Source organism: Salvia miltiorrhiza, chromosome 1, assembly GCF_028751815.1.
Source record: "Salvia miltiorrhiza cultivar Shanhuang (shh) chromosome 1, IMPLAD_Smil_shh, whole genome shotgun sequence".
Classification (NCBI taxonomy): Eukaryota; Viridiplantae; Streptophyta; class Magnoliopsida; order Lamiales; family Lamiaceae; genus Salvia; species Salvia miltiorrhiza.
Window position 1 is genome coordinate 836,069 of NC_080387.1, and position 139,786 is coordinate 975,854.

General features: G+C 37.9%; 5 protein-coding genes, 3 long non-coding RNA genes and 2 pseudogenes across 16 annotated transcripts; 7 read left to right on the forward strand and 3 right to left on the reverse strand.

The window, feature by feature from the left end:
• The first annotated feature begins 12,556 nt into the window (after positions 1-12,556).
• On the forward strand, positions 12,557-14,445 carry LOC131007200 (uncharacterized). Of its 3 annotated transcripts, none has more exons than XR_009095959.1 (4): positions 12,557-12,948; positions 13,729-14,108; positions 14,205-14,306; positions 14,386-14,445. XR_009095959.1 is itself a non-coding variant. In XM_057934355.1 (4 exons), exons 1-3 carry the CDS (start codon positions 12,693-12,695, stop codon positions 14,217-14,219), a joined length of 618 nt encoding a protein of 205 aa, XP_057790338.1. In that variant the 5' UTR covers positions 12,558-12,692; the 3' UTR covers positions 14,220-14,306; positions 14,386-14,445. The 3 variants fall into 3 exon arrangements, 1 of the variants encoding a protein (XP_057790338.1); XR_009095958.1 differs by having other exon boundaries at positions 12,557-12,915; positions 13,567-14,108; XM_057934355.1 differs by having other exon boundaries at positions 12,558-12,915.
• A 757-nt stretch (positions 14,446-15,202) lies between these two features.
• On the forward strand, positions 15,203-17,305 carry LOC131007201 (uncharacterized). Of its 6 annotated transcripts, XR_009095962.1 has the most exons (4): positions 15,203-15,756; positions 15,849-16,362; positions 16,497-16,631; positions 16,796-17,305. It is a non-coding gene; the product is annotated as an uncharacterized LOC131007201 (long non-coding RNA). The 6 variants fall into 6 exon arrangements; XR_009095965.1 differs by having other exon boundaries at positions 15,203-15,943; positions 16,065-16,631; XR_009095961.1 differs by having other exon boundaries at positions 15,849-16,631.
• An 8,068-nt stretch (positions 17,306-25,373) lies between these two features.
• On the forward strand, positions 25,374-27,945 carry LOC131007202 (uncharacterized). Of its 2 annotated transcripts, none has more exons than XR_009095967.1 (2): positions 25,374-26,454; positions 26,954-27,945. It is a non-coding gene; the product is annotated as an uncharacterized LOC131007202 (long non-coding RNA). The 2 variants fall into 2 exon arrangements; XR_009095966.1 differs by having other exon boundaries at positions 25,374-26,449.
• Positions 27,946-39,897: 11,952 nt separating this feature from the next.
• LOC131006440 (uncharacterized) lies at positions 39,898-41,252 on the forward strand. The gene is made up of 2 exons (XM_057933608.1): positions 39,898-40,817; positions 40,916-41,252. Exons 1-2 carry the CDS (start codon positions 39,898-39,900, stop codon positions 41,250-41,252), a joined length of 1,257 nt encoding a protein of 418 aa, XP_057789591.1.
• A 6,869-nt stretch (positions 41,253-48,121) lies between these two features.
• Positions 48,122-48,580, forward strand: LOC131006442 (60S ribosomal protein L27a-3-like; annotated as a pseudogene).
• A 16,787-nt stretch (positions 48,581-65,367) lies between these two features.
• Positions 65,368-65,958, reverse strand: LOC131007203 (uncharacterized). The gene is made up of 2 exons (XM_057934356.1): positions 65,826-65,958; positions 65,368-65,750 (listed from the first exon to the last, which is right to left on the reverse strand). The coding sequence occupies exons 1-2, from the start codon at positions 65,925-65,927 to the stop codon at positions 65,448-65,450; spliced, it is 405 nt and encodes a 134-aa protein (XP_057790339.1). The 5' UTR covers positions 65,928-65,958; the 3' UTR covers positions 65,368-65,447.
• Positions 65,959-69,005: 3,047 nt separating this feature from the next.
• On the forward strand, positions 69,006-73,794 carry LOC131007204 (ABC transporter B family member 21-like). Its single transcript, XM_057934357.1, has 9 exons — positions 69,006-69,497; positions 69,575-69,972; positions 70,056-70,294; positions 70,376-70,901; positions 70,975-71,248; positions 71,317-72,191; positions 72,262-72,528; positions 72,606-72,869; positions 72,932-73,794. Exons 1-9 carry the CDS (start codon positions 69,200-69,202, stop codon positions 73,574-73,576), a joined length of 3,786 nt encoding a protein of 1,261 aa, XP_057790340.1. The 5' UTR covers positions 69,006-69,199; the 3' UTR covers positions 73,577-73,794.
• A 14,089-nt stretch (positions 73,795-87,883) lies between these two features.
• Positions 87,884-95,874, forward strand: LOC131006444 (pollen-specific leucine-rich repeat extensin-like protein 3; annotated as a pseudogene).
• Positions 95,875-109,230: 13,356 nt separating this feature from the next.
• LOC131007205 (uncharacterized) lies at positions 109,231-110,741 on the reverse strand. Its single transcript, XR_009095968.1, has 3 exons — positions 110,661-110,741; positions 109,770-109,835; positions 109,231-109,589 (listed from the first exon to the last, which is right to left on the reverse strand). It is a non-coding gene; the product is annotated as an uncharacterized LOC131007205 (long non-coding RNA).
• Positions 110,742-121,104: 10,363 nt separating this feature from the next.
• Positions 121,105-123,239, reverse strand: LOC131007206 (B3 domain-containing protein REM10-like). The gene is made up of 5 exons (XM_057934358.1): positions 122,959-123,239; positions 122,600-122,882; positions 122,477-122,500; positions 121,656-121,747; positions 121,105-121,573 (listed from the first exon to the last, which is right to left on the reverse strand). Exons 1-5 carry the CDS (start codon positions 123,028-123,030, stop codon positions 121,328-121,330), a joined length of 717 nt encoding a protein of 238 aa, XP_057790341.1. The 5' UTR covers positions 123,031-123,239; the 3' UTR covers positions 121,105-121,327.
• Between the last annotated feature and the right edge of the window lie 16,547 nt (positions 123,240-139,786).

Sequence of the window (139,786 nt, forward strand, 5' to 3'; positions counted from 1 at the left end):
TTCTCATTTCATTCCACTCTTCTCGTAACATTTTACCTTTTTTAATCGTTCCATTTTTATTGTTCTATTTTCTCAAATGATACTCTCTTCGTTCTATTAAAATAATTTATTTTTTATTTTGAATTGTTTCATTAAAATGATTCATTTCCATAAAAGGTAATACTCCCTCCGTCCGCGATATCATTTCCACATTGTGGACGACGCGGATTTTAAGAAAAGTGGTGGATAGTAGTGGATATATAGCGAGTGAAGTTTGGGTCCCACTATTGTTGTGAGTGGAAGTTTGTGGACACTACTTCTATAAATGGAAGTGGAAAAGATATCGCGGACGGACCGAAATGAAAAATATGGAAACAATATCGCAGACGGAGAGAGTATTTAACTATTGAAAAGTGGTGAATCCTATCATTTTTATCCAATTTACAGCTTCTCCTTAATCTCTCTGGAAGTAAATCATATTTAGTGTAACGGAGGGAGTACAAATTAACATCTAATCATAAATCTTAATAAAAAAGTAATTAACGAGTTCAAAATATAATATAAAAATAATTTAAGCTATTTGGGTCACACAAACAATGATTAATTATTTTGTCTTACTTTTTGTACCGTACCTTTTCAATTTTTTCAATTTCGTCCCCCTGAAGGTCCGGAGTGATGAATTGGAGCTTACATGAATTAGTAAAGACAACGTCGTTTTTGTGAGGCCTAAACAATGTTATTTCGTACAATTTCAATTTTTTTTTAATTATAAAGGAATTGTATCATGTATTGCACCATAGTTTTTAATATTCAACAATTTTATTGCAAACGACGTAACGTGAATATTACATGGTGAACTGATTCACATAAATTACAACTCAACAATCTGACAATCAGGAAAAAAAAAAAAAAAAAAAAAAGGGGGGGGGGGGGGCAAAATTGCAGAGTTAAAAAGATGGTAGTTTAATTCGCCATATTTTAAAAGTCACGTTAAAATTATAATTTTAAAATAATTTATAATTTTATTTATCAACACTCCTTCAAATAATTCGGATAAAAAAATTATTAAAATTATTTTGAAAGATAAGTTGTTTATTCCAGATACGTTTCCATCATCAGTTATTTTAGAATATTATAATCATGAAGTTGTCTCTACCACTCACACAATTGGGCAAATGGTCAACACTATAAGCTCAATTTCATTTTCTTCTAATGGATAAAATGAAAATTACACGTTAAGCATCTACGTCTAGTTTTATTATTTTATGTACCAACTGCCCCTTCAACCTTTGATTCGAACACCTCTAGTTGGTAGTTACTAATAAGTTTCCGTTTAATTATTATTCTTCACAAGACTTTCATCAGAGATTCATGCCATTTGAGAGAGAGAAATAATATAGGGTGTGAATTTAAAGTACTCACTTTCATAACATGTCTATGAAAAATATCCACGAATATAATATATCTTATAAAACTACTCAAAGCATAATTGATGTTGATAGGTTTGCATGATTTTTTGTAAAAGTTCTTACATTTTTCTTACACAAGTACAATTGTGTAAGAAAATGTATAAGATCGGTAGTTAAAAATGCACAAAATCTGATAAATGTGCAATTATTGTAAAGCCACGTCACTTTGTAAGCTTAAAATGCCCTAAGTTTGAAAATAATAAGGATACGTTTGTGTATAATAAAACCGTAATACGAGGGTTGAAAAATTCCAATTTAAGTATATTATGAATCAAAAAAAATTCTGAACCTAATGGGTCAACTAGCCACCAGTAAACCCTAACCGCTCACACTAGCCGCCGGTGTTTTTTAACCACTAATTTGTGTAGTAAAAAATGTGATTTGGCAAATCACTCACTAATTAAATCAAGAATACACATTATGAACTTTAGTGACCAAAAATAATTATAACACAATTAGTGCACACATAATCCACTTCACATCTATCTCAGAAAAATAAATTCCGAGAAATTTCATTAGGGAAAAAATATAATATCGATAGTGACATTACTATTCTCCAATTAAAATTAATCTCATTTGCTACCAACTTAAAAAAATATAAATCACTCCATCATAATCACAATATATCATATAGGTCACATAAAATTCATTCAAATGATCTCACTCGAACGTCACATCGCAATTAGTCAAAATCTAACGTCAACTTAATCATCTCTCAAATACGACTCATCTCTCTATAGAAATTCTCACTCACTCATCTTAGCTCTATTTCTAGTCAGGTATCATCATAAACTCTACACTCTAGACCATCTCAAAAATAATAATGCTTCCTCAGTCGGAAACATAAACTATAAACTCATCTCAATTCAATCAGCATCTCCATCGAACTCATTTTCTCAAAGTAATTCACTCACTAGCTCCATTATCGAAATTCTAGAATACTCATATCTCAATCTATTGAGAAACTTCATCTCGGTCGTAAGCTACTGAGATAGATGTGTTCATATATAATAGCTCAATCTTTTGCTGTTAATATCTCAGTGCTCATAATAGCATTTCGATACTATCAATAATAGGGTAAAAAAATACGGGGTGTTACATTCCACCCCCCTTAAAAAAATTCCGTCTCGAAATTTGTGTTACTCACCTCCGGGAAAAAGCTCGGGGTACTTTTCTTTTATCCTCACTTCGAGTTCCCAAGTTGTTTCCACTTGGTCGTGATGTCTCCATTGGATCTTCACCAAAACAATTGACTTGTTTCGCAATTGTTGGATCTTCCTGTCCAGTATAGCCTTAGGTTTCTCTTCATAAATTTTAATTGCCTACACAAGAGAATTGTGGAAAAGAGAAAATATGAGCCTAGAAAGTTAATGTTAAAATTCTGCTCTTATATACTCCCTTCATCCACAAAGAGTGTGTGGTGGAGTGGACGATACAAGTTTTAATATAATAGTTGGAAGATGTGATTTTAGTGTATTGGGTCCATCAAATTATAAAAGTAAAGGATGATATTTTATACTCCATCCGTCCCATAAATAATGGTCTATTTTTAGAATTCTTAATTAACCTATAACACCCTAATCTTTTCTTCTCCCACCTAATTTTTCGCTTTTCCATTTCCAACTGTCATGACAATGGGGCTCGTTGGAGTTGGCAAAGAGGGAAGCACCGAGTTTAAAAGTGGCTGAGTATAAGAAGAAGCGTTTTTCTTTAGTTGTAGCGTTTTTTCAATTATTTAGTTTCCTTTATTTTACTTACAGTTTTCGTACTTGGAGGGGACCAGCATATATGTATTTGCATGAGAAGGAGTTTAACCTAGTTTTATAAAATATCAACTTTCTACCTATCCTCTCTTCCTCGCCTCTTTTTTCTCTATCTATCTCTAATTCTCTTAATTCATCAAGACTACAACTTTCTTACGTAAAAGTTATGTATTATGCAAATAAATTCATATCCAACCATAGATCTATAACATTTGGTATATCAGAGCAAGGTTCCTGTGCTTTAGTTGGCAAAACGTGTCGATCATGGCCGATGGTACGCGTTTGAAGGAGCTGCAGGAAGCACAAAAGAAAATGGATCAGTTATTGCAAGCGGAATCGTTACAGAGAACAGTTACTGAAGAGAGAATGAAGGAGTTGATAGCTGGAATTGATCAAAAAGTAGATGCAAAATATGATCAGCTATCTACTATCTTAGGCGACATTAAGAGACAACTTCAGTTTATGGTGCAAAACAATGAAGGAACGGGTTCTATTTTAGGCCCGACTCCAGGATCTGTGAGGAAAGAAGGTAATCCTACTAGAAACACTGCTTTTACTTCTAAGGTTAGGAGTGATTACTCTTCTCAGCACAGTTTCAACTCTGGTAACTCTGTGCATAGGATTGATTTCCCTAAATTCAATGGTACCAATCCTAGGGAATGGATCCTTAAATGTAACACGTATTTTAAGTTAACAGCTGCCATGTCTGATGAGAATATGATCCAATTGTCGGTCCATAATTTCGAGGGAAAGGCATTACAATGGCTGCAAAACTTTGGTTGTGAGAACCTATATTCTATCACTTGGGAGCAGTTTATGGATGTGGTGGCAGCTAGATTTGAAGACTTGAACGAAGGGAAAATAGTCATGGAGTTTAAAAATCTTAAACAAACTGGTACTTATGAAGAGTATGTTGAAAAATTTGAGGAGTTAAGGGCGTGCTTGTTGCTCAGTAATAGCATGAGTTACTCTGAAGAGTATTTCGTTGCAAGTTTCATCAGTGGCATGTCTGAGAAGTTACAGGGGTTTATGCTATTGTTCAAACCTAAGACTCTAGTTGAGGCTGTTGAGATGGGATACAAACAGATTTCAACTCTTGATGCCATTGCAAAAAGGGTTAAACCCATTCCCAGGAATTTCCAGAACCAGGGAACAAGTTACAAGAGGCTAGAGGGTGGTGGAACAATTATCAAGCCTAATAACCAAGGAGCCAGCAAAACTCCTATCAAAATACTAACCACTGCAGAGATGGCAGCTAGGAGGGAGAAGGGACTCTGCTTTAATTGTGATGAGAAATTTTTTGCTGGGCATAAATGCAAACACAAGTTATTCTTCATGGAGATGACTGAGGCATAAGAGCAGGCATACTCACAGCATGAAGAATAAACTGAGGAATTGATTTTAGATGAGCTTGAACATACTGAAGAAGTTCATGTTAACATGCTTGGAGGTGCTAACTCCAGAACCATGAGGATCATCGGCAAGGTTGGAGACTCCCCAATTAGAATCCTCTTGGACACTGGAAGCACACTGAGTTTCCTACAAGAAAAATTTGCTAAGACTATTGGGGTTGAGTTAGAGCCTGACTCTCCTATTGTAGTCAGGGTAGCCAATGGACAGAAACTGATGAGTAACAGGAGAGCAGTTGACTTATCTTGGGAGGTACAAGGACATACTTTCACTTACTCTCCTAGGATATTGGCCAGTGAGGGTTATGACTTAATACTAGGCAGTGATTGGTTGGAATTCTGTTCTCCCATTATCTTGGATTATAAGAACATGACTTTTGCAGTTCATCAAGGTTCAAGGAGAATCAAATTAAAAGCTGAAACTGACCAGACCATGTTTAAAGAAATATCAACACAAGGGCTATTCCATATGTTGCACCATCACTTGGTTGAAGTGGTGGAGGTTTATCTGGTGGACTGTCAACAAGCACTGACAGATAATTCCATCACAAGTCTAGAGTTGGAAAAGTTACTAGAAGAATTCTCAGATATCTTTGCTGAGCCCCAAGGCCTACCTCCTACAAGATGCATAGAACATCAGATTATTCTCAAGCCGGAGAGTGTTCCCAAACATCAATATCCCTATAGGACCTCCCACAACCACAAGAATGAGATTGAAAAGATTGTGCAAGATATGCTTGCAGCTGGGATTATACAACACAGTAAGAGTCCTTTTGCTTCACCAGTTATCTTGGTAAAAAAGAAGGATGGAACATGGAGGATGTGTGTTGATTATAGATACCTAAACTCTCTCACTGTCAAACATGATTTTCCCATTCCTCTGATTGATGAGTTATTGGATGAGCTACATGGAGCTAAATTCTTCTCCAAACTGGACTTAAGGTCTGGATACTTTCAAATTCATGTCAAGGCGACTGATAGATATCTCACAGCTTTCAGTACGCATCATGGCCATTTTGAATTCCTGGTTATGCCGTTTGGCTTATGCAACGCACCTGCTACCTGTCAATCCCTCATGAACCTGGTTTTCCAGCCCCATTTAAGGAAGTTTGTGTTAGTCTTTTTTGACAATATTTTGGTTTACAACAAGACAGAGGAGGAGCACCTACTTCATTTAAGGTGTGTACTATCTACTTTGAGGGAGCAGACTCTGTTTGCCAAGATGAGTAAGTGTCAGTTCCAGAAAAAGGAGATTGAATATCTAGGGCACATTATCTCTGGTGATGGGGTTGCCACTGATCCAAGCAAAATAGAGAGTATGGTAAACTGGCCTACTCCTATGAATGTCAAGCAATTGAGAGGCTTTTTGGGACTAATCGGGTACTACAGAAAATTCATCAAAAATTATGGTTTGATTAGCAAACCATTAACTGATCTATTGAAAAAAGATTGTTTCAGATGGACCATGGAGGCAGGGCAAGCTTTCTTAGCTCTTAAGGCTGCTATGACCACTGCTCCTGTTTTAGCTCTGCCAAATTTCACAAAAAAATTTGTTGTGGAAACTGATGCTAGTGGTACCGGGGTAGGTGTTGTGCTTCTTCAAGAGAAGAAACCTATTGCCTACATGAGCAAATCATTGTGTCCAAAATATCAGGCTATGTCAGTATATGAGAGAGAGTTCTTGGCTGTGATATTTGCTGTGCAGAAATGGAGATCTTATTTGCAGGGACATAAATTTATAATCAAGACCGACCAACAAGCCCTCAGACACTTGCTAGACCAGAAAACAATGAACCCGGTCCAGCAAAAGTGGTTAACAAAATTACTCGGTTTGGATTACGAAATCCAGTATAACAAGGGAGTAGAAAATACAGTGGCTGATGCTCTATCTCGATATCCTGTGGCAGAGGCTCAAACACTTGAGACTTCAACAGTATCTCCTACTTGGATGTTGCAAATCCAAAAGAGCTATGAAGGGGAATTACGTTTCGCTCCAATTCTAGCTGCTAAGCTAGTAGACCCCACTGCCCATCCTGAGTTTCAAGTGGCAGCTGGGCTGCTTCAGTTTAAGGGAAGGATTGTGGTTGGTTCTTCTTCAGATACAAGAAAGGTTATCTTAACTGAGGTGCACAATTCAGCTTTTGGTGGTCATTCGGGCATCCAAGGTACTTATTCTCGGCTCAAAACTTTCTTCTTTTGGCCTCACATGAAGAAGGATGTAGAGGATTGGGTGCGCGAATGTGATGTTTGTCAGATGAGTAAGCCAGACCTTTCCAACTATCCTGGTCTGCCCCAGCCTTTACCCATTCCAGACAAATTCTGGACTCACATCTCTATGGATTTCATTGAGGGGCTGCCTAAGTCATGGGGCAAAAATGTTATTTTGGTGGTGGTAGACCGACTCAACAAATATTCGCATTTCATTGCCTTAGCTCACCCATTTACTGCCCAAAGTGTAGCGCGGTTGTTCCTGGACCATATCTATAAATTACATGGTCCCCCTATCAGCATTGTTTCAGACAGAGATAAGATTTTTACTAGTAATTTTTGGAAAGAGCTGTTTAAGCTTATGGGTACAAAGTTAGAGTTGTCTACGGCTTACCACCCACAAACTGATGGCCAGACCGAAAGGGTGAATCAGTGTTTGGAGCTGTATTTGAGGTGCATGTCTGGTTCTAATCCTAAGCAGTGGGCTAAATGGTTGTCGTTAGCTGAGTATTGGTATAACACTAATTACCACAGTAGTTTAAAATGCTCTCCCTATCAGGCTTCGTATGGTACTCTGCCCCCCCCCCCACACTGGGTTGAGTGCTTACTTACATTCCTCCAATCAGGAGGTTAAGGATTGGCTAGTCCAGCGACAGGCAGTAGTACACATTTTAAAGGAAAATCTACAACTAGCGCAGGCAAGAATGAAGTTTTTTGCTGATAAAAAAAGAAGTGAGCGTACCTATGAAGTTGGGGACTTTGTGTACCTCAAGCTGCAGCCATTTCGGCAAAATTCTGTCTCCTTGCGCCGCAATTTGAAGTTAGCTGCTAAATACTATGGTCCCTACGAAATTACAGAGAAGATTGGCTCAGTTGCATATAAATTGGATTTGCCAGAGTCTTCCAAAATCCATCCGGTCTTTCATGTTTCACTTCTTAAGAAATGTTTGGGCCGCAATGTCACACCATCGACGGAGTTACCTGATATAGATGCTGCCGGTCATTTCCAGCTCGCGCCGATTGCAATCTTGGGGGAGCGACTGGTTACCCGCCAAGGCAAGGACATTCAGCAATTACTAGTTCAATGGTCTAAGGAGGGAGCTGATTTATCCAGCTGGGAGGATTCCAAACCTCTGCTCCGAAAATTTCCGGATTTGGATCCTCGAGGGCAAGGATCTCAAAATGGGGGAGGTATTGTCATGACAATGGGGCTCGTTGGAGTTGGCAAAGAGGGAAGCACCGAGTTTAAAAGTGGCTGAGTATAAGAAGAAGCGTTTTTCTTTAGTTGTAGCGTTTTTTCAATTATTTAGTTTCCTTTATTTTACTTACAGTTTTCGTACTTGGAGGGGACCATCATATATGTATTTGCATGAGAAGGAGTTTAACCTAGTTTTATAAAATATCAACTTTCTACCTATCCTCTCTTTCTCGCCTCCTTTTTCTCTATCTATCTCTAATTCTCTTAATTCATCAAGACTACAACTTTCTTACGTAAAAGTTCTGTATTATGCAAACAAATTCATATCCAACCATAGATCTATAACACCAACATTCCTCCCATCCTCTTTCATCTCTCTAGTTCTCCTCTCCCATCCCTCGTCCCTCCACCACCACCACCGCCCTCCGCCCTCCAGCCTCGCCCCTTCCACTGCCTCCGCCCTCCACCTTCATCCACTGACTCGCCCACCTCCAAAAATTAGGGCTCGAGACTTCCCATATTCCTATGTAGCCATGGAATTGCAGCAGAACGGAAAGGGGTTTCAGGCGGCGGCGATATGGGCGGCGGTATCTCCTCCACCTCTGCCTCTCTCTAGTCCTCAATCTCTCTCTCTTCTCACACACACTCCATCTTCCTCTGTCGTCTCTCGTTGTCGTCTGGCGACATCGCCGGTTCTCGCCCTCTATGACGATCTCTCTTTCTCTCTGCCCTCTCCCTAGTCTCCCTCTAGATCTCCCTTTCTCTCCTGTTCGTGGTGGCCGCTGCGAGCCGCGGCGGCGCATGCATCTTCCTCTATCATGTATTCATGTCTCTTCACCTTGAAGGAATATTAAACTGAATTAACGTTCCGCTTTGCCCGATGATCGTTTCTTGGTTATTATTAATTTATCATACAACGATTAATCCTAACATGCTCCTATGAATTTAACAGCTGCACGTTGGAGTTAAAAAATACCTGAAGAATTCCTAAGAATTCGTCAATCCGTCGCTGAACAGGTCAGCCAACTTCAACGCTCTGTTTGACCCCTCAAACGACCTCCAATCGTATTTTGTGCAGAAATACGACTTCTTCGTCTTCGAAAGAGCTTTCCGTGGCCGCCTGTTTCACCTCAATCGGACTTCTGTAGAGGAAGTTATGGCTGTTCTTCGGATACTGCCAGAACTTGATTTCCTGCGAAAATCTTACTCCAGCTCAGATCTTCTGAACTGTATCCCGCTCAGCTTTCACCGTTGGATGGACAACGAACTGTGAAAGTCCCAAGAGAGAATGCTCCACATGATTTCCTGCGCCCCACACAGCTCTCCAAAATCCTAATATTTTATTAGTGTGTTTTTCTGAGAGCTGACAGCTGTATTTATAATAAAAATAAATACGTAGGAGGAGCAGAAAAGGTGTAGTAGGCGTGTTCTCTCCTTTCCTGGGCTAGGAGACTTTGGGCCAGTCCAGGGACCAGATACAAGGAATAAAGATGGGCCTCAAATAAATTAATTTATCTATGGTCAGCCCAGACCATAATTAATTTATAAATATCAGTTCATTCCACTAGAGAACCAATATTGACTTACCCCTTTATTGCCGGTGATGAGTCGGAGCTTGTATTTAGACTTATTAAATCCTCGTATTTAAAATCTCCGACATCCATTAATTAATTATAGCTCTGACAGCCTTAATTAATTAATCTCTTTTGTAATCCTTAAGCAGTACCACTCAAACCTTATTATTGCGCCTGAACTTAATCAACCTGCAGGGTTTAGCGCAATAAACATTATTGAGCTCCTTAAGGGGGTGTCATTATCCTATACGGATACGAGTACCAATACAGATAATCAGATATCATATATTAACCGCTATCACCCAAGATACAGAGTACTCAAGTTACTATATAACTCTCGCTCATAGTAAGTCAAAGTGATAGACGAATCAATATATATATCTGACATCTTATTAGTATTAAGATTTTATAAGTCACCGAGATCTCTAATTCTTCACTTAAGTCAGATAGAAGAATATATCTCACTGTGGTCCTATCAATACGTATTACGTACCAGTATAGATAAGTAGTCAAGACAAACTACTTCCATCTATACCGCAGCCTAAACCAATAACTTGTCCTAGAGTTATTTCGGCTGTGATTATATTATATCTCTTAAGGTTATTCCAATTATATGGTCTTCTGTTATCTACAACACACCATATAATCTACTTATATAGAGATAAAGAACATACATATGCAATCATGAACACAATCAGATAGGAGATTAGATAGTGAACTTAGGAAACATTGTATACAAGCATAAAACGTTCTTGCTTTCAGTATACAAATCCAACACACCTCTCTCTCTCGTCCTCGCTCACTCCGGCTGGTGTCCGTCTTGTGCAGTGATGTCGAGCCCTACTTGGAGATGAGGAGAAATTGGAGATGGAGTTTGGTGGTGTTCGGCTGGTGGTGGGTTTGGCGATGGGTTTCGTACCGAGGCGGCGAAGGAGGTTGGAGATGGCGATTTTCAGAATTTTAATTTTGGGGATTTTCAAGATTTAGATTTGGGGATTTTTAGGATTTTAGTTTTGGGGATTTTCATGATTTAGATGATGGCAAGAACATCAACGAGGGTGAAGGTTAGTGTTGCCGGATTTCTGTATTGCTGGTGTTGGCAGTGGAGGAATGGCGGGAGGTTGGTGTTGCCGGAGGATTGAAGAAGAAGGTCGATCGGTTGATGTAGATTAGCTAATAATTAATCTTACTAATAACATCTTTAAATACATGCTCATCACTTTATCTCCTTAATTCAACACTTCTTAATCTCCGTGCCCAAAATAAACGGGCCACTATTTCTGGAACGGAGGGAGTAAATATTAAGTGTGAGTGAAATTTAAAGTATAAAAGACGTTTCTAAAAAAACACATAATGTTTATGGAGGGACGAAAATAGTACTCCCTTCATCCCAACTTTTAGTATCAATTTCAGAGTGACACGAATTTTAATAAAGTTATTGCATGTATTGTGAATGGAATAAGAATCTCACTTTTTATATGAGTGTGAAAAATAATTAAAGTGAAGCAAGTGTCCTATTTATTTTTACTAAAAATAGAAATAAATATTAAAATATGAGAAGATCAAAAAAGAAAATATAAATATTAAAAATTGGGATGAAGGGAGTAATAAATACGTGAGTATAATATAGGGTTAATTACGTGGAAAATCATGAACTTTGGGCTCATTTCCAAATTTTCCATGAACTTTTTTTTTTCTCAAATTTTCTATGAACTTAAGGGCGTGAACAATTTTGCCATGATTTTCAAAAATCCCCAAATTGAGTGCTGACATGGCATTTTTAAGTGACCTGAAAAGTGACATGGCGTCACCGACGGTGAATCAAAACGACGTCGTTTTGAGGCCAAAACTTTCTCTCTCTCTCTCTCTTTCTTCTTCCCCAGAGCTCGCCGAAAAGAAGGTTTTCCGTCTCCATGGGCAGAGCTCTTCTAACCACCTGGTATTGCGGAGGGGGGCGGCGGATCTACGAGGTGGTGGGGGAGGGCGGTGGAGAGAGAGGTGTGATGTTGGGGAAGGCAGCGAAGGGGGTGAAAACCACCTTAGTGAGGTGTGAGGTCGGCGGCGCGAGATCTGGGAAAGAAGAAGATTTTTTTAGGGAGAATAAGTCGACGGCGGCGATGGATGTTTGGGGAAGAAGAAGAACGGCGCGAGGTTTGTGGTAGACGGCGACGGTGGAGGTCTGGGGAGAAGAAGAATTTTTGGAATGATGCGAGGTCTGCGGTGGACGGCGGCGATGGAGGTCTGCGGTGGACGGATCTGGTGTGGTGGTGGTAAAGGCCGCGAATCGGAGCAGCGGAGAGGGCGGCGACTGGCGCGGCGGCGGATCTGCTCAAGGCCAAAGCAGAGCCGCTCAAGGCCAAAGCTGACTAAGCTCTACCCCGACTCTACGACTCATCTCTGCCGATTCTGCTCTGCTCTGCCGAGCTCTGCTTTGCTCTGCCGACCCCCCACTACGTGCCACATCAGCTCGGTATTACCACGTAGGCGACAAGTCAACTTGGTATTACCACGTAAGCGACACGTCACCTCGGAGCTTCACCGGAGCAAAAAAAACATGGAAAAATTGTTCAACCCCTTAAGTTCATGGAAAATTTGATAAAAAAAAAAAGTTCATGAAAAATTTGGAAATGGGCCCAAAGTTCATGGTTTTTGACGTAATTAACCCTATAATATATAGATAGTGTGAACGATATAGAAAAGAGTCAATATATGAAAGTAGCCATTTTCTTTTAGTAAATTTGAAATTTACCCATTCAAATAAAAACTTTAAAACTTACCTACTTTTATATTAAAAGATAAAAAAAAAATTAAAATTTACTCATTCAAATAAAAACTTTAAAACTTACCTACTTTTATATTAAAAGATAAAAAAATTTAATTTACTCCTTTAAATAAAAACTTTAAAACTTACCTACTTTTATGTTAAAAGACTAAACTGCTCTTAGAATAAAAATTAAAAAATTAGCCACGCCTAATCTATCTCTCTCTCCTTTCAGTCTCTCTCTTCTCTCACTCTCTCTCTCTATACTCCTACGGACTTGTGCGCCACGCTGAGGCTGAATAGCGGCAGATCGGCGAGGGCGTCGGCGTCTATGGCGCCGCCGAGGCCCATGCCCTGGAGCCGCAGCCATGCGAACGGCGTAGATCGTCGCCGCCTCATCTCTTCTCACTCCTTCGACTCCTCGGCCGAACAGCCATTGGCGGAAGATTGGTACCGCCGCGCCTCCTCCCTTTCGGTCGGACAACAACCCCAACGACGACTGCCGCCACTCTACCCCCCTCCGTTCACCGTGAATGGCCAGCGACCTCCGCGACGTATGTAGCGGTGTCGCCGTCTCTCACCCCTCTGTATTTTCTTTTTCTCACAACATCTAAATCCCAAAGCCTCAAATCAAATTCCATTCTATACATCTCATTTTCTCATTTACTCGTCTATTTCTATTGTTCCTAATTCCCTTTTCAATTGCAATGAATTAAAAAATTTATTGTGGAAGCGATTTGATTTTGGTACATTGGCCAAAGTATTTCTTTAGTAGAAACTGCTCGTTATTTGGATTTCATATGATAATCTTTTGTGAGACTGTTGGTGGTGTTAAAAATAAGAGAAAATAGTTGCTGTATTGAAATGAAACTACATGAATAATGATTAATGAAAATTACCCGTTGAAGTTCTGCTGGGGAAAAGGCTGATCTAAGCTGAGGATTTTTACAAAATTTTCAGAAAATGAGACTGGTAAAGCTGATGGGTGATTGGATGAATTTTTGGGATGATACGTGGCTGAAGCATAAATGTGTATATGATGAAGAAACTGAAATATGGCTGAAGGAAAATATTCCATGTAAATCTCATTAGTAATCAATTAATTAATCTTTTTTTTTTGAGACAAATCAATTAATTAATCTTGACCGTTCAATTCACGTTCACAGTTTTCTTCACCGTTTCCTTTAATCATGCCTTAATCACAGATCTATTATGCTCTAATCAACATTCCATGGACTATCAACGGCCTCTGAATCATCTCCTTCCTCCATGGTTTATGTTCACGACGAAATCTTCTCTCCCTCGAAATCTTCTTTATTTGCCTCTCAATTTTCCTTCGTTATCTCCATTGATTATGCCCTAATCAGGAAACTATCATTGGCTGATGCTCTCAATTCTCCGACCCGACCATAGAACGTGGCACAGCCGCCAATGGCTGCCCCGCCGCAGCCGAAAAATCGCCATCGCCGCTGATGCCCAACTTCTCCAATCGCCCACCCTCTCCGACCCGACCATGGCACCTGGCACAGCCGCCAATGGCTGCCCCGCCGTAGGCGAAAAATCGCCATCGCCACCGATGCCCAACTTCTCCGATCGCCCACCCCTTGCCCTATCTCACTCGGTTGTCGGGCTAAAAATCGCCATCACCGCCGATGCCCAACTTCTTCGATCTCCTCCCATTTTCACACTCGAGTGGCGCCGAGAAGAAGAAACTCTTCGCCTCCATCGTCAGCTCCTATCTCCGTTGGTAAATGAAATTATGAAATTCCTTAGCTGATTTGCAACCCATTTTTTCATACTTCAGTTATAGATTTGTATTGATTCTTACATTCTTGATTCGCAGGAAATTGTGAAGTGATAGTGCAAGCGAAGAATTTCACTTCCGAATCAAATGATGATAGTTTTCAAATCTCTATTTCCAAAACTGCCAAAATCAGTATTTCAGGTATCCATGTCCCTCTGACGAGGTTCGGAATAATATTGTTATTTGTTTTTATTTCTTAATTAATTATTTTTGGTGGTAGTGATCGGAAAAGCGAATGAACACGACAATGGTGGGGGCGGAGGACATGAGAAATCTGCTATTTGTTTTAGTTCCATATGGGCTTTTCTTTTCGAATATTTGATTTAGATTAGTTTAACATTGCCATACACGTGAAGCATATTATTTTCTTGATTGGTTATATAGGTTTAAGCTTTATTGAATTGTTAGTGGTGTAAATCAAAGATAATCCGGAGAGGGAGCCTGAATGAGCTTTCATCTTTTGCTGACAAATAAGAAAGTTGCATACCTGAGGATTTAGACCTTGCATCTGATTTATGATTCCATCCTGTACATAAAAGACAGAATATTAGTATCTCAAATTACTTTCAAAAGTACAAGGAAAAAAATGGTCAAGACTACGGAAGTTTAGGAAAATGGGAACTGGCAGTTTGCATGCTACTTGGTAAAACCGGGGTACATCAGAGGTGGTACATATCATGGCGTAAAGAAAAAATTAAAAAATTAGGATAAATATGAGCTTGAATGAAAAAGATAGCAGACCTCTAATATCCTTGGCTTTATCTTTTGATTATATATAGTTATGTTATAGATGACTTTTTCATTATTTCTTTTTCTTTCTCTGTACCTATTTAACTACACTCTCTAATTATTCTACGCAATTGCTCTCTTTTTCTATGTGTCTGCTAAATCAGCGTTTCTTAGTGCTACTATAGATTTAGTTCAGCTAAGATTTTCATTAGATACTACAGTTTTTGAATGTTGAGTAGCATATTTTATAAGAAAATAACAAGACTTTATCAAAATTGAAATATATTTTTGCATGCTGTCATCTTCAGGTTCTGGAGTTGGTCCAGAAGTTGGGGAAAATACTTACTCTGCAGTGGCTATAGGAATAAATATATGGGTGGCCAACGATTATGTACCTATGGTTGAACCAATACTTCACTTATTTATTAGAATGTTCTTTATATTGAGATGCATTACTTATTATTTGTTATTTTGCTGATTTAACCAATGCTTTCAATAAATTTAGATACGCTATGCAATAGCCCAAAGACCCATTTTTAGCTTCAGTTTGAAGGGCTAAATGAAAAGGACATTCTATGAAAGGGATCCAGACTCGCCTTATCTAATCAATGCCTTTCAGCTGATTGGAATGTCCTCGTGCCTCGACCTTTCTGGCTTCTTTGAGAAAGAGGTAATTAAGGAAGCTCGAGTCATGCATGCTGGCATAAGTAACGATTCTTATACCTAAAATATGTACATACTGCCAGTTTGTTTCTGAGAGGATATCAGGTTTACATCAAATCACTGTCCAAAAGAATTACTGGAGATAATTGAACATACAGTTGTAGAAATGGGATTTCATGCCCATAAGAAAAACGGAAAGGTCAGTTTCATGCCTTATACACTTAATCCTCAGAGAGTGTTTATCCTATTCCTATGGAATCCTCTCTAACAGTGTGTCTTAAATATGTATAGTTGAAAGTCACGCTATAGCTCAAAGATCAGAAAGCACCAAAAATTCTCTCAGTAGCTGCAGAAGTGAGTGAGAGTGAATGTGGAAGGAGATGCTGGTATAGCTAGCTTCCCATGGTCTCTTTATTTTGTTACTTAGGCTCTTCTTATTTTAGTTGGTGATTAGAGACGATGTCATTGTGTGTATGTGGCATAATTCTATTGTTACTAATATGATAGGCGCGAACATGCGAGGGCTGTGGAGATTCTTACAATTGTCTTTGAATAACCCAGAATGACAACACATGGATTCTCTTAGATGCATGAGTATTGCTCATTTGTATTCCTAAAAATGTATGTTTTGAGAAAACAGTATAGTATGCATCGAATATCTATTATCTATTTTACAACTATCAATATGAATTTTTTGTATCAAGAACTGTTTCAGCTATGGTGCTGGCTTGCTCGGTTCTTTGGCATCCATGTGAATGCTTGGCAGTATTGATTCCATGGCCGATGGAGCAAGAGGGGTGATCAAGTATGTTTTCCATCAATTTTTCTTTTTCTTTGATCGTTAAAATTTCTTAGATGGTGGCCTACATAATGTGTGTGTTAAGTTGTCATTGTCGTTGCTTGTGCATTTTTTGCTCCTTTGGTTTTTGTTCGATTCAGAACTTCTCATTGCACGGGAGTAATGGAGCAGCCAAGGCTGTTGGTCACGTATTACAAGCTTTAGCATGTCTGCCGATTTTATTGTCCTCACTCTTCAGATGAAAAGTTATATTCAGAACAACTTATGAATAGTTTGTAAGTTGCCATACTCTACATTATACTAAAATTGATATTTTTTCAGATATTGATTGTGCTTAATAATATGTTAAATTGGCTGTTGTTTATCTGGGTTATGGGCTTCTTACTAAGAATTTGTATGTGTTGAATCAATTATGTGCATAATAATTTAAGCCTTGCAGGGATTCGAGTTCAAAGCCTTAAAGAAGGTCAAATCACAATGGATATTGACTTATGCTGGGGTGGTCATCCTACCAAAACAGATCTGTATTTTGCATCAAGTTTAGCACATCTGATTCCTGCAACATCCTACTCTTCTCATCTCTCTCAACTACTCTTGTACCTTTCATGCCAGTTGGAGATCCCAAAGCAGTTATTTCATCCAAATGTATTCAATGGCTGGATAATTCTTTTCTTGAATATATTGGAGAGGCTTGTCCCTGTAGAAGGACAACCTGAAGATCCCGAGCTATGAAAAACATGGGGATGGTGGAAAGTAAAGAAGTGGACAGTTCACATATTAAACCGCCTTTACACTAGGTAGGTTCTTATCTATAGTCATTCTATGACCATGTAGTTGGACTTGATTTCATTAATACTTTTGTGTTCCCTTGCTTTTCTCGGGTTTGGGGATGTGAAACTTCAAAACCCAGAAAACAAAGCTTTTCCCATAAGTTCCATAAGAATTATGCCATCTAAATTTGTTGAATGTGATCCGTGTTGGAGGCTATTTGCCTGAGAGAGTTATCAATCTTATCTTGCAATATCTTAGCAATATGTTCATAATCAATCTTGTATTACATGATAACTCTCTCAATTCCAGTCCCAACCTGTTTTCATGAGCTTATATTCATCTTTGAGCAAGAGATAGGGGACTTTAGTACCTACCCACTCTTTTCTAGAGTGGGTATGTTGCTATGGTACAAAGCTCATAAATATTAATTACGATTTTTCGATTACCAATACTATGGCATGAGTAGTATGATTGAGGAATATATGGTTAACAGTGACTTTCAAATAAATCCAAGTGTAATTTTTGAAAATGAACACCTACGCTAATTGTTGAGTTAATTTTAAATACAACTAAAATAATTACTCATTGAAAAAATTGATTTTTGTAGTATAATACGCTTATCATTGATAGAATATGCTTACAAAAATTGATTTGCTTTACGTAAACTAATATACTATGTTATACTTTATCTTAATATAATGACAAAAATTGATGCGAGATTTAAATTGTATCATTTTATTTAGATTTTATAAGCATTTTTTTCGCAAAGTGTATGCTTCTTTATAACTACAGAAGAGATGATTTTTAAATTTAGTTTTGGTCTTTCAAACTCCAGACGAGATAATGTTAAAAAGTCAAAGGTGGTCTATCAAGCTTTATAGAGATATACTCAAAACTCAATTTTGGCTCCAAACAATATGATACTCACAAGTTAGAAGTAATTTGTCAAGATTCAAATGAGATGATGCTTGTAACTTAATTCCGACCTTTTAACCTCCAAATGAGATAATGCTTAACACCCAACTCTAGTCTTTCAAACTTCAAATGAGTGCTGCCTAGAACTAAGCTCCGATCTATCAAACTATGCACTAGAAGATGCTCACAAGTCAGTTATGGTCTTTCAATCTCCACACGAGATGATGCTCACAAGTCAGTTATGGTCTTACAAGCTCCTGATGAGATGTTGCTCACAAGTTAGTTTTTATCTTTTAAGCTGCAGATGAGATGATACTCATAAATCAAATCTCATATAACAAGCTTCGTATATTATTATGATTAGAAGTTTGACATACAAAATGATTGTCAAAAATCTTGTAAGGTTCAAATGTAAATATGTTCACATATAAGATGTGGCCTTCAATTTTACCCATCAATTTTTAAAAAAATTATACTCTTATAACATTAGTAAATCTTTTCTATATATGATTAATAAAAAATAAAATGTAACAATCATTTATCATATCCAATATCAAATATACCTAAATCTTTTTTTTCTTTTTTCTTTTTTTAATCTCAAACCTCACATCAACTTTTTATGAAATTTCATCAAATAGAAAATTATAAAAGGCAATCTAATTTAGCTCTCAACAAAAAATTAACATGTAATTGACGAAAATTGTTAAGATTATTATAGTTTGAACTGTACCACCAATTTATTTTGATAAAATAAAATTAATAAAAAAATAATTTACATAAAGACCGTTTCATATGCTATGATTATAAATAATGTAAAATGATAATTATGATATAAAATGATTTCTCGTCGAATTTCGACAGGTTACACACTTGTATCTAACTCTATAGCCTTTATAATCAATTTAGACTGTTAGTCCAATTATTCTTGAATTCAATTCACAACTAAATTAAAATTCATAATTAAAATCAGAATTCACAATTAACAATATTTATAATTGTGAATTCATATAAAACTTAAATTCACGACTGACAATATTTCTATTTGTGAATTCACGCGAATTCACGACTAACACTATTTATAGTTGTGAATTTATTTAAAACTTGAATTCACAACTTAATGTTCTTGAAATCACGACCACATCTACGAATTCACAACTTAATATTATTGAATTCACGACCAGATCTATGAATTCACAACTAAAACTATAATTCACAACCAGCTCAATGAATTCACAACTGAATCGCTAGTGTTGGTTGTGAATTTGAGTTTTAAAGCTCGAATTCACAACTAGTTGTTTTAGTTGTGAATTCAAACTTTAAAATTCAAATTCACTACTACTTGACTTCACAACCAAAATAAATCTTGGTTGTGAATTCGAGTTTTAAAATTTGAATTCACAATTAGTCGTTTTGGTTCTGAATTCAAACTTTAAAATTCAAAAATCATGCCTACTTGAATTCACAACCAAAATAAATCATGGTTGTGAATTAGAGTTTTAAAGCTCGAACTCACAACTAGTTGTTTTTGTTGTGAATTCAAACTTTAAAATTCAAATTCAATTCATGACTACTTGAATTCACAACCAAAATAAATCCTGATTGTGAATTCAAGTTGAATTCTCGAATTCACAACCAGTTTGATGAATTCACGGCTGAATTGCTAGTGTTAGTTGTGAATTCGAGTTTTAAATCTCGAATTCACAACCAACTCTATTGCTAGTTGTGAATTCACAACTATTGTTTTTAGTTGTGAATTCAAACTTTATAACTCAAATTCAAAACTACTTAAATTCATAACCAAAATAAATTCTGGTTGTGAATTCGACTGGTTTTGAATTCACAATCAAAAAATTTTAGCTGTGAATTCCACTGGATTGTGAAATGCGGAATTTTTTTAAATGATGGTGTTTGAAAGGATAAAATGGTAAGTGTGAGTATTTTTCTAAATTTTTTATCTTAATAAGTACTCCCTCCGTCCCATAAATAATGGTCTGTTTTTCTTTTTGGGTTGTCCCATATATAATGACATGTTTCCTTTTTGAGCTATAATTAACATTCAATTAAAATTCTTAATTAACCTATCAATCTCTAATCTTTTCTTCCCCACCTAATTTTTGGCTTTTCCGTTTCCAACACTTGTCCCATCCCTCTTTCCACTCTCTACTTCTCCTCTCCTATCCCTCGTCCCTCCACCACCGCCAACCTCACGGCTCCACCACCACCGCCCTCTGCTCTCCAGCCTCGCCACTTCCACCCACCGCCTCCGCCCTCTCCTTTCCTCAACCGGTTCGCTCACCTCCACCCTCCATTTTCATCCACTGATTTGCCCACCTCCAAAAATTAGGGCTCGAGATGGAAAGGGGTTTCAAGCGGCGACGATATGGGTGGCGGCATCTCCTCCACCACTGCCTCTCTCTACTCCTCAATCTCTCCTAGTGAAAAATGGGAGCGGAGCTGCGGCGGCGGTTGCTGCCGGCGGCTCAGTGAAAAATGGTGCAAAATTGAAAATGGAAAGATAAAGTTTAGGGGGTTTTTTGTATTTTTGTGAATTGTGAAGATTGAATTTTGCTCGAATTTACTGCTCCATGTTTGAACCGTTATTTCAATCTCCTTCTTGTTGTTTGTGTTGAGTTTGGAGAAGTGGTGGGAGATGGTTTGGATGGTGCAGATCTAGTGAGTTTTGGGATAGTGACTTTTGCAGAGGTTGGAGAGGTGCAAATTGTTGGCCGTGGAAGTTGCAGGGGAGGGAGTTGGAGAGTGCAGATTGTTGGCTGTGGAAGTTGCAGGGAAATGGAGTTGGAGTTTTTGAAGAGGGCTGCCACGAGGCTGTTGTCCTCGGCGGTCGAGGCGCCGACCACCGGCATCCGGTGTCAGAATTTTCGACGGTGGAGGCGACGGCCACTGGGCGGCAGAATTGTTGAGGTTGGAGAAGTGGTGGTGATGATCTTCAATTGATGAAGATTAGTCAATAATTAATTTTACTAATAATATCTTTAATTATGTGGCCCATCACTAATTTAACACTTCTTAATCTCCGTGTCCAAAAGAAACGGACCATTATTTCTAGGACGGAGGGAGTAATTTTTAAGTTTACTAAATGTCTATTTTCAAAATCCACTCTATAAAAAATTATCTGATGTAAAGGCCTTGTAATATTCTAGAAAAGAGAAATATGGCGGTCACTATATGAAACCAGAAAAGTCTGCTGGCTAATCCAATTATGAGCATTAATTGAACTAAAAATGTTTGAAAAAGTGTACGTGAAGCCCAGCCCATTTGGATTTGATAAATGTAGAGCTAATAGTATTTTTTAGATACAGCCTAAACCCATTAATTTACTGTTAATTAATACAGTAAAAAATAAAAATAATTCAGTAAGAAAACAAATAAAAAGGGTAAATATCATATTTAACCTTAAACAATATCCGCTTTATCAAAAATACCCTGAAACTTTCGAAATGCTCTCTAAACCCTCAAAGCATCAGGATTTTATCAAATATATTCCGCATCTCTTTTCCAACCACTTGAAACGTGACGTAGATCGCCGAATGTCACAGTGTAATTTAAATTCTATTTTTTTTTAATCCATGTCATTGTATATTCTCTTTTTTTAATCCATGTCATTCTATAAATCAAAATCCATCCTGAAAATTAAAATCTATTCTCTTTTTTAGAATACACAATAGTTTTCCCTTTTTAAAATCTCAAGCCCTAATTGAAGAAATAAAATCACGCAGTTGAGATTTTAAAAAAGGAAGACTACCATATATTTTAAAAAAGAGAATAAATTTTAATTTTCATGATAGATTTTGATTTATAGAATGATATGTATTAAAAAAAAGAGAATATAAAATGACATGGATTAAAAAAAAATAGAATTTAAATTATACTGTGGCATCCGGCGAGCCATGTCACGTTTCGGGTAGCCGGAAAAGAGATGCAAGATATATTTGATAAAACCCTAATACTTTGAGGGTTTAGAGAGCATTTCGAAAGTTACAGGATATTTTTGATAAAACGGGAATAATTCAAGGTTTAATATGATATTTATCCAAATAAAAATATACGGGTCGATCTTCTTAAAAATACGAATATGCCCTCCCTTACAATGCAGAGATCAAGATATATATTATACTTTTTCAAAAAAAAATTATATAAACATATCATCATTTATGAATCCCGATTGATTGATAGTAAAAATTATTTTTTATTTATTTAACTATTATTTTATTTGAAGTATTGCATAATAATAATAATAATAATAATAATAATAATAATAATAATAATATCAATTCAATTAATATAATATTAAATTTAATGAGTATCGTATACAAATAATTAAATTATATAGATAAAAAATAGATATGTGATAACAGTAGCACAATTGATATTTTTTTATACTATAAACTGATTGTTGCATATAGAAATACAGATTTTATGATATTCTGTCTATTTTATTCCATCATAAATATCATAAAATTTATTTTACATGTAACTAATAGCAAAATAATTATGAGTGGATTTTGAAAATAACCACTTTGGAATAGTAAATTTAAAAATTACCCATTAAGATAAAAAATTTAAAAAATTAGCCACACTTACCATTTTACCCTTTAAAAAATTCGCGCATTTCACAATCAGTCGAACTCACAACCAGAATTTTATTTTGGTTGTAAATTCAAGTAGTTGTGAATTTGAGTTTTATAGTTTGAATTCACAACTAAAAATAGTGTTAGTCGTGAATTCGCGTGAATTCACAACTAGAAATATTGTTAGTCGTGAATTCAAGTTTTAACAATTAAGAATATTGTTAGTCGTGAATTAATTTACTTGCATTTTTTACTCCTATGTCGCGTTATTCTTTAGTGTTTTGGGCAATCTTTTTGAGTTGTTGATTTGTCTAGTACTCCCTCCGTCCCAAATGAAATGTCCTATTTCTTTTCGGCACGGAGATTAAGAAATGTGTATAAAGTAGATAAAGTGGGTTGATGGAAATTATTTAAATATTAAGTATAGAGAGAGAGTGTATTGCCAAAAAAAGAAACATGACATTTCGTTTGGGACAGCCCAAAAAGGAAAACAGTACATTTCGTTTGGGACGGAGGGAGTACTTAAATTGTACTCCCTCCGTCCCAGCCCAATAGGCTCAGTTTCCTTTCTGGGACGTCCCACTCCAATAGGCCCAGTCTAAAAATGGAAATAATTAGGGGCTTTAATAAAAATCAATACTACTTAATTAAAGGGGATATACCCCTTAATTTCACTTCAGATTTTTCCCCCCCTCTCTCCGGGAACCTTCCCCTTCCCCCTTCCCCCTTGCCCTTTCCGTCAACTTCCCCACCGCCGCCGTTCTCCGTCACCGCCGCCCCCTCCCCCTTCTCTCTCTCTCAACCGCTGACTCTCCAGAGCTCCTCCGCTTCGCCGTCGTCTTCCTCCTCCTCATCCTCCAGCGGCTCCTCCTCCGCGGCATCTTCTTCGTCCTCCTCCTCGGCCAGCAGCAGCGCCGACGAAGATGAAGAAAACGACGCCAATCGCGGCGAAGTGAGGTCCGGCCACACAGATCCGCCGCCGCCTCAAGCCGCCTCCTCTCCACCCTTTTCTTCTACCTCTGCCGCCGTCTCTAGCGGCGAGCGCCTCCACCGCGTGTACCGCCTTCACCGCCTCTACCCTCCACCATCTCCACCGCGTCTTCGGTCTCCACCGCCTCCATCAGCCTCGTACACCGGGATCCCCAGATCTGGTGACAGAGACGATGATTTCTCAGAGTGGGTTGCAGATCTGGGTTCTTGATTTGTTGCTATAAATGAGTTCTTAGAAATTTTCATGAAATGGGTAATTATCAATTGATTTTCGTTGATTTTTGTGAAATGAGTTATTGTTTCTTGATTAGTTGGAGCAATTTTCTGTTCGTCACATTTTTGGAATTTTCTCTCATAATTTGCTGAATTAATCAAATGTTCGAGGAATTTTCTCTCATAATTTGCTGAATTTTCTCTCATAATTTTCTGTTCCAGATGCCAATTTCGCAGCTCCCAATTTCTGCATTAATCAAATGAGATTAAGGAAAAATAAGGGAACATTTAAATCCTTAATTATTGGTGGACCACACCATTTACCTACTAAAAATTGAGTTTCTTAATCTCCGTGCCGAAATGAACTGGGCCTATTGGCCTGGGACGGAGGGAGTATATTTTTGTGGAATAGACTACTCGTCCTTGTTCGTGCTATTTTTACAGGTTTTCGGACTCATTTTGGAAAGATTTTGATGTTATTCGAGAGAAGTAAACGAAGAAACGAGTCCGTGAGCGCAAACGGAGCTCAAATTGGACACCGGACGAGGGAGAAAAAAAGCATCAGGAAGTTCACGTGTCGGAGGACACGTGGCCGCATGCGAGGGCGCACGCGCCGGAGGCCGCGCGGTCCAGGCATGCGGCCGCATGCCCCGGCCACGTGTCGAGTCAGAACTTCTGGGACGTCACGCGGTCCAGGTGCGTGGCCGCGCGGCCCAGCCATACGGTTGCACGACAAGACCGCGCGATCGGGCGAGTTTCCGTCCAAAATTTTGAAAATTAATAAAAGACGCGATTTTAGGGATTTTAAAGAGCTACAAGACCTTGGGCATATAAATATTTCCCAAGAACTTTTTCTCTGAACCTTTTGCCATTTTATTTTATCTTTTGGAGAGATGTGAGAAACGGAGAACACGATCAGAGCAAGAACTGAAGAATCTCGATTTTACTACGGTTTTTATTGTTGAATGTTTTTATGTTTTCTTGAGATATTGATTCTAGTTTATATGTATATGTGTGGCTAGAATCCTTTTTTTCCAGGGTTTAGGAAGTAAACATGATTTGAATTTTTGATTGTTTCGATTGAATTAATCAAGATTATTATTCATTTTTATGTTCTTGTCTATATTGTATGCTTTATTGCTTGATCACCAATTTAGCATAATCATAGATTTTAATTTGAGCTCGGGAGATGATAATTGTTACCTGAACACATATATTTAATTCTAAACGGAATTGGTATTTATGAGGACTTTAATCCTAGGAACTTTTAAGAGTTACATGTTAGAAGTATGATCAGGGGACGGTAGTCTGGCATCTAATCAACGGTTTGTATGCCAAGGGAGTGGGTATAGACTAGCTTTGAGATTGTCTTAGGAAAATTATCTTGATGATTGAATTGAATGTTAGTTATTAGAATCTGTTGAAACTTTTACCTTGAAAAATTTCTCTCATATCTGTTTCTCCATATTTCTCAGCTTGATTTATTTCTTTTATGTTGTTTATTTAAATTGTGTAATACCTCGTTTCTCTATAACTAAGTTCAGAATTTATTTTAAACTTAGAATTTAGGATGATTCACGTCGAATAAAGAGAATGAATTTATTTAATTCTAACAAAAATGATTTACAAAACTTTTGTAAATTTGAATTATTTTAAATTTTTAAACATTTCATTTTTATTTAAGTTGAGCATTCGAAAAAATATGACGAGCTGTTTTTATAATCAAAACCTTGAAGTATTTTTAGAGATCTATTTATCAAGCAAGAAGATTTTTTAATCGTCGTATCATCCAACACATTTTCACAATAACTCCCTCCTACCTAATTAGCCTTTCATTCAACACTCACGACCATCACTGTTCATTTCTGCAAAGGCCATACTCACTGCAGCCTCACAATTCATTATTTTTCTCCTCACAAGAAGGCTAAGCGCAGAGCACTTCACAATTCATTTGTACAACCACCATCAATTCAAGCATCCATAAGGTTATCTTCTCAACTTTAAACATATTCATACTTACTACTTGAATATACATTTTCAAGCCATTTCTTTTAGAATTCAAGAAAATCAAAGCTTTTCCCCAAAATACCAACATCAGTAAAAAGCACCTCATATATCATTCCACCAAGCCAAACTTGAGGAGAGTCTAGAGCGGCGGTAGTGGCATGGTAGCTATATTGTCGCCGGAAAAATCGAGTGGTGTAGAGAGGAGAGGGTGGCGTCTGATTTTGGGAGCCTAGGGCAGTTGCAGAGGGCGGCACCGCCGATTGAGATACGGGCGGCGGCTGGTGCCAAGAGTAGAAGGAGAGGAGAGAGAGTGGAGGGTGCCGGTGATGGTGGCTTAGATGCTGTCGCCGGAAGGACGAGAGAGTCGGTGGTTCCAAGGAGGCTAGGTCAGGCGGCGGTGGCTGGTTCCAGCTGCTGCGGCCACTGACTTCTGTAGGCAGGGAAACGAGGGAGAAGAAGACGGGGCGAGGGAGAGGGCCGATCGTCGGCTCTTCATCGGAGGAGGAGCCACGGCGGCGGATTTTAGAGGGGGCGGACGGATTGCTGGTGAGAAAGGGAGAGAGAGTTTGAGATGAGGGGGAACGGCTGATGTGTTGAAGAAGAAAGGGGTAAGGTTTGGGCTATTTTCCTTCCATTGGACCTCTTGATTTATTTTAGTTGGGCCGTTTTATTTCCTAAATTTCTGGGCCCTAATCTATTTTTATTTAAGTGGGCTGTGCAGAATGTATTCACATGGGCTGCTTTAATGTTTATAAATTTCACTATCATTAGTTAATTAATTATTTTAAAGAATAATTTGTATAATAATATTATATTATTATTATGTACATATATTAAGTGTAATTACTTATTATATGATGAAGCATGAAATGAATTTGCATATGCATTTTTGCAAATAAAAGTACTCATGATTTAAATTGGTTTTCATTAAATCCAATTATCAAAGAAAATCGAGTAAGGATATTGTTGGTGTCCTTAACTCAAGAATTTAGCTTTCAATTATTTATTTATTAAATTTTGGAAACCCGACGTGATGAATCAGGAATGTTAGCACACTCACTAAGATATTAAGTTAGCTTCACAAGACCTATTAAGAATAGAATTTCTTGTAGGCTTTCTGGACCAAGGGGATTAGCGCTGCTTTTCCAAGACAAATTGTATGATTATGTTCTTCAGGCTTTGCCTAACCAGGTGGGCTTACTTTCCAAATGTATAAAGTATGATTGAGTTATTAAGCTCTAAATGTTTCAATGAATTGCAAACTGTTTATTTAATGAAATGCAAACTATTTATCCAATAAAATGTTTATGTGCACTCTGCTCTGTTTAAGGCTCGCAAAGTTAATCAATTGAGGTTCTCTTATGACCTAACACATTGTTTGAGAATTGTGTATACTCGTTAGCTGACCTGGTGGGTTGATCTTCATCGGGCACTAACTAAGAGGCGTTATAAGGGTGCTTGTTGGATGTGTTCCGAAGCATGTAATGTAAGGCATGTCTGGGTAGCGTTCCGAGATCAATTCAATTTGTCTGAGTTACGTCCTCAACGCAAGTGCAATGGGAGAAATGGATCTGTCGCTGGTTAAAAGGTCCGGGATCACAGCGAGTAACGAAAAAGGAGTGTGACATGTGCGCACAAATAAAAGAAATTATTTTAACATGCTTAGAAGTTCTTTCAATTTAAAACCTTCTAAGTTATGTCAATTATAATTGGATAAACTGTCTTTATGAAAATATGAAATGTTTATGAAAATGTTTACCCACTGAGTATATTAGTATTTAGCCCAAAAATACTTTTAAATATTTTCAGGTTGGCTGGCCGGTGCTGAAGGGACTAAGCTGAGGCTATGGTTCAATTTCCTATTTAGACTTCCGCTATAGCAATAACTCTTATCTGTCTTTTGTTTTCTCAATTTAAGACTTTCATGTTAGATTTAGAATGACATATCTATTCGAACTTAAACACTTAGCTCCTAGTCTTATGCTAATAAATACTAGTTGTCAGAAGCATGAAACAAAACTTGTGATCCAAAGGGGACTAGCCCGACTTGTTATCTTATTATTCGGGTTCAATGAAGATTTTCGCTTATGTTATTTCTATAAAATGGTTGCACCACGATTGTAATTATTCCTTCAAGAATTGGGGTGTGACAAATTGTTCTTTAAAATAAAAACTCTCAATTTCGGTTGTCCAAATAGAAAATAATAATCTAAGATAGGAATTAATATTAATTGGTCCATATGGATTCGACCTTGTTTGTCACTATACACAATTGCACCTGTGCAGTTGCGGCGTGTAAAGAAATAAGCGAACATGAATTCAAGCTTTAAAACTCAAATTCACGACTACTTGATAACACTCATATTTCCATGATTTTTAATGTTTATATGATGTCAATTTTATAGAAAATTGAGTGCTGGATAATTGTTTTGTACTTAAATTGTTTTATCTTGTGAAATATGATATTTGCTCGTACTTTAGTGATTTTTAAAGAAATATTGAGCCTGAATTTGGATAAATGATCATAATGAAAGTTGTAGATCATCGCGATACGAGTTCGTAGATGCAAACGGTTCGCAAATCTGAATCCGGGAGAAAAAGATATTGCCAGAACAAGAAAGTCGCGCGCAGTAGTGAATAGTGTCCGACGGGAATTATCGAATTTTTGGAAATTTTTGGGATTTTCGGATTTTATTTGTATTTTCGAGCTCTGTACTGTATTTATTCTCTGAGCCTATATATAAGTCATTTTCTTGACCTATTAAACACCTCTTTTTTGTCCATCTTTTATATTTTTCAGTTCTAGCTTAGAATTTTACAGCTTTCATAGATTACATTTATTTTCTGCAAGATTAAAGATTCCAGCTGTTCATCTTGAATTCTTTTCAGGTTTTATCTATTTTATTTATTTCAATTGCTTTCTTTTATTTATGCTTTTATTTTATTTTCTGATGTTTGGCTAGTTCTGTTATCTGAACTTAGGGTTTGTACATCTATACTATATTAAAAAGAGAGTTTCCAATTTGAAATCAATTTCAAAATTGAGTGACAATTTTGTAGTTACAATAAAATTGAAGATTTATATTTAAATTATATATTTTTTTTATTTTCATTTTTTAACTTCTTATTTGTTGTTACATTTCTTTCCAAAATTGTCAAATTCGATTAATTATAAAATATTTAATATGCATATCAAATTAAAGATCACGATAAGAGCTTCAATATGATATATTTTATGGAAATATTTTATTTTAAATGTAAAGAATAAATTTGTTTAAATATTACTCCCTCCGTCCACGATAGGAACTTAGAGTAATTTCGTTTATCAGTCCTTGTGGATACGATGTTCGGTTACTGATTATTTGCTACAACTGCACCGTGTTAGTTGCAGTATTTTGTTGTTAAGAAATTAGTGATAAACTTTTTTAGTGATAAAAAAATTGATCACTAATTTCTTAGTAACAAAATATCGCAACTAACACGGTGCAATTGTAGCAAATAATCAGTAAACAAGTATCGTATCCACAAGGACTGATAAACGAAATTACTCATCCTAATAAAACTCAAACAATATTCAGGTAAACTCAAATATGATGGATGAATAAAACTAAAATCAAAACAAAGCAAATAAAACAGGATAATAACTCAAAAAATAAAAGACTCTGCCCTTAGGGATGCACTATCGTTAATCAAACACATGCATTTAATCTATTGATTCAATTACCAATTTGATCCAGCTTTGATAAAAGATCACAACACTATTCATAAGTTTCTCAAACGAACACCTATGAACGTAGATTAATAAATCCCTTATCGCATTCAAAACTCAAAGAAAGAAATTAACTCCTAACAACACACAAAGAATAGCTTCTTATAGCTTCACCTGTCGCATTTAAGACTCAAGGCTAACACTATATCATGCATTCCTGAATCGGCTGAACAATTATCACATTCAAGACTCAAACTGAACAACTACACATGTAAATTATTGATTAGATAATTCACAAGAAAATAAGCACCAAGAATTATAAATCACAAGTTGGAGGACAAATTGATATCAATAAATCAAGCACACATATTTAATCAACTATATACAAACCCTATATTCAGATAAAAGAACTAGCCAAACATCAGAAAATAAAATAAAGGCATAAATAAAATAAAGCAATTGAAATAAATAAAATAGATAAAACGCGGAAAGAATTCAGGATGAACAACTGGAATCTTGAATCTTACAGAAAATAAATATAATCTATGAAAGCTGTAAAATTCTAAGCTAGAACTGAAAAATATAAAAAGATGGAGAAAAGAGGTGAAGAGAGGTGTTTAGTAGGTCAAGAAAATGATCTATATATAGGCACATGAGATAAATACAGTACAGAGCTCGAAATCGCCTACGAACTCGTATCGCGATAATCTACAACTTTCATTCAGACTATTTGGACAGACTCAATAGTTCTGTAAAAATCACCATAGTACGAGCAAGTATCATATTTCACAAGATAAATCAATTTAAGCACAAAATAATTATCCAACACTCAATTTCCTATAAATTTGACGTCATATAAACATTAAAAACTATGAAAACATGAGTGTTACCACTACTTGAATTCACAACTAACAATAGAGTTGGTTGTGAATTCGAGATTTGGTTGTGAATTCAAGAATATTAAGTTGTGAATTCATCGAGCTGGTTGTGAATTCAAGAACATTAAGTTGTGAATTCATTGAGCTGGTTGTGAATTCAAGAACATTAAGTTGTGAATTTATAGATCTTATTGTGAATTCAAGAACATTATAAAAATAATTGGTGCTCTTCGTAAATATTAAAAAAATATTAAGTTCATCATATTCAAAAATCAGCCATGTCGAGTGAGATCCATACCCGCCATCTCGTTGTCGGGCGACATCCGAAGAAGCTTAAGCTTATGCAAAGCGTAAATGAAACATAATAGAGAGTGAGAAAGAGAGAATCAAAAAGAAGAACTGTTGGGTCCTGAAAGGTCTATAAACAGGTGTATGGGGGGGAATACACCTGTAGGCTATTTTTTTAAAAAAAACAAAAACCTTTTGAAGTTAACTGAAATAGTATAAACTGATACTGACAGAGTTTGACTGATGAAAGAATTTACGAAAACTTCAGTTACAAAGGTTGAAGACTGATACTGAAAATAACTTTAGTAAAGAGATATCAGTTAGGTACAAGGCTTTAACTGATATTCACGTAGGGCTTCAGTCTTGATTTTAAAACAGAGGAGTGTTATGAATCTTACTGATTATCCGAAGATTTATCAGTTAGACTAATAACACTGGCAGCGGAAAACTTAACGTTTGAAATAGCCTTTGTGATTAACACGTTGTCAAGATTATGGTTTTACTTTGCAATTAATCAGTTTCAGTTAAAAATAAGTTTGTGCACAGATAAGAAAGCAAAACTGAAAGCGATAAATGACAAAGGAATTTTACGTGGTTCGAAATAAGTTCCTATGTCCACGGTCAGTTAAACACACTGACAATCACTCTAGGCTTGTGCTTACGGGTGCACAGCAAACCTTAGACTGAAAATACAATTTCTAGTACCAACACTCTGGGTTGGATTTCTCGCTCACTCTTAGCACGCTAAGACACAACAATGCATTTTCAGCGGGTGCCTAAGATCTCTTGGAGTCAGAAACACTGGTCTGATCTTCTCTCTACTCAACACTTTTTCGCTCGGTTGAAAGGAGGTTCGAAGTACCAACTAGATTACAGAGAACAGACTCTCTGTAATCGGGAACTTAGGCTTTGGATATTACAAAGTATTTGCCTAAGGATCTAAGAGAATGTATGAAATCAGTAGACTGATTTTGGCTTTGGGAATTCTCTTCTTCGATTCAAACTTTGAAGGCTTTGAATGGATGAGTTGCAATTTTGGCGGAGTTTCAGCTTGTGCTTTTGAATCGGTGAAGATTGTAGTGTTCCTCGAGCTTATTTATAGGAGAGGTCTTGAATAGATCCGTTGGCGGAGGGTCTTCAAGAATTCATCCGTTGTGAGAGTAATTCGAATTTGGCTGAGGCTTCAATCTACGAGGTTCCTTGTTTGGTGAGAAACGGCGTCTCAGGTACAGGAGGTAAAGCGCCTCTGAAAAGTAATCACCAAAAAGGAATGCTTTGCAAAGAAATGACGATCCTCAATATCTCTGCATTTAATGCGGTTGTATTTGAGAGTGTGTGGCTTCCTTTAAACTCTGGAGTTTCAGTCCGAGGAAGAATGTCAACTGATACTTGACTTTAGTATCAGTCCGCTAAATCCATGTGGCCAACATTAATGAATCAGTCACAACTGATTCTTCAGTGAGAAACTCGTTCAGTCAAATCATCAGTATTTGACTTGGCCTTTCATCGCTAACTTCAGTTGAGTTCTTCAGTCTTCAGTCCTCCGATCTTCAGTTTTCAGTCTTCAGAACACTAGATAAACTAGGAAATAAACTCCAACACTTGAGTTCGTAAAGTTCTAGTCTATTACAAAGAAAACCTAAGGATTTTGGTATCATCAAAACTAGGGCTAGGATATTTCATTAAGTTCCCAACAAGAACCTTTACCCCTACTGCTGCACATTCTACCCCTCTCACGACACATACCAGCACTCTCACGACTCACACATCCAACTGTCGTCGCTTTCCCCCATTCTCTCAGATTTTCCTGCGAGCAGTGGCGGAGCTGCTGCCATCGCAACTCCCCCAAATCTCTTTCCCATCTCTCTCTCAACACACAGCCCTAGATCGAAAATTGCCGCCTCCAATTTCGATTCCCAGCATCGACAGTCACAGACCGCCATTGCCGTCGCTCCCCCTCACCTCTGAACCCCGGCCGTGGCAAGACCACAAGCCACACCTCCACTTCAAGCTCAACATCCCAGACCCCTAAGTCTCCTTCCTTCTTCGCTGACAGACCACAACGTGAATTTTTTTTAATTTTTGAGGGATGGGTATTTCTGACTTTTTATACAAAAATTGGCCAGTTTTTTAAGTTTTTATTTCATAGTCCAAATTTTAAGTTTACTATATAAAACTGGCCTAATCTATATATTACCTCAAAAATTATCATATCACACATTTATTTGGACTATAGATTGAGTTTTTTCTCTTTCTGGTAGGAGCTTTTCTATATAGAACATATTGGGATACAAAAAGATATATCCAACCTCCTTGTTTTGATGATACCAAAAGTGAAAGAATATCTCTCTTGTCTAAATACTCTTTTCTGGACTTAAGTGTTTTAGTCCATATTAGTTTAGACTGAAGTGGCAAAGACTGAAGACCAGTATCGGAAGACACCAGACTGAAGACTGAAGCATAAGAATGAAGATACATGATCGGCAGAGTCGACTAAAGAAATGGCACTGAAGTCTATGTGACAATATTCTGACTGATACCTTGGAATGCATCAGTCCATTTATCAAGAAGCCAAAGAAGTAAACCACCGTACAAGGTGAATTTAATGCAAATGACAGAAGCATTAAATACCAAAGATAGGAGATCGTCCTTGCTGACATAAAGCTTCCATTTCTGTGTCACATCGACCTGCAAACACCATCTTCAAGCAGAAGAAGACGTAACCTTCTTTTAGCTTTATGGAGAACAGAAGATTGAAGACTTAAGCCCAAATTCAAGAATGTCTCATAACGACAATTTCTGAAGAACATCTCCTCCAACGGATCTATTCAGGACATTTCAAATTCAATCTTCATCGATTCAAACACACAAGCTGAACCACTGCCGGATTCACAACTCAGCCTACTCACAATCATCCAAAGTTTGAATCGAAGAAAGAATATTCAATGCTCAAAATCAGATTCCTGATTACCTACATTCTCTTAGAATTCTTAGGCAATACTTTGTAAACCTTTAGCCTAAGCACTTATTACAGAGAGCTTGTTCTCTGTAATTTAGTTGGAAGAACAAATCCCTTTTCAACCGAGCGAAAAGTGAGTTTGAGTGATAGTGTTATAGACGGTTGTCTAGACTCGAAGAGTTCTCAGTCCCCGCAAGCGAGATGAGTGAAGTCTTAGTATTTTTGCGAGATTGAGAAAAGAGAAGAGAAATCCAACCCAGCGTGTTGGTACTGAAACAGTTGTTTCAGTCGTAAGGTTTGCTGTGCACCCGTAAGCACAAGCAAGTATTCCTCAGCCTGATCGACTGACCGTGGACGTAGGAACGTGTTTCCAAACCACTTAAAAATCTTGTGTCTCTTACAGTTTTCAGTTTTCAACTGTTCACAATCACTCTATACTGAAACTGTTAACTTAAAAAAAGAAACCTTAAAATTCATAACTTATTGCACTAAAGGCTTTTTCTGTTCACTCTACTTCCGCACCTGTGTGAGACTTCTTGCTCATAATTCTACGGACTATCAAAAAGTTCTCTCACCTTACTCTGTTTTCCTTCTCACTCGACTGAACTCTTTTACAAGCTACTGAAAGTCCCTTGAGTGTCCTATCATCTTTTCAGTTTTATCTGTATATTCCTCAGTCCAAAGAAAAGTTTTTAAAAAAGCCTACTGGTGTATTCCCCCCTCCCTCCTACACCAGTTCTATAGCACCCCGGGACCCAATAGAACAAATCAATTTATAATAGGGAAAAGGTGCAGATTAGTCCCTATAGTAGACCCCCCTAGAGCGTTTACCCCCCCACACTCGACTTTGGTGCAAATACCTCCCCTATAGTACATGAAAAATATGCAAATAAATCCACGAAGAAAACGGACGTCTAACACCGTTTCCTTGAATTTTTTTTATTTTTTTCTTTTATTTTGTAGTGGGTCCCACCTTCCTCTTCCTCCTCCTCCTCCGACCACCACCACCACCTCTCTCTTCTTCCCTGCGGCGGTAGCCGCCGCCGGCCACGCCGCCGCCTCCCTCATCTCTCTCGACTACCCTCTGTTTCCCATTCCAGCCGCCTCCTGGACTAGCTTCATCTCTCCCCCTCTCCACTCAGCCCTAAATCCCCAAATACCAGATGCCACCCCTTCGATTCCGGCGACTGCACAGCCATAGGCTGCCGCCGCCGAGCTCCAGATCCACGTCTCTGTCTCACTCTCTCCTCTACTCACTCCAGCCGGCGACAACAGTGGCGCCGAGCCACCGCCGACCGCCGCCTGCTCTCTCTCATTTCTGCCTCCCTTCTGTTCCCTCTGAACAGATCGACGACCGAGCCGTCGCCTCCGAGCCCTAATCCTCCAAATCCAGGCGCCACCCTTTCCATTCCGCCGCCCCAATAGCTTCTTCGTCCTGCTCCTCCACCCCCTGCCGCCCCAACAGCTTCTCCGTCCAAGAAGTGTGGAGACGCGGTTCCCTCTAACAACTAGCTCCTCTACACCGTCACCTCCGCCGGCGACGCGGGGTTCGTGCGGGAGCTGCCGCGCCGAGGTTCGCCGGCGCCGCAGAGGAATGGAGGTTGTGGGCGGAATGGAGGTGGTGGTGGTGGTCGGAGGAGGAGGAAGAAGAAGGTGGGACCCACTACAAAATAAAAGAAAAAAATAAAAAAATTCAAGGAAACGGTGTTAGACGTCCGTTTTCTTCGTGGGTTAAGTTGCATATTTTTTATGTACTATAGGGGAGGTATTTGCACCAAAGTCGAGTGTGGGGGGCTAAACGCTCTAGGGGGGTCTACTTTAGGGACTAATCTGCACCTTTACCCTTTATAATATTATTTCATCGATATTATTGAGTCAGATAATAAATTATTTTTAAAACATATATTTATAAATGAGATATTTGTCGTAAAATACACGAACTTTCAACAAATTCTGCTTTTTTCCACGACCTTTCAAATTTGCAAAAAAATACACCACCTTTCAATGTTTTTTGATTTTTTCCCACGGGTATGAAATACTCCCTCCGTCCCAGGCCAATAGGCCCAGTTGATTTCGGCACGGAGATTAAGAAAGTCACTTTTTGGTAGGTAAATGGTGTGGTCCACCAACAATTAATGTTTTAAGTGTTCTCTTATTTTCCTTAATCACATTTGTTCAATTAATCAAACTGAGAAATGCTTCACAGAACCCTAAATCAAAATGAGAAATCAAACTTTCGAATCTGCAAATTTAGCAAGAATAAAAATGAAACAATCAGCAATCAAAAATCAAAACAATCACAGAACTGAGAAAATCAAAACAATCAGCAACAATCAAAAATCAAACAATCAGCAACAATCGAAATTCAGCAACAATCAAAATGCTTCAATTAATCGAATCTGCAAATGAAGAACCCTAAATCAAGAACTGAGAAGAGGAGAGGGGGCGGTGGAGACGGAGAACGACGGTGGAGACGGAGAACGGCGGCGGTGGGGGCTCCGTGTGGCCGGAGCTCTGTAGAGTCAGTGGCGCCGCTCGTTGTTGAGAGAGAGAGAAGGGGGAGGGGGCGGCGGTGACGGAAGAGCGGCGAAGACCGGAAGACCGCAGAGAGCGGAAGAGGAGAGGGGGCGGGGGCACCGTGGCGTTGAACGAAGGAGTCAGCGGCGGCGCTCGTCGTTGAGAGAAGGGGGAGGTGGAGCTTTGATTTTCGCCTCTTCCTCCGCACCGGTCACCGCCGCTTCGTCTTCTTCCGTGACCACCGGCTCCGGTAACGAAGGTCTTCGACACGTCTACAGCACCGACACGTCTTCTTCCACTTCGTCTTCAGATCTGCAAATCAAAAACCCTAGGTTGATTTTGATTTTGATTTTGATTTTAGATCTAGGGGAAGAGGTTGAGAAGAAATGGGGGAGAAGAAGATACGCCGGCCTCGCCGCGCCGGAGGCGGCGAGAGCCGGCGACATTCGCCGGAGAGCAACAGAGAGTGAGAGACGCAGAGAGATGGAATGAAAGGGAGAGAGCAGAGATGAAGAAGAAAAGAAAAGTGGGCTGGGACGCAGAGAGAGAGAGAGAGAGGGAATGAAACTGTATTTGATTGATGCTTTGCCTTGGTCTGTCGCCTTGTGATGACAATTGATGACTCAATGTCTGAGGGTTACTAATCTTTTTTTGATGAATGAATGTAGGTTTCATTTGAGAAAATGGTTATTGAATTTCTGAATATTGAGGGTGTTTGCACGATGTTGAATTGCTATGGAAAATTAAAGTTTGAATTTAAATTCAGAAAAAATAAATTGAATAATATCATTAAAGTTAAAAAAATTAACTTCAAAAGTTAATTTGAGATTAAGAATTTAAAAAGTGTCATTAACACTACCCCTATAAATGTACTTTTACATCACTTATATCTTCTTTAACTACTCTCTTAAATCCCGTGCCAAACCTCAAATGAGACTCTATTTTATGGACGGAGTGAGTATTATTTTTTATTCTTAATATATATATATATATATATATATACATATATTGTAATTTTTGTTTATATCTCTTTTTTATTTATACGAGTATTTATTAACCATTTGTGGCTTCTCTCACATATATGGATTCTTTCGCATTCTTTATTCTTATTTATATTCCCCCGTTCATAAAAAATTAAGCACAATTACTATTTTTGGCGTCCAAAAAATATGGGGCACTTTCTCTTTTCGTACATGAGCTCACATTTTTTTTATTATCTTTTTTAAAATGCCCTTTCTCTTATGCAAAATTTGAAAAATGCCCTCTCTTACTATGTAAAGCACTCCATGCCCTAAATGTGTGAACTGCCGAAAATGCCCTCTCTTTGTGATGGATGTCCATTGTTTTCCGCAAAAAGTCTTACACATCTATGACAAAAGTTGTTAAAGTGTAAGAAAAACATCAATGTCATGAATTAAAGAATGAAATCGGTCAAATTATTGTTGGAACAAGTGAAAGACTGACACAAACAATAATATTTATTTATTTTTGAATTAAAATCGAAGGTTTTACAAGTAAATCGTACGCTAATTAATCAATGGAAAATAAATACTAAAAATTAACACAATCGATATTAGCACTCAAAACACACATACATCGATTAATTAGCCTTCAATTAAGGGACATAATTTTTTTTAAAAAAAATTTGATGATAAACGACAAATATGATGTGAAATAGCCTTGTCAGTAAAGTATTCATGTCAAACACTCTAATTTCATTGAAATTCACGTGAAATGAAGGAATCTTTGTTTATATATGAGTGAATTCTCTCATCCTCTCATCCGAACACTCAAAGTGAAAAAACACTCAAACTCATTAGAAATTCTAATATTTTCCAATTGGTGAAGCTATTATTTGTGAATTCTCTCATCCGAACGTTTAAAGGTATGTCATTTTACGTTTGAAATGTAATTTAAGTTGGTTATTGTTTATTTTCAATGTTTTGTTTGATCCTATATGCTTATGTGAATTATTAGCATATTATAGCATACTATGATTTAAAGCCACGTTTGAAGGAAATACATGTGAATTAGAGCACATTCTATCATGTTTTAAAGTATTAATTAGTAATTATTAGTTGCATTTTAGTTCTATACATATATATTGCTACATAACTCATGTTAATATGCTCGAAAATCATGTATCCGCCCTGACAAGTGTCCTTGAAAATGTGTCCGGCCGTGTGTAATTATATATCATGTAATACACGGCCAGACACATTTCCTCGGAAACTTCCCCGGGCGGATAGATGTTTTTCGAGTGTATTAACATGTTATATGTTGTATTTTTATATTTTATTCCCTTTACATCATATATTTATTTATTTATTATTTTTTCTGTAGATGAATGAATATGGGAGATTTTTTTTGGTTAATTATGGAGGTGCCTTCAATGGTTATGAGTACATCGGCGGCTCTTCTAAGAGTTTGCATATTTTCGGAGACACAATGGCCACTACGGTGTACATGATAAATCACTTGATGTTGGAGAATTCATTGAGCACTAATTACAACTTGTATTATTTGATGAAGAGATTAAATGGCAGGGTATACAGTAAAAATCTTCTTGCCGATGACAATGATTTGCTTCAGTTGCTGGCGTCCCAGCCACATTTTCCTGAGATTTATGTTGTCGAAGACGATTATAGTGGAGGAGTGTATGTTCCTTCGTTCGATCTCCCTCAATCTTCCGGGTATGGAGGTGAATCCAGTGCAACATTCGAAGGTGGGGACGGATTGGAAGCAATCCAAAGATATGCTTATTTAGACCTATTAGCCGGAGATTCACCGGCGCAAGAAATTGTTGAACCGTTGGTCACTTGGGGTAATGATCAGTCAATGGGTTGGCCTTCATGGGATGAGCCAAATCCGTACAATTACGATCGCCTAACAACTGATCGTTGTTAGGGTCCAGCTGATGATCAATATACGTACGAGCCTCAGTTTGTGGAGAATGCTGGTAATGTAGATGAAGATTATGTTCCATCGTCTGAAGCCGAGACTGATACAAGCGCCTCTGAAGACTTGTCGGAGCCAGAGAACGTGAGAAGGGCGGGGATTGAATATGCAGGTTGGCAGAATTTGCAGATCGATGACGATGATGACGAACAGGTTCCTGGAGCAGATGAACTAACTAATTGGTTAGTTCCGGTTATCCCGTTGGACGCTGCAGCGACACTTGTGGATATTGAAGATTATCAGCTACTACCTCGGGAGTTGTCAAAGAATATGTATTTCAATAGCAAAGATGATCTGATCGTTGCAATCGGTCTGTGGAACATGAAGCAGGGCAAGGAATTTTCTGTCAGCAAATCAGACAGCAGACGAATTTACTTCAAATGCAAGCATTCAGATACGTGCCCCTTCAAGCTCCATGCATCGTCACAAGATGGATCCATTTGGGGAGTGTATAAGTTCACCAATGAGCACTCATGCGACGGTGAGCTAGGGCGCGTAGCGCGAATAAAGGCCCCCGCAAAAGTCGTCGCAGCATATCTAGCACAGAAAATACACGACGATTGCGAGATCTTGAAGCCGAAGGCAATCCAGCTGGAGCTGCGACGTGAGTTTGGCGTACAGATCAAGTACGATGTTGCATTGCGAGCCCGTAATCGAGCCACTGAGATGGTTTATGGTCGACATGATCAATCCTTCGAGATGCTGCCCAAGTACTTATACATGTTGAGATAATCCAATCCCGGTTCGATGGTGGAGTGGGAAGTTGACGATGATGGCCGATTCAAACACTTATTTGTTGCTCTTACAGCTTCAGCTACCCCTTTCATGTTCAGCTTACGGCCAGTGATTGTCGTCGACGGCACACACTTGAAGGGCAAGAATAGGGGTATTTTGTTTGTTGCAGTGACGAAGGACGACAACGAGAGTTTGTTCCCACTCGCGTATGGTGTTGGCCCGAAAGAGAGCGATGAATCGTGGACTTATTTCATGTCACGCATTCGACGTGTTTATGGCCAAGCCAATCCACTTTTGATTGTCTCTGATCAACATATCTCCATTGCTAATGCTATCAGGAATGAGTTACCAAATGCAACCCACGGCCTATGCTACTACCATTTGCAAAATAACCTGAAGCATTACGGTAAGGCAGTGGTCGAGGTGTATCGACAAGCTGCATTTGCGTACGAGAAGTCCGACTTTAATAGGGCTATGAACGCCCTGAAGGTTTTGAAGAGAGCCGCGTACGATAAACTAATGGGGATTGGGCCAGAGAAGTGGGCTCGTTCGATGTGTCCTATGCCTGTGCGACGCTACAGTTTTATGACATCAAATGCTGCTGAAGCTTTTAATTCCAGATTGTTGTGGGCAAGAAGACTTCCTATCTGCTCGATGTTAGAGGCAATCAGAATTGTTATTGAGAAATGGTTCAGCGAGCGACTAAGGGCTGCACAACAAATCGAGCAAGGCTTGACTGCTAAGACCGGTAAAAGGGTAGCTATTGAAGTCCAAAAAAGTCATCGATACACTGCACAAAGGTTGAGTGGCATGAAGTATAAGGTGCAAACTGCTGACAGAAGCTTTAAGGTGGATCTGGAGAAGAAAAAATACGAATGTCGAGTATTTCAGCTAGACCAACTGCCCTGTTCTCATTCAATCTCTGCAATAAGGTACGAGCTTGAAATGATTACTGTCGGGTACATTGAAATGTAAATATGTTCTAATGTTCGTTATATTGATTACTATCAGAGTTTGTTTGTTTTTATAGTGAGGCCGGTGATACGATCGCGGAGTATGTAGACTCGTACTACACGAATGACTTTCTTATCGATACTTACTCTCGCGAAGTTAATAATCTCCCGCCGAGACGCCAGTGGTTGGTTCCCGAGCACATCGCTGAGCCGGTTGTATTACCTCTGATTGTAAAAGGTCAATCGGGGCGCCCAAAAGAAGGTAGACATCGAGGTGGTGGTGAAGGCAGCAGCACACAAGCAGATGAGTCTTCTAGTATCAGGCGTCGTAAACCAAAGAAGTGCAGCATCTGCCATGAAGAAGGACACAGCAAGCGAACGTGCGCTGGCAGGGCGACTGAGCCCAGGGAGTAGTGGGATGTATTTGTGTGTTGTAACAGTTAATGAGATTGATTGAATTATCTTATTATTCGATAAGCTGAAATGATTAACTGGAAATAAAGCTCGTTGAATAACCAAATAGAACGTGAGTGGAGGTAACAATATACAACACTATGTAAAACCTAGGCGCTCGCATCGGGCCTTCCAAGTTTCACACAACGAAAATATAGATCTAGAAATCTTGTTCCTATATGCCTTCACGTTGCTATTACCCCACTCAATGGATGGAGAGCCAGATACCAGTCGTTCAGCATATATGCAGACGAAAGGCCCGCAGCTGACAGCGTCCTGCTGGTGAAACTGAACCTCCGCTGGAGCAAACTCCGCCGTCATAAGTGGCCACTTGTTCTTTGCCACTATCGAATCAGTCGATGTGTCGTCTAGCCACTTCGACAACTGAAGGACAACTGGCAACAATCTCAGTAAAGGTAGTAGTTCACCAACTCGAGCCGTTTGTTGTCGCTGACTAAGATTGTGGAATACTGGGTCATAGACCTCGCAAACAGCTTCTCCTAACCGAATCCGACATAGGATAAAATGGTGGCCAATTATGACTGGCATGAGAACCTATGACAAACCACAATGAATTGATAAGAAACAACGATAAAGCACAAATGACTAATGACAAATAATTGTTTAACTGATTACCTATGTGGCATCCATCCAACCTATATGACCAGGAGGAAGTTCATGGCCCCGAAGTGCTTTTCCACGTACTTGGCAGATCCAGTTTATCTCAGGCTCCCAACCCTCAGCTATTGCTGTATGCGTCAATATATGATACTCCTCTGGAGTAAACTCACTTCCTGCCCACTTCAGCAATAGAGCGTCCCACTCTTTCTTGAGGTATATCTACAGATCAAATAAGTAATTAATAATTTATATCCGCACCAATGAAAACATATAAATAATGAAAGTTTACTTACAAACCAATCCGTGTCTACTATGACTGTGTTATGGGCATTTACGTCATCAAGTAAATCCAGGGAATCTCGAAGTCTATTTCTCAAGGTCAAGAAATACAAGTTAATATCCTGCAACAAAGTTAAAATCAGAAAGTTAGTAGAAAATAATTTAACAATGTTAAAATCAATAGATTATTTACCCCAGTTGTGAATTCCTGGCTGACATTATCCACCCGCGCGAAGTCGTCGTACTCCCGCAAACCACCACTGGCCCTGACATACACCTCACGACCCTTACCAGCTCGACATCTAGCAATCCACTTCTCATAATGGTCACTGCAGTGTTGTGTCACTGGACGTGGCATTCGGCTATTAACCCAAGGCGATCTCTGAAAGTTAGACGGACGCCTCACCCTCTGAGTGCGACGCGGGGGCTGCTGCTCTGCCGGCGGCTGCTCTGGGTGCTGCAGCAGCAGTGCCTGTGGGTGATCTGCCTGTGGCTGAGGCTCCTCCGTCTGAGCCTGTCCTGCAGAACTAGACTGTCCCCACTCATATGGTGCAACAGAAGTGAGCGGCTCAGCAAAGAATATCGGGGGCTCTATCCTATACTGCGGCTTCAGGAATGGGGAAGACCAATGAGGGTAGACCTGGGTCGACAAGTCAAAAGTCTGCTGTGCCGGTGTGTAGTCGCCCTGACCAGACTGCATCATGGCCCGCCACTGTTCGTTGTAATCCGAGGTCTCTGCTGGGCGAGAATCATAATCTGAAGGGCGTGCAGCATAATGCTGGGTCTCTGGATGGTCAGGTTCCTCATCGCGGGGGTCGTCGTCGCAGGGAACTGAAACGCTTGGCCCTGAAGCATCGGGCCCTGAAGCACTTGGTGGGGCTCTGTGCTTTGGAGGAGACCGTCGCTGGTCATCATCAGGGGACCGTCGCTGGTCATCATCATCAGGGGAGTCGGGCCCTCGGAAATGTTTGCTCTTCTTGCACCTATCCTTTTTACCCTTGCCCTTCAGTTTATCCATGAATTTGCTGAAGGCCTTCTTAATCTCCTGACGGATCGTCTTCTTCACCCACTTACGGTCCACCTCACCCTCGCTGGGACTGGATACAGTCCGAGATCCGTTCGACGATGAAGAAGTATGCGGCGCTGGGCGCTTGCCCGGATCTACTGAATGACGAGCCGGCTCGTGGGGTCGAGCATCCCTCACAGGGCCCCGAACACTGTGACTGCGAGTCATACGAGGTTGTCTAGGTACATCCTCTTCATCCCCGCGCTCCTCCACAACACGGGCTCCGGTGTGCTGTGGAAATTGGACACCCCGAGATAATGGGTTGTCGGGGGGCCTGAAGCTCACCGAGAGTTCGCCCGGTGTCAGCGCTGTTATGAAGTAGTGACTCGACAGATCGTCACCATCGGGCTCCAGGGGCAGGACACCACCCTAGAAAGCAACAAAGATAATATATTAGAACATAATTAAAACCAGTAACGGTGAAACACTAAATCTGAAATAACTGATTACCTGTCCCTCAAATAGATCGCGCAGACCGTGAAGCCGAGGCTTACCCCTAAAAGTCCATCTCAAACATCGAGGGTGCGCTGTCGGATCACCGCTAGATGCTGCCACCATCTGTCCGAAGCCCGGGACGCGCTCCAATGCCCAGACATATAAAGCCCACGAAGGACCATAGAAGTGATACTTCTCGCTGGTTCCTATCTCTGTCATATAATGGCATAACATCTTATATGAATATGCGCCCTAGGGGAATCTATCAAATGCATCCAGATCATCCACCAACACCCAAAGCCACGGCTGTACCCGCGCATCCAACCCAAGAACAAGGGTGTGAGCCACACACACGAGGACATCACGAAGGTACAGGCTCCCATCCTCATCATCCACTCGACGATCCAAATCGCACACGCGTTTGATGAGCGACTGTATGGTCATGGTTCGCCCACCGCTGAATCGTCGGTATGCCTCCACGCGACTGCAGTCGTGCTGTAATGTCGCATCGAACCTCGATCCCCCGAAACTGAGCCCAGTCACTAATGCGTAGTCCGCAGGGGAAAATCTGACTCGTGCTCCGCACAGAAAGAAGCACATCTCATCGTCTTCTGACACGATCTGCCTCGATACAATCTGGTGTAATGCTTTATTGCTCTTCGGGCCGGGCCTCCAATCAGTGAAATGCCCAAAACATGATGCTCTAAATCTTCCCAATAAATCTGAATTGCACTGTTCACCGACCACATTTAAAGTTTCAACCAGCTCCGGAAAATGTGAATCCCTATAGTAGGTGCTGATAGCAACCTCCGTCTGGTCTATAGTGTCGCAACGAAGATATGGGACATTCGCCTATTCATTTACAAAATGAAAACCATATTAAATTCAGTAAAATATTAAAAAATAATACAAATAGGCATAATTAAATAACTGCAATTTAATTAATACCAACCAATTTAATTAAACTGTAATTTAATATTAAATTCAGTAAAATTCAGTAATATTAAACTGCAATTAAATTCAGTAAAATATTAAAATTCAGTAATTCAGTAAAATAGTAAAATTCGAGTAAAATAGTAAAATTCAGTAAAATATTAAAATAGTAATTCGAGTAATATTAAAATTCAGTAAAATTCTGTAATATTAAAATTCAGTAATATTAAAATATTAAAATTCAGTAAAATTCAGTAAAATTCAGTAATATTAAACTGCAATTAAATTCAGCAAAATTCAGCAATTTAATATTAAATTCAGTAAAATTCGAGTAATTCAGCAATTTAATATTAAATTCAGTAAAAATTCAGTAAAACATTAAACTGCAATTAATACCAAGCAATTTAATTAAATTCAGTAATATATTAAAAAACTGCAATTTAATTAATACCAAGCAATAACAGTTTCAATAATTAATAATTAAACAATTATAATTAAATTAAATTCAGTAAAATAGTAATAATTAACGTAAGCATACAGATATATTTAATAAAGTATTTTATGCCTAAAGAGAAACTATCCGGCCGATGAAATGTCCGGTAAAATGTATCCGGCCGGGTACATTTCAGATTGAAACTGTTCCGGCCGGACGCATTATTCCGGGCATAGTGCCGGCCGGATAGTTGCAAAATAGGCATAAAATACTTTATTTTATTAAATTGTACAAAACCCACATAAACAATGCAATGTAATACCCAGCAAAACTCGCAATAATAATTCAATAATGATTACTTAAACAAATATAATTAAATTAAATTCAGTAAATTACTAATAATTAATATAAACATACAACTAATTAAAATGAAATATTTTATGCTAAAAAACGATCGGTCCGGCTGGTGAAGTTCCCGGAAAAATCAATCCGGCCGTATGTTTCTTTTAAATAATGTACTCGGCCGGATCGATTTATCCGGCCACTTCACCGGCCGGACCGATCGTGTTTTAGCATAAATTATTCTATTCTATTGAATTTCATGAAAATTAAAAATAAAAACCTGTGAAGAAGATGCCATGGATGAGTCCGACGTGCTTCAATATTTTGAACTCTCTCGGTGGGTAAAAAAAAGTGAAGAAGCCGATATGTGTGGTGAGTAAAAAACCCTAGTGAAGGAAGGTAAATATAGTGTTCAATAGAGATAGATATATGGATGAAAATAAAGTGATTGAAGCCGATACAATCGGCTTTATGTCTATCAAAAGAGAATCAATTTTTTAGTAAGATTTTTTTGTCCTTTATGTATCGGTTCTTGCATAATTCACTTGGTAACATGCATGATTTTTTTGGGTAACAAGCATGCATTTATTTGGGACGGATTTTGAGTATATATATATAGGGAGAGGTTCAAATAAGAACCACTAAATAAAATTAGAACGGAGAACCATTTTAAGCCATTCGATCATCAAGATCTACGGTGGATGCATCATCTTGGTGGATGAATGCAGATCCTGAGTTCGAATCCTGAAGGGAGCAAAATTTTTATTATTTTCGGATGCATTAAATTTAATAGCGAATGCATTAATTTATATAGCAGATGCATTGATTTTAATGGTTCTTATGTTCTCACGATAAGTGTGGTTATATATATATATATATATATATATATATATATATATATATATATATATATATATATATATATATAGGGAGAGGTTCAAGAAAGAACCATAAATAAAAGAAGACCGGAGAACCATTTTCAGCCATTCGATCATCAAGATCTACGGTGGATGCATCATCTTGTTGGATGAATGCAGATCCTGGGTTCGAATCCTGAAGGGAGCATTTTATTTTTATTTTTTTAGTGCATTAATTTTAGCAGCGAATGCATTAATTTTTACAGTGGATGCATTAGATTTGATGGTTCTCCCGTTCTCATAAATAATGTAGTTCTCTCTAGAACCACACCCTATATATATATATATATATATATATATATATATATATATATATATGAGGCAAAATTTAACACTTTTGGCTATTAACACTATATATATTTTAAATTTAAAGATATGGATTAATTAACACGATATATATAGTGTTATATACTATATATCAACATTCAAGAATAACACAATATATATATATATATATATATATATATATACAAATAATTTCAAAGAATATATGTATTGAAATTAAGATATTAAAAGGAAAAAAAATAAAAAATTTAAGATAGATACGCATGGATATATATTATTAGCTTCTTGACTTTTTTTTTTTTTTTTTATGAAATTGAATAAAATAAAATATTTAGTGCCTAAATAATATCTATCTGGCCGGTAATTCTAACGGAAAAATGTGTCCGGCCGGGTCATTGTGTACCTGAAATGTACCCGGTCGGATACATTTATCTGACCATTTCACCGGTCGGATCGATGCTATATCGACATAAAAGTTTTTATTCTATCTATTTGTATCTTTATATTAATTTTTACTATTTTGCTGAATTTAATTTAATATATTGTTTAAGTGTTAATTAGTGTCCGGTCGATATATTTACAATTTAAAGATATGAACACTATATATATATATACAGTGTAAAAAAAATTATTGCATGCACTCAATGTAATCATTTCGGTCATTATTGTAAAAAAATGCATTGAAACTAAAAAATGTGTAAGATTGTGTAAGAAGACCGAAATGATTACATTTGATGTTGACCCACTTAAGGGTCATTTAGTAATTTAGGGCATGGATAGCTTTGCATGATAAGGGTGGGCATTTTTCAAATTATGAATAAGGAATAGGGCACTTTTGCCTATTAACACAAAAAAAAATCACCTTTTATTCAATCTCAACCACTCATTTCATACAATTTCTCCATTAATCACCTTTTTTATTAAAATATGTGCCCAGAAAATGTACCCCATTTTTCATGGACGAAGAGAGTACTATTTATTATTAATGATGCTTAAGGTTCACGTTTTTATTTAGACACATAACATGACCAGTTATTATAACTTTTGTTTATAAATTTAAATAGATTCAAATATTTAGCAAATATTAGAGTATAAGTTTGAGACAATAACACATTGTTAAAATCATTTTTCAATCGAGCTTGCATTGGGTACAAGTATATAAATAAGCTCTTTAAACATATAAGTTAAAAAGAATTCAAAGAAATATGCTCTTTGATTTATTTTTCTATATACAACTTTATTTGTCTTCTAAACTTTTTCTAATAAAGTATCAAATACTATTACATTAAAATAAATATCAATTTATTTTGTAAATTTATACTTATAAATATAATTTTATGACTTACTTTCTCGTTGAAACTCAATGGACTACTCACTAGATAGCTGCCAATGAGGCCTAACTCAAGTGGCAAAAACTGAGGTATCCAAAAAACTCTCACTTGTGAGAGGTCTTGGGTTCAATCCCGTCCGCGAGCGGTGTAGTTTTTTCACCTTTGGCTTCCCTACCCCGCTGGAGAAGATGACGATCGGATTGAAGAAGAACCGCAAGAAGCGCGGTTAGGTGAGCGCGGGACATGGTTGTATCACGGAAATGCCGGAGGCATGCACGACCACTGCAACCTCTTCGACAACACCCTACTTCGGCAAGGTCGGTGTGCGATGCTTCCACAAACTCCGCAACAAGTTCCACTGTCCGACCGTCAACATCGACCGCCTCTGGTCGCTGGTGCAGCAGGAGGTCAAGGACAAAGCAACCAAGGACAACGCACCGCTCATGGACGTCACGCAGTTCAGCTACTTCAAGGTCTTGGGGAAGGGCTCACTGTCGGAGGGTAAGTCGGTTGTCTTGAAGGTCAAACTGGTGTTGAAGAATACGGAGAAAAAGATCAAGGAAGTTGGCGGCCGGCGCCATCGTGCTCACTGCTTAGGGTTTGCTTTTAATTTTTATGCATTCGTGACCGATGATTTTTCTAAGTGATTTTGAATATAAAGATTTTTTGTCAAAAAACAAAAGCTGAGATTATTGAATAAATTTTTTAATTTTAGACATTAACTATCCTACTATTGAACTTGTTTAATAGCATGCCCACAAGTGTTTTTTTTTTTTTTTTAATAGTATGCCCACAAGTGTTTTTATTATTTTATTTCAAAAGTTTGTTACCGACTAATCCTTTTAACATATTTTGACCAGGATTAAAGCACTAGCTATAAAGTTTGCTGTTTGCTAATTCGGTAGATTTCTTCTAAAACTAGCAATGATCATTTCTGATAAAGTGTCAACGCTAGTAAATCCACTATTTTCAATTATTCATACTGACCTTTTTGAATTTCCAATAAATGGGCCTCTGATTAGTATATTTGACCGAACACCCACCATATAATATTGACTTGTTCAACAAAATCTGCTGATTGGAGGAGTAATCTGTTCTTTGTCGATTTTATTCCCATTTATTTATTTGCAGCATTTGAATTTAAAGACATAAAATATTGTGAGTTGGTTGCTGTTTCCATGAAGGGGCAGTCATTCTTGCCTCAAACTTGCACGCCACCCGATTCCAATAAGATTATTGCCAACGTGATTTCAATTATGCAGGCCACTTTGACTTTCATTTAGACCTAATACTAACAGTAATAAGCTTAAAAACGACTCCTAATTAAATTAAAAGATGATTCATAGTTATATCACATTTTTCGTTTACATGTCACACGAACTGATGTGATGAATATAGTGACAGTTTCCCTGTCATTTATTATACTCACTTAGTCCACGAATTCACTTTCTAGATTCTAATATTTCATTTTCATTCGTCTCCTATTATTTTCTTAGAAATAATATTATCCTTTAAATTTTTTATATTTACACATATTATCACTAATAGAGTCACATAAATCCATTACCACTACTTTTTTCTAATTTATAGAGCGTCTTTTCCATTCACCACAATTAACTTTTTTTTAAAATTCACTTCTTATATATATATATATATAGGGTGTGGTTCTAGAGAGAACTACATTATTTGTGAGAACGGGAGAACCATCAAATCTAATGCATTCACTGTAAAAATTAATGCATCCGCTGTTAAAATTAATGCACTCAAAAAAAATAAAAAAAATGCTCCCTTCAGGATTCGAACCCAGGATCTGCATTCATCCAACAAGATGATGCATCCACCGTAGATCTTGATGATCGAATGGCTGAAAATGGTTCTCCGGTCTTCTTTTATTTATGGTTCTTTCCTGAACCTCTCCCTATATATATATATATATATATATATATATATATATATATATATATATATAGGGTTGGGTTAATATAGAAACCCTTCTTAAGATAAGAACTAGGAACCTAATCTTGACCATTAATTTCAATAAAATCAAAGGCTGGGATTTTAAATTAATGCTAAACACGTTTTCCATATAAATAGGCATTAAACATGATGAAAGGCTAAACTAGTAAATTAATATTTATTAATTAACCGTGAGCACCATAATTTTCATTTGCATTTACCATTTCTCTACATTCACCATAGTTTGTATTAGTTGCTTAAAAGAATTAAAAAATAAATTTGGATTATTATGAAAAAATTGTGTGGTTGATTGTTGCATTGTACGTTATACGTAGTTGCACAGAACATAAATAAGAAATATTTGTAATTTGTAATTGCACGGAATATTTTATTGTTGCACGGAAGTGATTAAAACTCCTCCTTATGATTACTTTGGTGCATAAAATTTTGTGTTTGCATATTTCTAACATGTTTGTTGCACATATTCTAATTGCATAGAAAAAATTGTAAATGCATAGATTCTAATTGCCTAGTAAAATTGTAAATGCATATATTACTTTGGTGCATAGAACAACTGGTGTATTTGGATTTTGTTTCTTTCTGATGTGTTTTTTATCATTTTAGTTCAAGTATGAATTTTAGTGCTTGAAGTTTATATCTAAAATAAATTTGTGTTTGCATATTTCTAACATGTTCGTTGCTCAGATTCTAATTGCATAGAAAAAATTGTAAATGCATAGACGGAACATGTAACATAAAAATCACTACTAATAATGGCCCTTTAATTAATTCATAATATTGTAAATTACTTAAGTAACATTTTAATTATTTAAAAGAGAAAAAACGGCTCTATCTAACTAATCCCTACTAATGAGGCGTGTTTTAAAATGATCAAAAACACATCAGAAATAACCAAAATCCAAATACACCAGTCGTTTTATGCATCAGTAATCTATGCATTTACAATTTTTACTATGCAATTAGAATCTATGCATTTATAATTTTTTCTATGCAATTAGAATCTATGCAACGAACATGTTAGAAATATGCAAACACAATTTTTTATGCATCAAAGTAATCATAGGGAGGAGTTCTAATCACTTTCGTGCAACAATAAAAATATTCCGTGCAATTACAAATTACAAATATTTTCCATTTATGTTATGCGAATGTGCAACTATGCATAACATACAATACAACAATCAACCACATAATTTTTTCATTTATGTTCTGTGCAACTATGCATATTATGGATGCATCACATGCATGAAAACATCATTCGTGCAATAACAAAAATTAAATTGTGCAACAACAAATACCAATATTTTACAGTTTCCTTGTGTGCAACTATAAATAATAAAATGCAACAATCATTCATACAATTGTTCGAAGAAAAAAATATTTTTAACTCTATGTGCAACTACTACAACAATAAAAAATATTTTGTGCAATCACAAATTACAAATATTTTTTTATTTATGTTCTATGCAACTGCGCGTAACATACAATGCAACAATCAACCACACAAGTTTTCTATAATAATCAAAATTTATTTTTAAATTCTTTTAAGCAACTGCAAATTCCAGCAAATTCAAATGAAACCCAAATAGATAATACTCAACAAAAAAAAGCAACTTTCAATTCACTAAATGCAATATTCAATCTGAAAAATGCTACAAAAGACTTATGCATCTTCATCAATCTCCCTTCTTTAGAACGAGTAGTCCTCGTTAAGTCTAGCGCGCTCGCTCGTCGGTTGACACGACATTTTCTGAATCATATTACCATCGTCTGACATATTTATTTCCAAATTAGTAGCACTGAAAGAGGATGAAAGATAGAGCTTTGGAATAGGAGATGAAAATCTTGTCGATTATTTGAAAATGTTGTCTAGGTTAAAGAATTGAAACATTACCAATGGTGGTGCTAGTATGAACCTCCTTCGTCGTGTGGTGGCCGCTGCTCATCGGTCGTCGCCTTGATTTTGGATATAGTTAAAACAAATATACATATACACAATCACAAATGTTCATATAGTTAAACAAAAATATGCATAAGTTTGGAATCCGCGTGAATTTAATGATATATCTGTACTTTTTTTGCTTGAAATTGCTATTTTTATTTTACTCCTCTACATTTTTGGTACTAAAAGGCTCTGTCACAAGTAACATTTTTAGTGTGCCACATGAATATAATTGGTTCTCCAAATTTGGTACTACATACTATCTAAGAACTTGAGAGAGAGAGAGAGAGAGAGAGAGAGAGAGAGAGAGAGAGAGAGAGACGTTTCGTTGATAAATGTATTGAGAATTGAAAATACGTGCCAACATGCGCGAATAAGTCAATAATTTCTACAAATAAATCAATGTAATGCATGAATAGACATTCTCGTCCGAGTTAGAATCCTTGTAATACCCCGTTTCCTCGAGATAAGTTTAGAATAATTTTGAACTTAGATTTAAGATGATTCACGTCGGATTGAGAAAAAGAATTTATTTTAATTCCAACAGAAATAATTTACAAAAGTTTCTGTGAAAAATTCAAGCTATTTAAATTCTTGTGCATTGCATATTAATTTAAATATGAGTATGTGAAATATTCCATATACATTAAGGATAGAAGATGAAGCCCACTCAGCCCACAAATCAAACCCATTGAGCCCAAATTCATTGAACCCAAACAAATTACTAATTCTCTAGATATTTTGCTAATTACAATTAGCAAAATATCATGGTGATTAAGGAAGTGTGGAGAGGGTGCATCCACGTTTCTGATACCTTTTGTACTCCTTTAAGAAGCCAGTCATCTCTCCTTCTTCAACAAATCAGCCGAATTCATTTTAGTAATTTCTTCTTCTCAACTTCTTCGTCCCTGAAGTGAACCGCAACAACCATAGGTAAATTCTTCTCAACTTTGAGATTTCTCCATTTCATTCCAAGTTCATTTCATATATATTAAAGAGAATCAAAATCGGGAATTTTGTACAGTTCGATTCTCGATTCACACAGCACCAAACCGGTTTCCTAACATCTGCCAAGTTCATCAAGCTAAGGTTTCATCTATGAACTCCATTGCCCCTTTTATTCTTACTCACGATTGAACAAAATTGTCGTTTCCAGATCAAGAAACCACGCAGCAAACAAACAAGAGCTGAAACAAGCTCAAGAACTCTCAAGTTCCAACACTCAAACTCACACGTTTGTAGAGAAGAAACCAAAACACAAAACTGAAAGTAAAGAACTCAAGATTTGCGTGGTTCGGCAGCAATGCCTACATCCACGGACGATCAACCAGAAATTCACTAGAAACCAGAGCAAGAAGCTACAAGATTACAACAACGAAAAAGAAGAGAATCGCAGCTCTCAAGCCTATATTCAAGACTACTGCATTCAAATCTCTATCACTCTTTTCAGTAACTAATCACACAAACTTCTAACCCTAACTACAAGGTTTCCAAAGAGTATTTATACACGCCAAAAGATAAAGAGATCAGCTCATAAACTCATGAAGAAAACCTCCCGCTGCAGTCGAGATTCTGTTAGTTTGTTACAAACTAACTCTGGAAAGACAGCTGCACTCAAGTCCTTCAACTTTCCTTATTTGCAAACTGACCCCTTCACATAAGGCAATTGTCATTCACTCCTTAACAATTCTCCACCTTGAATGAGCAAGTGACTTCATCGTTGATCATCAACCAACACAACTACTTTACTGAGATAGATTGCTCTCAGCTTGAGAGCATACTTGAATTAGATCAAGGCAATACTTGAACTTGCACTTAGGCAGAGCCTTAGTAAGCATATCTGCTGCATTATGCTCAGTACTTACCTTCACAACCTTCACATCTCCTTTCTCCACAACATCTCTAACAAAATGCATCCTAACATCTATATGCTTCGAGCGTTCATGGAAAACTTGATGCTTCACAAGATGAATGGCACTTTGACTATCACAGAAAATACTTACTGAACTCTGAGAGATCCCTAACTCTTGTATCATCCCTTTAAGCCAAATGCCCTCTTTCACAGCCTCAGTAACAGCCATGTATTCTGCCTCAGTTGTTGATAGAGCAACAACAGACTGAAGCATTGATTTCCAGCTGACTGCAGATTTGAATAGAGTAAATACATACCCCGTTTGAGACTTCCTGGTGTCAATGCTTGCAGCATAATATGAATCCACAAACCCACACATAGCTTCTTCCTTACTAAGATCACATTGTTTAAACATGATCCTAACATCTAGAGTACCTTTAAGATACCTCAGTATGTACTTCAGTGCTTCCCAGTGAGCAGCTCCAGGATTTGCCATAAATCTGCTTGCCACACTTATTGAATGAGCTAAATCTGGTCTAGTGCAGACCATTGAATACATAATGCTTTCTACTAGATTTGAGTATGGTATTTTTTCCATCTCCACCTTTTCTCTTTCACTTTTAGGCCTTTGTTTATCCTCCAGTTTGATGTGCTGTGGAAGTGGAACTCCAATAGCTTTAGCTTCATGCATCCTGAACTTCTTAAGCACTTTACTGATATAATCAGTTTGTATGAGTATCAGCTCATTCTTGCTTCTGTTTCTCTTAATATCCATGCCCAAGATTCTCCTAGCTTCACCCAAGTCTTTCATGTCAAATTCAGAGTTAAGAGCTCTCTTAACTTCACATATTTCCTTCAATGACTTGCTAGCAATTAGCATGTCATCCACATAAAGCAGTAGATACACAAAACCTCCCAACTTTGACTCTTTCAAGTAAACAAACCTGTCATGCAGAGATCTTCTGAATCCAATATTGTACATGAAATCATCAAACCTTTTATTCCACTGTCTAGGACTCTGCTTGAGACCATATAGAGATCTCTGCAATAAACAGACTTGAGCTTCCTTTCCTTCAACTTCAAAACCTTCTGGTTGATCCATGTAGATAGTTTCTATCAGTTCTCCATTAAGAAAGGCTGTCTTTACATCCAACTGATGTAACTCCAAGTCAAATTGAGTTGTTAAGGCTAGTATCAACCTTATTGAACTGTGCTTGACAACAGGTGAGAAGATCTCATTGAAATCCACTCCTTCCCTCTGAGTAAAGCCCTTTGCTACTAATCTGGCCTTATACCTTACTGTTTCAACTCCATTAGTGACCTCAATCTTTCTCTTAAACACCCACTTGCAGCCTACAGACCTCTGAGACTTAGGCTTTGGAACAAGCTTCCATGTCTTGTTCTTGATGAGTGACTGATATTCTTCATTCATAGCTTCAATCCAAAACTTGGATTCTTTACAAGTTACTGCTTCCTTGTAGTTCTTAGGCTCTTGATAGGTAATCTTTTCAGCCACTGTGAGTGCAAAAGATATCTGCTCAGCTTGAGCAAACCTCGCAGGGGGTTTGATACTCCTTCTGACTCTATCTCTAGCAAGCTGATATTGATCCAAGCTTTCTTCATCATTTTCTGATATCTCTGCTTCCTGATTTGTATCAGCTTCTAGCTTCATTTCCACCTGTTCAGGTGGACTCTTGAAACCTTCATCAGACTTTGAATCCTCCACCTCAAAAACTGTATCAGAAGTTCCCCCTTTGAATGGCATAACATCTTCTTTAAAGACAACATCTCTACTGACCAAAGCTTTTCCTTTGCCTGGTTCAATGCACCACAGTTTATATCCCTTCACTCCAGATGGATATCCAATCATAACACATTTGAGAGCCCGAGGCTCCAACTTATCTTGTCTGACATGCATATAGGCTAGACACCCAAACCTCCTTAAATTTGAGTAGTCTGCTGGTCTTCCTCTCCACATTTCCTCAAGAGTTTTAAATTCAATAGCTGAGGAAGGACACCTGTTTATGAGATAAGCAGCAGTAGAGACTGCTTCTCCCCAGAACCTAGCATGCATTCCTGAACTGGACAGCATACTCCTCACTCTTTCAAGTAGGGTCCTGTTCATTCTCTCTACTACCCCATTTTGTTGAGGATTCCCAGGAACTGATCTGTGCCTTTTTATGCCTTTAGCTTTGCAGAATTCTTGGAATCTTTCATTTATGAACTCCAATCCATTATCAGTTCTTAAACATTTAAGCTTAGAACCTTTTTCATTTTCAACTTCACTGCACCACTCAACAAACTTATCAAAGGCATCTGTTTTATTTTTAATAACATAAACCCATACCTTTCTAGAGTAGTCATCTACTAAAGACATAAAATAACTTCCTCCACCTACAATGGTGGTTTTTGAGGGACCCCATAGATCACAGTGAACATACTGTAAAGGATAAGTAGAAGTATGCTTTCCTACAGGATATACTAATTTCTTGCTTTTACTTAATATGCATGCTTCACAATCATTTAATTTTTCATCATGTTGTACAGACAAGATTCATTGTTTCTTTAATTCTATTAAACCCTTTTCACTAACATGACCAAGCCTATCATGCCATAACATAATGTCAGATTTAGAGACATTCTCAGTTTCACCAGTAATTGTACATGCCATGAGATGATATAGGCTATGCTTTTTAACTCCCTTCATGATTAACTTGGACCCTTTAAGAACATGCAGACTCTCTTTAGAAGATTTAAACTCATATCCTTTAGTTTGCAGTAAGCCAAGAGAGATCAAGTTTCTTTTAAGGGATGGAATGTACCTCACATCAGTCAACAGTCTGATTGTTCCATCATGGAGTTTCAGCTTAATTGATCCTATTCCTTTAACTGGACATACTTCATCATTGCCAAGAATGACAGATCCTTGATCTTCTTCCTGCAAAACATGAAACCAAGATTTAGTTGGACACATATGAAAAGAGCATCCTGAATCAAGAATCCACTCATTTCCTAATTTTGAAGAAATGATATTTAAAGCTTCTGCTTCCTGATATTGCTCTGCAATATCTGCAGAATCTGTAGTGGAGTTCTTTTGAGCCTGCTTCTTCTTCCAGCTGAAGCAGTCCTTTCTGATGTGGCCTGGCTTCTGACAGAAATGACACTTCCTGGTCTCCTTTGTGTCATCTTCCTTTCCCTTTGATGGTTTTCCAGTCTTCTGCTTATCTTTCCAAGGCTTCTTGGACTTAGCTTTTGAGAATTTTCCTTTCACATTGAGGCTTTCATTTGGTGTTTCTTGTTTTGAATCTGCAGCCTTCTGCAATTCCTTGGACTTGATAGCATTCACCACCTCTTCCAATGTGATGGAAGTTTCTCTCCCATTAACCATGACATCCTTGAGATTGTCATATGATTTTGGCAAAGCATTTAGGAGCAGAATAGCTTTGTCTTCATCTACTAGACTGACTTCAATATCAGAAAGGTCATCAATGGCCTTATTGAAATCATCTAGTTGATCCAATATTGGCTTATCATCGGTTATCTTGTATGAATACAGCCTCCTTTTCATATAGAGTCTATTTGCCAAAGATTTGGTCATGTATAGACTCTCAAGTTTAGCCCAAACACCTGCTGCAGAATCCTCCTTAGCCACCTCTCTCAGCACTTTGTCTCCAAGGCAAAGTATGATGGCACTGTGGGCTTTCTGCACCATTTCAAGTTGTTTTTCTTTATCTTCTTCCTTGATCGCCTTCTTTGGATCCAGGGCTCCAAGCAGTCCTTGCTGAGTCAGGATTGCTCTCATCTTTAGTTTCCACAAGGCAAAATCATTCTTGCCTGTAAACTTCTCAGTTTCGAACTTTGCAGTGGCCATCTCCAATCGATCTTCTTGAAAAATCGATGTCTGGTGTATTGAATCAACTTCTCCGGTGATTGATCGTGTTCTTCGCTGCGCCTAGTGTTTCCCACAGACAGCGCCACTTGTCGTTTCCAGATCAAGAAACCACGCAGCAAACAAACAAGAGCTGAAACAAGCTCAAGAACTCTCAAGTTCCAACACTCAAACTCACACGTTTGTAGAGAAGAAACCAAAACACAAAACTGAAAGTAAAGAACTCAAGAATTACGTGGTTCGGCAGCAATGCCTACATCTACGGACGATCAACCAGAAATTCACTAGAAACCAGAGCAAGAAGCTACAAGATTACAACAACGAAAAAGAAGAGAATCGCAGCTCTCAAGCCTATATTCAAGACTACTGCATTCAGATCTCTATCACTCTTTTCAGTAACTAATCACACAAACTTCTAACCCTAACTACAAGGTTTCCAAAGAGTATTTATACACGCCAAAAGATAAAGAGATCAGCTCATAAACTCATGAAGAAAACCTCCCGCTGCAGTCGAGATTCTGTTAGTTTGTTACAAACTAACTCTGGAAAGACAGCTGCACTCAAGTCCTTCAACTTTCCTTATTTGCAAACTGACCCCTTCACATAAGGAAATTGTCATTCACTCCTTAACAAAAATGACATTTCAAAAACACATGTGCATACACTCTGTTTATGTATATATGCTTATATACAAAGAATGTCTGTTTTAAAAGAAAAAGAAGAAAGGTAGAGTATTGAGTTGTTTGTTGTTCTGCTTCGGAACTGAGGTGTTGAGAGAGAGTGGGTTGTGTGAGTCGTCGACGGCGGTCGCCGCTTGTTGTTGGGCTGAGTCGGGATGAGGGAGGCCACGGCACGGCAGCTCTGCTCACTGCTGCCAGGCCAAGGACAGAGAGAGGGAGGTGCCGGAGTGAGCAGAGGGCGAGAGGGCAGAGCAGAGGGCGAGGGATAGAGCAGAGCAGGGGGCGAGAGGGCAGAGCAGAGGGCGAGAGAGCAGAGCAGAGGAGAGGAGAGTAGAGCAGAGCAGAAAGAAAGTACGATAGTGCTCCCAAAGGAGGCGCTTAGATTCGTCCGTCAGACCCCGGACATTCCAAGCAAGCACATTCATGGAACTAAGAAAACATGGCGGGGTTATTCCCCGCTTCCACTTCATCCGCCCAACTTTGTGAAGCAATGTTACTCATGGATCTAGCACTGGAAGATCCGCTTCTATCCACCACATAATCTCTAGGACTATTACCAGCATCATAAGAAGCTTTGAGCTTATTTTGAATAATTCGTTCAGAATTGGGGTTGGGCACCTCCGGAGGCCTCCTTAGCCGCCCTTTAATACTGTCCTCCACAGGCGGCTTACGGGTTTGCTCAAACTTGGGAGGTCTCCCCCTTGGCCTCTTAGGTTGTTCCGAGGAAGGTTGCAAACCGAAAGAAGCCACCCACTGTACTTTTATTTGATTTTCCAGAGCTAAAATCTTCATTCTCCGACTATTCGAATTCATCTCCTGATCAAACCTATCTTGCTGGCGAACAACAGAAGTCTGCTGCTCAGGCTCCATCCGCTGAGAAGTCCCATCTTCATGTCTTGAGGTCATCCTAGGAGTTATCGACTGCTTATAATCCGACGACCTCAGCATCTCCACACTCGGCTGAAGCTTCTCAAAAGATGAAGTAATCTTATCAGCATCTCTAGTATTATTCTTAGACATGATCTGCTGATTAGAGTTTGACGACTGCTGCCATTCCACCCTCGGCTGTTGCCTGACATCGGTCCTTTATCTAGTAATGACAAGTTGCTCCAACTTCTTCTGCTGAGAACAGTCACCTTCATTCTCCTGGAGAGAATTTTCCCTCAGTGTATTCTGATTTCCCGACGCCGGAGACGGCGAACTCTGCCGGCCAGAACCAGTCGGGTGCCCCACATCCTCTAAAGCCTGCTGACCTCCAGCATCCCGCCCAAAAAAAACCAACCCATGCTATTCTTCCTCCTCCATACTACATGAAGGATTCAACGTCTGCTGCTGCAAATGAAGGGTAGTATCCATTCCCTCAAAGTTCGGCCTCGTATCTTGCTCATGAGGGATGTCGTTGCCAGCAATTTGACAATCCTCCTCGTCCGAAGAACAGTTCTCAACAATGCCCTCGCTCTCTTCCTCACAAGGTTTAAGAACTGCATCTAATAAATTCGGATATCCCTCTCTCATAAATAACGTACTCATCATTCGCGAGCGCGGCAAAACCATTACCATCGGCCAAAACATCAGTACCTCTAGGTTTCCAGTGAGAAACTTTCTTTGCCTTAATGAATCCATCATCCCGCGCCTTATCAGCAGTTTCCATATCACGACGTTCCTCCGCAGGCTTCTTAGAAGTCGCAGCATCTACGGCCTTCTTAGCATCCGCCTTTTGCTCTGCAGGCCTGTTAATCTTCCTGCATTTATCCATGTTATGACCCGTAATCTTGCAATGAGAACAATAAAGCGGGAGTTGCTCATAATAAAACTCGACATAATAAGAACCATCGTCGCCTTGCACATGCATAGATTCCTGTAACGAAAGCGCAAGATCAACTTCCACAAATAAGCGGACAAAATGTCCAACATCTCCATAAGCAGAGGCTCCATCAATTTTAATCGTCGTTCCAACCACATTGCCTATCGCCGTAATAACTTCTGGATGCCAAAATTCCACAGGAAGATAATAAATTCGAACCCATACATGACAAAGCGAGGAAACTTCCTTGTAGGGATTAAAGCTTTTAGTCCACTCACGCATACGAAAAGATCCATGTGACAAATCCCAAAGGGTCCGAGCTTTCACAATTTTTTTGTCCTCCATAATCTGAAATTTCAGGACGTAGAACCCCTTACACATAGGTATAAGTTTCCATTCCGAAGAAAGTCTCCATAATCCTTGAAGTTCCTATTTTAAATCCATAGTCGAACGCGGCTTATCTCATTTTTTGAGAAGCAACCTTCCAATAATAGCAAACTTATATTCTTCAACACGAGTTTTGTAGAATTCCGAAGGAAAAGATAAAACATACCCATGACCAGAATTATGAGCACGAAGAGCGGTGAAACAATGAGCAAAAACATCCGGCCTCTTTACCAGTTTAGGGGCCATAATCATGGCATACGAACCATGATTTCCATATGTAGAAGAGTTTGTAGAATGTAGTCCGCCATGGCAAGCCCTAGTATTGAAGCTCTCGTTCAAACCTACCGCCGAGTCAGTAGATTGAACTCTATCATCTCCTTTCGTGACAGCAACAGTGCCGTCAACTAGCACATCAGTCGAACCATGCAGAACATGAGCCGAAGAAACCAAACCTTCAGCCCTAGGGTTTGAAACCTCTTCACGCATCAAAGGGAGATGAGGGAAGTTAACAAGGGATTGCTCCGACAAAGGAATTTGTGTGGCCACCCCTGACGTCCGAGGGGGAACCACGGCATCGGAAACAACAGTCGGCGGCGGCATCAAGCAGGCGGAAAAAGACAGAGTTAGGGTTTTCGCTGGAGGAAAGTCATCGGGCTTTAGGTTTGAGTCCGTATAATTTTCTTGTATTACTTCTTATATTTGTTGGTATTCTGTGCATTTTATTTAAGGGTTAATTGCCGATAAATCCCTGACAAATTTTCATTTTCCTGGTTTTTAACACGACAAATTAAATTAGATGTAAAATACATGATCGGAGTAATTAATTTGTTTTTTCCCCCGGCGAACACTTACGACTAAATGTGCGCTGATGTGGCAATCGGAGTTCATACGTGGCAACGCCGGACCGTAGAACTAAACGCTGCCGTTTCAAATAAGAACAAGTCGACGTCGTTTTTCTCCAAACGACGTCGTTTCCACTACTAAAAGTGAAAGGTCGCCCTTTTTACCGCGAAAAAGGTTGCTCTTTCACCATTAACCCTAACATTTTACAACTTCTACATTCCCACTTAGAATGAAAAGGTGACAGAGTTCTTGGGGAAAGTTTGTCAGTGTTCTTCGAGAATCGAGGGCTTCGTTTGGTGGAGATTAAAGTATTGAACTTGGTCGGACTTTTGGAGTCATCTGGAAAGAAATGTCCCAAAGGTAGGCCCTGATTCACAATTTTTTTAACGTAGTTACAAAGTTTGAGAATAAAAGTTTTGTTCTTTTTTGCATGGCTTAGAATTCAGTTTTTTTTTTTCGTTTGCAGTGATTTCTTTTCCGTTTTCCTTCATCATGGTGGTCGCTTTATGGAGTTGTGTGGTAAAGAATCGTATGTAGGTGGAACTGTAGACTGGAAAACTAAGCTAGATAGAGATAAGTTTGGATATTTTGATATGATGGAGTTAGTGGAGGGCATAGGGTTTCCTGCATCTACCAAAGTCTGGTACAAGACTAGTACTGATGAATATAGGGAGATGCTCAGTGATAAGGAGGTAATGGATTGGTTTACCACTATTTCTGATCACACTAAAGTAGGAAACCTGTTTATTGTTGGTGAGAAAGATGTGAAAGGGAAGGGTGAGATAGATGTGAAAGGGAAGAGTGTGTCAGCTGTTAAGAATAATTTATTTGTGGGTGTCATTGAAAAGAGCAACTTAATTGAAGAAGAAAAGGGTAAGAGGCAGCTGTTTGGTAGTAATGAAATTGGGAAAAATGACAAGGGTAAGGGTAAGTTAATTCCACAAGAATTGGAAAAAACTGATACTGATGATGAACAACCCCTATCTGACCACTACAATGATTGGTTAGTGTCCAGTGATGATGACAGTGAGGATGAATCTTATGAACCATCAGGAGATGATCCTTCTAGTGATGATGATGGTTTGGATGATTTGGAATTAGCCTCAGGTGATGAGGAGTACATTCAATCTAGAAAGAGAAGAAACCTAATTGCAAATAGGAAAATTTTTGACATGATAGATGATGATGTTAGGACTGAACAAGACTTACAGGGAGAGGGCTATGAATCTGAATATGATTCATCTGATGGGGCTGTCAACTCTGATGAAACTGATGAAGATGAACAATTCCTGAAACGTAGAGTGAAGAGGGTAGTCTATGACCCAAAATGTGACCACAAAAACCTAGATGTGAAGCTTGGTTTGAGATTTCAGGATGGTTGGGAATGTAGGGCAGCTCTGACAACCTGGGCAATAGAGAATGGAAGGTTTATACATTTTAAAAGGGTAGCGGTTGATAAATGTGAAGCCTATTGTGATCCACCTTGTAAGTGGAGGGTTTATGCCAGTGAAGTTAAGGGGGAGGGTTCTTTCAAGGTGAAGACACTGGGTGGGAGGCACATCTGTACTAAGTCGATGAACAATAAGCTAGTTAGTAGCAAGTGGATAGCAGAGAGATATGTTAATGTGTTTAGAATTAGGAATAATATCACCATTCCAGAATTGAAAGATGACATCTGGAGAAGGTTTGCAACAAAAGTTGGCAGAGATAGGCTTTACAAAGCTAGGTCTATGGCCCAACAATTGGTTAGGGGGACAGTCACTGAGCATTATGGACTTGTGAGGAGTTACATTGCAGAGTGTTGAAGGGTAGATCCCACTGGTAGATTTGAGTTGATTACTGGAGAAGGTAGGGTGTTCAAGGCATTGTACATGGGTTATACTGCTTTGAGGAAGGGTTTTCAAGTGGGGTGTAGACCAATTCTTGGTTTGGATGGTTGTTTTCTGAAAACTTCTTTGGGAGGGATACTCCTTTCTGCAATTGCCAAAGATGGTAATAACCAAATGTACCCTGTAGCTTGGGCAGTGGTTGACATTGAAAATGAAGTGAATTGGGGCTGGTTTATCAAGTGCTTGTGTGAAGATTTGGAGATTACAGATGGACAAGGCTGGACATTCATTTCAGACCAGCAAAAGGTAACATATTGAAAATGCTTTGTTTCAATTCTAACAACTAAGTATTTGTGGTGTTACACAACACTAATCTTACAATCTTTTAGGGTCTTGAAAATGCTGTTGCCACCATTGTTCCTCATGCCGAGCACAGAAACTGTGCTAGGCATGTATACATGAATTGGAAAAAGCAAGGTCACACTGGAAGCACTTTGAAAAACATGTTTTGGAGAGCTGTCCGAGCCTCTTACAAGGATGAATACAAAAGGTCTATGGAAGAGATGAAAGCTGAATCAGTTGCAGCATATCAAGACTTTAGAGAAAGGGATGTACACAGGTTTTGCAAGGCATTTCTTCCTACTACTACTTTCTCTGATATGATTGACAATAATGTTGCAGAGACCTTTAATGGTTATATCATCAATGCAAGAGGCAAAATGGTGATACACATGCTCGAAGAAATCAGGACTTCAATAATGGTGAGGCACGTTAAGAAACTTGAAACAATTGGTAAGGTGACTGATACTCTTTGCCCTGAAATTAGGAAGAAGTTAGAGAAACTGAGATGGTTGAGCAGGCATTGTATTCCATATCCTGCAGTTGGTGGAAAATTTGAGGTTCTTGCAGATGTAGATAAGTTTGTTGTAGATGTTGAAATGCGTACATGCAGTTGTAGGATGTGGCAGTTGACTGGTATACCATGTGTTCATGGTATTTGCTCAATACAATACATGGGTCTAGATGTTGGGAATTTTGTGGCAGGTTGGTATGGTGTTGACAGGTATAAGAAGTGTTACGAGTTCGGATTGCCACCATTAAATGGACAAAGGATGTGGCCAGAGGTAGGTGATGATGAGAAAGTGAAACCCCCACTTGTCAGAAGCATGCCTGGAAGGCCAAAGAAAAAGAGAAAGAGAGCACTCGAAGAGAAGGACCCCAAAAACCCAAACAAGCTTAAAAGGCATGGACAGATAATCACATGCAACAACTGCAACAAGCTTGGCCATAACTCAAGAACTTGCACCAACATGACAGTTGTAAGGCCTCCAAAAGAGCAGGTACCTTCCAATCCCACATTGTCATTACAAATGGTTTAATATTAAGAGCCAATAGTAATAGCTTCATACTGAATAAATGTATATAGAAAAAGAGAGGTCGCCCGAGGAAGAAGGCTGACAAGGATGGTACTTCAACCACAACAAGACAGGAGTCTAGTCAAGCCATTGCAGCTAGGGAAAGGAATTTTGCCAAGACTGGTGCAGGAGTTTATACAAGCTTGGGGACAGGAAACATCTACTACCATGTTAGTCTAAATCTGACCATTTTCATACATAGTGACAACATTATTCATTTGCTGATTTTCACATTTTGTTTGAATTAGATGCCAGAAAGCACAAAAGTAACTCATGTGAACAGTGCAAGCAAGGGCAGTAGAACCAAGGGCAGTGGAAACAAGGCAAGTGCAAGCAAAGGCAGTGGGAGCAAAACAAGTGCAAGTAAAGGAAAGACAAAAGCAACTCGAGGACCAGTCCCAATGGAAAGAGAAGGTGAAGGCCCTGCAGCCCCCAATGTAGGAATGGTTAACACTCAAGAAAGCAGGTGTTCAACTGGAGCTGGTGGAGCAGAAACTAACATTTAGATATAGTAGATAGGTGTATGAAGGTTGGATAAGGAGTTTTTGTTGCAACTGTTGTGAAGTTTTTTTTTGCCAACAATGCTTGGGGATACAAAACTTAAACTTCTTTTGGTACTCATTTTCTGTTAAAAACACTTATGCAGTAGTATGTGAAGCCTTTTGATCAAGTTATTTATGAGTTGGGTTTGTTATTCATAGAGTCCATTTTTTCTTGTCAATTCTTTCATTCATATAGCAATTTATTCATTATGAACATGTCAATTGAGGTAAATAAGGTTTCATTAATTCATATACCAATACATATTTGAAATGGTTGTAAAAAATAACCAAAATGACAACCACTTAATGAAACCATACCAATATCTACTATTTCTACAACCACTAGACAGAATTCTAAACATGAACAACGACTAATACACCAAGCAAAAGCCCTATCACAGCACCCCTCAACCAACACTTTCTCTTCAATTTGGTTAGCTCCTCCTTAAGTTTAACAATTTCTTCACCCATTTCATGATGCTCCACGATGTAGGTCTCTGCATTTTCCTCGGCCTCCTTCAAATCAAGACATTCACAGGTTTTCCTACGAAGCTCGTCTTGCAGTTGATCTCTTTCGCGTTTGAGCTTGGCAATGAAGTTCCGTTGCAACTCAGTAGGCCTCGGGTCGATGAACTCAAAATAAGAACAAGAATCAGCCTGTCATTCACCAAAAAAAAAAAAGTTAAATTTTTTAAAATTCAAAAATCCTCCGTTCAACTGTTGAATACTTACTTCTTGTAGGGGACAACGATAAAATCGCATGGCCGGGTTGGCATCGGTCCAAGAAGTCCTGATTTCAGCAGGGAGCTTATGGTTGCACTGATGCTCAGACATGGTGTAGACAAGAAACGCTGCAAACCCTAGATCGAAGAACCCTAAAATGAAGGCCGAGTGGGGGAGAAGATACTTTAAATTAACTATTAGTAGTGGAAACGACGTCGTTTGGAGAAAAACGACGTCGACTTGTTCTTATTTGAAACGGCAGCGTTTAGTTCTACGGTCCGGCGTTGCCACGTATGAACTCCGATTGCCACATCAGCGCACATTTAGTCGTAAGTGTTCGCCGGGGGAAAAAACAAATTAATTACTCCGATCATGTATTTTACATCTAATTTAATTTGTCGTGTTAAAAACCAGGAAAATGAAAATTTGTCAGGGATTTATCGGCAATTAACCCTTTATTTAATTTTATAAATACAGATAATTGATTAATGAGTGGATAAATAACAATTTGGTCGTGTATATTGAAAAGATATTGCAACGTTTTCAATCAATGAATACATATCGAATTAAGTCAATTATCATTGCTTTTTCAAACGAAAACAATTAACTCACCAAGTATATAGTCTTAAGTTATTTGTAATATATTAAAACTATATAATTTATGAAAATATTGTTTATTATTACTATACTTATTTTTTAAAAATATCTAAAATGTACGAAATACCCAAAAAAAAAAAAAAAACGGGATAAAAGTTCAGCCCCCCCCAATATAAATTCCTAGCTCCGCCACTGTCACCATAAGTGAGGCAATTCTTTTGGGCACGAGATATAAGAAGTTATTGTTTAGTGTATTAAAATGTATTTAATTATATGCGTAATTAAAGATTTAAAAGAATAATTTCAAAAATAAAGGATGAGTCTTAAATTCCCTAATTTTTACCAAAAAAAAGGAAATGACTCACTTTCGTTGGGACGACCAGAAAAAGGAATACGACGGACTTTCGGTTGGACAGAGGAAGTAGTAGTTTAATATATAATGAATTACTAATATATTGTTCGAAATATATAATACAATATAACTTACACAATTACCTTAAAATTAAATATGTAATAGGGATATAATAGGCAATATAGATTTTGTGTCCAAGATATTTTTTATACTTCATCCGTCATCCAATTTGTTATTTTTGTCCGTCCTTATAAAATGTATTTAGTTTATCTTTATCAAGTTTTCCACTCATAATAAAGTGAGATCATTATTCCACTCACAATACATTCAACTATTTTATTGAAACTCGTGTTATTTAAAAATGAATATTTTTTAGAAAGAGGGAGAGAGTATTAGTATAGATTCTTGCATCTGCATTCATTTTCTTATGAACCTACGTCTTTCACTTTTGCTGTAAAAATCAGCAAAATTACGTGCAGCAAATGATTAATACTGGATTAGATGGATATTGAAAGAAGTTGGTAGAAAGTATATAAAATTGCATATTAGTGTTGTATCCAACAGGTACACCTAATTCTGTATATAATTATTAATTGACCAACACGAATATACAGTCTCCAAATCAAAATTTATAATTAGGTCCAAATCCAATAATTGGTATATGTCTGTCCAGTGTCCACCATCCCATATTCACCGCTTTGTTTGAAAGGAATATATTTATATATACACACGACACAGGTAAAATTACAGCTATGACTTTACTATTATGTACGTGTGATGACTATTAGTAATTTTAAATGACATCTCTTATGTATCCACATAGTTCCTGGATAAATTTTAAACCCTTGCTTATTAATTCACATTCCCTGATCTATCTAATGAAAATATGATGAAATTGAGTTAATTAAATATCCTTAAATTAATGGACAGCATTAATTTAAGGACCATCCTCTTACAGAAAATACGATAATACAGACCAATCAAATCTGAATGCATGTGGTAGTGAAAATAATAATATTGTGTTGGCCAAAATTGGAGAATCTTTTAGGTGAGAAAACAAGTTTGACTTGGAGATAAATATATTTTAATATGCAATATAATGATTTTTTTTTCACATTTTAATAGTACTTTTTTTTTTATGTATTTATTATTGCAATTATATATTTATAATATGAGCTAACTACTACAGGTTGCTAGGAGTAAGTGAGTAACAAGTTATAATTGATTGATGCATTATATTAATGTGAAGCTAAAGACTTGGAAGTAGTCCTCCTCCATTGTTCACTAATATATTTGAGATACATTGCTTCCTTTTGTCTGACCTGCACAAAAAGACTACCATCCTCTTTATGAATTATTGATGAGTTCTCTATTTTTGTTTTGCTTTAGTTTTTGAATGATTATTAGTATTAAATAAATCACCAAAATTGAGTTCTATCGAAGATTGGTTAGTTGATATTTAATTACTCTTACTTACGTTATTGATATTGACAAATTATGTTTCTTAGGATACCCTAAGCTTTAGTTTGCCTTTCACTTTCATATCTCTGTATTTTTTTAATATATTTCAACTCGTCACCTATGGTCGCAATTAATTAAAGTCGAGAGAAATACCTTGACCTTAATTAATAGTTAACTCAACCTTATTTTTCACAGGGCTTCTGAATATGCCACTTTCTTTTCACAAAGTTGACATTCTCTGTGATTGATGATAGAAAAAATGAATTGACAGTTGTATACAAATAAATTGTGAAATAGAGAAAATTTATGACTTCATGCTAATATAATGCTCCCACATTACTTTTCCATTATCCGTTTTATACTTTGAAATCGAAAATTATTACTTGTAAGTGAATTAATTAATTACTAACAGCAGGGTTCTTTAAAGATATGCAAATGTTGGGTTTAAATTTTACAGAGATATTTAAAGTAATTAAAGAAAAGAAAGTCAGCAGAAATGTTGGTAGATACGCATAAACACGATCAGTGATTTAAAAACTGAAAGAATGCACACATGTTGTGCGGAAAAGAGAGTTATGTATCTTTTTCAATTTTCTGAAAATTAAAAATAAGAAGCAGAAAAGGTCTTTGAAGATGAGAACTCATGGATGTAGACTGTGCAGGGATGGTTGTTCCTTGCAAACTATAAATAAAAAATCTCATTAATTTCGTGCTGGCAAAGTCTAAATTTGATTAAAAATAATATATAAGTGTTCAAAACTCGTTGAGAATAATACAATCATTCGGCCAACCCAACTAACTTATGCTGTATATATAAATATATATAGATGTTTACATTCACTTCCTCCGGCTCTTGAATTGATCTCCTCAACTCTCATTCTCTCAACTCAATATATATTTATTTGTGTCTTGTCATTATTGAGTGATCAGCAAATCAGAAAAGAAGATTGGTGTAATAAGTTAAAAGTGAAAGATGGGTGGAGAGGAAGAGGCATTGGCCGACGGTGGCAGCCCAAAGGCGGAGGAGCTGAATGTGGTTCCATTCTACAAACTGTTTGTGTTCTCGGACTGGTGGGACAAGATCCTGATGTTGGTGGGAAGCATGGGCGCCATTGGCAACGGCATGAACCCGCCTCTCATGGCCTTGCTCTTCGGGGAGCTGGCCGATGCCTTTGGCCGCACCCAGACCCATAACGTGCTCCCCGTCGTTTGTAAGGTCTCACTGAAGCTGGTCTACGTGGCTCTGGGCTGCGGCGCTGCAGCATTTCTTCGTAAGTATTTGTTTGTTTTGTTTCTTTTTTTTCCCTTGTGTTGGAAGTTTTGAGAATGAGTGAATGGTGACGGGCAGAGGTGGCGTGTTGGATGATCACCGGAGAAAGACAGGCTGCTCGGATCAGAGCTCTGTATCTACAAACCATTTTGCAGCAGGATATCGCCTTCTTCGACAAGGAGGTGCACACTGGGGAAGTCATCGGGAGGATGTCGGGGGACACTGTTCTCATTCAAGACGCCATTGGAGAGAAGGTAGGGAAGTTTGTGCAGTTAATGGCAACATTCTTTGGAGGGTTCGTGATTGCCTTCACCAAGGGCTGGCTTCTCACGCTGGTCATGCTGTCGTCTATTCCCCCGCTCATGATCTCAGGCGGGCTCATGTCCCAAGTGGTGGCCAAAATGGCCTCCCGCGGCCAGAATGCCTATGCTGCTGCTGCCATCATAGTGGAGCAAACAATAGGCGCTATTAGAACAGTTAGTATTTCATTATACATATGTTTTCTAGTTACTATTCAAAAGTTGGTGCTTAAAAATAAAATAAATATATATTTGTGCAGGTTGCCTCGTATACAGGGGAGAAGAGGGCTGTGAGTGAGTACAACAAGTCTCTAGACAATGCTTATAAGTCATCTGTGCACCAAGGGCTAGCCACAGGGCTAGGCCTCGGGTCCGTTATGTTCATGATGTTCTGCAGCTACGGCTTGGCTGTTTGGTATGGCGCTAAGATGATCTTGGAAAAGGGTCACTCTGGGGGAGAAGTATTCACAGTTATTGTTGCAGTTTTAACTGGCTCACTGTGAGTAATTTCTATTAATCCATTCTTTGAGTAGACAAGGTTTTTTTTTTCTTAACATGATTTGGTGGGGTGCATGATCAGGTCTCTAGGGCAAGCTTCACCGTGCATGACAGCGTTTGCAGGCGGGAAAGCTGCAGCCTACAAGATGTTTGAAACTATAAATAGGAAGCCGGAGATAGATCCATTCGACAACAGGGGAAAGGTCTTGAGCGACATTGGTGGGGATATAGAGCTAAGACATGTGTGCTTTAGTTATCCAGCCAGACCAACAGAGCAGATATTCAGTGATTTCTCTCTATGCATCCCTCGGGGCACGACTGCAGCCTTGGTCGGGCAGAGTGGTAGTGGCAAGTCGACTGTGGTTAGTCTAATCGAGAGATTTTATGATCCGCAGAGTGGTGAGGTGCTGATTGATGGGATCAACCTCAAAGAATTCCAGCTTAAATGGATTAGGTCCAAAATCGGGTTGGTGAGCCAGGAACCCGTGTTGTTCATGGGCAGCATCAAGGACAATATTGCGTACGGGAAGCATGGTGCAACAGATGAGGAGATTAGAGGCGCAACCGAGCTAGCCAACGCTGCTAAATTCATTGATAAATTGCCACAGGTAACATTTTTTATGATCAACTCTCCTGATTTAGATTCTAGGATCAATCTTGAATGTTAAACATGTTGTGTAGGGGTTGGACACTTCGGTTGGTGAGCACGGAACTCAGCTTTCCGGTGGGCAGAAGCAGAGAATTGCTATAGCCAGAGCGATTCTGAAAGATCCGCGGATTTTACTTCTAGACGAGGCAACGAGTGCACTAGATGCAGAGTCTGAAAGAGTAGTCCAAGAGGCACTAGATAGAATCATGGTTAACAGAACAACCGTGGTAGTTGCGCATCGTCTCACCACAGTTAGAAATGCTAACATGATTGCAGTCATTCACAGAGGAAAGATGGTTGAGAAAGGTATATATCTTTTTTCTTTAATCCTCTGCTATGCATATCCATCTCTAAATGTGTATCATAATTTTCAGGCACACATTCGGAGCTGCTGAAGGATCCGGAAGGTGCATATTCTCAGCTCATACGGCTACAAGAAGCACGTAATGAAGAAGAGGAGGCCGTGGTTGAGGATTTGGAGTACAACGAGGAATACAGCAGGCAAGCGAGCCAAAAGGCAACACTTGCCCATTTGATGAGCCGGAGATCCTCGAGGTTCAGAAGTGGAAGCCACAACTCGATATCCATCTCGTTTAGCCTGTCTAGAGGGGTGAGTGTTTCCAGAAACGAGTACGAAGATTTGGAGCTTGCTTCTGATATGAATAAGCACCATGAGGTCCCATTAAGCCGGTTGGCTGCTCTGAACAAGCCCGAGATACCAGCTTTATCAGCAGGCGCTCTTGCAGCAGTGGTGAACGGGGCAATAGTTCCCTTTTTCGGGATCTTGTTGTCTCTGGTAATCAAGACCTTCTACGAGCCACCACACAAGATGAGGCGGGACTCCAAGTTTTGGGCGGTGATGTTTGTGGTTCTTGGAGTGGTGTCACTAGTTGCATATCCGCTGCGGACATACTTCTTTGGCATAGCTGGTTGTAGGCTGATAAGGAGGATTAGGATGATGTGCTTCGAGAAGGTGGTTAGCATGGAGGTTGCTTGGTTCGATGAGGCTGAGAACTCAAGTGGAGTGATTGGTTCGAGGCTCTCAGCCGATGCAGCTACTATTCGAGCTCTAGTTGGTGATGCACTAGCACAGATAGTTCAGGATCTTTCATCAGCGATTGTGGGACTAGTTATAGCCTTCTTCGCATGCTGGCAGTTGGCGCTTATTGTGCTCGCCTTGGTGCCTCTAATTGCGTTGAATGGATATGTGCAGCTCAAATTCATGATGGGATTCAGCGCTGATGCAAAGGTATAGCCTAACTCATCAACAACTTAAGAAACTCTCTCTCAAGCTTGTTTTGGTTTTAATTCTTGATTAGGTGATGTATGAAGAAGCAAGTCAGGTGGCTAATGATGCTGTTGGAACAATAAGAACCGTGGCTTCCTACTGCGCAGAGGAAAAGGTTATGGAGATATACAGGAACAAGTGTGAAGGGCCAGTGAAGATGGGGATAAAGCAAGGATTGATTAGTGGCACCGGTTTTGGCCTATCTTTAGCCTTGTTATTCTTTGCTTACGCCACAGCATTTTATGCAGGAGCTCGACTTGTTGAGGCTGGGAAAACTACATTCGAAGATGTGTTTCGTGTAAGTAGACAACTATATAAGTAAGTGGTTTAGATAAAGGCAGATGAATATAGTTATGTAGTGTAGCGTACGTGCAGGTTTTCTTTGCTATAAACATGACAGCAGTTGCTGTATCCCAATCTAGCACGTTTGCCCCGGACTCGAGCAAGGCCAAGAGTGCAACTGCTTCCATATTTGGCATCCTAGATAGGAGATCAAACATTGACCCCAGCGATGAATCTGGCACAACCTTGGAGAATCTAAGGGGGGAGATTGAACTAAGGCACATCAGCTTCAAGTATCCTACTAGGCCTAATATCAAGATTTTCAGGGACCTCTCACTCACAATCCACAGTGGCAAGGTATGTACATATATGCATATCCCATGATACATTCTAAGTAAGTAACGAATGGTATTTTTCAGACCGTGGCGTTGGTGGGAGAGAGTGGAAGCGGCAAGTCCACGGTGATCGCCTTGCTTCAAAGGTTCTACAATCCAGACTCGGGCGTGATCACAGTTGATGGGGTTGATATTCAGAAGCTGCAGCTGAAATGGCTAAGGCAGCAGATGGGGCTAGTGAGCCAAGAGCCAGTCTTATTCGGTGGAACAATTAGAGACAACATAGCTTATGGGAAGGGAGGGGATGCGAGTGAGGCAGAGATCATAGCTGCAGCTGAGCTAGCAAACGCCCACAGCTTCATCAGTGGATTGCAGCAGGGATACGACACAACCGTGGGTGATCGAGGAGTTCAGCTGTCCGGAGGGCAGAAGCAACGGATAGCCATAGCGCGAGCCATTGTGAAGGCCCCCAAGATACTGCTGCTGGATGAAGCTACAAGTGCGCTGGATGCCGAATCAGAGAGAGTGGTTCAAGATGCACTTGACCGAGTCATGCTCAACAGGACTACTGTGGTTGTGGCTCACAGGTTGTCCACCATCAAGAATGCAGACCTTATTGCTGTGGTTAGGAATGGAATCATCGTTGAGAAAGGGAAGCACGACAACCTCATCAACATCAAACATGGCTTTTACGCATCACTCGTCGCACTACACATGGCTGCTTCATAATCATTTTTTGCACTATATATAGATCTAGATATGATAGTAACAACCATGCAATAAAAAGCAAGCTATACTGAAATTGCGTAATTGTATCATATTATTATTACTTTACTTATACATGTAACATACATGAAATTCCAACAACCCTCGATCTGTAAAATTCATCGTTTTGTATCCAATTGTATGTGTTTAATTTATTCCAAAAAGAATTCATGTGGAGCAAATGTAATATCTACATTATGAAACACCTAAATTAAACCTCTTTAAAAAAAAATTGGTTCCTCTCAACAAAAATGTGCTCATATATCCAAATCTACAGATTTTTATTTAATGTTTGATAGTTGAGTTTTGACTGTGAACTCTTTAAGATAATTAATTAAAGCCAAAATATAAATGTAGTTAAAAATATTTTCCCACATTTCTTACATGTCAAGAATAAATAATGATAAAAATTCATTACCCACACATAGATAATTTAGAATTATGTGTGGTTAATAATTTTTATTAGTTTGCCACGTTGGCGCAACAAGTTTAAAAATAAATTTTATTATACATAAATAAAACTTAAAAATAACCGTAAAATAATAAATGTCACGAAAATATTTTTTCCACACATTTTAAATGTCAATAACTAATGAAATTTTTTTGTGTGAATTACCTACACATTTTGAAATTATGTGTGGCTAAACTACCACACATTATTATGTGTGGGTAATTATGTGTGGGTAAAAACTCAATTTCTTGTAGTGCAGAATTCACACGTGAAGTGGAGTTAATTTTCAGAACATATTTATTATTCCATTGAACTTATCAACAAACACACATAGCTCAAAAGCCATTAAATCGGGCTGGAGATACAATTTGGAGGGTTTGTGTGTATTTCTTCCACTTGTTTGAGTTCAGAGAAAGTGTAATTTAATTTTGGGGAAAATGGGATTGATTAGGCGTGGGGGAGTTGGTTTCGTAGTTTTAATTAGTTAGTTAATTGTGTGGGTTAATTGCATAGATTAAATAAAAGTGTGGATTTATTAATGACATAAGTTGTAAATAAATTGAAAAGTAAAGGGTATGAATGTACAAAAAGGTAAACATGGCACTTTTTCGTGGACAAAAAAAAAGGGGGTAAGTAGGGCACTTTTTTGTGGACAGAGGGAGTACTATTTATCCTTTTTCATATTCTATCTCTGCTCCATCACACACGTTTTTCTCTCTTCCACTCTTATATAAAGATAATTACAAGATCTTTAATTTGATGTAAAAATCATTAAATATGAATTTGGAACAATAAATTATTATAATTTAAAATTTAAAGGTGATTATTTTTCTCTCTCCTCTTTTTTTTTTTTTTATATATTCTTTCCCTTTTTTTCTCTCTCTCTCCTTATTCAACTCAGGTTGTTATTATAAGGGTTAATTGTCCATAAATATACCACCTTTCCTTGAATTCTACAATTGCACATCACCTTTAAATCCGCCCCATAATACATCACCTTTATATTTTTTCTGTTTTTGCACATGACTAAAAAATCCTCAAGAAATAAATTAAAGTGTTAATTTATAAATTTAAATATCTTTTTAGCAGCGGAAATATAATAAAATAAAATTCTTTATTTATTTTTATAAAGAATTTTATTTTATTATATTTCCGCTGCTAAAAAGATATTTAAATTTATATTTAACACTTTAATTAGATTATGGTGTTACCACTTTAAATGACGTGGCTTCCAGATTGGCAAAATTGTGTCGTTTTGAGTGTTATGATCGTATGTGTTACCATTTTATTAACGTGGACAATAATTGCATGTTCCCACACTAAGTATACTATGTATGCTTATCCCATATTTAATATTTCAGGTAAATGACATTGGAGGCGCATGGAGAGTCGAATGGGCGCGTCGAACCTCTTTCAAAAAAAAAAAATGTTTCTTTCAAACTCATTATATTATTCATGTGGTACTTTTGATTATTGTAACTCTAAATTCCAAATTATATCGAATTCGTGTGAAATTTATTAAAATAAAAGTTTCATTTTATTTTCTTAATGTCATGACTTGTTTATTTTTTTAATTCAAGTTCTTTCTAAAAACTTATTAGAGAATTTATTTCTTTACAAAAATACTCATTTATAAATATATATATATATATATATATATATATATGATTTTAAACTTTATAAAGAATTTTATTTTATTATATTTCCGCTGCTAAAAAGATATTTATTTAAATTTATAAATTAACACTTTAATTTATTTCTTGAGGATTTTTTAGTCATGTGCAAAAATAGAAAAAATATAAAGGTGATGTATTTTAGGGCGGATTTAAAGGTGATGTGCAATAGTAGAATTCAAGGAAAGGTGGTGTATTTAGGGGCGAATTTTAAAGGTGATGTGCAATTATAGAATTCGAGGAAATGTGGTGTATTTAGGGGCAATGAACCCTTATTATATTATATCTATATTTTTCTCTCTTTCTCCTACACAATTTATCTCTTTTCTCTTTTGATAAAAATAACAAAATAAAATATCATATTTATGTGTTCAGTTATTTTATCAAGCATAACATAAAAATATTTAAATTACAATTTAAATTAAAAAATATAATGCACTTTATCAACAAATGTCTAGACAATATTATACAAATATTTATTAATTTTTTTATATAGAAAATGATATCAAATAGCAAAGAATAATCTCAAATTTGAAATAGAGTAGATAACATTTTTGTATAACTAGAAATTTTAAAATTTTAAAATTTTAAAACCTTCACCAAAATTTCTTATTAATGTTGGACGTATGAATTTGTTTTCCTTTGTTTTCTATTTTTATATTAATTTTATTTCGTTTCCTATATTTTTGTTTGACATCAATTTTTGTATTTGTTATTTATATATTTTTATTATAATAATGCTTAATACAATTAAGAAGAGTGGGATTATATTATTTTATTTTAGGACTCTTTGAAAGAGTTTAGTGCGTCAAATTATTAAAAGTATAACTGTGTAATTTGACAGAGTAATGTTAGTAGGAATGTTATCAGCAGAATGTTAATAACATCAAAGCTAACATGCATTGGAAATGAGTAACACACATAAATACTTTTTCACGGATCATATAAATATAACCCGTGAGTGTCTCAAGGATAAATTCACTATGATCATCAACAATATACAATGCAGATTGAGATCTCTTTGGTAATCTATCTTTATAGATTGCTTGCATAAGATAAATCTACCCATCTACTCTCTCTTTATAGATTGCTTGCATAAGATAAATCTACTAAAATGTTGAATCAACACAGAAAATAAAACAACGAAATAACTAAAGTTACTTGGACAAAGAACAACCTGCTTCGCTCCAATGTCCTCGTACTTCAATTCTTGTCATTGACCTCCCATCAATACAAAGTGAGACTTTACGTGTGACAGCCCAAAACCATTTATTTTCTTCGTACTTTTTGTTTGGAAATTATTGAATTTTCAAGTTATGAAATTTTTGAAATATATCTATTATTTGAGTTTGGGATAAATTTAGTCGCGCCCTAGTTAGATAAATAAACATTTGCATATATTTTTATTTATATATTATTGGGCCTAAATAAAACACTTGTAGTCTATTTATATTGGGCTTTATTCACCGAGGACGAGGAGACTGTTCGTGAGATTATTACGAACATACAGGGTTATCTTGATACCTTACTGGAGATTGCCGAGGCCAAATCGGCAAATGAACGAGCCAGAGCCAACCTCCATCAATTACACATTTGATGGAACAGAAGGACAAGGCGGGAGTAGCTTATCCTAGCTGCCAAAAGATCGAGCCAAACTCTTCCGACAACGTCAACTTGCGGGAGATTCGAAGAACGGTAGAATACTATGGCATCAAGCTGTATGATCTACCGGTGGAAATGAGCAAAATATCACTCAAACAAGAGGAAATCCTAGACCACTTGCGTGATATCCTGAAAAGAGTGGAGAACATCGAAAGGCGGAAACCATGTTCAGGAAAAATTCAGAATTTGTGGTCCAAAGACCCGACGTATCCACTACCACTCAATGCAGCGCCCAAGGAGTTGCACCCGGAGGACATAATCCGAATCGTGAAAGGAAAAAATCATTAATAACCTTGATCGAATCGGATTAGAAGATCTACAAGAGTTAGCAGAGTCATTTGCTAACCTAAACATGGTTGATCTAAAGATGAACCAAGAAGGAGAGGCGCCCAAAACTGAGCATTCACAAGCAGAATCGTCTAAAAGAGATAGGGCTCAAGAAGATTCGAGCCATTATCAACAAACAAGACGACGCCGGCCTCAGATGCGGGATACTCCTGTAGGAAAGGCCACACTTGAACCAATCCATCCATAACCTCGATGAAGCCAGTTTCAAAGATTGGGAAGGTCTCATCGATGAATGGGCCTTAGCAATGAAGATCGTAATTGCCACGATAGAATATGACAAAGATGAATTTGTCAAAATCTTCGAGGCAAGTTTTGCCGGCATGGCAAAGCAATTCTGGGATAAAGCGTCAACAAAGGAGAAGAATGAGTTGTTCACCAAAACATTAGCTCTTGAAATCCTTGAATTGGCCACCCATCAGATTAAAATCCATTTTCTTGGAATGGGTTTTTTCGAAGGATCAGCAGAGGAGAAGAGCAAAAAATATCGATAGGCACTTTACAATCTAAGATTGGTGGTGCTAGAGCCAAAAGCTCTCGATGAATTTCTGCGCCTGTACGCCCTATATGTCCATATGAGGGTAGTTGATGATCAGACCGCCAAGGATCTCTTTTTCACAAAGTTTCCGAGTCCATGGAGGGAGATGCTCATCAACGAGTACGTGTCACCAGGAGGTTATCCACTTGATAGTGCATCAAGAAGGATGTCATATGTCCACAGGAAGCTGTCCGAATGGTGCCAGAAGGCAGCGGACCATAGAAATCTCAAGAAATTGAGAAGACTCAACAAAAGATCTCCATTGATGTGCGACAACATTGATCTTCCAACAGAGATTGGAGCCGAGTTGCTGTATCAAAGGAAGAGCATAAAGAAACATAGGTACCAACCCTATGAAAAAAGATCAAGGAGGAGTTCTTGGAAGCCAAGAACTATGTGGACTAGACAGAAGGCACGCTCCTACAAATCTGGCCAACGGAGCGGACCATCAAGGAGCCGGTTTTCATCCCAAAAGCGAATCCCGGCGAGAAAAACTTTCAAGCGGACCCAAGCCAAAACTAATGAAAGTTTCAAAGACTGCAACTGCTGGACATGCGGTGCAAAGGGGCATATTTCTACATATTGCCCAGACAACGAGAGAAGATGGATAAGAAAATTCGAATCCACACCGAACATCGAAGATGCCCTCTACAACCAAGAATTGATACCCGTGTATCAGTTCGAAGAAATATCCTCTGATGAGAGTATATACGAGCAGGAAGAAATCTTTAGCTCTGAAGATTCGGATAGGACCGATGGATCATCCGGAGATGAGTCAGACTAAAGAAGAAAACGAGGTTTTTCACTCCCAGAAGGAGGATCAGAAAGGATTTACCAGCCATTTTCTGATCCCACAAGAAGAAGTGGTGAAGAAGCTCGTGAAAAAACTCAAGAAGGAAACCACGGAGGTACAAACATACCAAGGGTTTTCAAGCGGGAGAATGAATCAAGTTCTACACAGCTTGAGTCCATTCAAAAGGAGGCATCATGTCTTCTTCGGCGTTACTAATCGGGAGTTGGCACTTCCAATTGAGATAACAGGAAACCAGGTGGAGATCCAACTTGTTCCAGCCCAAGATATACGGCGGGATCTCGCAAGAATGAAGCCAGAAGTCGCTAGTACGATGAAATGGATTCATATTGGAGCCCTTCAGTTGGTAATTAAATCTGCCCTCTCACCTGGGACAGATACACCAATTGATGTTGCAATTTGCGACAAGAGGATCAGAGATCCAAAAGATGCAGTTCTGGGAGTCTTCTCAGGCAATCTTTATGCCAAGAAGATTATAACCGAATTATACCCACAAATTGCTTATAATCTTCAAGATTCATCCTTCAGCCGAACCCTGACACTCTATCAGGACTACAAGAGGAAGGATCACTTGACGGGAGAAAATAGGCCATACTCGATTACATATCAAGTGTCGTATGCCCTATCGAATTCCCACCACACAGATTTATTTCTGGGAAAAGAATTTATTGAAATACCAGAAATATTTAAAGAAGTAGCCAAGGCAGTCAATCCGAATCGAGTGGAAATTCCCAGATTAGGGAAATTGATATCGAAGTAGGAGACAAGCAGGTGCTAAACCACGATCAGAGTCTCAGATTGGGAGCACCAAGGCTATCATTCCAAGGAGATAGGCTGACTTCAAAGCCTTTAGAAAGGAGTTTCTCTTATTCTTATGAGAGAAGGGCGATTCAGGAAACTCCAGTTCCAGACATAAGGGTAAAACTCAAATGTCCCGAAGGATGGAGAAGGGTTTCCACCATATTTGATACAACCGAAAGGAAAAATCAGTTTCCTTGCAACACGTTGTATTACTTGGCAAATCCAGAGAGCAACCGATATATCGGAATTCTGGAGATTGGAGGCTTTGAAATCCAAGTCGAAGGCCAAGCCGGACAAGAAGCAGATGTCCTGATCTTAGGACACAATTTTCTTGACAACTATCAGCCATGGTCATGGAAAGCAAGTGGAATGGAGATCACAATCGGAAACAAAAGATTGATGATCTAATGACAAGTCCTTTCTCGATATACATCTCTGTAGGGATGTTATACGAGAAATTCAAAGCAGAATATTTTGCTGCTTATGTGGATTCAGGAGCAAGAATCTGTACAGCAAAACGAGGAGTCTTTCCAGCAGAAGTTGAAGACGAACTACCTCGAATTGCGAGAAGGGATTTCTCCAAGAAGATTTTGCTCTTATCAAGAGGAGTAAAACAGACAGAAATATTGATCGGCGGAGCAGGCCAAACACCTTGGTACAAGGTCAAGACTCCACCAATCTATTTCCATGATACCGAAGCAGATATATTATTCGGAAATAATTTTCTGCAAACCTTCAAGAGATACACACAGGACAATGAGGCCAGGAGATTGGTGTTCACAACCAATTGTGACCACAAGATCATTGTGCAAAGGCTCGAAGGAGCTTTTAATCGCTCAATGCCAATCAAATTCCGCAGCAAGCGTGGTGATGATGGCAGACTCTGGAGACCACAAATGAAGGATCAACGGAGATTCAGAGACATTCTGCTCAAGTGCAGAATCGAGGGATTCCCAGATCTCTCCAAAGAGGAAACACAAATCCTCAAAGTTTCTTTGATATCACATAAAGATATTAAGGAAGAAGAACAGGTGTCCATAGCCGATGTCAAAAGGAGAATCCAAAATTGTTATCACGATGATCCTTTGGCATGGTGGAACAAGAACCAGCTCAAAGCCACCTTGAAGGTTAAAACTGGAAAGAAGCATTAGTTCGTAAGGTTCAGACCTATCCTGATGAACGCTCAAGATCAGCAGGATATGAGGACTATAATCAAGGAACACCTTGATTTGAAGTTGATCGAACCAGGAAACTCGCCTTACAGCAGTCCTGGATTTCTAGTGAGAAATCATGGGGAGATCAAACGAGGAAAACCAAGATTGGTCATTAATTACAAAGGGATTAATGATATTCTTGAGTTCGATGGATATTTCATCCCAAGCAGAGAACACCTCATCAACTGCATCAGAAGTGCAAAGGTATTCTCAAAGTTTGATTGCAAATCAGGGTTTTACCAGATTCGCGTGGAGGAAGGGAGTAAGAAGTTCACAGCCTTCTCAACTCCACAAGGACATTATGTCTGGAATGTCATGCCAATGGAGCTAGCCAACGCGCCTCAGATATTCCAAAGGAAAATGGATAATCTTTTCAAAGATTATTCTTCATTCATGTTTGTTTATATTGATGATATCCTTATTGCATCAAAAAACATTCATGAGCATGTCAGGCATCTGGAGATCTTTGCGGATGTTTGTCAACAAGAAGGACTAGTGCTGTCTGAAAAGAAGGCAGTCATAGCCACCCAGAAGATGGAGTTTCTAGGAATCGAGATCGATGAGTCTGGAATAATTCTACAAGATCATATTGTGGAAAAGGTCCAGAAATTCCCAGAAGATCTCAAGGAAAAGAAACAGCTCCAGAGTTTCCTTGGAGTCGTTAACTTTGCAGGGATGTTTATCAAAAACCTTGCAGAGCATAGGAAAATCTTCAGCCCACTTCTGAAGAAGGATGTTCCATTCATATGGAAGGAGGAGCATGAGGGTATGAAGAAGCTAAAAGAGATTTGCAAAAATCTCCCAAAGCTTTCAATACCGCAAGACGAGGACGAATTGGTCCTATACACGGACGCGAGTGATTCTTGGTGGGCAGCCGTGCTTACAAAAATCACCCCTTATGGAGAGGAACCGTGCAGATACTGTAGTGGTCTCTTTTCCGACAATAAAGCTGTGCGATGGCACATTAACGAAAAGGAATTCTATGCAGTTAGAAAGGCATTCAAAAAATGGCCGTTATTCTTACTGGCAAAGAAATTTACTCTGAAAGTCGATAACACTAATGTTAAGGCTTTCTTAACTAAGAAAATAGAATCTAAACCTGAAAATGCTAGGTTACTTAGATGGCAAGCTGAATGCCAATATTATGATTTTGATATTGTCATTCTGAAATCTGATGATAATATTCTTGCAGATTTCTTAACAAGGGATGGAGCCAACTGAGGTTGACGCCATCATCATACACCAGAGGCAGCTCCAAGATAATATGGAGATGCTACAACAAGAATGGCAAGAGTGTGTACTTCATGCCAAACAAGCTGGAAGGATACAAACGGATGATGAAACCAAAGTATCCAACCGTATACGAGCATGTATTAAGGAGATGATAAATCTTCATGATACAATCCACAAGCCGCTCCTATGCGGGATCAGGGCTCCCCTGATCGAAGCAGGCATTACCGTACCGGTCGGATTACCGGTAGCAGGGGATTCAAGTACCCCTAGCACAAGTTCTGAGGCGAAGGTGTCAAAACCGGATCCTCAAGAAAAAGATGTTGTTAAGGCTTCACCGCCCGAACCAACATGTCAACCCTCCACCTCTGGGTAAAGAGAGGGAGAGATCAATCTTAGGCCGCTGACAGGCAAATCTAAGATTGATATTAACACTATTGAAATATCTCATGTTTGGCAGTTGTACCAGTCTAGATGGGAGAAGATCAATACCAGAAAAGGTATCAATTCGGGATATAGCCGGGTTGACCACCGGAGGAAAATATCCTCGTATCTGGATGACCACCGGAGCCAATCCTCAGGAGGTCAATGAGTGGTATGAATTTGGGGCGCTTGCCTCAGTTTATACTATTTCACCAGCATTCAGCGAAATCAAGGGTCTACCAAGGTGGATCCAAGAGACGGTCTATGATGCCTGGTCAAACAATCCGTCCCTTAACAGGGGAGATGTTTTGGAATTGCATTTTCTTAGTGCAGCACCAGAACCTGCAGTAAAAGGAAATCACGAAGCTTTTCATTTCATTAAGCTTCGGAGACCCGATACGGAGGCCTTAAACCGAATTAAGGCACCAGATCACCAAGTCTCCATTGTCGCTACTTTCTCGGAGGATCAAATCTCCACGAGGCGTGCATGGGGGTTATGGGTCTATCTCACAGAGACGGACAAAGTAAAATATAAATTCAAGTTCTCTCATAATTTAGGACTTGGATCGTTCTTGTTAAATACCATGACAGGAACAACCACGAGCTTTGCTGAGAAGGCCTTTGAAGAAAAAAAGGCAGACTCTCTGGCGCAACAAGATAGCGGGAAGCAAAGAGACCCGTCACAAGTTCTGCAACATGGCTCATCTAGGCCATTGGGTGGATCACATCTGCGCAGAATGCCCTATGCAGAAGGAACCGGAGTTTGGAAAAGGTTTCCTACTGAAGCCTAACAAAAAGAAGTTCCGATCTGATGAGTATGAGGAGCACAAGACTCCACGTGGACAAGCACCTCGGGCACCAAAAAAGTAAGAGGCCCGACAAAGAAAAGAGAGTCATGTGACTCAGGACAAGAGGACCACCCACTAAAAAAGAAACGACAAAAGTGGGTGGAAAATAATGCAGATCAACTACCCACTAATAAAGGTGGGTAATTCTACAGGAATTCCACTCATCAAAAGAAGACAAAGGATGGTGGAAAAGTTGCAGGCCCCTCCATAGCATTATCAAGCTGAATAATGGAAGGAGGGACCACAGATGCATGTGAAGGCACAGCTGGTGTTGGCCATTATTGCCAACAAAAGAAGGTGGCTATCACTATCAGAGAGGTTGGCCACGAGGAAAGGAATCCAAGGCCAACCACCAAGCAATTATAGAGGACATCAAACCTCTATAAAAGGGCAAGGTCTGGAGAGGAAGAGATCATCGAGAATTTCACAACTCTTTCACACAACACACTCTCTCTCTCTCTAGAATTTATCTTTGTAATTTTAATTTTTCTGTTTTTCAAAGTTTTTTCAATTTTAGTTTTAGTTCTTTTAAATTTTATGTATACAAGTATTAGCTACTAATGAGTAGCTAAACAAGTTTGTCACCTCCCTAGGGGATGTTTTATGAAATAAATTAAGTATTTTATAATTCCTCTATAAACGCTTTGTTTTCGCTCAACTTTCCGGTTTAGTAGAAAAATTTCTTTCATTTATCAACAAAGTATTATACGTCGGCACTTAGTGAAGGAGGAAAGTTGCAACCATCTCTTGCGAGTGCGTGGTTGGACGGAGCCTTGGGGGGCAGACAGTTCGTAAAACGCAACAAGCACTAACTCCTGAAGAAGACCAGTCGACTAAAGGTATAATATTGGTTTATGTTAAGATTAATTTTGAAGTACATGGTGATGAATTATTAGAGGATTTGTTAAATGATAGTTTTGTTATTAATTATGAGTTGGATAGGTTTGATATGTGTTTTATGAAAGTGAGTATTTTTTATAGATAAGTTAGAGGTGGGTATTTTAAATTTTGACCCTAAAATGTATATGTGCATACTATTTTTCACTGATTTTAAATTTGAAATGAGATATACGTGTCTTCTTTTAAATCAACTTAACCTCCAAATTGAAAATCTGCGAAAATTCCAATTACCCAACAAACCTGCAACTTTTCTCATTTTCAGTTCTATCATCCGCAAGCTCCATCTGGTACTTTATTTATACTAGCATTTTCACCCCGTGCAATGCACGGAAAATGTTTTTATATTTTTATATATATAAATTGATACCAACTCAATTATTATATTTATAAATATAAGAAAAAAAATTATTTTTCACTTAATATATTTGAGTTGAATATTAAAAAAATAAAAAAATAAAGAAAAATTCACAATAATAAAAATTGATATTGTGAAAAGGCATAAATAATAAGTAAAAAGAATAAAATAGAAAAAATAGATTTATTCAAAAAAAGAGGAGAGATGAGAGAGAATTTTTAAAAATCATCAATCTTTAAATAAATATAACTCTCCATTTTAAATCAAATATTTACATAAAATATATCAAATTAATTCTCTTATCATGATATTTAATTTGATATATTTTATAAATAATTTTAATTTCACAATTTTAGAAAGAAATAATATTAAAAAATAAGAACACAAAGAAAAAATTATATTGTACAAATAAAACTTCAATTTTTTATAACTACAAAAGTGCCACTTATTAATTTTGAAATCAATTTGAAATTGAAAATGATCTTCTTAATATATTATAAATTATTATATAAATATAAATTATAAATTATTTATAACCAATGCCTTATAAATTGTGTATATATACACATATAAACATATAATTCATTATGGAATTATAAACGTGGGTTATGCAATTTTTCTTTTTAAACGTGGGGTGTGCATTTTTTTAAAAATTATGGGTTATGCAATTTTAATTAAGTTAGTTACTTAATTTTTGAATATATACAATAAGTCATTATTTTTGTAAGAAATCACAAAATTGCCATTGAAATCAATTTCTAATTGAAAACTGTTGTTTTAATATAGTATAGATTTGTAAAAGAGTAAAATTTTGAAGTAGCCAAAATGAAGCATAAAACACAATTTATGGCCACACATTGAAAAAACACAAATTTTGGCCATTTTTATAGCTTTGGGACGCTTTTGCCCTTAATTAGGCGGACTGGGTAGGGTCAGACACGCGGGTCGCGTGCCGGGTCGGGTTAGGCACTTATGGCACTATTAGTGCCATAAGTGCCAAGATGGCACTTATGGCACTAATAGTGCCATAAGTGCCATCGAAAATCCAAAATAAAACCAAGTAAAATAGTCATTTTGGCACTTATGGCACTATTAGTGCCATAAGTGCCAACGAAATTCAAAATAAAACTAAGTAAAATGGTCATCAGCACAAATACAGAAACAACAACATCATTTAAACCCTAAATGGAACATCTAAACCCTAAATGGATAATCTAAACCCTAAATGGAACATCTAAACCCCAAATGAATAATCTAAACCCTAAATGGAATATCTAAACCCTAAGGGGAAGTGTGCACTTATGGCACTTATGGCACTATTAGTGCCATAAGTGCCATCTTGGCACTTATGGCACTAATAGTGCCATAAGTGCCTAACCCGACCCGGCACGCGACCCGCGTGTCTGATCCTACCCAGTCCGCCTCATTAAGGGCAAAAGCGTCCAAATCAATAAAAATGGCCAAAATTTGTGTTTTTTCAAATGGTGGACAAAATTTGATTTTCATTCTTCATTATGGCCATTTGGGTGGATTGTTTCTTTGTAAAAATATCTACAGTTTGAATTAATTCATTTATCTATTTTCCCTTCATTTATTTATCTAGAGCAGACACCACATATATCTTTTCTTTTCTTACTTTTCCTCAAGTGTTAAAGAAACTTTCACAGAAGATCACCATTCTTAAATCCAAAAACACAGCAAGCATAATCATTTTATTTCTCATGCACTAATCCAACAATTTTAAATGAAAAAAAAATCAAAAGAAATAGAAAGAATAAAATGAAGTTAGAGATAGAGTGGTGATGGGGGGTGGTGAAGGGGCTGTGGCTGGACTACGCCACTGGGAGCCGCCTGTACCACGGCGGCCGGCGAAGGAGAAGAAGCAGGGCGCAGCCCAGATCTGGAAGAGGCACGATGGCGCCACTGCCGTGTTTTGTTGTCCGGCCCGGAGAAGGAGGCCGAGAGGGCGTGACAGAGTGAGATGTGGAGAGTGAGAGGGAGACTAGAGTTGAGGAAAGGGAGAGAGGGCGGCGGCGGCAGGAAGGGGAGGCGGCTGGGCGCGCCTCTGTCGACACAGGGACGGCGGTGGTGGCGTTGCGGTCGGCCAGGAGAGAGGAAGGAGGAGGAGTCGCCGGCCTCCGTCGACGGTGTGCCGGCGATGGCGGCTGGAGGCCGAGGGAGAGAAAGGGGATGTGAGTTGTTTGTGTGTGATGGGTGTAGAAGTCAAAGTGGGTATTAAATTAGGGTGAAGGGAGGATTGGGCTTGGGATTGGGCTTGAGCTGGGTGATTTTATGGGCTCATATTTATTTAAGAAACAATAGGGTCGGATGGCCCTATTGGTGATTGAAACTTAAATTTTGTCCACAAAATTTAAAATATCAATATTTGGCCATCTTTTATGTGCTCTACCTAATTTACCCTTTAACCCAATAGATTCAACAACTTCATTTGACCCGGATCCAGATTTAGGGATTAACCCATGCCTTGTCTACCCCCAGACCCCCGACCCCACCCACTCCCCCACCCACCCACCCCCCCCACCACCCACCCCAAGCCAAAAAAAAAAAAAAAATTTTACTTCCCCTGCCTTGTCTACCCCCCAGACCCCAACCCCACCCACCCACCCCAAGCCAATAATTTTTTTTTTTTACTCCCACTGCCCTGCCTACCCCCTGACCCCCGACCCTACCCCCCCACCCCCCACCCACCCCAAGCCAAAAGGAACTTTTTAAACACTTCCCCTAGGGTTTAGATATTCCATTTAGGGTTTAGATGTTCCATTTAGGGTTTAGATGTTCCATTTAGGGTTTAAATGTTTCATTTATGGTTTAGATGATGTTGTTGTTTCTATATTTTTTCTGCATGTTTGGCACTTATGGCACTATTAGTGACATAAGTGCTAAAAAGACCATTTTACTTTATTTTATTTTGGATTTTCGTTGGCACTTATGGCACTATTAGTGCCATAAGTGCCATAAAATAAAATAATAAAGTAAAATTTTTTGGCTTGGAGGTTGGTGGGGTGGGTGGGGTCGGGGGTCTGGGGGGTAGACAGGGCAGGGGGAGTAAAAAAAAAATTTCGTTGGCACTTATGGCACTATTAGTGCCATAAGTGCCATAAAATAAAATAATAAAGTAAAATTTTTTGGCTTGGGGGTGGGTGGGGTCGGTGGTCTGGGGGGTAGACAAGGCAGGGGGAGTAAAAAAAAAATTTCGTTGGCACTTATAGTGCCATAAGTGCCTAACCCGACCCGCGTGCCTGATCCTACCCGGCACGCGACCCGCGCTCCTGACCCTACCCAGTCCGCCCAATTAAGGGCAAAAACGTCCCAAAGCTATAAAAATGGCCAAAATTTGTGTTTTTTCAATGTGTGGCCATAAATTGTGTTTTATGCTTCATTTTGGCTACTTCAAAATTTTACTCTTTATTTAAAATGATTGGACTATTGGGACTAATTTATATTATCAAAAGGCTTGCATTTGTATATTATTTTACAAAGAATATCATATTTGGACTAGAATTATTAATTTAAATTTAGTTTTAATTAAATATTGAGCCCAAATCTTTTTATAAGAAAAGCTCTTTTATAATATGTTAGACCAATGATTTTAAAGGTTTTATGAAATTTTCTTAATTTAAAATATTTTTCAAGTACATTTAGGCCCTTATATGTTATTATTTGAATTTATCTGGCTAGGTGCGGCGCGACTAGGACGTGAACTTTAAATTCTTACAGTTAATTTTCAAAGCTCAAGTCTCAGGTGTGAGATTTGTTTAAATACATGCCGTGGTTATTTATTGTCCATTTTAATATTATGTGTTTATCATATGTGTTATGACGTATATTTTGAGGATATCGCTAGGGGCCCGTTGAATGGGTCCAGGATGGAAAGATCCTTGGTATGACACAATGCGATATAAATGTAAAAGTTAAGGTTGCAACCATTTAATTATCGCTAGGGGCCCGTTGAATGGGTCCAGGACGGAAAGGTCCTTGGTATGCCACCGTGCGAGCAAATGTAATGAAATGTTATGATTATATGTGTCACCATTTTATTAACGTGGACAATTATTGCATGTTCCCACACTGAGTGTACCCTGTATGCTTATCCCATATTAAACATTTTCAGGTTTTAATGGCCGGAGGCGCGTGGAAGGTCGAATGGCGAATCAAATATCTTAAATTTAGTTTTACTTAAAAATGTTATGTTTAGTAAAGTATTTTAAAGCAAGATATTCATTTCATTATTTTTATATTAAATATTTATTTATAGTCATGACTTTTCCGCGTGCGTATTCATGTAAATTTAAATTGGATTTGGGTATCACATTACAGATTAGTTGCCTAAGCCTCCTTCGTCAAAGAAATCATTGAAGAACTGGTGTTACGTTTGCAGTAGGAAAATAACGAGTTGGTTGTGAGTGAATGTTAGGTTGCTGAAATTGCACTTCCAAAACAACAGAATGAGAGAGGTTTCTTGCTGCTTTTATAGACCTCCAAGTCGTGGTCAGTTAGCACCACTTCCCACTTCCAGAAGCTTCCTATAACCGTTGCAATCTCTCTCTGAAAACTGTCAGTCGATCAACCACGAATGTTGGTTAAAAAGATCATGGGTCCTGAAAAATCGGAACAAAGTGCCCACTACTTTGGACCATGATTAACCATCATTCTACTTATTAAAAACATGGTCAACTACTACAAAACCTTTATCTCACAACCAAAGAATAATAAAACGTGAAAGAAATGTTGTTAGGTCCGGAGGGTCTCGAATAGGTGTATGGGGGGAGGAGGGGGGAAATACACCTATAGGCTATTTTTTATTTTTACAAGAGTTCAAAACGAAACTTCAAAACACAAACTCACACAACCTGTTTTACTGAAAAGAGTTTTGACCAAAACAGGGTTGACGACTAATATTGAATACTCTTCAGTAAAGAGTTACTCCCTCCGTCCACAATTTAAAGCCCCACTTTGGTGTGGGCACAGAGACTAAGAAAGCTGAAAAAGGTGATGTGGATGAAAGAAAAGGGTAGTGGTTAAAGGATTAGATTACTTTTACTAATTTGTGATTAGGAGATTGCTTTTAATTTTTGAATTTATTTTTATATGCATTTGTAATTTATTTTACTTATTTTTTCTTTTATAGGTTTTCTGTTTTTTTATTCTTCCTTATTTCTCATTTATTTTAACTTTGAATTCCTTACTTGTACAAACTGGACTTCGATTTTTTTGTGTTTTTTTAATCTGCTTTTTTCTTCTTTTACAAACAGGCAGATTTATCAAATTTTAAATAGCTGAAAAATCGAATGGAATGAAATCAGCAAATTAAAAGCTGTAGTAAAAAAAGGAGGGAATAGAATATTTCATTGAAGAAACCAAGAAACAAGTACAGAGGTCCGTCCAAAAGTTAGGAGGGAAAATCGACTCCACCTAACCTCTAAAATCCCTATAAATACCACTGTAACTTCAGAATGCATTCATTTCTCACCTACTACAAGTAAATCACTAAAAATGGCCATTGAATGCCCTAAAATCCAAGATGATGACAGAAACAAAATAGCACAATGGCTGCTTGAACATAGCATTGGAGGCAAGCTTGAATATGGTGCAAAAAAGGAGGCAGCTCTTTTCTTCAAAGTGAATTTGAAGACCATTTGGAGGATTTGGAGCCAAGTATTACATCAGCAAGCTTGTGGTGTACCTGTCCAGGTAAAGTCTATTAGAAAAGGCATCTCATACAAAAATAAGAAGAGTATTGATGTTGAAAAAGTGAAGAATCTTTTTGTGCTTCAAAGATCATCAATGAGAATCATGTCTACAAACCTAGGTGTGTCTAAGTCTTTGATTCACAAGTGGGTAAAGGAGAAAAAGCTGAAACCACACACAAATGCTATAAAACTATTTCTTACCCCACAAAATATGCTGTTAAGGCTTAGTTGGAGCCTGAAACAACTTAGTACAATAAGTGAGGGTGGTTTTATAAAGTTCCAAAGTATGTACAACACCATTCACATCGATGAAAAATGGTTTTCCCTTACCAAAATTAAAGATAGGTATTACCTCATGCCGGATGAAGAGGAACCGTATAGGACATGCAAATCAAAGAGGTACATTGAGAAGATTATGTTTATGTGTGCTATAGCACGACCTATATTTGACATAGATGGCACAATACTCTTTGATGGAAAGTTTGGCATATTTCCTTTCACAACCATAGAACCAGCTCAAAGGAATTCAAAAAACAGAAGCAAATGAACCATGGAAGTGAAGCCAATTGCAGCCATTACAAAGGAAGTCATGAAAGCTTGCCTTATTAAAGAGGTAAGGTGTTACAGTTTTTATTTAATTAATGAATGCTATCAGAATCTGTAACAGAATCATCATTTAGCCCCTTTTTTTTGGCAGATGGTTCCAATCTTTAAAGCTAAGTGGCCATTGCAGCAAACAAGCACATTTTTATCCAACAAGATAATGCCAAACCCCACATAAAACCTGATGATCCAGACTTTCTAGGGGTTGCAAATACTGATGGATTTAAAATCCAACTAGTATGCCAGCCAGCTAATTCGCCGGATACAAATGTGAATGATCTAGGCTTTTTCAGACTGTATTTACAAAATTCAGTCACTGAAAGATCAAAAACCAGCAAGTAATGTGGAGGAGTTACTAAAGAATGTGAAAGATGTCTATGACGAATACCCACTAGAGAAGCTAAATCACGTGTTCCTCACTTTGCAAAGTTGCTATCACGAAATAATCAAGGCAAAGGGTGGGAATAACTACAAAATTCCTCACATGAACAAAGACAGACTCACAAGACAAGGATTGCTACCAGACTGTATTCAGGTTGAAGAAGCACTTGTGAGGGAAAGTCTAGAGTTCCTAGAGTTGGAGGCAAGTGAAGAAGGTGAAATTTACAACCTTGGAGATGTCATAGAAGGGCTGCATCAAGTGGGTATTACTGAGTAGTTACTATAGAGTAATGCAGTGTTTACAGATACAAACACATGAACAATCTTTTGATGTGTTTGCAATGTAAATCAGTCTTTGTAAGCATAATTGTCTCTGCAAAATTTAGCATCATTGACTTAAACATTTTGTTTAAATTCAACCTCCAAAAACAAGTGATGGCTGAATGAAAACAAACCCTCAGACTATAAAAGTCATCATAGGGACAGCTTACAGTTGGATCAAGTTTAGTACACACTGTTCTAACCCTATGATATTAAGAAACTCCTCACAGGGCAACAAATATAAACAATTGGCACCACAGATACACAATTGGTAGCACATAAACACCATTGGCATCATAGATACACAATTGGCACCACAGATACGCATTTGGCAGCAAAGATAAGCATTTGGCAGCAAAGATACACAATTGGCAGCAAATAAACACCATTGGCATTATAGATACACAATTGGCACCACAGATACACCAAACGCATGAAACAACAGATAAGGCATCACCAGCTATCCCCACAATGAACATCAAATAAGAATAACAGATAAGGCATCACCAACCATCCCCACAATGCACATCAAATACAAATCACAGAAGGCATCACCAGTCATTTCCCACAAAAGAACTATAAACGGAATCACAGAAAATAAGAATCACTGAACGAAATCACCTGATTCGTCTGAAAGTTTCTCTCAAGTCGGAGGTTCGCTTGGCCTCCTCCTTATCGCGTTTGAAGGATTCTCTAAAGTCGAAGATTCACTTGGCCTTTTCCCTCTCTCGTCTGACAGATTCAGAGATAGGGAAGCCCTCAGCTTCGTATTCCGGCGATTCAGAGAGAGAGGGAGGCGCGCTGCTTCGGATTCTGGCAGCAACCATGGCGCCGCTTCGGTTTCCAGCTGCATCGCCTCCGATCCAGGAAGAGGGAGCAACCACGACACTTCTGAGCGATCGAAAGCCGCCGCTTCGCATTCCGGCGGCAATGGCTCCGATTCAGAGAGAGGGAGGCGCGCCGCTTCGGTTTCTGGCAGCAACCACAACGACGCTTCGTATTCCGGCTGCATCGCCTCCGATCCAGAGAGAGGGAGCAACCACGGCACTTCTGAGCGATCAAAAGCCACCGCTTCGCATTCCGGCGGCAACGGCGCCGATTCAGAGAGAGGGAGGCGCACCGCTTCGGTTTCCGGCAACAACCACGGCGACGCTTCGTATTCTGGCTGCATCGCCTCCGATCCAGAGAGAGGGAGCAACCACGACACTTCTGAGCGATCAAAAGCCGCCGCTTCAAATTCCGACGGCAACGGCTCTGACACACATATATCGAAGGCGGTGAAGTCCGTTTCAGACACAACCAACACCGATTCACAGAGATTGAAGGCCGACATTTGGGTTTCCGGCACAATCAACTCCATTTTTGGTGGAGAACAAAACCAAGTGACATAGTGTAGCACAATACCCTCCATCGAAGATGAAGGGCAATTAGTCTCTGAGAGATTCATTGAGTAACAGAGAAAGGAACACGAGACAGAGGAAGATGGAGAGAGGCAGACGAAGAGAGAGAGACTATAGATCTAGGGTTTCTTCTAGAGAGAGGAAGACAAAGAGAGAGCCGATACAGATCTAGGGTTTCTTCCAGAGAGACGAAGACAAAGAGAGAATGGCTGGTAGATCTAGGGTTAATTCAAGAGAGAGAAAGATGAAGAGATCGGATGGAATTCTCTAGAATGGCATAAATAAAGTGCCCAATTTTTTACTTATTTAATTAGTTAGTGTTAGTGAATTAATTAAAGAAATAATTAAGTGGGTTAAAAAATGAGGAGGAATAATTAATGACAAAGGGTAGTAATTTTAAATAGCAAAGGAGGGTAAGAGGGTATAAAAAGCAGAATGAGGCTTTAAATTGTGGAAAAATTTTTAAGAGCAAGTAGGGCTTTAAATTGTGGACGGAGGGAGTATCAGTTAAGTCAAAAGACCTTAACTGATGCACGTAAGGCTTCAGTCGAGTTTGATAAAAAGAGATGTTACAAATCTTACTGACTATCAGAAGATAGATCAGTTAGACTGATAACACACGCAGCGGAAAACTTTTGTTTTGAAATAGCCTGTGAGTTAAGCACGTTGCCAGTCTTTAGGTTTCTCTTTGCTGTTAATCAGTTTTCAGTTTTCGAAGGGAAGAACACAAGTAAGTAAGTAAGTACTGAAAGCTTGTAAATAACACAGAGATTTTTACGTGGTTCGGAAAACACTTCCTACATCCACGGTCGGTTGATCAGACCAACAACTTCACTGGCAAGTGCTTACGGGTGCACTGCAAACCGATGCTTGTGCTTACGGGTGCACAGCAAACCTGAACGTGTGCTTGCGTGTGCACACAACCGAAACATCTGAAGATCCAATCTTCAGTACCAACACACCTTGTTGGATTTCTCACTCCTAGCACACACTGGGCACTAGGACCTCACGGAGACAGAACACCTTTCTGAACTCCTTTTACACACAAACACTCAATTCGGTCGGTTGAAGAGAGGTTTGAAAACTTGCCAACTAAACTTCAAAGAACAAGTTCTTTGCAGTTAGTTTGACCTAGGCTTTGGATAAACAAGGTTTGCCTAAGGTCTAAGAAAATATATGTAATCAGCAGTGACTAATTTTTGGCTTGTGATTCTCTTCTTCGATTCAAACTTTGGAGAGTTTAGGCTCTGGGTTGAGTAATGATTTTGGCAGCGTTTGAGCTTATGTTGTTGAATCGGTGATGATTGAAGTGATCCTTGAGCATTATTTATAGAAGAAGTCTTGAATAGATCCGTTGGCGGGGAAGGTCTTCAAGATTTCTTCCGTTAGAGAGAAATTCGAACTTGGGCTGAGGCTTCAATCTTCGAGGATCCTTGTTTGGTCAGAACGGCTACTTTGAAGACCAGGAGATGCGACATCTCTGCATTTAATGCGGCTGTACTTCTGAAGTGCGTGGCTTCCTTTGAACGTTGGAGGTTCAGTCCGAGGAAGAATATTTAACTGATACTTGACTTTAGTATCAGTCCACCGAATCCACGTGGCTCGCATTAAGTAATCAGTCAAAACTGATTCTTCGACTTATGCTTCAGTCGGCAACTTCAGTCTTCAGTCTTCAGTCTTCAGTCATTCGTTCTTCAATCTTCAGTCTTCAGAGCAACAACTAAACTAGAAAAAGAACTCTAACACTTGAGTTCAAGCAGTTCTAGTCTATTACAAAAGAAACCTATTGATTTTGGTATCATCAAAACAAGGATTAGGATATTTCACTAAGTTCCCAACAATTTCCCCCTTTTTGATGATGCCAAAACCACACGGATCGGAAGCTTTAACTCCATGACTAGGGTTTGAAAAAACTTTTGAGCTTTGGAGTCGGCGGCAGCAGAGGTGTGTGGATTGGCGGCGGAATCAACCCTCCGGCCTCCTCCTCCTCCTCCTCCGCCGCCTCAGTTCAGCGTCGCCTTCGCCGCCCTCCAGGCCTGGAAAGTCGCCTTTTCAGACGACGATTCTGCTCCTTCAAAGGCGTCTTCTGCTCCGTTTCCGTCGATTTCATGGGTAATTCCGCCGGCCAAGTGGTGGCCGCGATCAATCTCAACCACGCTTTTTGCAAGGCTCGCTGGCCAACCTCAATAGCAATCGCTTCAGCGGCAGCGTACCGCCGTCGTTCAGAGACCTCGCCTAGCTCACCGAATTTGACCTCAGCAACAACCGCCTCTCCGGCGCCTTCCCCGCCGCGGTTTTATACATTCCAAATCTCATCTTTCTAGATCTCAGTCCAGATCTCATCTTTCTAGATCTCAGATTCAACAGTTCTCCGGTCCGTTTCTGGAAGACCTATTCGAGAACAAACTCGACGCCATCTTCCTCAACAACAACCTCTTCTCCGGCGAGCTGCCGCAGAATCTAGGCAATTCTCCGGCATCTGTGGTTAATCTGGCCATCAACAACCTGAGCGGCGTGATCCCCTTTAGCTTGGGCTTCATGGGGATCAAGGAGATCCTGTACCTCAACAATCCCTTTTTTCTCTTGTTTTCGTAGGTTTTGCAGGAGAGCTCGGCAGACAGAGCAGCTTCATCTCGGATTCCTGAGCTGGATTGGAACAAAAATGATCGAGTAGGAGCTACATCTGCTCCAGAGCTGACCGCCAGAGTCAACCCCCCAGAGCTGACCACCGGAGCTGATACTCCATAGCAGAGGCTCCAGTGCGGAGGCTCCAGAGCAGAGGCTACAGAGCTGACCGCCAGAGTCAACCCCCCAGAGCTAACCCCAGAGCTGACCGCCAGAGCTGATACTCTAGAGCGGAGGCTCCAGAGCGGAGGTTACAGAGCGGAGTCAACCCCCCCAGAGTTGACCGCCAGAGCTGATACTCCAGAGCGGAGGCTCCAGTGTGGAGGCTCCAGAGCTGAGGTTACATAGCTGACCGCCAGAGCTGACCACCAGAGTCAACCCCCCAGCGCTGACTGCCAGAGCTGACCCCAGAGCTGACAGCCAGAGCCGATACTCCAGAGCGGAGGCTCCAGTGCGAAGGCTCCAGAGCGGAGGCTACAGAGCTGACCGCCAGAGTCAACCCCCCAGAGCTAACCCCAGAGCTGACCGCCAGAGCTGATACTCTAGAGCGGAGGCTCCAGTGCGGAGGCTCCAGAGCGGAGGTTACAGAGCGGAGTCAACCCCCCCAGAGCTGACCGCCAGAGCTGATACTCCAGAGCGGAGGCTCCAGTGTGGAGGCTCCAGAGCGGAGGTTACATAACTGACCGCCAGAGCTGACCGTCAGAGTCAACCCCCCAGCGCTGACCGCCAGAACTGACCCCAGAGCTGACCGCCAGAGCCAATACTCCAGAGCGGAGACTCCAGAGCTGACCGCCAGAGCTGATACTTCAGATCTGATACTCTAGAGCTGTCCGACAGAAATTATGTATCTTTTGAATGTTTTGCCACAAAATGTGGTTCTGTTTCATGGCACCATCCAATGCAAAGGATGTGCCTAGTTTGTACTGTGCTCTTCTCCGGAAAGCACTTCCCACCTCCGCCCCCACCTATCTCATTTGAGATGTGTATTTTTAGGGCTTGTTTTCTCCTTGGGTATGCCCAAGTTTTTTCCTTTCTCTCTTTTTTTCAATAAAATTTTCATTTCAGCAGATGATGCCAAAACCACACAACAGTTCTAGGCAAGAAAAACACTGAACTCAAAGCACAAGTTATTAACCAGGGTGAATACTATTCCCTCTTAACAATAAAACCTAAAACTTGTACTTCGAAGAAAGAACACAACAGTTTAACAAAACAGAACAGGGACATGACTGATAAACAATAATCAGAGCCTGGACAAAAGGTCATTGTCTTCAGGTTGAGGTAAAAAAGAAGTTAATTTCATTTAAAAGTAACTGATGAGAAATCAGTTGAGGTACAGAGCAAGACCTACAGGGGAGCAAAAATAACAAAGAGAACACATGGGAAACCCATGGACTCCAGCAGTCTGCTTGTCTGCGCCTTAAACTTCTTGATCTTTATCTTCAGTCTTCATGTTCCTAAGCTAGTTCCATTTACACTTATTTTCCATTGACTTGAGGTCTTTACTGAAACGTCATCCTTAAGACTTCTGGTGATCCTTTTGCTTTACCATCTTCAGTCTTTCGAGAAGTGCAGGGAACTACCTTCGAGAAGGTTTTTCTCTGACTTCTACTTTTCCTCTTTTTGGCAACACCAAAAAGATAGCTGATGATGGAAGTTATGATCAGACGGTACCCAACTCCTAGTCTCAAAAGCTCGTGAGAGGATTCGAGAAGAGGATGAGTCCAGAGATGCAAAAGAGGAAGACACCAGTGGGGAGAGAGAGATGAGAAGGGAGACGGAGAAGTGAAGGAGACGGAGAGATGGAGAAGAGCAGCGTGAAGGAAATGAAGGTATGCATAGCATCTTGGAGATATTCATGAGATGCGGCTATGCACACGGACCTTAAAGGGAGAAGGGAAGAGAGAAGAGGTGGTAGGAAAGAGGAGTGATTGAGGTGAGGAGGGAGACAGAAGAAATGCATTACGAGCCTTTGCTGAAAGAAGTAGTACAAAAGAGGGCTCGTCATACAAACGGAGAAGGGATGTGAGAAGGAAAAATCGAATCAGTGACAGTCGTGAGGACTAACACTATCAATTTGCCGGTACGAGGTCCTTGAAGAAAGTCACATGTGCAGCTGATAATGTCAGCAGACAACGAGAGAGATCTCGTTGTTGTTGCATGCCATGGAGGTGGGCAAGATATCTAAAATAAGATTGATAACCTCCGGAAGCTTAGAAGCTTCTTGGCGCCAGGCATGAGGATGGAAGACACTCGCATCGCTGGATATAAGTGAGGGTAGAAACAAGCTTGACGTCGGAGAGACGTTGAGATCCAGTTGAAGGGTCCGGTGAAGACCAAGTATGTGAGCGTCATTCTCCCACTCCATGACTTCGTAGTCATTGTATTCTCCTTTGTCGGAATAAAATTTTTCTGCAACTTTGAAAGATTGAGAGTTTCTCACAGAGAAGGCTGTGGAGAGATGTTAGTTGATGCAGAAAACAATTGAAGACATCGAGGCATGTATAGACCATATTACCAAGAAAGAAGATGAAAAAGTATTTTTTTTCGAAGACTGTGCCTAAAATCTTTTTGAAGAAAAATTTCACGTCCGCCGTCACTGCAGAGGACGGAAGCTTCAAAAGGTGAGAAAGATCATTGCATGTTGCCAAATCAATGAGATTCTTAAGATTTTTATTTCAGAGGCAAAAGGTTGGAAAGATTTTGAGTAAAAATCAAGACAAGTTAAGTCAAAATTTCAAATCCTCTTAAAAAGTACTTGTCCTTCACGGATATTTTATTTTCCAACAATCAAAAGTTAAAGATTTTGAAACAAACTGATCAGTTAGAGAAAATGTTTTTGAGGATAGACAAAGACTCATAACTGAAATAACTGATTTTCAGAGGGTAAGTTAAAGACACTTACTGATCGACTGATCATTGTAGTAAGTCGATACCACTGTTTTTTGGTTGACTTATCGGAATAAGTTCCCTTCAGATGAAGACTTATCTTCATCGAGTTCCACGTCAGCAGTTGAAGAGCACCAGTTAGCTGAGCAACAGTCATCGTGACTGTCATTGAGATCTTCAAACATAGCATCACTCTTCTCGGTTGATGAGGCCGATCCTTCTACAAAGATCGTTGAACCTTTCTTCAGGAAGAGCTTTGGTTACCAAGTCTGCTCTCTGAACTGCGGTCGGAATCCATTCAACAGAGATATTCTTCTTTTCCACGTGATCACGAATGAAGTGATGTCGGATTGCAATATGCTTGACTCTAGTGTGATGAACTGGATTATGCAAGATTGCAATAGCACTGGAGCTGTCGCAATAGATTGGGACTTCATTTTCTTCGATCCTATAGTCCTTCAGTTGTTGGACTAACCATAAGAGTTGTGAACAACAGCTTCCCGCAGCAACATATTCAGCTTCAGTTGTGGAAGTGGCGACTGAAGTCTGCTTATTTGAAAACCACGAGATAAGTTTGTTGCCTAGAAATTGACAAGTTCCCGAAGTTGATTTGCGATCAATTTTGCATCCTGCAAAATCTGAGCCTGAATATCCGGTGAGCTTGAAGTCGTCGTCAGCTGGGTACCACAATCCTAAATTGGGTGTGCCTTTGAGATATCGCAAAATTCGTTTTGCTGCATCCATATGAGCTTTCTTTGGATCTGACTGATATCTTGCACAAACCCTGACTGCATACGCGATATCTGGTCTGCTAGCAGTCAGATACAGTAATGACCCAATGATTTCTCTGTATTTGGTTGAAGATACAGATTTTTCTTCTGATCCGGGATCTACCTTTATCAATTTATGTTCATTGGAATCTTGACTGATTTCATGTGCTGAATACCGAACTTGGCGATCAGTTCCTTTGCATACTTTGACTGATTGATCAATATTCCTTCGCTGGTCTGCTTGACTTTAAATCCAAGAAAGAAATTTATTTTCTCCCATCATGGACATCTGAAACTTATTAGTCATAATATCAGCAAACTTCTTGCACATGCGTTCGGATTTGGATCCGAAGATTATGTCATCGACATAAATCTGAACAAGTAGGAGATCTTTTCCTTCTTTTAGAGTGAACAAGGTTCTGTCAACTGATCCTTTGTTGAACCCTTGTTCTACCAACTACTCAGAAAGAGTATCATACCATGCTCTTGGTGCTTGTTTCAATCCATAGAGTGCTTTCTCCAGTTTGTACAACTTTTCTGGTCCTGCTACTTCAAAACCTGGAGGTTGTTCCACGTAGACTTCATCAGTGAGCACTCCATTGAGAAACGCACACTTCACATCCATTTAGTGTACTTTGAATCCTTTGTGAGTGGCAAAGGCTAAGAAAAGCCTGACTGCTTCCAATCTGGCAACTGGGGCAAAGGTTTCATCGTAGTCAATTCCTTCTTCTTGACTGTACCCTTTTGCAACTAGCCTTGCTTTGTTTATCACCACGTGACCTTTTTCGTCTTTCTTATTTTTGAAAATCCATTTCAAACCAATCACTTTTGCATCGTCTGGTCGATCCACTAGTTCCCAACTAAATTTCGGTTGAATTCATTGAGTTCTTCTTGCATTGCAATGACCCATTGAGTGGACTTCAGAGTTTCTTCAATGTCCTTGGGCTCTGTAGAAGATAAGAAACAGCTGAAGTTCTTATCTTCGTTGATGTAGTTCTGGTTGATGTCGAAGACGAGGTTGCACATTGATCTTCGAGTCTTCACACCGTCTAATGGTTCTCCGATGATGTTCTCCTTTGAGTGGAGTTCAAACCATCTTCGATACTTCTTGATCTCTTCTGGCGAGGGTGGAGGTTCTTCAGTCAGTATAGTTCTGAGTCCTTCAGCAGTTTCTCGAGCAGGGGAGCGTTGAGCTGGTGTTGCTTCAGCAGGTTCAACTTGTTTTTCGGCTGTCGGAGTTCCTCCTTGACTGATGCCATTTGTAGTAGCTCCAGTCTGAGCTTCAGACCTTTGACTGATCTTCTGATACTGAAGCTTTTCAGTATCCTCTTCTTTTCCTGGTCCCCACACCAAGACTGTAGAAGGTTCGATATTTTTCATTTCAGTTCTGGAAACTTCAGTGTTCTCAACACTTCTTTCAGTTTCCTGTTTCCTGAAATCATTAGCAGACTCATCAAAAATAACATGTGGTGTTTCTTCAACACAAAGAGTTTGAGAATTAAACACTCGATAGACTTTGCTGGATCGTTCAGTTCCAGAGTATCCAAGAAAGATTCCTGGATCAGCCTAGCTATCAAATGTGTTTAATTTCCTTTTGTCATTGTTGTGAATGAAACGCCGAGAACCGATAGTATGAAAATGTGAGATTGCAGGCTTCCTGTTCTTCCATAGCTCGTATGGAGTTTTCCCATGTCTTTGAGTGAGGAATGAGCGATTTTGCGTGTAGCATGCGTTGTTGATTGCTTCGGCCCAAAAATTCAAAGGGAGTTTTGATTTGGCTAGCATCGTCCTTGCTACTTCCTTTAAAGACTTGTTTCTTCTTTCTGCTACTTCATTTGGCTGAGGAGTTCTTGCTACAGACGTTTGATGACTGATTCGGCATTGAGGAATTCAGTCCCTCGATCTGATCTGATGCTGATGATGTTGACTTCCTTTTCAACGCTAAGTCAGCTTTGGCAATTCCAGCAGTGTCTCTCTCTTGTTGTAGAGGAAGATGACCCAAGTATATCGATAATAATCATCCACAACAACTAAGGTATACTTCCTACCGTTGTAACTTCTGGGAGAGATTGGGCCAAACAGATCCATGTGAAGTAGTTGAAAAATTCTTTCAGAGGAGTGTCATGTTTTTTACTTGAATGACGTCCTGGTTTGCTTTCCTCTTTGACATGCTTCACATTCTTGCTTCTTCTGGAACACAATAGAGGGTAAGCCCTCTACCAGTTGATGCTTAGCAAGCTTGTTGAACGTTTTGAAGTTGAGGTGGTTGATTATCCTGTGCCATAGCCAGTTGAGCTCTGAGCTGCTTTTGCTGATGAGACATGTTTCTGGGGGGCTGTCTTTCCATGAGACGACGTAGAGACTTCCTTATCTGATCCCTCCCAGAACCACCTTCCTCTGACTGTTTTCTTACAGTGAATTCATCCTTCTTGATCTTCACTGCGAATCCGCTGTCACAAAATTGACTCACAGACAACAAATTATGTTTTAGTCCAGAAACATAGCTAACTTTACTGATACTGGCGTTACCCATGTGGAGTACACCGTAGCCTTTTGTTTCTCCGATTGAGTTGTCTTCGAATGCAACTTTTGATCCAGCTTTCTCAACATATTGAGTTAGATATTCTTTGTAGCCCGTCATGTGCTTTGAACAGCCGCTATCCAGGTACCATGTTCTGATTGAGGCTTTAACATCTTCCTTCTTTTTGTGTTTCCTATTTTTGCCCTGCAAGGAAGAGTTAATTTAGGTACTCAATCAATGTTTGGGTCCTTCATTGTTAGCTCGTGTTCCTTTTGGAACCCATATATGTTTCAAAACTGGTCTTGGTGCTGATCTCTTGCGCTTTGCTGGTTGTCTGACTGAAGTGGTTGGTGCTTCAGTCGGCAGATGAGCGATCTTCTGTTGAGCTTTCTTTTTGGGAGCCTCGCTCTTGTAGAAGCTTTTTCTGGTGCGGTACTGAGGTCTACTTTGCTTCATTGAGTATCTCCTTTGAGATACGTGAGTCATTCTTGACTGATGTTGTAGAACATGAGTCTGGTGATGTCCAGTTGAATACTGTTGTGGTTGACATTTGGCTCGTTTGGACTTATCATAGCTTTGTCTCCATGGATGTTCTTATCTTTGGAACTGAACTGGTTTCAGTTTCTGACTGCTTCTGTTGTTCTTCCCCTTGGATTGGTGAGGAAGATTCTGCTTCAGTCCCGATGTTTCTTCCCCATTCTTTGGCTGAAATCTGCTTTCCAGTCTTCTCAGTAGAATGAACTGGTTGGGGGCCTCCTTGGCTCGTCTGTAGCTTTGTGGATGAGGAACATTTCTTCTTGCCATCAGTCTGCGCTTTTGAGTTTCTTCTGTTGGATTTGTATACTGAAAGCAAGAACGTTTTATGCTTGTATACAATGTTTCCTAAGTTCACCATCTAATCTCCTATCTGATTGTGTTCATGATTGCATATGTATGTTCTTTATCTCTATATAAGTAGATTATATGGTGTGTTGTAGATCACAGAAGACCATATAATTGGATTAACCTTAAGAGATATAATATTATCACAGCCGAAATAACTCTAGGACAAGTTATTGGTTTAGGCTGCGGTATAGATGGAAGTAGTTTGTCTTGACTACTTATCTATACTGGTACGTCATACGTATTGATAGGACCACAGTGAGATATATTCTTCTATCTGACTTAAGTGAAGAATTAAAGATCTCGGTGACTTATAAGATCTTAATACTAATAAGATGTCAGATATATATGTTGATTCGTTTATCACTTTGACTTACTATGAGCGAGAGTTATATAGTAACTTGAGTACTCTGTATCTTGGGTGATAGCGGTTAATATATGATATCTGATTATCTGTATTGGTACTCGTATCCGTATAGGATAATGACATCCCCTTAAGGAGCTCAATAATGTTTATTGCGCTAAACCCTGCAGGTTGATTAAGTTCAGGCGCAATAATAAGGTTTGAGTGGTACTGCTTAAGGATTATAAAGAGATTAATTAATTAAGGCTGTCAGAGCTATAATTAATTAATGGATGTCGGATATTTTAAATACGAGGATTTAATAAGTCTAAATACAAGCTCGACTCATCACCGGCAATAAAGGGGTAAGTCAATATTGGTTCTCTAGTGGAATGAACTGATATTTATAAATTAATTATGGTCTGGGCTGACCATAGATAAATTAATTTATTTGAGGCCCATCTTTATTCCTTGTATCTGGTCCCTGGACTGGCCCAAAGTCTCCTAGCCCTAGAAGGAGAGAAAGACACCTCCTACACTAATTCTGTGCCTACACGTATTTATTTTATTATAAATACAGCTGTCAGCTCTCAGGAAAAGATACTGATAAAATATTAGGGTTTTTGGAGAGCTGTGGGGCGCAGGAAACGTGAGGAGATTTTTCTCTCGTGGGACTTTCACAGTTCGTTGTCCATCCAACGGTGAAAGCTGAGCGGGATACAGTTCAAAAGATCTGAGCTGGAGTCAGATTTTTGCAGGAAATCAAGTTCTGACAGTCTTCGAAGAATAGCCATAACTTCCTCTACAGAACTCCGATTGAGGTGAAACAGGCGGCCACGGAACGCTCTTTCGAAGACGAAGAAGTCGTATTTCTGCACAAAATACGATTGGAGGTCTTTTGAGGGGTCAAACGGAGCGTTGAAGTTGGCTGACCTGTTCAGCGACAGATTGACGAATTCTTCTGAATTCTTCAGGTATTTCTGAACTCCAACGTGCAGCTGTTAAATTCATAGGAGCATGTTAGGATTAATCGTTGTATGATAAATTAATAATAATTCAAGAAACGATCATCGGGCAAAGCGGAACGTTAATTCAGTTTAATATTCCTTCATCTTCCATATCATGATCTTTTGATTCTTCTGAAGTGTTGTCTTCAAAAGCGTCAGTTGCTTCTTTGATCACGATTTTCCATTATCAGTAGGAGAAACCTTTCATCCGATGCTTTCAACAAGGGCTTTTGAAGTAAAATTGGTCATCATGGGAGACTTCGTCATGTAGTCCTTGACTGTTTCTTCCAATTTATGATTGAGCCTCTTGATTTCATGAGATGCTCTGTCACATTTTGATGTAGAAATTCTGAGCTTTTCTTCCAGTCGACTGTTTTCCATGATCAGTCCGTCAAGACAAGTTTCATCTGGAAAGTAGATGATTGTCTGATTCTTGACTCGTTCTTCATTGATCTCCTTTTCCATTTTTTGATTCTACTTGAGGAGATCTTCAAACATTTTCCTTAACTGACAGTGATCAGTCATGAGCTGATCATACTCGTCAGTTTCATCGACTGAGCTCTCTCCAGATTCTGAGTGCTCTCCTGTAAACACCAAGGAGTTATCAGTATAAGGAGTTTTTGTGTGAGAGTTTACCTCTGGTCCATTCATTCCGTTGTCGTAGCTATTGTCGGCCACGCTTTCGGTGTCGTTGGCCATTAGGGCTTGACTCTCATCATCTAAGCTGGTAGAGTTGAAGCCGGATGATTCTGATGCTTCTTCGGAAGATCCTGCATCATCGGCAACCATCGCTTTCTTCTTCGCAAATTTGCGTTCTCTCTTGACTTTCATCTCCTTGCGCTCAGACTGCGTCAATTCAGGGCATTCAGATCGATAGTGCCCTTTCTTCTTGCATCCAAAGCATTCCACATCTTTCAAGTCAAAAGCGGCTGACTTTCTTTCTCCGCTTTTGTCTGTGGAATATCTGGACTTGCTTTCTCTTTCTTTTTCTTTGAAGTGCTGCTTGTGGAACTTCCTGTACTTGCAAAAATTAGACTCCATCTTGTTGAATCTTTCAGTCAACAAAGCATATTGACTGAAGAAGTCTTCGGGTTTGAGTTCTGCTAGTTCCTTTGATGCTTCTTGCTTTCTTTTGTTGTGGCCTTCAGCGCAGCTCGTTTTGAGGTTGATGGACCATCTTCGTCTAATCCTCCAGCCTTCTTGGTTTCAAGATTTCTCTGGATGTCGAACTCATTTGCCATTTGATCAAAGAAAAGCTTGTTCGTCGGGAGCCGATTGAATCCTAGCTTGTTCTGATGAGCGACTGAGTAGATCTGCCAATCTCCTCGCGGAAGTGCTCGAAGAATCTTCAGGTTGATTTCTCGTTGGGTGTACTTGTCCTTCGAGATGGATTGAACTTCGTTTAAGATCTGGTTGAATCTGAGTTCTATCTCGTCGATAGATTCGTTCTTGAGCATGAGGAAGGAGTCGACTTTCTGACAAGCTATGGACAACTTGTTCTCATTTATCTCCTCGGATCCGATGCACATTCCCTCGAGAATGTCCCACATCTCCTTTGCAGTTTTGCACTTGATGATCTTGGTGACGTGCTTGTCTGGAACTGTGCCGGAGATGATTCTCTTATTCGATTCAAACTTTGGAAAGTTTAGGCTCTGGGCTTAGTAATGATTTTGGCAGTGTTTCAGCTTATGTTGTTGAATCGGTGAAGATTGAAGTGATCCTCGAGCGTTATTTATAGGAGAAGTCTTGAATAGATCCGTTGGCAGAGAAGGTCTTCAAGATTTCTTCCGTTAGAGAGAAATTCGAACTTGGGCTGAGGCTTCAATCTTCAAGGTTCCTTGTTTGGTGAGAACGGCTACTTTGAAGAGCAGGAGATGCGACATCTTTGAAAAGGTAATCACCAAAGAGGAATGGCCTCTGCAGAGAAAGGACGATCCTGAGATCTCTGCATTTAATGCGGCTGTACTTCTGAAGTGCGTGGCTTCCTTTGAACGTTGGAGGTTCAGTCCGAGGAAGAATGTTTAACTAATACTTGACTTTAGTATCAGTTCGCTGATTCCGCGTGGCTCGCATTAAGTAATCAGTCAAAACTGATTCTTCGACTTATGCTTCAGTTGGCAACTTCAGTCTTCAGTCCTTCGTTCTTCAGTTTCAGTCTTCAGAACAGCAACTAAACTAGAAAAAGAACTCTAACACTTGAGTTCAAGCAGTTCTAGTCTATTACAAAAGAAACCTATTGATTTTGGTATTAGCAAAACAAGGATTATGATATTTCACTAAGTTCCCAACAAATGTCAATATTAATTATGTACAGTTACTAATGGAGAACCAAAGTATAACTTCAAGGCAGACTCCAGAATGTTGGCTGGTTCCTAGAAATGTTGACAACAGTAATGCTATCAACATTCAACTGAACATTGTCGGAGTCAGCATTTACTCTAACACTCTTCAATTGTAAAAATCTATATAATCTATATAATATATAAAAGAGAAGTTTTTTCTGTCTCTTTTTCTCCCTCTTCTTCCTCCATTTTTTTCACTGTTTTTTTCTTTTTATTTTTTTATATTTAAATTATTTTCTAAACGTCATCAAATTTTATTCATGAAAAAATTATCAATATGTATCTTAAATTTAATTTAGTATAAAAATCTTCAAAAAGAATTTAAAATGAACAAGTTATGAAAATTTTAAAATGATGTAATAGGACTAAATATATTTTTTGGTGATCTAGATATCTATGTACTTCTAACTTTTAAGTGTGGAAAATCTAGATGTATGAACCTTATACTATGAAACTGAACATGCTTAATTGAACTAATGGAATCAATTCTGGATGATTATGGCTAGGCTTTCTACATCGTTACATTACCTATTTTCTCAGTTCTGATTATGTCCACTACTTATAACAGCTTGTATAAATGGGAATCAATTTTAGAAGTTTATAATGACGCTCATACATTTGGGCTAAAATGTGCCGATTCGAAAGCTGTTAGTAAGTCGAACATGGCAATATTTCGTGAGTTAGCCCGTCAACGTGGAGATGGTGCCGATTCAAAAGCTGTTTGCATACTGTTAGAGCTCAACCTTTTGTACAAATAAAATCTGTCATAACATTAGGGGTAAAATCTGCCGATTCAAACAAACTTCATTACAAACTTATTGAAGGGTTGTATACTGAAAGCAAGACTTTATGCTTGTATACATTGATTCCTTAGTTCACTGTGATTCTTCTATCTGAAATATTGTTATTGCATAATTTTATTATAGTCCAATTTATCTCATACTATAGATTATATGGTGTATTGTAGATCACAGAAGATCATATAATTGGAAAAAGTTGAGATATACACTACTAGAAAAACGCTCATAGATAACGGATTTTATCCGTTATCTATGAGCAAAAAAACCGTTGTGTATAGTGGTGTTATCTATTCTATACGTCATACACAACGGTTTCAAAACCGTTATGTATAGTAGCATAGATAACGGTACGATGCGTCATACATAACAGTACGCATCCGTTATCTATAAAGGTTATACATAACGGTTTTTCACCGTTATGTATTAAAATTTTTCCGTTATGTATTAATTTTTTTTTATTTTTTTTTATTTTTTTTATCATAGTTAACAGTTTTTTACACTTTTTATAACGGTTTTAACCGTTATCTTTGATAGAGTACATAACGGTTTTTCACCGTTATGTATTAAGATTTTTCCGTTATGTATTAATTTTTTTTTTTTTATCATAGTTAACAGTTTTTTGCACTTTTTATAACGGTTTTAACCGTTATCTTTGATAGAATACATAACAGTTTTTTGCACTTTTTATAACGATTTTTTGCACTTTTTATAACGATTTTTGCAGTTTTTATAACGATTTTAACCGTTATCTTTGATTAGAATACATAACGATTTTTTGCACCTTTTATAACAGTTTTTTTGCACTTTTTATAATTGTAGTATATTTTTAAATTTTGCAATTTTTATAAAACGACAAAATGATAAAATCAACAATAACAATTTTATATATCATCCAAAATATTCATACATTACCATCCAAATGAACCAAGTATCAAGTATACATCATCATTGCATATTCGATTCAAAATTGAAAGTACCAACTATCTTATAGCTAAAACAAAAATCTATCATACTATGTATTCTAGCACTAAGTCCTCAAGAACTAGTTGCTCTTTCCTGAAATCCTTCTTCCTCGTGAAAGTAATCTGCAATAGAGATTTAGTGAAAAATGAAGAATGACCTCTACCTTCAGAATTATTAAAGTGACAAACAAAAGAGGTGGAAATAATCCAAAAAGGAAAAAAAATGGGCATACAAGTAAAGACAGCAACGAACCTTCAGAGCATATACTGAAATGAAAAAGGACAAAGTAATTAGCTTTTTCAAGAACCAGTTCAGGTCAAGGTCAGTCAATGATAAATGTCTTCATCGACCAGATGAAAGATACAGGCTAGTGAGAATTTCAAAGTTATCACTCAAGACATAAAACAAAGTGTTGATCTAAAAACCATTCCCAGATTTTCTAGCTAACACAATAAGTTAATATGAAGTTCAAGCACATTTATTTAGTATATATTGAAATATGATTTTTATTTCAGATAGTTTGGTTATATCACCTAATAGGCAAGAAACGAACTAGCAACTTATTAGATCACCAATTAGAATGACATACCTGAATAACACACAAAATATCAGGAAGATGATTTTTGGACTCATCAACTGGACCTGTGGGATGAAGAGTAAATATACCGATAGTAGTAACAATGGTAAACAAATGAATTGATACAATCATTTGGCGAATTCTTGTAGTGAGAAGCAACATAGAGGGCGAGCAGCTTGTTGTGCCTGGGAATTGTGATGGGGGAAGAGAGAGGGCGAGAAACAGAGATAAGGGGAACAAAAAGAAGAAAAGAAAATTAAGGATCTGTATAAGCAGATGTAGTGCACTACTGCTCCAAATAGGACTGGCTTGTCATGAACTTATGCAAGTTTCCAAGAAAAGAAGAAGCCTCATCCTCTAGCGTTATCAGGCACTATTTGCTGATGTGAGCAAGAGTGAGAGTATGATTCTTCTTCTCTTCTGACCAGAGGCCAGTTTATAAATCACCAAGAAGGCAAGTCCTCAGTGTGAGTCAAGAAGCCCTTCACATGAATTGAAGGACCTGTAAGAGCACTCCAATAATAAGCAAGTCCCAAAAGCAGGGTGACACAGTGTACGACATTTGGCTCCTCTCTGGAGCAAATATCGCACCTGCAACAGAAAGTTTAAATGAAAAATAGTGTACTCATGAGTCATGAGTTCTAAAACTCCTCATTGGATATCAAGTTGCACTTCAACATTAAAAAAAAAAAAAAAAATCATTTGATCAACAATTCAGATTCATAAGAGCATCTGTCTATGTAATTCTTGAGATAAAAGTGGTTCCCATACCTCTCTTAATATCTCTGAAGGAAAACCAGTGGATTGAAATGACATGAAAGGCGGGACATTTCCTCCCTAGCCAATTGAATACAACCAATAAATTCAGATTTATTGATAAATAATATAACAATTAATAATCAAAATAAACAAAGGAAAGTAACTTACACAGGGATAACCAGAAAAGACAGACTATATTATCAGAAAGGACTAAGTTCACTGACAAAGGAACTTGAAACTAAAAATTAAACAGGTTTGGACCTCATCTGATTATGTAGACATGGTAAAAGAAAAACTGAAGATCGAAAGAACTCTGCAAGAACGTCTTAAAGGAAACACCATAACTAGAATAATATCTATGCCTCTTCTTGTGCTGTCTCAAATGATACATTTCAAAAATAAAATTAGGTTTCAAAAGTTTGCAAACAGCAAAATCTGAACTGTAAATAGCTCAGTTATACAAAAATTATCATTATAAAAGATTGCCAAGCTTTACTAAGCATGAGGTCAGTCATAAGAGGTCTTGGACTATGTGGCTACAATAAATATCATTATTCCCTAGTTGCCAAGACATTGCATCTCTGATCAAAATCCAACAAACTATATTGGTTCAATTCTTGATTAAGCACAAATTCGGAGTTAGATGGAGCCAGATTGGAGGTAAGTTGGTAGAGGCTAGACATTGCATCTCTGATCAAAATCCAACAAACAATATTGGTTCAATTCTTGATTAAGCACAAATTCGGAGTTAGATGGAGCCAGATTGGAGGTAAGTTGGTAGAGGCTAGGAGTCATGAGTCATCTATCTCAAATTCTCAATTGAGTATTGGTCCCAAGATGAACGTCACTTCTGCAAAAATTTAGTACACAAATAATACATAAACAGAATAGATGAACGCTTACAGTTACAGAAATTTCATGACGACGACAATATGCCTCCACAGACAACCCAGTTTCTGGGCCTTTATATTCAATGGGTTTATGCACAGCATTTTTTGCCACATCTGGATCACTCTGTGAATAATCAGGTCTGTTTCTGGCAGACTATAACACAGTAGCATGTAAATGAAGCTATACACTGTCAGCCTCTTATAAAATACACACAGACAAATTATACATCAAGCATTATAGGTTAAATCACATGCATAAAAAATGCAAAGAAAAGCTCTTAAATTACTCCAAAACAATGCAGGAGATATAATATGCAGCTCCATATGCTCAAGAAAATAGAGAAGATCTATGTAAATTGGATAAGAGAACTTTCTGTTTCTGAGTCTATTTATGAGAGAACAACTTGAAGCACCTGGTCAATTTCTGGATCAGAAGTGTACTTTGCTGAACCAGCATTGCTATATCTGCCTTCATCATGAGATCCACGGCACTGTGGGTCCTTTTCAGCAGCAGATGAACCCAAAGCATTGTTAGACTGTTCCGAGCTTATACCCGAGGAGGCAACAGGTCTCTCGTACTGGGTTACATTGGTCACGGGGTTCCAGAAGTAAAGATTTCCAGTCCTACCATCAACCAGTCCTCTCCATGGTTTTGGAAGCGAAGGGTCCTCTGGTGCATACCGTACACTAGCAGAAGATGCAGCTGCCGTAGCTGCAGCCATATCAAAGCTTCACTCTTACGTACCCTGCAGCTATCCCAACAAAACATATAATGAAGAATAAACATCACACTCAAAGGTCATCAAGCTTGCACCACATCCAATAAAACATATGCATAATATAAGATAGGAGTATTGCTTCAAAGTCAAAACACACAAGAGCACTAGTTTCAAGCCACAAGCCAATAACCCCCAATAAGGAACGCAAGAAGCAAATCCAAGTACAGCCAAAAATATACACACATAATTATACCAAATACAACATTACAACCTCTTGACTGGATAGAGATAAACAAAACACACACACACAGAAGTGAGAACATTAACATGGACATGAAATAATATCCCCGTAAAGCTAATTCGCTACAATAATTTGTCCATCTCTTACCACAGAACTGAGAACATGAACTCAAGCCTGCATGCATTAACATCAACGCCTTATAAATTCGAAATTTCCTACTCGTAAAGCTGTTACACTTACCCTTCAAATGGCATAAGAAACAGGTAGAACAAAAACGAAAGAAACGAAACACAAAAATGCAAGGATATAGAAACACGAAAAAGGAAGCAGAAATAATGCGGAAAAAACCCGCATTGAAGGTTCACATCTTAAACCCTAAAAAAAATAAGAAAATGCACAAATGCATTTACCAAAAAAACATGCATAACATCAAGCATTACATTCAGGTCAATGTTCAAGGTTAACGTGAAGACTGTACAAGAGATTCAGGGCAAGGGGCATCGTTTCCGCTCTCTGTGGAAAGAGAAAGGTGGACCGGTGGCATCGTTTCCGCCACTGCTCGCCGGGAGTTGGAGGAGAAAGAGAGGTGATTAGGGTCTGGTGTGCCGGCGGCCATGGCTGCTGCCGCTCCTTCAGTTCATCGACGGACATCCTCTTTCTCAGCAACAAATCAATTGGAAGCAGAAGAAGATTTTAGCCCTCCAGCTTCATTTGAACCCTAGCTTTGGCATTTCCACACAATTGAGATTCGAATCGTGTGATTGGGCAAGAGGGATTGAGGAATTGAAAGGGGTTTGGGCGTGTACAGGCTGCGTGAGGAGAGGTCGGCGGAAAAGGGCGGCACGAAGAGGTCGAAGTCCTATGGTTCTAGATTTGGGGTTCTGTGGAAGACAAAGAAGGGAGAGAGAGCACAGAGCCGTTGAAAGCGGCGGCTCGCCGGATTTCATCAGAGGCCATAGAGAGAGGCGATGAGGGTGAAATGGCAGCGAGATCGCGAAGAGAGAGAGAGAGAGATTTGGGGAGGAGATGAGACGCAGCGAGGGTGGGCGGCAGCGGCGCGACGCAGCGCGACAAGGGTGGGCGGCGACGGGCTAGCTCGGGGCAGCGGCGCCGGCGGCGGAGTCAAGAGGGGAGAGAGAGAGTCGAGAGAGACAGGGAGGAAGAACAAAACTAGGGCTTCTAGTTTTGGGGGGGTTAATTTCTAAATTTCCTAAATTTTTTTTTCTTTTTTTTTCACTTTTAATATTCAATTTTTGGTATTTAGATTTCTAATTTAGATATTTAATTTAGATTTTATATAAGTGTTAATAAAATAAAAAAATGTTATGAATTTTTTATTTTTCAAAGTCCATATCTAGGAATAAATTCAAATTTTAGGATAAATAATTTATTTGTTACTATTTTTTAATATAATATAAGATAATATAATATTATTTTAAAAAAATTAATAAAAAAAATTATACATAACAGTTTTTAGAGACGCTCATACATAACGGTTCAAAAACCGTTGTAAATGACTCTTATACATAACGGTTATTTAACGTTATAAATAAACCGTTATAAAAGACGGTCATAGATAACGGTGGCACAACGGTTTTGTAATACCGTTATGTATGCAACTAATAGATAACGCAAAAACATAACGCATTTGTTCAAACCGTTATCTATGCATATAGACAACACTACATAGATAACGGATTTTTCGAAAACCGTTATCTATTCCTAAAAGTGCGCTCATACATAACGGTTTTTGAAAAAAACCGTTATCTATGCACTGTTATGTATGTAAACTTTTGTAGTAGTGATAAATGGAGTTCACAATAGAGGCAACTATGGACGAGTTGCTGATTTAGATTGTAGCATAAATGAATAAATAGTTTGTCTTGGCTATTTATTTATGCTAGTACCTTCGTGTATTGACCAGGATCACAGTGAGATGAATTCTTATATTCTGACTAATTAAGAATCAAGATCTCGGCGACTTAAATAGTCTTAACCTTAGTTGGATTAATCGGTGTGAATAATATATTAACTATTGCTTTGATTTATCATGGGTGAGAGTTCTCTTGAAGCTCAATATACTCGATACTTTGGGTGATAGCAATTATTATTTGACATGCGATTATATTGCAATAAGGATCTGTGTCCTGCTAATAACAAAATAATAATATCCTCTCGAGGAACTTAATAAGTTTATTGTATTAAACCCTGCAGCTAGAATTAGTTCCGATACGATAATAAGTTTAAGTGGTAGCACTCGAGATGTCGTTTATAATTAAACGACTGATTAATTAATTAATTGATCGTCAGAGAAATTAATTAATTAATGAATATTAGATATCTTAAACACAGGGATTAATTAAGTCTAATGCTAGCCCCGACTCACCAAAAGAATAAAGAGGTAATTCAGTATTAATTTTCTAGTGGAATAAATTAATACTTGTGTATCGGTTTTATTCTGGGCTGAATAAGAAAATCGAGCACTGGGAGGCCAACCTTTATTCGAGCTAGTAGATCCCGCTTGGCCCAATAAAGGCGTAATTCCATAAGGGAGCGTCCCTTCTCATTAATTCTCTCTTGGGCTCTATTTAGTTTAATTAAGTTTATGGGCTTATTATTTAGGTATGGCTAATACCTAGTACAAATAATAAGAAAGCCCTAAACCTAATTACTTGAGCATTAACGTGTGAGCAGAAAAAGAGGGAGTTCTGTGAGAGCAGTGGGAGACGTAATTCCTAGAAGGTGGAAAGGACTTGAAGATCGTAGCCACCCTACGTCAAGTCTTGCCGTGGGAACAAGTTGGAAGATCAACACTGGAGTCTCTCATCGCCAGATTTGCAAGTAAGTCTTGTTCACTTGTAATAGGCACGAATGATTTTTGTATGTATTCGTTTGGTATCCGAAATTGGTCACGGGTACGTGAATCATATGTCAAAATTTGGTTCCTACTCTTATCATCTCAATATTTTCTCTTAATTTACAAGCTTGCACATGAAAGCTATAACAAGGAATACAATGAAAATAATGTTGCATTGAAACCTTCTTCTCCAACTTCTTGTTCAAATCCTCTAAATTTGAGTTCTTAGCTTCAAGTTCATGAATTCTCTTACAAAATTGCTCAATGTGTCCAATAAGCCTTTGACTCTCACCAATTCAATAACTGAGTTTAGTTGGACAATATATTTTCAACAAAAGTCACACCTTTCAACATAGTTTTGTGCTTCATCCACCCATAGAAAAAAAAAAATCACACTGATATAGCGTGTGACACCCAAATCCAATTTAAATTTAAATGAATACGCATGCGGAAAATCATGACTATAAATAAATATTTAATATGAAAATAAAGAAATAAATATTTTATTTAAAACACTTTACTCAACATAACAGTTTTAAGTAAAACTAAATACAAAATATTTGATTCGTCACGCGCCTCCTGCTTTAGAAACCTGAAAATTGTTAATATGGGATGAGCATATAAAATATACTCAGTGTGGGAACATGCAAAAATTGTCCAAATTAATAAAACGGTAACACATATGATCATAACATTTGCTCGCACGGTGGCATACCAAGGACATTTCCGTCCTAGACCCATTCAACGGGCCCCTGACGATAATATAATGGTTGCAACCTTAACTTTTACATTTATATCGCATTATGGCATACCAAGGATCTTTCCATCTTAGACCCATTCAACGGGCCCCTAGCGATATAATTTAACTCACATATGGTAAACACATAATATTAAAATGGACAAGAATTAACCACAACATGTATATATTTAAATAATCTCACACATGAAACTTGAGCTTTGAAAATTAACTTGAGAAATTTAAATCAGAGTCAACGTCTTAATCGCGCCGCGCCTAGTAGTATAAAATAAAATAATAATTTATAAAAGATTAAATAAACCTAAATATATATAATTATTATAAATATGTGTGTGTGTGTGTGCATGCAGTGTGTGCGAGAAACTGTGTGTATATATGTGTGTGTTAAGTTACCTATTTATACTAGTAGTTAGTTTAGTTGTAGGTTGGATGAGTCATCGTATTATAGGTTTAGTATTAGGCTTCATAGGGTTGATTACTAATTCTAAAAATTCTACACGTAACCACCATTGTATGATTAGTGTCATGAGGTATGCACGTAACATTTCCCATGCAAAATCACTACAAAAAAATCGTTGATTACCGACGGCGAAATGCCGTCGGTAACAAAAGACGGCCGCCGGTAAATAGTGTTACCGGCGGCGTTACCGGCGGCAACTCGCCGTCGCTAAACGGTTCGTCGGCAACGCCATTACCGACGGCGATCGGCCGCCGCCGGCAATTAACGGCGGCGAAGCCGCCGGCATTTCCGCCGTTAAATACCGCCGTTGAACGGCGGAGACTTGCCGGAAAATTACCGACGGCGTTTGCCGTCGGTAATTAGCGGCGGCGAGATCACCGTCGGTAATTTCCACCGGACGGTGGTGGCGCACACGCCGGAGTTGTTCACGATATTACCGAGGGCAAAATGCCGTCGGTAATTACCGACGGCATTACCGACGGCATTTGCCCTCGGTAATATTTTTTAATTTATTTTTTTTATTTTATTTTATTTATTTATTTATTTATTTTATTTATTTATTTTATTGTATATCCACAATTTATTTCGGTATTTATACAGTATTGCATAATTTAGACGAACTTCCCAGTCGGTCACCCATCTTAGTTGTGCTCTAAGTCAAGCACGCTTAACCTTGAAGTTCTTTTCGAATGGTCACCAGTACAGAACACTCGTATTATTGATATATATATTATCTATTAATTCATTTAAAGTCTACTTCAATATACAATATCATATATATTCATAACCTTAGAATATGTCGAGATGATATACAAAAAATGTTGTTAATTACGGATTGGGCTCGTTTCCGTTCTTATTTTTATGTCGGAAAAATATTTATTAATTAATTTATTATTAATTTTTGATTTTTTTTTTTTTTTTTTTTTTATCAATCTAGTTTATACACCATTCATAACCTTAGCGTTGATTGATGAGTGAATCACTAATCAAATTAACATTCTTAAGTTATAATTATAAGTTACTTACTAAGAATCTTGAATTCTTAGTAATAATATTAGATTAGTGATGATTGATGAGTGAATCACTAATCAAATTAACATTCTTAAGTTATAATTATAAGATTCTTACTAAGAATCTTGAATTCTTAGTAATAATCTTGGATTAGTGATGATTGATGAGTGAATCACTAATCAAATTAGCATTCTTAAGTTATAATTATAAGATTCTTACTAAGAATCTTGAATTCTTAGTAATAATCTTGGATTAGTGATGATTGATGAGTGAATCACTAATCAAATTAACATTCTTAAGTTATAATTATAAGATTCTTACTAAGAATCTTGAATTCTTAGTAATAATCTTGGATTAGTGATGATTGATGAGTGAATCACTAATCAAATTAGCATTCTTAAGTTATAATTATAAGATTCTTACTAAGAATCTTGAATTCTTAGTAATAATCTTGGATTAATGATGATTGATGAGTGAATCACTAATCAAATTAACATTCTTAAGTTATAATTATAAGATTCTTACTAAGAATCTTGAATTCTTAGTAATAATCTTGGATTAGTGATGATTGATGAGTGAATCACTAATCAAATTAACATTCTTAAGTTATAATTATAAGATTCTTACTAAGAATCTTGAATTCTTAGTAATAATCTTGGATTAGTGATGATTGATGAGTGAATCACTAATCAAATTAACATTCTTAAGTTATAATTATAAGATTCTTACTAAGAATCTTGAATTCTTAGTAATAATCTTGGATTAGTGATGATTGATGAGTGAATCACTAATCAAATTAACATTCTTAAGTTATAATTATAAGATTCTTACTAAGAATCTTGAATTCTTAGTAATTATCTTGGATTAGTGATGATTGATGAGTGAATCACTAATCAAATTAACATTCTTAAGTTATAATTATAAGATTCTTACTAAGAATCTTGAATTCTTAGTAATAATCTTGGATTAGTGATGATTGATGAGTGAATCACTAATCAAATTAACATTCTTAAGTTATAATTATAAGATGTTTACTAAGAATCTTGAATTCTTAGTAATAATATTAGATTAGTAATAATCAATGTTTAAATTTTCACTTGTATTTCAATATATATTTGATTTCAATGTTTTTGTATTTTTATCTTTGATCAATTTATTAGATGATAAATGAAAAAAAAATGAAAAAAAAATGAAAAAAAAATTAAAAAATAAAAAAAATTAAAAAAAAAATTAAAAAAAAATAAAATTAATTACCGACGGCATTTGCCGTCGGTAATTAGCATTTGCCGTCGGTAATTAGCGGCGGAAAAATGCCGTCGGTAACGTTGGCCGGACGGCGGTTGTGCTATCGCCGGATGTCACCGGCGGTGGCGATTAGCGGCGGCCGATTGCCGCCGGTAAATACCGACGGCAAATGCCGTCGGTAATAAATAATATATATGTATATTAATATATATTTAAATTAGCGACGGCGTAACCGCCGCTAATTAGCGGCGGCCGTTTTGCCGTCGGTACTTCGCCGGTAATAGTCAAAAGGCGGGTCGCCGTTTTTGCCGCCGCCGTGCCGTCGGTAATTGCCGGCGGCGGCGCCGCCGTCGGTAATTTTCGTCGCTATTTGCGCGTTTTTTTGTAGTGAATATTGTATTTAAATACACACACACACACACACACATATATATATATATATATATATTATTTAAAAGTTGATAATTATGTCTTTATGTATATTATATTCGTATATTTATACATATGTATATTTATATACTAAATATCTATATATAATACGAAATTACAACTTACCAAATTTTAAAGAGTGGATTTTGAAAATAGCCACTTTTATATAGTAAAAATAAATTTTACTCACTAATATAAAAACTTTAAAAAATACCAACATTTACCATTTTACCCTTACATATAAAATTTTACAAATACCCACTGTTCACTGGTTGTGAATTCAACTCGAATTCACAACTAAATTCAAGTATTGGTTGTGAATAGCAAGTGTTGGTTGTGAATTCGCGTGAATTCACAACCAACACTATTTCGAGTTGTGAATTCACAACCGATAAAACTTGAATTTACAACCAACATTATTTCAAATTGTGAATTCACAACCAACGCTGATAATTCAGTTGTGAATTCATAAACCTGGTTGTGAATTCAAGAACATTTGTACGAAATTGCGCGATTTTCATCAATTTCTTCGTTGCTTATATATTTTTTCGATTACGTTCAATTGAATTAGGGAGAAATTTATCCAATCTGCAGAAATTCATTCTTGCTGTGAAGAAATGCCCTGCGACCAATTGATCGATTTCGGCTTCACCAGAAGGGGAAAAAAAAGAGCTTCACTCAACGCTAACACATTTTAACATTTTCGATCAGTTTCTAACTGAACCTTAACAAAAGTAGAGCGAAATCAATATCATCATTGAATTGAAATTAGGTTTTAATTCGAAAATTCAATCGGTTATGGATACTGATTATCTGAGGGAGATGGAGGGGAAGGAAGCGCACGACCCTACCGCAGCAAGGCGGCGGCGCGTGTGGCGGCTAGGCCGCTGATCGTACGCGCAGGGCCGTCGGGGCTGGTCGCGGCGGCGTGCGTGAAGGAAATCGGCGAAGTTAAATCAACAACAGCAGCAACTATTATGCTGGAGATTGGCAACGAGGTTGAAGCGCAGCTAGTCGTGGAGGAGGATCAGATCGGCGGTGGTCCGACGGAGAGATTAACGTACATGGAAGACCTTCATTGTTGACTATAGCGAGAGGAGAGAGAGAGATCAGAGAGAGCGTGTATCGATCTGGAGAGAGGATAGAGAGAAAAAAAGAGAAGAGAGAGAAAGAGGGGAGAGAGAAGAGAAAGGCACTACAGAGAGAGAGCGAGAATTGCCTATATTTAAGGAGGGGCATTTTAGTCTTTTCGTGCAAAAAGTGGGTAAAATTTTATATTTTTATTCTAGTGGGTAAAGTTTATTTTTGTTATATGAAAGTGGGTATTTTTATATATTGACACAATTTTAAATTAGAATACACACACACACACACACACACATATATATATATATATATATATATATATATATATATATATATATAGGCTCTATATCTTTTAAGGTTTAACTTATAGTAACTAGGGGGCACGATTAGACTAACATTAATTCAATAAATAAAATATATTTTTTTAAACACATTATAGGTTAAAATTTTAATAATTATCAAGTAAAAATTGTAAGGAAAATAAATGGTTTTGGGCTGTGACATAGCGAAAATTGAGAATTCAGCAATTCAGTAGAAAGCAATTCAGCAAAAATCGACAATTCAACAATTTCCTTCAAAATCAAAATAATTACGAACAAAAAACACATACGGCTCGTAAACGACAGCAGTTGAAATCTGCGCTCCTAATTCTTTGCGGTTTTTGAAGTTTCAACCTTTGCGGCCTTTCTACACTTACAAACAATGAAATTAGGATTTGAACCAAATGAAAAGGAATAAGAAAACATTTTTTTACAGAGGAACACAGGCCGAGGAAGGAGAAGGAAGAATGGGGGAAATCGTGCCGAACATGAGGAGAGGAGGAAAGGAGAAAATATGAGAATAAAGAAAGATGGGAACGATTGTAATTACCAAGCCTTGTGCACGTTCAACTGAAGAAGAAAGGGGAGGACGAAATATTAGGATTTTAGTGCTTAATTCTACACATTTATTTAAAATAATGAAACGTTGCGTTTAACTACAGGAAAGTATGGCGCGTGCCGGCGAGCCACATAGCGCCACATGAATTTCGATTGAGAGAAAATAAAAACCGTGGAAAATTTGAATAAATGTCGAAGTTTTTGATAAAAAATGAAATTTTTAAAGTTTGTGAGGGAAATAAATTTTGGGCAAAGTTCATGATATTACATGCATTTAACCCTAATTAACTCTAACATTTATATGGCTACCATCGGAAATTGTGGTTAGTTTCTTTGGAAACTTCAGCTCTATGGATTGTATTTAAATTTAGAGAAATTAAGTGTGTCCAATTTGAATTTGTGTTTGATGGGGGCGACGATTCTTCTGAATCATATTAGTCAAATACTTTTGGTATGGATTTAATATGGACAATTTGCTCAAAAGACGAGAAATGTGTTCTTCAATAGATAATGCCATCATCGCCCTTGGGATGATTCAAATTGTATATGAAAATTTATGATTCTATTTTATATATAAGTTGATAGGATTTGGGAAAATTCCTTATAGAATCCTCTCAAGCCTTTTATCCCACAGTATTCTTGAATACAACATGTTATGAGTTTGGTTGAGCCTGCATCCTGGTAAGCAATTCTTGTACTGGACTTTCAAACATATTTGAAAAAAAAAAAAGTAAATAGCACACGAGCATAACGTACTGCACTTAATAAAAAATCTCAAATCACTCCGACATGTACATTAAAACATAGAAAACAATATTTAGTATATATATGTAGGGACACTTTAACGTTGTGAAACACAGACGTACGATTATCTGAGAATGAAAATTTCTAGTTTCAGTCCATAAATCACAACAACGGAGATCAGCTAGCCATCAATATACAAAAAAGAAGATCCATATTCAAAACATTTGATAGACTTAGTAGTATGCTTATGTGATTAAGAAGCTACTTGGTTGACATAGATGACTTGATCGTCGGGATTGAACTCAAAAGAGTAGATTTTCCCCACCACTAAGCCATTCGCCTCCGAGAACTCATGCCAGCCCTTTCCTAGGTCAATCCTAGGCTTCCGCGGGTGATGATACAACGCAACACATAAACCATGGCGCTTGCCTACATACTCCACCCTTACTTGCTTTTTCTCCTTCAGATTTGCCGCCGTTGAGAATTTTCGTGGAAGATGCTGAATTTCACAACATTTTTGAGGTTTTAAATTTTTCTTTCTATCATTAATCAATGAAGTTTGTGATGGTTGAGAAACTTACCATTCTTCTTTTGTTATACGGCTTCAAATCATTTTCAAAGTAGAGTGAGTTGCCCTCTTTGATAAAACAATTTCTTTTGAGCGCTTTTCCTCCTTTTTTTTCACATGTAACGACTCATTATATATATACTAAAAAAAAGATTTTGACAAATAAAATCACAAATTATTTAAAAATTACAATTTTTACTTGACTTTTGAAGTGTAACGAATCAATCACCACCGTTTAATTTTTGCAATTTCATCCCCTAATTTTTTCGGTTGCCAGACTGTTGAATTTGGAGCTTACGAAAATTAGTTCGCCATGTAATATTAATGTTACACACTACACAGTGTCGTTTGCAAAAAAATTATTGAATCTTGGAATTATATATGGTGCAAATACAGGATACATTCTCTTTATAATTTGAAAAACTTATGCTTCACAAAAGAGGTGTCGTTTTTACAAATTCACGTAAGCTCCAGTTCAACATTCCGGCGATCGAAAAATATTGGAGTATCAAATTGCAAAAATTGAAAAGATGATATTTTAATTTGTCACACTTCAAAAATCACGATAAAATTACAATTTCATAATAATTTATGCTTTTATTTGCCAAAAATCCCTAAACAAAGTAGAAGTATAAGATCTCAAAATTAAGCACATACATGATCAGAGTTTAGGGCCTCAGAAAACTAAAAATCACCCACCAAGACTCAATCGTTTACTCAAAATGTCAAGTTTCAGCACTGTGACGTGTGTGTTTGTGTTTTAAATTTTCAGGAAATATTTATACGTACATATTTGCAAATATCGACCAGACATTTCAAACATAGAAAACTAACCTCTTTTTCCACTCTCCTCAACATCTGTATTAGAGCCACAAATTATACCAAATCTTTCAGGATAGTAAAACAACAAAAAAATGCAGATTTTGATGAGGTATATATTTGAGATAAAGAAGTAACCTTGAGCATTGAATTGAAGCAGTGGAATCTCCCTTTGACAACAGCTTGTTTCATAGATGACAACATTCAACTCCGATTTCCCAAGCAATGAGAATACCAGAAACTCTCCTAACTTGAGAGCGGCATCTTCCACAAACTTTTCCCACCCATTCGTGAAGCAAAACAACCCATTATCCATTCGCTCCACTTTCACATTCCATCTTCTTCCCGAATCATCCCCTCTCAGCTTCACATTTTCTGGCAGAGTTAACTCATATTTTCTCAAGAAATTAGGCGGCAAACGCTGCATCGATCAATACCATTTTTCATCAATCGCCAACAACTTAATAATATGTTGAATAGGCTAATTAATTATTTACCAGTAGCTTAATGTAATCCACGTCGCTGAGAACCTTGAAAAATGATGGCGTTTCGTTTGATCTTCTAGACATCGCAAAAGGGTTTGGGGCTTTCTTCTATTTTTCTTTTTCCAAAACTTAAATATTGCAGCATAGAATACGAAAAGTCACTTTTCCAGTGACATTGCAAGAAAATTGATTTTGAGGTGCTCAAGTTTTAAAGAGGAGGCTCATGTCACCCTTTTCCGCAGCGCCGGCAAAGAAATTGAAGGGGTGCAGGGATTTCAATGGTCTCTCACTAAGTGGCATCTTGGTAGCTTAGGCTTTCTTGCAAATGACCTTATTAATTTGTTTCACTAATGGAACCTTACACAATTATCATAAAATCAAATACATTATTATAATGAATCTAAATAAATAGAAGTAAAATTACGAATATTTTAAGATTTAAACTAATCACTTCAAATAATAATAAAAAAAAACAAATAGAAAAAAAATAGTTATGTCCTTTAACTGTACTAGTTAAGATAGGTCTAATTTAAACTTATTAACATGATGATATATCTTCTTTATAATAAAAAAATCACTTATCTTACGTGGCATTCTCAAATTCCACCATTTCAAAATCCCCATATATCTCATTCATTAATGATTTACCATGTATATTCTTCATTAATTATCAATTAATTAACTATTACATTCTATATAAAATGCATTAATCTTAATAAATATAATACTCCCTCCGTCCCTGAAATAAGTTCATCTTTTTCCTTTTTGGGACGTCCCCAAATAAGTTCCTCTTTATTTTTTTCCATTTTTGAACAACTACTCCACCACTAATAATACTTATTTATTCTTACTTTTCATTTTTTCACCACTCTCAACACCTTTTCACAACTTCCAATAATAATTAGGGATTATAGCCAAAAAATACACGAACTTTGATGAAAGTTGCAATTTTCACCTGAACTTTCAAATTGGCCAAAATATACCTGAACTTATATTTTTTGTTGTAAATTTCACCTCGACGGAGTTTAATCATTGCAAGTTCAGGTGAAATTTACAACAAAAAATATAAGTTCAGGTATATTTTGGCCAATTTGAAAGTTCAGGTGAAAATTGCAACTTTCAACAAAGTTCGTGTATTTTTTGGCTATAATCCCTAATAATTATAATACTTTTTATCCACTATCAATATACTTTACAACATTTTCTTAAAACCCGTGCCGTCCCCAAAGAGGAACTTATTCCAGGGACGGAGGGAGTATATAATACAATAAATCTATGCAGCCACATTGTGGGCACCCACACACTAATATAATAAGGATAATCTTGATTTATTTAATTTATTTTTTTAAATAAAAATAAGATTTAATTATTTTATTATATTCTCTACATTGTACTTATTTTTTAAAAATTTTTTTTGCATTTTTTATTTTTATTTATTTTTTAATAAAAATAAAAAAGTTATCAAAAAATTGCAAAAAAATTACTATAATGTAGAGAATATGATAAAATAACTAAATCTTATTTTTATTTTAAAAAATAAGTTAAATAAATTAAATTATTTTCTACTTAAGTAAATTGTGGGTAGCCACAATGTGGCTGTTTAGCATTACTCTATATAATATTACCATTTTAAACATAATTTAAATTAATAAATTTTTATTATTTATTTTATCTAGATAAAAATTAACTACGTTTATATGTCTAATAAGTACAACAAATGGTTTTAATTGAATGTTCGTAATTAAAGATATATTTGTATTAATTTTATGTTTCACAAAGGCATATATTTTATTTATTATAAATAAATTATAAAATTAATAATGCATAAATGAAGAATTTAGATAAAGTAGAATAGAGGATATAATATTAAAATATATTTGAAATCTTTAATCCCCCATCAAACTTATAATAATCTTCATCAAATGAAGAATTTATATAAATCATATCATCTCACATTAATTAACTTTTTATAAAATTTCACTCAAATATCTCTTATATGAGAGGAAGCTTTTACTCTTCAAACTGAAAATCTACATTTAATTGGCGAAATGATTGAGATTAAATTTGAATTGCTTTGTCAATTTAATTTGATAAAATTTATTTGGTTAAATAAACAATTTAATTAATTTAATTTTAAAAATTAATTGTTGTGATTAAATAAATCATTTCTTCAATTTAATTTGATCATAAAATAAAATATTTTATATAAATTTTTTAAAATAAACTTTTGATTCAACAATAATTTTGTTACCAATTGAAATTCTAAATAAATTAATATATAATTTGTATCTCACATCAATTTTCTCAAGCTTCACACAAGATGATTCTCAAAACTTAATTATGGTCTTTTAAAACTTTAAATAAGATTATGTTTTAATTTTTGACTTGGGGGAGTTGGAAAGGGGGAGCGGTGGGGTTTGAACCCGGGACCTCACTGTTCACACACAGGAGGTCCCACTGCTTGGTGTCCCCTTGGGGACCAAATAAGATGATGTTCACAAGTCAACTTTGTTCATTCCATACAAATGATGTTTAAAAGTTAGTTATGATCTTACAAGTTTGTGATGATATAATCTCACAAGTCAACTATGATCTTTTAAGTCCCAAATTGAAATGATATTCAAATTTCAGTAATGATATTTAAATCCCAATATAACGATGTTGCACTACAAAAAAAAGGTTGTTTTCCAGTCAAAATCACTGACGGCAATCGCACCCTCGGTAATCATCGAGGGATTACTTCAGGAGAAAAAACGGGTCGAATTTTAAACAATTACCGAGGGATCACCGACGGCAATAAATGTACCGACGGTGATTTGCCTCGGTGATTACCGAGGGTGGCCGTGCCGTCGGTAATTGCCCGCGGCAAGCCTCGCCGGCAGTAATTGCCGGCGGCACCCATCGTTAAATAAATCAAAAAATAATTTTTCCTTCCCCCATTTAGTTAATCTTCATCCAATTTATTGGATTTAATGTTGTACTAATTAGTAGTCTTTGTTTTAGTATTCAATTGTTTTAGCCTGATTTCAACTCGTGCATTTCAATTTTACTAACATAATGACATACTTTATATGGTATAAGATCAAGTTTTGAACATATTATTGAATAGTATACTATTCAATGACGAACAACTAATTTAATAAATATAATAAAATAAATAAATTATATTTAATGATATCTCAACAATGGACAGTTAATTTAATGGCATATAGTATTATGGAAATAGTAAAAGCTGCCATATACAGTACAAATAGTAAAAGCTGCCATATACAGTAAACCAGTATCATCATGTTTCACTTGTTGTATGTTAGGTAACTAAGTTATTAATATCAAACAACACTTTTTAAGTAGAATCTCAACTAATCATTCTTGAAGTGTGAAATCTAAACAAGAATCTTCATTAATCTAGTTTGAAATCAAAAATCTTAAGTAAAATTTTAATTAATCATTCTTGAATTGTGGAATCTAAACAAGAATCTTAAGTAGAATCTCAACTAATAATTCTTGAATTGTGGAATCTAAACAAGAATATTTACCAATTTAGTTGGAATCAAGAATCTTAAATAGAATCTCAACTAATCATTCATGAATTGTGGAATCTAAATAAGAATCTTCACTAATCTAGTTTGGAATCAATATTTTTAAATAGAATCTCAACTAATCATTCTTGAATTGTGGAATCTAAACAAGAATCTTCAAGGTACTAATCAAGTTTGATAAAAAATAATTATAATACTCGCTTCGTCCCATTGATCTTGTCCTATTTTCTTTTCTGGGTTGTCCCATGGATCTTGTCTTGTTTCTATTTTTAGTAATGATTTTACGCTGTAAACAATATGGCTCCACATCTTTACACACTTTCACTACACTAATTTAACTCTCCTTAATAACCGTGCCCAAAAGAAATACGACAAGCCTAATGGAACAGAGGGAGTAATACATATGGGGTATAAGCTAGATTGATAATAATAATAATAATAATAATAATAATAATAATAATAATAATAATAATAATAATAATAATAATAATAATAATAATAATAATAATAATAATAATAAAAAATAAATAAACATTTTTTCAAAAAAAAAATACAGACGGAAACGAGACCAATCGGTAATTTAGCACAAGTCTTAGATATCATCTCGACATATTCTAAGGTTACGATTACGAATGAATGATATTGTATATTGAAATAGAGTTTAAATGAATTAATTGGTGCTAGTTATATCAATAATATGAGTGTTCTTTATTGGTAACCACTCGAAATGAACTTCAAAGTTAATCATGCTTGACTTAGAGCACAACTAAGATGGGTGACCCACTAGGAAATTCGTCTTAACGCATGCAATTAAGTTCAAAATACAGTATAAATGCCAAAATACTTGTGGGATATAAGAAAGATTGATTAAATAAATAAATACTCCCTCCGTTCCAGCTTTTGGTATCCAGTTGAGAAGGGCACGGGTTTTAATAAAGTGATTGATGTGTTGTGAGTGGAATAAGGGTCCCACATTTTATGTGAGAGTCAAAATAATTAAAGTGGAGTAAGGGCCCCACCTACTTTTACTAAAAATAGAAATAGATACCAAAATGTGGGACGGCCAAAAAAGGAAAGTTGGATACTAAAAGCTGGGACGGAGGGAGTAATTTTTTTACATTGCTGACGGTAGGCGTGCCCTACCGAGGGCACCGCCATCGGTTCGTCCGGCGAGTGGTACCGACAGCGTCATTGCCCTCGGTAATTACCGAGGGTGGTGCCGCCAGTAAATGTGGCCGGTAATTTACTCAGAAACTGTCAAAAATCTCCGACGCGACATAGCGGTGCGCTGTCGTTAATTACCCGCGGCAATTTGACGTCGTCATCGGTGATGACATCACCGACGAGAGTTTTATCAGCGGCCCACCGCCGCCGGTAACGCCGTTGATAATCAACGACAGCGTTCCGGGATATACCGCCGGTAAAAGAATCAACGATTGTCGTCGGTAAATGCCATATTTTTTGTAGTGTTGGAATATTGGCGCATAAAAATTAGATATAATATTTCAAGATCTATACGAGATTATGCTCAAATGTTTGGTATTCAAGAGTCAGACATCGTCTTGCGAGCTTTAGATGATGATATAGTCATATATAATTCATATGACAGATGAGGTATTAACCTAATACTTATTCGTCAATGTAAACAATTTGTACAAAATTAATAAAAATATCATTTATATACAATTGACAACAAATGTGGCACATTACTCCATCAAATTTACATATTTTTTCTTTTGATTTTTCTAAAATCTTCAATCCTACATCAACCTTTTTAAAAACTTCATTAAATGAAAACTCATAATTCCTTTGTCCCTTAAAAGTTTGTCCCAAGGATAATGATATGAGTGTTAATAAAAGTTGGTAAAAATATTATTTGATGATAGGGTCATGTATAAAAATAGTGCTTAGACCATGTTTATCTGCAACCACCCAACCATCCAACCATCTTCAATATTTAATTAATTTCTCTCTCTTCCACATCATTAATATTCATCCCAACCCAACCACCTCTATTTTTGTTGATTTATCAATGACCATCCCAACCATCCAACCACAACATTATATATAATTATTTAATTATTATTTTTAATCGTAAGAATTTTAATAATATTAAATATAAATTAAAATATTGCAAAAAATTAAAATAGAAAAAATAACAAATTAATAAAAATTCAAACTACGACAGACTAAAAATTTAAACTACAAAAATTCAAACTCAAAATTAGAAAAAAAAAAAAGCATAATCCATATTAAGTATTTAATTATAATCGCTAAACTTTGAGAATTTGAAGGTGTGTTGAAATATAGCAAGAGTGGTCTTTATTTGTACAGAATAAAAAAATATAAATTTTGATATTTTTAATTTATTTTTAAAATATTTTATATGAAGGATATAATAATTTTAGCTATTTAAATAAATAAAATCTTCCAAACCAATAAATTAATGACAAGTGTCATATTATCATTGGTTCCTTGTTGAAGGAGAGAGAGAGACCAGGCTGGTCTCATTTTGGTGATGGTCGACCACCTCCAATTCCAAACCATTCAATTTTTTTTTATTTTTTTTTAAATTTGCTTAACCCACGTGGCGGTCGAACTGGTTGGCTAAAAGCAACCGATAAACTTAGTCTTAAAGGGTTGTAACTGTAAAGTTGACGGTGTGATCATATACAAAAATAAAAAGACTGGAGATTATGGAATACTTTTTTAGGATACCCTAGAAAGGAAATTGAGGCTGACTTTTTAGGAGCAGATAGAGTATAGAAGGGTAAATTTATTGTTCAAATAAAAAAGTTAACATTTAATTAAGTAATATGGTTGAGATTAATATAACTTGAACTCTATCGCCTCAAATTGAATAAATTTATAAATAATTTATACATAAATAATTACATTATATAAAAATAATATAATATAATTTAAAATAATTCCTCAATTAATTTCGACGGGTTACACACTAGTTGTTATAATAAATTTAAAAGATACTTCATCCGTCCCATTATTTATGGCATATATAACTTTTTGATCCGTTTCATATGTAACATGACATGTTTCCATTTTTGGCCATAAGTAAGTCTTAGTTAAAAAAATTAATCTCCTCATATTACTCTCTCTCTCTCTCTCTCTCCACCACCTTACTTCTCACTGTGACCCTCCAAAACTCGCCGTCATCCACCGTCGCCTCTTCCTCTCACTTCCATCCTCCACCGTCTCCACCTCCCTTCTTAGCTAGTTCTTCACCGCCACAAAACCGCCTTCGGCCCCCCCTTCTTGAATGACTTCGATGCCTCTCCCTCACCGTGACCTAAAACTTGCTGCCATCCACCGTCGCCTCTTCCCACCTCTTCCTCTCACCGCCATCCATAGTCGCCAATGTTATTTGGGGATTTGATTATAGCTTTTCTTGGTCTATTGGACGCTCCGTCTATCTCTCCTCCAGTGATCATTCTTACTTCCCGATTAGGCAGCTGTGGTGGTGCGGGTGGCGGTCCTATTCCCTCTGATCTCTCAGCTCGGCTGCCCCTTCTGCTCTTTTGTACTGATCCAATCGACCCTTTCCTATCGAAGAGTCAAGTTTGTACTTCAAGAGCATACACTTATTCATGGTATGACCAATTCTATTGTGAAACTCGCATAGCGAGTTATTGGGTCTTGGTTGTGGGGGTCCTTCTATGTATGATTTAGGTGGAAAAAACCAATCATTGTGTTTCATATGCGGAACTCATTGATGTTTTCCCTCCTCTTCTCGGTAAAGGGTGTTGTTCAATGACTTCTCTTCTGATTTCATCGGTTTCTCTTTGGGCGATGTTCAGTTGTGATGTTTAAACCAATTGGGCCCCTAGGCGGGGGTGCCCTCATTGTTGATCTGTTAGGATATCTGGCCTCCTTTCGTTCTTCTCCCATTTTAGATTTTTGCTCCGATTTCTATCAGCTTTTGCCTTTCTAGCTGCTTTATATAGCTTCCTCCAATTGTATGTATCCAGGTAGGCGAGACAATAGGTCATCAAAATCCCTTGGTGGTGTAGTCTGTAACGCATCAAACAACAGTCCCATCTTGAGTCCCCGGATGAAAGCACAACCTTTTATTACTGATTCGACCTTCGATAACTCTAAAGAGGTTATATTGAATCGAGTTGCGTACTCCCGTAAAGTCTCTTGTGATTCCTGTTGTATATCCATCAGAGACATAACTATCGTTTCTGAGAGTTGACAAATTGGTGCATAAACAGGTTATAGAGCTCGTCGAAGTTGTGGATTGTCACAGCCCAAAACCATTTATTTCTGTACAATTTTATTTGAATCTTTTAAAATTTTCAAGTTATGAAGTTTTGAAAAAAAAAATTATACATTTTTAATTCGTGATTAACTTAATCATACTCTTATTAGAAAAAAAAAATTGAAATATACGTAATACTACTATGTATATATGTTAGATAATTATTTTAGTTATAATATATGTATATATGCATGTAATGTCTATAACTTGCTAATTAAAGTTGTTAACTCATATATGTATATATATATGCGTATAATAATATATAAAGGGGTTATTGCCAAAAAATACATGTAGTTTGTCAATTTTCTGATTTATAACATGACTTTATAATTTGACCAGAAAATAGATCAATTTTCAATTTAATCGCAATTATAACATGACTTTATAGTCTGACAAGAAAATACACCAAGTTTCAATTTATTCTCAATTATAACATGACCTTATTTAGATTATTTTTCATCATAGATGTATTAATATTTATTGTATTTATATTAAATTGTTATGTATAAAATATTGTTAATTGATCGATTAATATTTATAAAAATTAAGTTAGATGATTAATTATTTCATAATATATATATATATATATATATATATATATATATATATTTTTAAGCCATCAATATAATATCTTGTTATATATATATATTGAATATAAAAAAATACATATATTCTATTTTAATATATATATATATATATATATATTAAAATTTTGATTTTAATATTCTATTAATATATACTTTATATATTAATATAAAGTATTTATTTATTTAAATTATGAAATTATAAAATATTAGGACCAATGATTTATGCCTAATTGTTCTAATTTTGGGGGTTTACATGCGCATATTTTAAGTTAAATCTTCTGGAAATTGGTGCGTTTTATGGTTTGTTTTATGCTTTTCAGAAGATTTAGGTCTTATAGAAGGAAGAGTGCAATTTTGGAGATTTTGGGAGTAGAGAAGCCCGCTTCAAAGCAGAGGAGTGCGCTCCAGAAGTCGCCAGCGAAATCCACTCAGGCCAGAGAAGTCAGGCCAGAGAAGTCAAAAGTAAGAGCAGAGGAGAGAAAACCAGAGCAGCGAAGTCTCGCCAGAGAAATCACTTCGCTGCTGAAATCATAAGCGCCAGAGGATTCGAAGCGCCAGAGGAGTCGAAGCGCCATAGGAATCAAAGCCAGAGCGGAAGCCTTTCCTCTGGCGAGAGCCGCGATTTCCGCCATAGTGGAGATTATTTCCAGAGCGCGCGTCACAGCTGGACTTACCTTCCTTTGCACGATTCTATTCCTTTTAGAATTCTTCTTTGCATGGCAACTTCCGTGGTGATCCATAGGGATTCGAAGTCTATAAATAGGGCCATACTTTTCATTGTAAAAATCAATCCTGGCCCTAATCTTTAGTTCCGCCAAGTTAGCTAAAGCTTAGGTTTATTGCTTTTCTAGTGCTAGTTTTGATTTCTGTTCTAGTTAGTTTAGTATAGTTCTTTAAATTCAAGTTTAGTTTAGTTTAGCTTAGTTTTGTTTCGAAGATTGGAATTGAGTGACAGCAGTTTCATCTTTGCGACGTTTTACGGTATTTCGGTATTTAATTTAATTTACTTGCTTTCATGTTTATGCTTTCCTTTAGATTTTGCACTTTTAAATTATGCACTTTAAATTCTGTAATTTCGTTTCTGCCTAGTTAGATTAGATTAGAAGTTTTTAATTAAAGTTAGTTAAATTTGATTTGTCTAGTTAATTCTTTACTTTAAGTTCATTTAATTCTTGCCTAGGGTTTAATAGTTTCACGCCTAGATAATTTTAAGATTGAGTTTTTAGTTAAGTTTAAATTACAAGTGTTAGTTAATAATTCCTTTTCGCCTAGTTAAGTTTAAATTCATGTTAATTTACTTTTCATGTTTTAGTTTAATAATCTTAAATTTACAGCTTTCGTTGTGACATAATTAAAAGCCCTTAAAGACTTTCCTTGAGAGATGACACTGGGTCAACTTACCATCGCTAGGATGCCCTTGTTCTATTGCAAGTCAACTTAGAGGTGTTTCTAGTTGAGTCAAATTTTGGCGCCGTTGCCGGGGAAGGTTTTAGGCGTTTTAATTGTGTTGCTTTTACTTGCTTTATTTAAATTTCTGTTTTTCTCGTTTTTACTTTTCTTTTCCTCCCACCCGGTGCGTTTAATCCGTGTGTTAAGTGTTGTGTATGCAGGGACGCCGTAGTCTAAAAAGAAAACTAACTTCCCCGCTGGATAACACTCGCACACATACCAGAGCAGACGTGTTATACTCTGACTCTGATTCTGAGGCGCACTCTGAAGCCAGCTCTGACCGAGTAGAGCAGAACACAAACAAAGAAGAGATGGCTCAGAACATGGAGTACATGGGAGATTTCACCCGGCCCGTCATCGGAGACACCAACACATCGGCTATTGTGCTTCCACCCGCCGTCAGAGATTACAATCTAAAGCCGAATGATTCAAGTCTTCTACCTCTGTTCCATGGGAAGCCGAGTGAAGATGCCCTACAATTTATCCGTGATTTTTGCACACAAGTTCAAACCATTCCATTGCTGAAGCTCACGGAGGACCAACTTAAGCTCAAGTGCTTCCCCTATGCACTTAAAGATCGGGCGAGAACATGGATGCTAACTCTGCCGCCCAACTCTATCACCACTTGGGGAGAAGCTTGTGAGAAATTCATGCTAAAATACTATCCCAGCCACAAGACTCAGGAGCTAAGGACGCAAATCATGGAATTCACCCAAGGAGTGGACGAGCTCCTACATGAAGCATGGGATAGATTCCAAGAACTCCTCCGCCAGTGCCCGCAACATCAATTCCCAAACGTGATGTTGATGCAAGTTTTCTACGATGGGTTAGTGCAAACTGCCCAATTTATGGTGGACAGCACCGCAGGAGGGAACATAGCTCGGAAGACTGCTACAGAGCTGAAGGAGATATTCAAAACATTAGCGGAGAGCTCTCAACAAAAGTCGGTGCGTGGAAAGAGAGTTGAGGCTAGCGCTGTGACGAACCAGTACGAGCTGCAAAAGCAATTAGCGTCAATCATGCGCGAAGTACAACAGCTCAAGATGAGCCATACGGAAGCTGCACCTGTCCCTGCACAGAGCATAAATTATAATCAAAGCAATGGTGGATGGAGAGGTCAACACCAAAGGAATTTTCAGCCTGCTCAACAATTCCATAACGCTCCACAACAGCCAATACCTCCGCAAAAACAGTCCCTGGAGGAGACTATGCAGGCTTTTATGGAGGTTAGTAAGCAAAACTTTGAGATGACCAAGCAAAGTATGGAGTCTCAGGCTGCCACTATCAAACGCCTCGAGACAACTGTGGGGCAATTGTCGGGCACGCTGGACCAGCTACAGCAGCAGCAGAGCCAAACTCATCAAGTGCTAGCTCTGGCGAGAATGCCAGAGCAGACTAGGCTGACATCTCTGACTTGGCAGCCAGAGCAGAGGAGAACATCAGAGCAGAGAAGAGAGTCATCTCTGACTTGGCAGCCAGAGCAGAGGAGAAGGATGACAGAGCAGAGGAGAGCGCCAGAGTTGATAAGGCCAGAGCAGAGACTTCACAAATCAAGTACGCCATATCAACCACCGAAGCCCAGCCCGCCTCTGCCACCATCAATTGTCGATCCAACCCAACCATTACCAAAGAAAGAAGATCCAGGGAGTTTCATTATTGGTATTGGCTTGGGTCGAGCTGGAGAATTCGCGGGTATGTTAGACTTGGGTGCGGCAGTCAATTTGATGCCATATGCTATTTTTCAGAAATTGGGCAGGAAGGAAGAGGAGCTTAAAAGCACGAAAACAAGACTTCAATTAGCTGATGGGGCAAATTGTAGCACTCGTGGTATGTTAAAAGATGTTGAAGTCATGGTGAGAGGAATCACGGTACTAGCCGATTTCGTGGTGCTCGAGGCAGGGCATGGCATTATAGGAAAAAATGGGCAACTTGTTCTACTTGGTCGGCCTTTTATGGCTACTACCCAGACGCGCATTGATGTGGGTTCTGGAACTTTGAGCATGGCCGGGTCTGGTAGATCGGTAACATTCTCCGTTTTTAATAAAAAGCCTATTATTTCTAACTCTTCAATGCATATCTGTTCTCTTGTGGAGATTGCTGACCAGGAGGAAGAAGTAGAAATTTTTAGAGCTAACTGTCTTTCGCCATCTATGCCTATTCCGCCAGCGCTGACTATTCCAGCTCTGCCGCTGGAGGACAGAGCAGAAATCCTTCGAACAGCTCTGAACAGCGCCCCAGCTCAGAACAACATGCGCCAGAATTCTGCTAAGGAGAAGCTGATGTGCACCAGCCCGAAAGAGGACAAAATTATACAAAATTTTCTTGATAATTTGCAGGATGAGGAGGCTATTGAAGATCAATTTTTGGCCAAGCTTCCACTCGACGTTAATGCCGTTCATGAGGTACCAACTAGCGTGAAAGAGGATGCAACCGTTGAGGAAGAACGAGCTGATGTACTGCCATGCAAGGATGATACCGTGCTACGAGTACAGAGTGCACCACTCTTGGAGGAGAAGAAAGATGAGAGATCTCGACATAGCTCTTGGTTCGAGAGAATGAAGAATGCGATGAGCTCTGCTTGCTCATTAAGAGGACCCGCAGCTGAACTGGAGGATGATGTGCTTTCACGAGGACTAATTCAGCTGACATTTCATAGCGATTTTGGTTAAGGGATCCTCTACGTCGGGCTGGCGACTTTAAAACTAGCGCTTGGTGGGAGGCAACCCACCGTGGTTTGGTTTTGTTTTTGTTTTTGTTTTTATTTTTTTGTTCTTTGTTTTTCGTTTTTATTTCGTGTTTTTCCTAAGTTTCGGTTGCTTTGCGGATACTATGATGCGTGGTGTGTATGTCTTGTTTTCAGCGCTGCAATTCTCAATATGCCGCCAGCGTAGCTGCCTCCACCGCTACTTCTCCGCGCTGCTCTACCAGCGCTGACCTGATTCAGCGTGGCCACTCTTCACTCTGCCACAGACAGCAAATTCCACACTTCGCCACCTCGCACGATGCTTCAGTTTCTCAATGCCGATAATCAGGGACGTTTTCTCAACTCTTCTTATTTCTTTTGTGCCCTGAGGACATGGCATGCTTTAAGTGTGGGGGGGTGTTTTATTGTGCTTATGCTTTCAATTGGGCGAGATTAGTCTTTCTATGCTTAGTTTTTGGTCTCGAATCTTGCTAATTTTTATGAATTTGTGGAAGAGTAGATGGTTTTCGATGCGAATTTCGGGTTTGTGAATGAATGGTGGTTATTCTTGTTTTACTCTTGATATATGTTTCTTGTTTGTGCAATGAATTATGAGTTTTGTTGCAACATGATTGTAAGTTAGTAAAACGTGATTTGTCCGATAGATGCTAGAAGGAGTGTTGTCATTGTGATTGCCTACGATCGTATCGTATCTGTGAAATGTGAAAAATGTTGGACGAATTGCCAACTTCAAAATTGCCAGCTCTGAAACATCTGGCCTGTTCTGAAAAATGTGATAGCCCTGAGTCTCTGCTCCTCTAGTTCAACTATGAGCATGGGAAACCACGTGAAAAGACTTTGGATTACATCCAAATGGTTTTTATTTCATGAATTATGGCTCAACTGTCAAAAATCTTAAGCACACAAAGCGTGAAAAATGGTGATATTGATTATAAAGGCGATCACATTAGGGAATTCACTTCTAGCGGAGAATTGGGTCTGATCGAATTACTTGCATTACTCTTTTGTTGCTTCTTAAACTTTGAATTACTTGCATGGTCGAGAAAATATGTGTTGATTGTAAAATCTGGAATTGACTTGTGAATGGTTGGATTGGAAATTAGCATTGTTGAAATCAATCTCTTCCTATGATTCTTATGGATTTTGCTTGAGGACAAGCAAAAGGCTAAGTGTGGGGGGGTTGATTTATGCCTAATTGTTCTAATTTTGGGGGTTTATGGTTTGTTTTATGCTTTTCAGAAGATTTAGGTCTTATAGCAGTCGCTTCAAAGCAGAGGAGTGCGCTCCAGAAGTCGCCAGCGAAATCCACTCAGGCCAGAGAAGTCAGGCCAGAGAAGTCAAAAGTAAGAGCAGAGGAGAGAAAACCAGAGCAGCGAAGTCTCGCCAGAGAAATCACTTCGCTGCTGAAATCATAAGCGCCAGAGGATTCGAAGCGCCAGAGGAGTCGAAGCGCCATAGGAATCAAAGCCAGAGCGGAAGCCATTCCTCTGGCGAGAGCCGCGATTTCCGCCATAGTGGAGATTATTTCCAGAGCGCGCGTCACAGCTGGACTTACCTTCCTTTGCACGATTCTATTCCTTTTAGAATTCTTCTTTGCATGGCAACTTCCGTGGTGATCCATAGGGATTCGAAGTCTATAAATAGGGCCATACTTTTCATTGTAAAAATCAATCCTGGCCCTAATCTTTAGTTCCGCCAAGTTAGCTAAAGCTTAGGTTTATTGCTTTTCTAGTGCTAGTTTTGATTTCTGTTCTAGTTAGTTTAGTATAGTTCTTTAAATTCAAGTTTAGTTTAGTTTAGCTTAGTTTTGTTTCGAAGATTGGAATTGAGTGACAGCAGTTTCATCTTTGCGACGTTTTACGGTATTTCGGTATTTAATTTAATTTACTTGCTTTCATGTTTATGCTTTCCTTTAGATTTTGCACTTTTAAATTATGCACTTTAAATTCTATAATTTCGTTTCTGCCTAGTTAGATTAGATTAGAAGTTTTTAATTAAAGTTAGTTAAATTTGATTTGTCTAGTTAATTCTTTACTTTAAGTTCATTTAATTCTTGCCTAGGGTTTAATAGTTTCACGCCTAGATAATTTTAAGATTGAGTTTTTAGTTAAGTTTAAATTACAAGTGTTAGTTAATAATTCCTTTTCGCCTAGTTAAGTTTAAATTCATGTTAATTTACTTTTCATGTTTTAGTTTAATAATCTTAAATTTACAGCTTTCGTTGTGACATAATTAAAAGCCCTTAAAGACTTTCCTTGAGAGATGACACTGGGTCAACTTACCATCGCTAGGATGCCCTTGTTCTATTGCAAGTCAACTTAGAGGTGTTTCTAGTTGAGTCAACCAATAAAAAAATTAGGTACATATATAATAGAAACTATGTTAAAAAGTAAATATATATGTATTTATATATAGTATATTGTGAGATGAAAATAAAATTAAAAATATTTAATGTATTAAATTTGATATTATTATACTAAATTAATTACAAGGTCATGTTATAATTGTAAATTAAATTGAAACTTGGTGTATTTTCTAGTCAGACTATAAAGTCATGTTATAATTGCAATTAAATTGAAAATTGATGTATTTTCTGGCTAAATTATATGGTCATGTTATAAACCAGAAAATTGACAAAGTATATGTATTTTCTGGTAATAACCCCAAAATAATATAAATCATTTCCTTTAAATTTATGCATGAATTTAGGTCGAGAGTTTTTACTGCAACAACTAAATATACCTACATAGATAGGCAAGCTGACTAATCAAAGCTATAACCTATTGAAGTTAGTATAAATAGAGGTAAACGGTATTTGCTCGGTCACTACAAAATATATGATCAAGAATTATACCAAGGAATTTTGTCATATATGGTGATTGGACTGGGTGGAAGAATTGTGAGTAAGTGAAGCAAAGTAACATAAATTTTCAGGTATGACATTTATTTAAATACACGTGGTAGTTAATTATTGTCTATTTTAATATTATGTATTTATCATATGTGAGTTAAATTAAATATTACTAAGCGAGCCAGCATAATTGGTCCAGAACTTCACAGTTCTTGGATTGCCACAATGCGATTTACATATTAAAGTTATGGTTGCAACCAATCGCTAGAGGTCAACATAAGTGGTCCATGACGGAAAGGTCCTTGGTATGCCACCATGCGACTTACAATTATGAATGTTATTGTTGGGTCCCGGAGGATCACTGAACTGGTGTATTGGGGGGAATACACCAGTAGGCTATTTTTAAAAATTCTTTTATAAAACTGGAGTTTGTATCGATTAATACTGAAAAGTGTGGATTAAAGTCAATAGTCAAAGAGGTTTTAGTTTAGAAAAGGATTTAGACTGATTCTGAAATTGTTTCAGTATTTGATTTCAGTTTAGGAATTGATCGATAAACTGATAATCCACGTAAGACTTTAGTCTAGAATTTGAAATCAGATATGATGAGGAGTAATATGTGCAGAGCAGAGAAATGATCTTAGCCAGAGGGATGGGCTTGTCAGAGGAGCGATTTACACCAAAGAAGCCATTCTCGCCAGAGAGATGGTTTTCGCCAGAGGAATCACCGGAAGGGCGGAAAAACCTCCCGCCTGGGGACAGAATTACCATTGTGCCCCCGACCATGCAAGACGAGTGTTCTAGCGATGAAGTTACCCTTTTACCCTTAACGTGTAATCTATAAATAGCCATGAGCTTGTACCTTGTAGACTTACGCTTTCAATACTTTCACTACTGCAGTAATCTTTTCTCGTGCTCTCAACAATCTAACAAACTCTTCTCACTTTTCCGATCAATCTCTAGGTAAAACCCATAATTCACCGATAATTTACCGAACAAACGATCACCGTTCATTTACGCTTTACCAACTGGCGCCGTCTGTGGGAAATTTGGGCTAGGACGTGAGTTTTGTTCCCCGGCGCATGCAGATCCGTAATTACGGTCGGATTTGCGTGCGCAGGCACCGATTGAGCCAATGATCCGATTACCCAAACGAATTTGGACCAATATTCATGTTGTTTCTGCTAATCTAGCTACGAGCCTTTGAGATCTATGATTTTTCATGTTTTCCCCCGCATGTGCATGTTGGGAAGGGGATGGGCGTGGAGGATCGGGCGTTAATCTGTGTTTATGCTTACGTAATTATGATAATTGCGCGTGATTGTAATGATTTCTCGCATAATTTACGTTTTTCTAACGAATCTAACGTATTTTGCTAACGATTTGTTGATTGGTACCCTGTTTTTGTGTTTTTTGGGTTTTCATGGTTAT

Excerpts from the sequence above, each read along its gene's own strand:
- LOC131007204 (XM_057934357.1), top strand. The coding sequence starts at position 69,200 with ATGGGTGGAGAGGAAGAGGCATTGGCCGACGGTGGCAGCCCAAAGGCG. Across the intron at positions 70,295-70,375 it reads GCAGTTTTAACTGGCTCACT|GTCTCTAGGGCAAGCTTCAC; the intron begins GTGAGTAATTTC and ends GTGCATGATCAG. Across the intron at positions 72,529-72,605 it reads CATTCGAAGATGTGTTTCGT|GTTTTCTTTGCTATAAACAT; the intron begins GTAAGTAGACAA and ends GCGTACGTGCAG.
- LOC131007206 (XM_057934358.1), bottom strand. The coding sequence starts at position 123,030 with ATGTCTAGAAGATCAAACGAAACGCCATCATTTTTCAAGGTTCTCAGC. Across the intron at positions 122,501-122,599 it reads GCTTCAATTCAATGCTCAAG|ATGTTGAGGAGAGTGGAAAA; the intron begins GTTACTTCTTTA and ends GCTCTAATACAG. Across the intron at positions 121,574-121,655 it reads CGTATAACAAAAGAAGAATG|CATCTTCCACGAAAATTCTC; the intron begins GTAAGTTTCTCA and ends TGTGAAATTCAG.
- LOC131006440 (XM_057933608.1), top strand. The coding sequence starts at position 39,898 with ATGGTGGAGTGGGAAGTTGACGATGATGGCCGATTCAAACACTTATTT. Across the intron at positions 40,818-40,915 it reads CATTCAATCTCTGCAATAAG|TGAGGCCGGTGATACGATCG; the intron begins GTACGAGCTTGA and ends TTGTTTTTATAG.
- LOC131007200 (XM_057934355.1), top strand. The coding sequence starts at position 12,693 with ATGGCGCCGCCGAGGCCCATGCCCTGGAGCCGCAGCCATGCGAACGGC. Across the intron at positions 12,916-13,728 it reads TGGCCAGCGACCTCCGCGAC|GAAACTATCATTGGCTGATG; the intron begins GTATGTAGCGGT and ends TGCCCTAATCAG.
- LOC131007203 (XM_057934356.1), bottom strand. The coding sequence starts at position 65,927 with ATGTCTGAGCATCAGTGCAACCATAAGCTCCCTGCTGAAATCAGGACT. Across the intron at positions 65,751-65,825 it reads ATCGTTGTCCCCTACAAGAA|GCTGATTCTTGTTCTTATTT; the intron begins GTAAGTATTCAA and ends GGTGAATGACAG.